This window comes from Lepidochelys olivacea, assembly GCF_965140295.1.
Source record: "Lepidochelys olivacea isolate rLepOli2 genome assembly, chromosome: 2".
In the NCBI taxonomy this organism is placed as follows: Eukaryota; Metazoa; Chordata; order Testudines; family Cheloniidae; genus Lepidochelys; species Lepidochelys olivacea.
This window is the reverse complement of record NC_140412.1, coordinates 258572640-258716818: the sequence shown is the minus strand read 5'-3', so window position 1 is coordinate 258716818 and position 144179 is coordinate 258572640. Positions and strand designations below refer to the sequence as shown.

The 144179-nt window shown below is 43.2% G+C and overlaps 2 protein-coding genes across 4 annotated transcripts in view; both read left to right on the top strand.

The window, feature by feature from the left end:
• The window catches only part of MYD88 (MYD88 innate immune signal transduction adaptor), a 17292-nt gene extending 13947 nt beyond the window's left edge, over window positions 1-3345 (top strand). The window contains exon 5 of the mRNA XM_084619753.1: window positions 1-3345. This exon is cut by the window's left edge and continues 711 nt beyond it. The gene's annotated coding sequence lies outside the window, so the exon portion shown is untranslated.
• Window positions 3346-23256: 19911 nt separating this feature from the next.
• On the top strand, window positions 23257-141975 carry OXSR1 (oxidative stress responsive kinase 1). Of its 3 annotated transcripts, XM_084619536.1 has the most exons (20): window positions 23260-23436; window positions 30398-30512; window positions 32388-32590; window positions 61444-61556; window positions 72376-72484; window positions 81315-81456; window positions 100120-100175; window positions 113557-113666; window positions 117315-117416; window positions 120694-120827; window positions 122305-122353; window positions 123996-124061; window positions 124368-124490; window positions 130052-130087; window positions 132319-132477; window positions 134788-134855; window positions 136280-136332; window positions 137499-137567; window positions 138567-138631; window positions 139323-141975. In XM_084619536.1, exons 4-20 carry the CDS (start codon window positions 61542-61544, stop codon window positions 139395-139397), a joined length of 1431 nt encoding a protein of 476 aa, XP_084475662.1. In that variant the 5' UTR covers window positions 23260-23436; window positions 30398-30512; window positions 32388-32590; window positions 61444-61541; the 3' UTR covers window positions 139398-141975. The 3 variants fall into 3 exon arrangements, with proteins under 3 accessions (XP_084475660.1, XP_084475662.1, XP_084475661.1); XM_084619535.1 differs by lacking the exon at window positions 30398-30512; XM_084619534.1 differs by lacking the exons at window positions 30398-30512; window positions 32388-32590 and having other exon boundaries at window positions 23257-23436.
• The last annotated feature ends 2204 nt before the right edge of the window (window positions 141976-144179 follow it).

Below are 144179 nucleotides of genomic sequence, written 5' to 3'. Positions count from 1 at the left end.
AGACTGGAAGGGCAGGTTCCATTGCCGCTGCCCAGATTGTACCTGCTCTCTGGCTGTACGGAGGACTTCAATCTCCAGGACACTCTTTGTATTTAATGAGCAGCACATTTACTTAAACATCGTTTAACTATCTAAAAGAAATTAACTGATCTCCCATTATTTTTAGCAATATCTGACTCTTGAGAAATGGCTGAAGTGAGTTTATTTTTTGTTTAATATTTTTTTCTCAATTTTGGTCTTTTACAACATTTTAGGTCATATTCCAACCTATTCAGAGAGTTAGTTACTCATGTAACGCCCCTATTGCTGACATCCTCTGAAACAGCCTTCCAACCTTGATCAACGATTGGTTCTTCGTTAAAAGCAAAAGCCATAGAGAAAGTCATGCTAAATAATGAGGGTGCTGCTTGTAGCCTGTCCGTCTGTGCACATGTCCCATTTAACTAAGTGATCGCTCTTACATCAGCACTGGGAAATCATAGATCCTGTAATGTTTACAACAGATCAATCTCACGTCGATGGCTCAGTCTTGGATTTGTATTGTAGGATTGAACCTTAACACACAAGGTGCTGAATACCGTCAGCTTCCATTGACTTGAATGGGAGAATTGAGCTAAGAACTTTCTAGGAGCAGCCCCTAAATCATTTGGCCTCTAAGAATCTCGCAGAACACACTGGCTTTACAATGTCTCAAAACCAAAAGGATAAGTGTCTGACAAAGAATGCCTTGCATTATAGATCAGACCTACGTCAAAACAAATAGTAATGTTTTAATATGAACATGTATATTTGAATTAATATATTATGATACTGTGATTAATTAATCCGTATACTTTAAATCTAAAAGAATCCCCAGTTGCTTGCATGAATGAGGTTAGGCGCACCACTCTTGTTGCTGTAGTTGTATGCATCGTGTGGATCTTGACCTCAGAGGCTCTGTATGATCCAGCCCTTATGGAGACTTGGAGGGTGGGTGGGTTGTTCTGTTTTGTTTGTTTGACAGGTTATTTTAAAACAGGGTTTTGGTAAATGTTTACTTTCCAAAGTAATGTGGTTTTCCTGTGCCTACAAATCTCTATTTGCTTGAGTTGCTGCAGGTTGGTTCATTCCTTCAGCCACTGATTTGCTATGGATTTTATTTCTTAAAAGGAGTCACTCGTGTACGTTTTCAAACAGTAGCCGATCATCAGTTTCTTGACTATTCATTGCAATATTAACTGTTTTGAGTTCTTCTGTTAGAAATGTCTGTGTCTGAGTGTCTTTAAAGGACATTAATGTCTACTCATAAGCTGTTGCTATATGTTTTACCAACTTCTTTTTGCCCACTAGGTCTCTTGTAATAGACAAGCCAACCCTATTGTTGGGAACCTCAATTAACTGAAGCTTGTTAAAGCTCTTAGCATCAGTAATGGGGAACACTTTTGGATGGGCCTGCAAAACACACTTTTTGCCATCTCTGCCATTAATATAGTGGTCTCCACCACTCTGATGAGATCACCCTGCATAGGTCTGTCCTGAGAATGTTGTGGGAATTAGTGAGAGAACTCTGGGGAAACCCCCAAACTTAACTGATCTAAATGGATATAAATGTATCTCCCAGTCCTCTTGTCCTCTGGCCCTTGGTGCAGAAGTGGAGCACAGCTGCTTATCTTGGGATTCCTGCATCGTTTCTAAATGTCAATTATATAAATAACCTGGGGTTCTGAGGACTGCTAGGTCCCCAGCCATTGTAGGGAATTGGATTGATTTTTTTTTTTGCTGAATATTAGCACTTCCCTGGTGTTTTACAAACCTGAATACACCAGCGGTGGGATTGAACCTGATATGTTTGGATCTAAAAGCATGAGCTTCTGTTGAATGACTAGGTCTATTAACTCCGAAGGCTGTAGCAGAAACACGAAACTCTTCATGGTCTAGCCACTGGGGGGGAGTACAGTGAGCCACACTTACACACATGACTGTTAGTGAATTACACCTCCTAATCCTGCTGGCTGGCAGGGGAAACTTGTCCCCAGTTCATAGCGGGGAAACAGGCACAGAAAGTTTAAGTGACTTATCCAACATTGCACCATCTGGAACCCACATTCCCTGACTCCCCGTGTCCTGTTTTAAGTAGGAAATGTTTAGCACAGATATTGAACTCTTTGGCAGAGACTATAATTTTACAACATGTTTGTACAGCGCCATCTGTGGTGGACCCTGATCTCTGGTTTGGACCTATAGCTGCTACAGCAATGCAGATAATAAAATGATACTATACTGTATTCATATTTACTAGGTGATGAAATGATAGATGAATATCTCTGCTCTCTGAATAGAGAAGATGCTGCTTTTGCAAGGAAAGAAACAGCAGCATCTTCATCATTTCTAGTTCATCCAAACATACCCAGATGAATTTACCATTCCTAATAACCATCAGAGACCTCATATTGTCACCTAACTTCTCTGTGTCTCCGAAGAAAGCTGCTGTTCTTTATAAGTGCAAAGTATTGTTAATGAATGGGATGTGCATGTACTCAACTTTTTAAAATCAAGACAAAAGTTCTTAAGTAGGCTACAATAACGCTCTTGGGGTTAGAAGAGGGGTTAGAATCCCAGAAATAGAAGGTCTGGAGGTTTAAAGAGGTACTTCCGTAATATACTGTATGTCAGGTGTCCCCAGACTTTTTATGTCATGTTGTCCCTTATGTAATTGTCCATGCCCCTCCTGAGGGCTGGGAGCCAAGGCTGGGGTTGGAGCTGCAGCTGGGGTCATGGCTGGGAGCGGGGGCCATGCGATTGGGAGGGGAGCCAGGCCGTGGTGGGGGGGTCGAAGCTGGGGCTGGAATGGAGCTGGGGGCAGAGCGTGGCTGCATGGTGCTCCGTCCCAACCCCTTGTGGGGGCTGGCCCTGGCCCCGCTGCACTGCCTGAATGTTTCTCCATGCTCCCCTAAATGGGCACGCCTCACAGTTTGGGGACTTGTGCTGTATGCTAAAGTAACTTCAAGATCCTATGCACTTCTGAATTTGTCATAAATCTGTTCTGAGTGTGACATCTCCTTAAGTCATAAAATGTTATTTATCCCAAATGCAATTAAATTGCAATGGAGTGTTTCTCCGCCCTTCCGCCTCGTCCTGTGCAGAGGAAGAGCCAAATCCTCAATGTGTTTTTAAAAAATTACCCACAAATGATGTTGGTTACATTGTATTTTTTTATCTCACTTTAAAACAATCAGAGCTGTGCTTGTTAATATCAAAACATTTATTTGTATATTTGCATTATTTTCTGTCCATTCTGATGTCCAGCTTTTGAAGGACATATATGTTTTATATCAACTGTTCCACTGGTTGGTTCTTTTTAAAAAGTTTTCCTACTTTTGAAATTGTGCCAAAAATAAAGACTGAAGAAAAGCAGGATTTGTGAACATGCTGTTTTTGTATCAGAGAACACCTGCCTTTATAGGGAAGTATGGTATTGGGTATTCAGCAGTGTGTAGCTCACCACTGTGTCCCAGCAGGAACGCTACCAAGAAATTATGCTTCAGAAAGGTACAATTCCTCTCCAGGTCTCATTCTTCACTTGACAAGATGTAGCCTCTTCCCTCTCCCATTGCCTGCATCCAGCCAGCTCTCTTAGCTGGCCTGTGGGGTGGTACCAGGGCTCTGCGTACTCCCTGCACACTGGCTCATGGGCAAGGGGAGTATTGGGCATTCAGCCACTGTGCATCCATTCCCTCTATGCCCAGAGGTCCAAGTAGGTCTCACACAGCTGTACAGGATTGGGGGGGCTTGCCAACTTTAACCCCTGGGCAGCTACCTAGGACCAGGGCACAATCTACCCTTAAGGTAATTTACACATGCAAACACAACGCCTCTCAGGATCATCTCTGCCTTCCAAAGGTAAAGTAGAAGAATGCAGTTTTGCTCCATATCAGGCTAGGTTAAACAGTGTACTTGCATGATGCTATTATGTAGTCTAGTTTCCACTTGTATGCTATGAAGTGCCCAGCAATGGATGATACAAAACACACACAGTTCTGTGGGGAGCATATCTGAAAAGACTTAGGCGCTAACACTGAAATGAAGACCTTTACAAAACCCAACAGCGGGTAACATTTTCAAAAGTGCCCAAGTCCCATTGACTTTCAGTGAGACTTGGCTCCTAAATCCATTTTGAAAATTGGACTTAGGTGCCTAAGTCACTCAGGTTACAACTTCTGACCTTGGTTGACGGTTGATGAGTATAACTTGGGGTAGAATTAGGTCTTCGGGTCTTGGTTTTTTTGTAGGTCTGTTCAGTCTCTTGACTGATAAAAGATCGTCTTGTGCTTGAGGCGCAAAACTGGGAGCTAGGAGAGCTATTCCCGGTCCTGTCTCTGATTTGCTTTGTGACTTTGAGTAAGTCACTTAACCTCTGTGCACCTCAGTTTCCTCATCTATTAAATGGGAACAATATTTACCTGACAAATATTTATGCAGCATAATTCAGTAGGTTGTATACAATGCTCTGAGCTCCTCAGCTGGAAGGTGATACACAAAGTAGTGTTCTCTCTGAATCAAATTCTGCTTTCAGTTATACCTATATGGCCCCATTGAGATGAATGGAGTTGCCTCAGCATAAGAGCAATTTAGTCCAGAGCCTACATTCACAGGAAGAAAAATGGCAAAGGTGGCATTATTATGCACAAAAAGGAGCAGGAAAAATGTTGCTTGATTATCTTTAGGAAAATAAAAGGAAGCAAACAAGTACAAGGGCTACATCACTAGAAAACACGCTATTAGACTTTAGTAAAGAGAACGAGCTAGCCGAACTCCAGAGGTTTTAGTTGATATCCGTCAGTCGGTCCTGGATGTAGTTCAAACAATGCACCATTGGTAAGAGTTCTCCCAGGGCTAAATTATAAATACTTGTGTTTTCGCCAAATCCCATCAGCACATTTGTGTAATAGGAAAGCCTGGTGGAACTGCTTGAGGAGGACTCTGGAAGCATGCCCACCAAATTGTTCTTTTTGTAGCAAAACCACAGGCACCAGAGTGCAGATTGTTGTGTGTCTGCTCTGAAGCTGCCTCTAGCTTGCCTTGTCTCAGTTTAAAAAGAAAAAAAAAAGTTGATTTACAGTGAATTAATTTTTAACACATTCCAAGCTCCGAAACAATGCATGCTGAATTGTGATCAGCTAAGGACCCAATCTGGCAATAAACCTGCACTTCAAACACCGGTTGAAGTCAACAGATCTGCCCATGTAAGTATTGTGGGAGTAGAACTCTCTGGTGCTGGTTCTCAGCTTGCCTACGCTGGTGCAAAGGTGGAGACATTTTGCCTGCACCCAGTTTGTGCAATGATTTAACTCAATTGGTTTAAAAACCGATTGTATTAATGAACATCGCTATGTAATGTACCGGCAAGTGTGTATGTGCACCACTGCCCTCTGCTGCATGGAATAAAAGCTAATGGGCACCAGCTCTAGCAATCTGGCCCGAGCTCCTCTTTAGAGGCCAGTTCTTCCCACCTCTCTCCACTCCCAGGACGCACTGCAGACAGGGCAACGGGCCCCACCCCATTACTTATTGTCCACAATATCTAACCCTTTAAAGTGAGTTTTCTCAATGGGGTCAGGGCCTCATAGTTTATTTACAATCCTAGAAAGTAAGATAATGCAAATGGTTGGTTGGGGTTTTTTATTCTAGATTTTACATGTACATTCATGCCAAAAAGGTTGCAGGGACTGAGTGGGGTTCACACACAGTCACTCATCCTGGCAGTCGCTGGGGGCTGACTCTGAGGCCAGAGCAACTGTCTTTCCTGAACTGCCACAATGCTCCCCTGCTGCTGGTTCTCAATCTCAGCACTGCTGGTTCTCCGCCACTGCTGGCAGAGCCCTGGTGGGTGTGCGAACAGGAGGCAGATGGCTGCTGCAAGGCCCTGCCAGTAGGAGGGGAGAAGGACTGGGGTCCTAAGAGGAGCAAGCTGGGGACACCTCGCGAGTGCCTGCCCCATATCTGTCTTCCCAGTCTGTTACCCATTGGAGCTTTGGTCCCATTTCAGGGCCCTGTCCCCCTAATGAACCTGTCCCCTCAGCCCACTCCCTCTGGGGGCCCTCTTTCCGCCCTGGCAGGACTCAGCTCATTTTCCAGTTCACTTTAGGTCAACTTTTCCCTAGCTGGATGAACTGTGCACAGGAAGGAGCTGATCCATCACTGAGCCATGTCAAGGTGAAGCTGTAATGTAGTTTCGTAAGCTTTAGTGCTCTGGTGTGTGTGACACTTTTTGGGGTGAGGTACCCAGGATGAATCACCTGCTTACAGTGTGGGACAGCCCTGTCTGTGCCCATCTGGGGAAACTCGCCCTAGCCATGGGTTCCAGTACCATCGGTGCTCTGCTCTGTGCTCCGCAAACCTTGCTCTCTCTCTACGTAGGCTAGCAATTTACACACCCCAGTTTGCTACACTGGAATGCCCAGTCCTTTACGTTGTGGACACCTGTAACATACCTATCTGCTGCTTCTGTGGAACCAGTGCACCCCCATTCGCTGGTTTCCCCTCAGTTCTACCTTCTTAACACAAATCACTTAATACAGATTTATAGTAAAACCAAATTGAAGTTTATTTAACAGAGGTAGTCAAATACAAGCAAGTATCAGGATTTGGAAACATAAGGTTACAGGTAAACAACAAACATAAGATGCAAACTATAGCCTATACTTATTAATGAGTTTCTTTCCTGACTAACAAGATGAGCTTAGGGTCAGTTCTTGCAGCGCTTGTCCTGTTTGGGATCCCCTCTTCAGAGAACCCTCCAGGAGTTCATTTGTCTTTGTCAATGCTCAAGTCTCTACCTGGACCAGCCAGTAAACACAGCACTGCCTCTACGGATGTCCATTGTTCTCAACGTTAATTGAGTTAGTCCCGAGGCCCTACCTTGCTTCTGGTGACAAGTCTCACTATTACAGTTTTGCAACCTAATATTCTATATTCTCATAAACTATTTCCCATACAAACATCTCACAATAACCATGACACTAAGTTAGTTCTTAGCTTTGAGCAGAGGCCACACATGACCCCCTCTGGTGTAATATGGAGAAAATGGTTAGACACTGATGTAAAATACCTGCCAGGCTATGCCTGGGCATGACTGTCACAGTGTATCACTGGTAGCTGATATACATCAGTACTCTCTCGGTTTGCAACCTGGCCAGGTTTTCCCAGGATTGTCCCTTTTTTGAGGTAGCTGTCCTGGGAAATCTTTTGTTTTTTATCGTTAAGTCCCCAAACCTGCATTCCTTATGCAGGCTGGAAATGAAGTGAATTAAACGGCACTGCAGTGGCTATTGCTAACCAAGGAGTGCAGGAGTGGGACCTGCATTTTTATCTCAACAAATATTTGATGTGAAGGTCTGACAGACTATTGGTTGTACATGAAATAGTCGCTGCAGTTGTAGCATTGAACGTTGGTGGTGTGCGATTGGTCAACATAACATTGTTTCTGCTGCCTGACTGGATGACTGAAACATCTGTAAACCAGAGGTGGGATATCAAAGTGATTTAAATATGGCCACTAAATGCTTATGCCATGAACCTTCATGCAATACATACTTGCATAACCATTTGAAATACTTTTATTCAGGAGCATTTCTGAAAACAACTCTCTTCTCCTCTCTTTTGCTAGAAACAGCCCACGTCCTTAGCAAGTGTTGATCCTGCTGGGAAAGGTTAACTGGGGTCTGCTGACTCACTAAGACAGGTGAAGGTTATTCAACCTGCGTCTAAGGGAGTCGTGATGGGCTTTATAGGGAGCTAGCATTTAGGATGCGGAAATCCTAGGAGCAGCTATTAAGCCTGGTAAGATGGTTTCTGCATTTCGTTTGATAATAAAGTCAAACCCAAGATGGGGTGAGTTTGTACTTTACACAATGCATGGATTATAATTGCAGAACAGGTTGGGAAAGGGAGCTGCTTGCATCTGGCAAATACTCTCCCAGCAAATCTGTGAAATTGATTTGAGTGAGTATTCACAAACCTTTTTTGTAGTTATTTGTGCCACTTTAGGCAGGTTCTTCCTCATCTTAGCTGGCTGAACTAAATTGTGACCTGCAGCCTTGCCTCATAACTTAGATCTTTAAAAACTGTTTTTGTGTCACTTGATTGTATGCTTCGCTGCGTCAGGAGCAAGTTTACCATAACAAGCTTCCTCACTGGGGTAGAGATCAAAGCGTAGGCCAGGGAGGCGGAAGACCTAGTTTCATTCCTAGTTTTCCAATAGAATTTGTATGCCTCATTCAGAAAGCCACTTAGGCCAAACTTTTCATAAGTGTCCACTTGAGATGTAGGATTTGACCCCAAGTCAGTGTAAGACTTAGTGCTTGATTGTCAGAGATGCTAAGCAACTGATGTCACCAATAGATGTGGGGGCTCAGAATGACTGGAAATGAGACCTTAAGAGTCTTGAGTTGCCAGAATTAATGGATGCTTTTGAAAATGTTGGTTTTAGCATGTCTGTGCCTTGATTTCCCTGTCTCTATACTGGGAATAAACCAAACTCATGTGGGTATTTTAAGGCCTAATTTATCAGGATTTGTAAAATGCTTTGATTTCCTTAAATGAAAGGAACTACAGAAGTGCAGTTATAATTTTTTGGGTACTGCAATTAAGTTAGTTACCCTAACAGTGAGTACATCCTATTCCTAATACCATCATTATTTAGCCTCTTATCTGTGACGTAACCTCCCTTGGCAATGCATCTGTCATCTTGGCTCTTTTTTTACTGCACATTGGGAATGAAAGCTTTTGAGATCTTGGCTCTCAGCCATCCCTGCTGACCAGCATGCTGCTGTTGGCAGGCTGTGGTTTTCCTTTTGTGCTAAGGCATGCATATCAATCAATCATTCTCCTTTGCTACCGTCATCCTGTCTCATTGATTTTCATTCTCCTGTATTGAAGAGGAAGCATTCAGTCCACGGAGAATCTACTGACTCTGAAATCTTGCTTTTAGTACCTTTCAGCCAAGCGGTGAATGTAACTAAGCAATGAAGAGCTGTGACTAGCTATTTTGGCTAGCAAGCCCTACAATTTATGCAGGATTCAGTTTGGTTTTGTCTATTACATTTCTGATTCATTGTGGCGACTTTGCCCATCACATGACTTCACATTTTAGCCATTAGCCTCTGATGTGCAATGCTGTCTGCATAGTGTTTTGGTTTTTTTTGTTTGTTTGGGTTTTTTTGGGACCCACAGATACGATGCTCACGTCTTCCTAGCTCCCTTTTCCTGCTATATGCTCCAAGAATCCAAGCAACTTCAGGACACTGCCAAGGGGAGGAAAACTGAGGCTTCTTGTGGAAGTTTCCTCTGAATCTTTCTGTTAAACTGCAAGAATCAGGGGGTTCAGGCCTAAGGCCCCAAGATTCCTTGAGATTCTTATGAATCTTGAGAATCTGCTGGACAACAATGGCCATCTGAATAGAAGCCTTGTATTTCTGTGCTGCCTACGTGCTCTCCTCTGGCTTCTTGTCAGCTGGCAGGGCTTCTGGGGACAGTAGTCCCTGCAATTTATTTCAAGATCCAGGATGGGAGAGTCTCACAGGAGCAAATGCTGACTCATGTTGTATTTGGTAAAATACAAAGTGCTGATCCTCTCTCCCAAAGGCAGCCTCAACATGTAAAAACTTGGTTCTGGTATAATTTATTCTTCTCTCTGTATAATCCCACTGAAACTCTTTATAGTTTGCCCCTATCTGTTTGAAACATTTCTAAACTCCCTTGGAGGACTGCAGTTACAAGTAGTTCCTGGTTTCAGAGTAACAGCCATGTTAGTCTGTATTCTTCTCTATACAAAATACTTGGTTTCCTTCTCCTACTATCTCTCTGATTCTAGTCCTTTCTAGACTTTATATACACAGAAACTGCCCTAGCTTTTGTAACCAGCAATCAATGAAATAGAAGTTCATGAGTGGGGAGGAAAGGGTGTTAACTTTCCAAACTGCATTTTTTTTGAAAGGAGCTCTCTTTGCACTATGTCTAAAGTAATACGGAATGAAAGACAGTTGCACAGCACCATTATGCTATTCCTGTAAAATCACATAATCAGAATCTGTTATCTTAAGGCATTAGCCAGTTTGGCCTCAATTTAGTAACATTCTAAGTTTGGTCACTTCTATGGATAACAAGAATATCTCTTCCCACTACTTATTTTCGGATGGTGAGATTAAATTTTCCTTTTTTTCTGCTTCATCCTGCTATTCCAAGCTATTTTTATTGCCCCCGCCCCCCAAATAATTTTATCTTCCTTCTGAGTTTCCTAATGAAAAATTATTTTCTTTTGTTTCAAAGGGGTTGTAAAAGGAGGCATATTGCACTTTCCAGGACCATCAGACCTAATTTAATTTACATAACATATAGTTCTAACAGCAATAGTTCATACTTCCCACGCTTTATACCACTAATGCAGGAGTTCTCAAACTTCATTGCACCGCAACCCCCTTCTGACAACAAAAATTACTACAGGACCCCAGGAGAGGGAACCGAGGCTTGAGCCCACCCATCCCTTGCTACACTGGGGCAGGGGCAAAGCCAAAGACCCATCTCCCCAGGCCGGGGGGCCAAGGCTCAGTTTGAGAACTGCAGCACTAATATTTCACACTGGGGGAATCCCAGGGGCGTGAGATGATAGTTCAGTCCCCCGAGTCCAGGACATTTAATCTTGGGCCTCTAGACTACAAAAGACATGACAATTGTGGTGTACACACTTCCCCATTACATGCTGGAATGAGGCCATCCAACTCCTTGCGCATAGGCCATCAAAGAGCAACATATGTGCCAGTGTTGGATTCATACAAGTGACCAAGAGGTGAAAGGCTTCATAGCCCATTATCAACCCCTCTGAGCCATTCACCTGTCCAGAACGCCTTTCTTAACAAAGAATACCACTTTGTTGAAAATAGCTTGGGAGAAGCCTGTCTCTCACATAATGGGAAGTTGTTCCAAAGATTTTATACCCCAATGGTTAAAACCATGCTGGAATAAATGTGGATAGTCTTTTACAGACTTATTCAAAGACAAACTAATATAAAAGTGTGACTGGGGTCCCAGTGGGGAGCCTTCAAGGTTACTCAATTAGAGTGAACCCCAAAGAATGGGGCAGACAAACCCCAAAGCTGATGGATAGTTCAATACTTAGATTTACCAAGCCAGCACTAAACAGCTTGTTATACCTTACTGGTTACTCAGAAGTCCAGACAACACCATTCCCTTGACATAACCCAGCCTCAGGCCTCCATCCAGGTACCCAAGTCAAATATGATGAAGATTTCTGAAAATCTTATTTCATCATATAAAAGAAAAGGTTCTACCAATCCCAAAGGATTGGACACATCACCTCCCAGGCTAACAAATATTCCAGATCTTACCCAAATAAATGTTACAGCCAATTCTTATGAACTCAACTAAAGTTTATTAGAAAAGAAAAGGGAGTATGGTTAAAAAATCAATATACATACAGACATGAGTTCAATTCTTGAGCTTCAGATACACAGCAGAGATGGTGAGCTTTGTAGTTGCAAAGAGTTCCTTTAGAATTTAGTCCACAGGTTATAGTCCAATGTCCAATATCATATCCAGGGTGTGCCAGCTTAACTGGGATCTCATTGTGTGACTCAAACTTCCTCTGATGAAGCTTAAGCAGATCTGAGATAAAAAGGATCAGGACCCAAGGATCTTTTATACAATTTCAGGACTTCTTTGACAAGTTGGAGTCCCTTGGGGAATAACAGACCCTTATTTCCTTAGCATTGTTGTTAATTATTCATACAGATTAACATAAGGCAGTCTATCCATCAGGCGATCATCACTGGTACTTAGCTATACGAATTAACATAAGACAATTGTCTGTTCCTCCACCATTCACTGGGGATTTGCTATACATTTCAAAGAGAGATAAATACAGAGAGATCCCGTGTTTATACTTCATTTAAATGCTAGGATGTTCATTTGATCATCAGAATACAGCACTGACAAGGACTGATTACATTGTTGACCCTATTTATATATATGTAAATACACAAAAACACAAACTTTGTCTCCCCACATGTCTTTAAGGGTTGAATTTGAGTCATTTATTTTGCAGGATGTTTAACCCTTTCTGGCCATGGGTCACTAAGATATACTCTTATTCCAATGCAAAATCAAAACTCTATATTTAAGAGCAGTTTGGATGAATGATAGGAAGATTTTGACTTTTTACTTATTTGACATCTAATATCAGATTTGAAGGGAATAGTAAGGCTCCCTCTTTCATAGCGGATTAATCTACTCCACCTGGTACACTCAGCAAGGAAAAATGAACACCAGCTGCAAAATAGAACATACAGGAAGAAGCGACCCATGGCGGGAGGGCCCGAAGGGTCACAATACCCTCCCCAAAATGTTGGTGAGGGGGCAAGGCCAGCAGCTGGGGCGATGAAGGGGCAGGGACAGAGCCTCTCCTCTTCTGGTCATGCTGGCTGGTGCAGCATGCAGCGGCTTCACTCTTCCAGGCAGCCTCTGGCCACGCTGTTTGGGGTCCTAACCTATCGTTTGAGAAGCGCTGCATTAATGTTTCACATTGGGGGAATCCCAGGGGAGTGAGTGTCCCAGGCAGACAGCGTGGCGGGAGGCTGTCCGGGAGAGAGCAGCTGCTGTGTGCTGCGCCCCGGGCAGCGTCCCCGGCAGGCAGCGTGGCAGGAGGCTCCCTGGGAAAGAGCAGCCACTATGTGCCATGCCATGGGTAGCGTCCCTGGCAGGCAGCGTGGCCAGAGGCTTCCTGGGAGAGAGCATTAGTGGCTCCATGCATGCCAGGGGGACTGGAGTAGAGCCTCCACCGCCAGGTACGTGAGATGGGGAGAACGTGGGGCTCCTGGGCTGGGGGTGGGGTGGGGATCATGTGGGGAGCGGGGCAGGGAGTCACATGAGGGGTCACGTGGAGGGAAGAGTCACGTGGGGGGTCACATGGGGAGGTCATGTGCCCCACTTTAGCTGGTGCCTCCTTTGTGTCCCTCCCTCGCCTGTCACTTAAAACTATGGATGCATTTTCAGTGAAGCAAGTAGGCAGAGAGAATGTAATGTTTGTTAACTGGGAGGAGGTGGGGATGTGATAAGGGGAAACTGCAGAACAGAGTAAGAGCAAAATCTGGATCCCATAAACTTACTCTGAGAACCAGAATGCACCTGTTCAAACCTGGCATTTGGCTACTTCAAAGTGACCTCAAAGGTGAATTTAAAAGTACTTAGTACACTAGCATGGAATGCAATGAATGACTGGGGGTACTCAATATTACACAGAATAGTCGGTGCAAACCTATTTAGTAGTTTAGGCTTGCATTTGGCTTATGTTTTGAAAACATTCTGCCGAGCTGATTGTAAGAACAGTGCATTGGTTGGAGGATTTTAAAGCAAGGCTCTTTGCTGCACTGTCCAATCCGAGTCTTACCATTTTCTCAAGAACAAACAAAGCACACATGATCCGAGAGAGCCCAGGAGATAAAGTGCATTCCTGGCTTTGTTGGCTACAGAGCAAACTGCAATGTAATTTGTTTAAATAATCATCCACAATTTGAGGGAGTAAGTTCCCTTCAGTAAGCCTGAAAGGATTTCCATCAGTGAAGAACAGCATGCAAATTTCGTACTGAAACAAGGTCAGGCATTCTGCTTGCCAATGCACACTTGCACTATTATGAATGCAATAAGACAGGCATTGTTAGTTTCCCTCTTGCTTTAGTAAACCATGACCGTACTGAGCAGTTCAGTAAGCACATTAACTACTATTGTTTGTGAGAATCATGGTAGCTAATGCACAGTCACTTATAAACACTGGATTATAGTCCCTTAAAAAGCTTTTAACTAGAAAAGTGGTAGCAAGTTCCATGGCCCTAAACCACAACTGAACTGTAAACACTAGATACCTCTGTATGGCTGTCTTGAAAGAGCAACTCTTTAACTCTAGCTAAAGGATAAAGTATACATGAATAGTAGGATGATGTAGGAAATACCTGAATTAGCAAGATGGAGTTACATCAAATTAGCTTTGTACATGCTAGAAGTTGCATCCCTATAGTGCCCCTGGTGATAATAAAACCTTGTACTTGTTCTCTCTACCCAGAGTTCCTACATATATTAATTCTTACAACATCCTTGTGTTAAATACTAAGATCATTATAATATCACAACTATATTATCTCTGCGATGGAGTCTAACATCATTATAACAGATGGGGAAACTGAGGCACAAGGAGGGGGAAGGGTTGAATTGTGCCATTAAACCACAGGCTTGCAATGAGGCAGTGTGGAACTGTCCCTCCTTTTGGGGAATGGCAGGAGGCATTCAGGAGAACACAGGTGGTAGGGGAGCTCCTTGTTCTCTATTGTACACCTATGTAAGGGTCACCCACCATGTGACACTAAGTGTCTTGCCCAAGGTCATGCCCTAAGTCAGTGTCAAAACCAGGGAAAGGACTCACAAGTCCTGACTCCTGGTCTTCTGCTCTAATCACTGAACAATAGGACCCCCCCCATATGGTAAACATGGTAACCCCAGATATAAGACCTCCTTTTGCAAGGAGGATGAACTGTACCACTCTTGAGTATCCCTTAAAGCCTGGCACAGAATGGAGGTTCAGGGGCAGAAGGTTACTACTCCATTTCAGATTTCTATTAAGATTTAGGGGTATTATTATGACAAAACATTTACACAGCAACATAACTTCACCAGCTGCTTTACAAACAGAGATAAAATACACTTCCCCTGCCCTCAAGAGCTGACAATCAAAACGAGACCAGACAAAACACAGCACAGAATACTAGCTCAGGAGAAGTTGAGCAAGGGGAATATTAATGATGAGATGTCGGGACATTGCTTGAAGTTTTGAAATTGCATAAGGGTTATGATTTTCCCCCTCCTTTTTTTAGACTGTACCAATTCTGGTTAAAAACAGATATTTGAACTAATGCCACTGCAATTTCTGACTTTTGAGGAGTTAAAGAAAGAGAGCTTGGAGTCATTGTAGATTGTTCTTTGAAAACATCCACCCAATTTTTTTAAAAGGCTCCAGAGGCGATCCCAACAATTGCAGTCCAGTAAGCCTAACTTCAGTACCAGTCAACTGGATTGAAACTATAGTAAAGAACAGAATTATCAGATACATAGCTGAACATGGTTTGTTGGGGGAAGAGTCAATGTGGTTTTTGTAAAGGGAAATCATGTCTTGCCAATCTACTAGAATTCTTTGAGAGGGCCAACAAGCATGACGACAAGGGTGATCCAGTGGATATAGCGTACTTAGATTTTCAAAAAGCTTTTGAGAAGGTCCCTCCCCAAAGACTCTTAAGCAAAGTAACTTGTCATGGGAGAAGAGGGAATGTCCTCTCCTGGATCAGTAACTGGTTAAAAGATAGGAAACAAAGAGTAGGAATAAATGATCATTTTTCAGAATGGAGAGCGGTAAATAGTGGTATTCCCCCAGAGGTCTGTATGGGGACCAGTACTGTTTAACATATTAATAAATGATTTGGAAAAAGGGATAAACAGTGAGGTGGCAAAATTTGCAGATGATACAAAACTACTCAAGATAGTTAAGTCTAAAGCAGACTGCGAAGAGTTACAAAGGGATCTCACAAAACTGAGTGACTGGGAACAAAATGGCAGATGAAATTCATCGTTGATAAATGCAAAGTAATGCACATTGGAAAACATAATCCTAACTCTCTCTCTCTCTCTCTCTCTAAAATGATGGGGTCTAAATTAGCTGTTACCACTCACAAAAGCGATCGTGGAGTCTCTGTGGATAGTTCTCTGAAAACATCCACTCAATGGGCAGCAACAGTCAAAAAAGATAATAGAATGTTGGGAATCATTAGGAAAGGGATGGATAATAAGACAGAAAATATCAAATTGCCTCTATATAAATCCATGGTATGCCCACATCTTGAATACTGCGTGCAGATCTGATTGCCCCCTCGTAAAAAAGTTATATTGGAATCGGAAAAGGTACAGAGCAGGGCAACAAAAATGATGAGGGGTATGGAACAACTTCTGTATGGGAGAGATTAAAAAGATTGGGCCTGTTCAGCTTGGAGAAAAGATGACTAAGAGGGGATATGATAGAGATCTATAAAATCATGACTGGTATGAAGAAAGCAAAGAAGGAAGTGTTATTTACTCCTTCTCATAACACAAGAACTAGGGGTCATCCAATGAAATTAAGACAGCAGTTTTAAAACAAGCAAGGAAAAGTATTTTTTCACACAACGCACAGTCAACCTGTGAAACTCCTTGCCAGAGGATGTTGTGAAGGCCAAGACTATACAAGAGCTCAAAAAGAGCTGGATAGGTCCATCAATGGCTATTAGCTAGGATGGCCAGGGATGCAAAACCATGATCTGAAGTGTCCCAGAAGCTGGGAATTGGCGACAGGGGATGGATCACTTGATAATTACCTGTTCTGTTCATTCACTCTGTAGCACCTGGCATTGGCCGCTGTCGGAAGACAGGACTGTGGTCTAGATCAATGGTTCTCAACCAGGGGTCCGGGGCCCCCTAGGGGGCCTCGAGCAGGTTTCAGGGGGGCCTCCAAGCAGGGCCAGCATTAGACAGCCAAAGCCCTACCGCATGGGGCTGAAGCCCAGGTCCCTGAGCCCGGCCACCTGGGTCTGAAGCTGAAGCCTGAGCAATGTAGCAGGCAACTGCCCTGCTTGCTACCCGCTAATGCCGGCCCTGGCTTTTATATGCAGAAAACCAGTTATCGTGACACAGGTGGGCTGTGGCATTTTTATAGCGTGTGTGGGGGTGGAGGGGCTCAGAAAGAAAAAGGTTGAGAACCCCTGATCTAGATGGTCCATTGGTTTGACCCAGTGTTCTTATGTAATGTGCCATGGAAATCAAAGACGCTCAGAGAATGTTGGACATCATTAGGAAAGGGTTAGCTAATAAAACAGAAAATATCATAATGCCACTGTATAAATCCATGGTATTCCCACACCTTAAATACTGCATACAGTTCTGGTCACCCCATCTCAAAAACAATATATTACAATTGGAGGAAGTACAGAGAAGGGCAACAAAAGTGGTTAGGAATATGGAACAGCTTCCATGTGAGGAGAGATTAAAAAGAGTGGGACTGTTCAGTTTAGAAAAGAGATGACTAAGGGGGGATACGACAGAGGTCTATAAAATCATGAGTGGTGTGAAGAAAGTAAGTGTTATTTACCCCTTCACTTAACACAAGAACTAGAGGTCACTTGATGAGTTTAATAGGCAGCAGGTTTAAAACAAACCAAAGGAAGTACTACTTCACACAATGCACAATTAATCTGTGGAACTTGTTACTATGGGATGTTGTGAAACCCAAAAGTATATCTGGGTTCAAAAAAAGAATTAGATAAATTCATGGAGGATCGGTTCAACGGCTATTAGCCAAGATAGTCAGGGACACAACCCCATGCTCTGGGTGTCCCTAAGCCTCTGACTGCCAGAAGCTAGGGCAGGATGACAGAGGGGAAAAGGGTGCGTATGGATTACAGGAGTCCCCTGATTCTGGTATCTATATAATAGTTCACCAAAGGTACTGAAAGCCTGTGTCACACTGGTTATTATAATAATTGCAAAATGTATGTATGGATAAGATGTAAGGTGTTATGTATGTATACTGGAAATTATATGCTCTTAAGGGGGGCTGATCACCAAAGGTGATAAAGAAATTTGTTTTGGGCAGGAGATGCTTATCTATCTGTCTGACTATGTGTAAATCCTGTATTGTCTGCCTCACTGAGTCTGAGCAAAATGCTAATCAAATGTGGAAATATGCTAATCAAGAGATTGCAGAAATCTATAGGAAAGGACCTCTGCAGGGAAGCAGCAGTGAGGTGTCCCATTTACAAGCAAAGTCAATGGATTGTTTGGGTTAACTTGGGGTACAGAGCTTCTTTTGCCAAGGTGGCAAGCTGCCAACGACTTGTCTCATGATCAGAAGATCACAGCTAAGTCTGGCTGTTAAGCACTCTAAGAAAGATTTTGGGTGAGCTAAACTTCAATAGACAAAAGGTAACTTGTTAATAAAGTTTAGGCTTTAGAAGATGAGTTATGGTTTTATTTTATATGATACTTTTTGTTTCCAATTCTCCTACTTGCCATCACTAGACTCTCTAAGCTTTGTTAAATAAACATCTTCTTGCTTTCACTAAAAACATATCTAAGGGCTGTGTTTTAAGAGGAGCAGTGATTTGAGGTGACTGGCAAGCTGGGGTGTACTGTTCTTCTGGGAACAGTGAGTCTGTGGATTCTGCATGTGTCCAGTGGATCCGGACTAGACACTCCAGGGAGACACTCAGGGTATCTGTACACAGCAAATAAATACCTGCAGTGCTGGCCCGTGCCAGCCAACTTGGGCTTGCAGCGCTAGTGCTGCAGGGCTGTTTCACTGCTGTGTAGACTTCCTGGCTTAGGCTGGAGCTTGAGCTCTGGGAGCCTCCCACCTTGCAGGGTCCTAAAGCCTGGGCTCCAGCCTGAGCCCAGAAATCTACACAGCAATGAAACAGCCCTGCAGCCCAAATCCCATGATCCCAAGTTGGCTGGCACAGGCCAGCCATGGGTTTTTCTTTGCTGTGTAAACACCCCCTTAGAGGACTCAAGGCTTGGAGTCTGCCTATTGCTAACCTGTAAAGAAGGAATGGAGCCTGTTTAGGCCTGAAGGGCAGTGCTTGTGTTGCCAGAGAAATTGGGGAGCTGACCCACAGCAGGTGTACGCAAGGCTTCCTCCTGGGTGCCTCACAACCCTTCGTACTTCCAGGAAACATCACAAGCTCCACCAATGTATACCCTGGTACAGACAATTCCTTCCATAATATATTTAGCTGATCACAAGAGATAGTGTGGAGCAATAACTGTATTATACTTACACAGCACAATTATTTTTGTTATCGCTCTACCAACCGAAGGAAAGAAGTAAAATGAACATCCGTTTTCAGATGGTAAGTTCTGTGGAACAGGGATAATCTTTTTGTTCTGTGGTTGTACAGCACCTAGGCATAACGAATTCCTGGTCTATACATATAACCAGAGGAGGGGGTTGCTGTTGAATACATTAGGCAGTATTATGATGTCAGCTAAAAATGGTGGACTCACATCATGAATTTTTCAGGATTTTGTGGATCTTCTATGAATCTTGGTTTGTCAGCTGCACCTCAGGGAACTTGTTCTAATAAGGTAAAAAAAATGTATGACTGGTGTTCCTTGTGGGACAAGCTCAGTGAGGTAATATCTTTTATTTGACCAATTTATGTTGGTGAGAGAGACAAGCTTTTGAGCTTACACAGAGCTCTTCTTCGGGTCTGGGAAATGTACTCAGAATGTCACAGCTAACTACAAGGTAGAACAGATTGTTTAACATAAATAAACGTATTTCAAGGGACCATTCAAAGTGAAGTGGCCCATCGACACCTCTCAAGTCATGAGAGAGGGGGAGGGTTAGGGGATTATAGATAGTTGTAATAAACCATAAATCTACTGTCTCTGTTCTGTCCATGATTTTCAGTGTCTAGCAAAGTTATTAATTTAAGCTCCCAGGCTCATCTTTTGAAGGTATTGTGTAGGTTTCCATTCAGGGTGAGAACTGAGAGGTCAGGTATGAAGTGATCATTTTGTGTTTTTGTCTTGTGGTGTTTTTGTCTTTTATCATTTTTCTGTGTGAGTTCATCTGAGAGCATAGTGATTGTCTGGTTTCACCCACATAGTTGTTATTGGGACATTTAGTGCATTGGATGAGGTACGCCACATGGATCTGGAAAGGTATGTTATGGGGGGTGTTGGTCATCAGAGCAGTGGAGATATGTCTACAGGTTTTCCAGCTGTTATTCTGGAAGGGTCTGGTGTTGCTTTGAGTTGGTACGTCCTGGTGTATGGAGAACTTGCTTCTGATGATGAGTTTGGAGAGGCTGGGGGGTTGTTTGAAGGCCAGAATAGGGATTGAGGAAAAATTTCTTACAAGATGTGGTCCCCATAAAGTATGGGTTGTTGTTGTTCATGATACTCCTACAGCTTCCAATGATAGGTGACAACTAGAGGTGTATGGTTGGACAGGGTTTCATTTCTGTATTGAAGCAAGTTCTCTTGGGGTATTTGGATGGCCCACTCCATGATGCAATCTATTTCTCTGGGGAAACATCCTTGTTTGATGACGGCTGCTTTTAGTGTGTAAAGATGTATATCCCAGACTTTCTATTTGGAGCATATGCTGTGATATCTGAGTGCCTGCCTGGCGTCTTGGTGTGTTTGGGGTCGTTACTGGATCTGTGAAGGCAGGTATGGTGATCAGTGGGTTTCTTGTATATAGTTGTCTGTTGGGTTCCATTGTTGAAGCTGATCATGGTGTTCAGGAAGTTGATGCTAGTAGAGGAGTGTTCTAGAGCGAATTTAATGGATGGGTGGCAGTTGCTGAAGTTGTGTTGGAAATCTATGAGGGAGTTTAGGTCACCTATCCAGAGGATGAAAATACCACTGATAAATCTTAGGTATATTATTGGTTTTGTGGTGCACTTATCCAGAAATTCTTCTTCAAGGTGGCCCACGAAGAGGCTGGCATATTGGGAAGCTATCCTAGTATCCATGGCTGTCCCATGGTTTGGACAAAGTGAAGAAGAACTTTTTGCTAGACATTAAGAATCATGGACTGAATAGAGACACTGGATTTATGGCTTACTACAACACTCTATAACCCACTAACACCTCTCTCGACTTCCCAAGCATTCCCTCCACTCCCCATGACTGGAGCATTGTTGACAGGCCACTTCACCTTGAATGGTCGCTTGAAATATGTGTTAAATACTCATGCTAAACAATCTGGTCCACCTTATATTTAGCTGTGACACTCTGAGTACCTTTCCCAGACCCGAAGAAAAGCTCTGTGTAAACTTGAAAGCTTGTCTTTTTCAATAAGTAGAAGTTGGTACCACCTAAGATATTACCTCATCCACCTTGTCTCTCTAAGATCCTGGGACCAAAAGGGCTACAACAACACTGCATACAACAATGGAAGATGTTCCTTGTGACTTATTGTAATATCTGATATTAAGCTGGATAGTGGCCACTCCAGGTAGAGTAGAAAGCAAAAATAAAACCTAACACACAAATTCCACAGATTTTGCCAAATGTCCCAGCTGATTTGGGTTGTCCTTGACACTAAAACTATTTTATCTATTTTGTGTGTGTTTAAAAACTGCCTTGAAAGCGTCTAGCTGTGTGCATAATGAGTGTATGATCTGAAGAGCTCTGTGTAGCTTGAAAGCTTGTCTCTCTCACCAGCAGAAGTTGGTCAAACAAAAGATATTAACCACCTTGTCTCTCTAGTGTATGTAAATTCATGTTATTATTGTTATCCTCTTCCTTGCTCCATTCCTTCTGAGTCATCTTTTTTCCCTTAGGCATTACTTCTGCCACACACATGGATCAATAGGGCTCCATGCTGGCTCAGCTGTGCACCTCTGTGCAGTTAATTAGCACCTAGCACAATGATTCCCCTATCCTGTCTTTGGGCACTATTACAATGTCATAATTATAGGGGCTATGTCTTGCTGAGATACCCAGAAGATACTGCCAGGATTTTATCATGGTTAGTAATCAGTCAGAATACTTGATTGACCTGGTATTTGAATCAGAAAGTCTGGCTATATTACTCAGTATTGAAATTAGGGAGGGGAGTATGCAGAAGAGTTTGGCAACTAGGAGATCTTGAAGAGAGGAGAAAGAGTGACCTTTCTTCTACACCAGATGACATCCACCATAACCTCTCCCTGTAGTTAAATACAGAATATGGAGCCCAAAAGCATCTGTGGTGGACTACTGCACCTGCCCATTAAATTAAGACAAGCCTTGGAAATATACATACATTGAAGAAGAGGGAGCCCTATTGCCTGGAGATACTGGTTTAGTTAATTTAACACAATAATCTAAACCTCAGGGTTGAAATCCCTATGCTCTCTGGATGAAATATTTTGCAGCCCTTCATCTTTTCAAGATGGGTAAGTTTGTGCTCACATAACTTAATATTGAGAGGCAGGGGTGTCTCATATGTGTGGGCATTAGAAATATTACAGCACTTTTCCTAACGGGTTTAGGTTGTGCCTTACCCAAAATTTTCCTCCCTTTTTCAGAGGCTCTGTGCCAACTGCTTACCCTCCCCGAAGGCTGCTTCTCTGAGATTCTCCAGTCTGGCAGAAACTTCTAGTTTGTGATGTTTTGATACACTGCATCAAAATGTCATGGCATTGCAGTGTGAAAGTGACCCTGGGGAATTATTAATATCCCAAAGGATTGCCTGCAGCAGCGGGGATCATCACAGCAAAATCAAACGCTCCTGGCCAGACCAGGAGGGTGACGTGGCTACATGACAGTGACAAGGTGGCAATGTACTAAGTGGACGTTCTGCGTGAACCCATGCTCCTCCGGCATTCCCTACAGCCATTCCCCCCCAAGATGGACTCTGCACGCTAGGTCAGGCTCCAGGAGTCTGGCTCACTTTGCACAGGGCCCCACACAGATGCAGGCCCTTCAAGGACCCCTTCTCCTTCCCTCCCTTTTCTCCCCTCCCTATGCAAGAGCATGATGCACACACGGGTCGAGCCGGGACTTCAAGCTATGGACAGGCTTAGAAGCCAATCACTGCTGGAGAGCTTATAGCGGAGGACCAATCAACACCGGCCTCAGAGACTGGGGGGCGAATCCCTTTCCGCTCCTCCCTGACAGCACGGGTGAGAAGCAAACGGCAGCCATCTTGTGTGTGGCATGTTCTCGTTCCGCCTCCCTCCGGGATGGATTATACTACAGCCAAATCTTTACCCTTCACGGGATGTATGGCTAAAGGCAGCCGTTCATACGATGGTGGGGATGTGAGAAAGGTGAAGTTCTGGCGGTGTCTGGCAAGCGCCTCACTCAAGATGGCGGATGAACTGCGTCTCTCTCTCTCAAGATGGCGTCGGCAGGCGTGCGCGAGTGACGTCATCCCGCGTCGGTGTGGGCTGGTGGAGGGACGGCCCATGTTCGGGGGGGGGGGGGGAGAGGTTGCCATGGTAGCGCTTACCTTATTCGAGTTTGGTGGGTTTTTCTACTGAACTCTATAGGCCGCCTCTTCTATGGGCTCTTTGCTGAGGGGGGTGGTGACTAGGCCTCGCCGAGCATGACTGGGCCGCCCCGCCCCCCGCCGCTCCCTAACCGCGCCCCCGGGGCTGAGACCCCAGCCAATGGGGAGGCGAGAGAGGGGCGGCGCGGGGAGGGCTCGGGCAGGGTGGCTGTCGGGCCGCGGGGCTGCGCGCCTCTCTTCGTCTTTCGCCGCTGCCCGGCGCTGAGCTCGCTGTGCCCGGGGACGCGCCGCCGCCATGGCCGAGGACCCCAGCTCCCTGCCCTGGTCCATCAACAGGGATGACTATGAGCTGCAGGAGGTGATCGGTGAGTGGGGCGCGCGGGGAGCCCCCCGGCCGGGCACGGGCCTGGGCTGCCCGCTCTCTGCGGCCGGGCGGGGGGTGGCTGCGCCGGAGGCCGGACCCGGCTCCATCGGGGTGGGGTGCGTTGGTGTCTGGGCTGGGCCGGCCCGGGGGGCGGGAGGGGGGGGGTCTGCGCGAGCTCTGGAGCCTGACTCCTGGGGGGCAGGAGCCGTCGCGGGCGGGTCGGCCCTCGCCCTGGGGACGGGCTGGGCAGGGGACGTGTGTGTCTGGCCCTCGCCCTGGAGAGAGGGGCTGGCTCTGTTCCTGCTCCGGGGGTGTAGCGGCCGCGGGGCGTGTGTCTCGCTGAGCGCTGGAGTCGGGCTGGGCGGGGGTGGATGCCGGGGCTGGGGCTGGGGGGGGATCTTGGGGCCTCGGGCGGTGCTTGCGTCTGAGGGTCTTTGTTACAGCTCAGGAAATGGGAGGGCAAAGGGGGGACTCTGGTCTGTCTTCGGTGGAGGTGTCCCGGGGCCCGGGGGGTGTGTGTGTGTGTCTGCCGATGCGCTGAGAGCTGCATTTCTGCTCCTGGGGCCTGGGCGAGTTTGAGCTGGGGGGGGCGGGTCTGGCAGCGCCTTCGGCTGTCTGTGTTTCTACACCGGGGGTGCAGGGATTTCAGCAGTGGGGGTGTGTCTCGGCTTTAACTGAAAAGGGAAGGGTTGTACTTACTCCAGGGTCTGTTCATGGATTTCCAAATTAATTGGTACGTGCGTTTCTGGGAGTGTCTTCTAGGGGACTCTCTCTTTCTTTCTTTTTTTCCGGAGAGGTGCATATTATATCTTAGGGTCAAATGTTTTTTTCCCCCCTTCTGTTGGGGGTCTGTGTGTTTCTCTAGCTTAACCTTTGGGGAAGGAGTTGTCTATATTTTTCTGATTTTTTGGAGGCTGTCTCTGTTTTGGGATTGGAAGTAACTGCTATGGGCAGTTGCCTGCCCACTTTGGGATTTGGAAGAGGGGTACTCATGTCATGCCGAATGGTGAGTGGTCTGTCTTGGCTGCTGGAAAGGATGAGGATGTAAGGTGTTTGTTGTGGCGTTTTGGGTGTAGGTAAATAATGAAGGGCAGTTCCTCTTCAGAGTCTGGAATATACGGTTTCTTTTATAGAACAGCTGCTCCAAGCTGTATTCAGTCAGAAAGGAGAGTCCATCCATATGGTGACAATTAATTTCAAGGCACTGTATATTGGTCTGTTTAAGGGAGGAGGAATTTGCTGGGCGTGTCTTTATATTTGAAATCTCTCTCATTCATTCTCACTTCAGCTTGAGGCAGCAGCCCTTGCTCTTTATGAATGACTGAATCTCTCTTGACTTAAACCTTGTTGTTGTGGTAGATCTCTTTGCACCAGTTCACTCAGTCTTTCTTCTTTTTTTAGTCACTTTATCACTATGGTGGTGTGAAGGCTATATTTGAGTATCTAGCACATTACTTATTGAGTGCCACAGGTGACTGTAAGGTCAGTGCCTCATGTTCCATTTCACCAGAGAGGCAGAGAGTGGAGGTGTAGGAGGGGTTGTTGGTCAAGGTCTTAGAACAGTTAAATTAAAAATTAATGTTTGAGGAACTTTTATCTTTTAAAGATTATAAATGAAGATGTTTCTGTCCTGCGTAGGCTTTACATCTCTGTAACAGAGCTGCTTTATTTTGCTAGGGTGGGAGAACTTGGGGAAATCATGGTTACAGAGATTAAATTCTTGGCATTGTTTGTTTTAAAAGTAGGAATGATCTAAAGCTATGGCTGATATGGAATCCTTCTTGAAGTACTGAAAATCCCCATTGCTTCATCAGATCAGGTTCTGTTCCCTCCCTTAGCCTATTGGGAGCAGCTGTACTATAGAAGGGGGAGAGTCTGGTGCCTGCAGCAGGGGCTGGGGAAACTAAATTGTGAGAATTAACACTTTTTAAACCCTTTCCAGGAAAACACATCCTGGGGAGGCTGGTGTCCAAAAATTGGGCTTGTCCTGTGAAGAAGCAAAAGCTAGAAAAAGCTGCCACTAGGCTCCAGTCTCTCTAAAGCTGGAGAGCAATTGCAGCTGTCTCTAGGAAGTGCTATGTTTGTGGGAGTCTACTAAGAGGTGCCCGCCCCACCCTGCAACAAGACCAAATCCTTGTGTGTGGATTTTTCGCCCTATAAAGTTCTTCTCTTATTTACTTTTATTAGATGTTAGTCTGTGCTGGGGGGAAAATGAAATTTACACAGGGCTGAGGGAGACATTTGAACTCCCAACAGCTGCTTTCAAGGGAGCTGCTGAGGGACACTCCTCACATAGTCTAACAATCACTAGGGGGACGTAGATACGTTGTAGTCCGCTTGTATCATATTGAGCTTGGGGAATAAACTTTTTCATTCCTTTTTCTTCTCCTCTCCCCCCTCCCCACACCCCCCAAAAAATCTGTATGCTGAATTTCTGGTTGCCAACTACTACCTGAAAGACTGCATCAGGATTCTGGACTATATTGCCTACTTTTGTGGAATATATGCTGAAATGTGTTTAAACATTTTTATTGCCCCCCTTTATCTTATTCCTTCTTAATGTTAGAATGTCCTCCAATGTCTAGGATGTAGATGTGATTTAAGTCTCATAGCACATACCTAATTTGAGGGACAAAATGTTCCACGGTTGGCTAAGCACCTGGACTTTTTCCCCTCCTGCTTCCACATACCCTCTAACTCTCATCAGGGGCTTGCTGGGTTCTCATTACTCCAGATTTATAGGCTTACAATTTGTGGTCATGGTCAAAGAGGGAATCTAGTATGGAAAGTGCTAACCCTTGCAGCTATACTTTCAAGGTACTTAACTAGATCTGTGATGGATGACTAAGGTTAAGATTTTATCGTGATTATTTTTAGTAGACGTCACAGACAGGTTATCGGCAAGAAACAAAAATTCATGGAAGCCTGTGACTTTTACTAAAAATAATTGGGGGGGAGGACGACTGAAGCCCAAGCAGGGGGGAAGACAGCACCTGCTGCTGCGGTGGCTGACGGCTGCAGGGTCCACGCCACAGCGCGGAGCTCTGTGGTCTCCCGCTGGCTGACAGCTCTGGGCCTGCCACACTGGGGCTGAAGCAAAAATGTTAGAGATCTCTGAAAGTCACAGAATCTGTGACCTCCGTGACATAACTTTATCCACAGGGATGACAAAAGTTCTCTAGGTTTTCAGCCTAGCACTCTGTATGTTACATACTCAGCTATTTTTGATACCCGGGTAAAGGAAATCAGTTTTTCAGTCTCTTCTCTGATCCCTTATTTCCTCACACTAATTCTCTGCCTGTAAATATCCATGCAGAAATCCAGTGGGCAATGTGGCCTCTTAGTGCAGCAGTTAAGAGAGAACACATTCTTCCAGATTCAGGAAAGAAGTTCCCTTATAAATCACCTTACAGTTTCTATCTAGGTTTAAAAACCTGTTAGTCAGCAGTGGATCTGATTCATTCAATTTTAAAGGTATAGATTATTGCCTATATTTGTTATACTGTGTTAGCTTTAGTGACTAACAGCTGAGTATTCTCAAATACAGATTCCTTTTTTCAGTGTAATGTTGCAAATTGTCTTGTTCAGGATCAAAACTTGACTTAATTTTAAACAAACGAAAATTTACTGCAAACTGAAATTATAATAGTTATAGGGTCTGCCTGTTGTGAGTAGGCATCTTTCCTGTGTGACCATCAACTACTGTGGAATCTGGCTTCATTTTAAAAAAAAGTAGTCTCTCTCTCTTATGGTTGTAGTGATAACCCTCCAGATGTCGACTGCATGGGAATCAATGCAAAGCTGTTTTCTAAAGTCTGAAGGAAGATAGCCCCATTGCTGCTGCTTCTCAGAGCTTCCCCAATCTGCCATAGAGTGAAGACCAAATAGAATTCTGTGGGTTCTCAAAGTTGCTATTGGGGGAAACCTCTGGGCAACAATGAAACTAAGTAGACTCAGCTCACTCATATTGGTTCTGCTGCATCTTCAGAAAGCTGTGAGCAGTATGGGGAGTAGACACTATCGTCCCGGGGGAATTCTGTGCCACTGTGTGCATGCATAATAAATGAGCTACACATGTTTAATTTTTTGTTCAGAAAAAGCGTTTGCTTGAAAGCTGCTGCAGTACTGCCTTTTGCCCACTAGAGGGTGCTGTGGTGATAGAACAGAGCAGCAGCTCCTGGCCAGCTAGGGAAGAGAGAGTGCCTGCTTTCTTCACAGCACCTGTTGGGCCAGGTCAGGAGACAGACAGCGTGGGGCTGTTAAGGGTCAGACAGGGCTCATAAGGGCTAGTGGGGGACGACAGACTGGGGCAGGGGCTGAATGGGAGTGGAGATGTGGGGCCGCAGGGAGAGGGAGATGCGGGACCACATGGTGATGGGGGAGGGGAGGCAGGGCCATTTAGGGACAAGGGAGGCGCAGGGCCACATGGGAATGGGAAAGGGGGTGCAGAGCTACAGGGCCGAAGGGGGATGGTTGAGTGGGGGCACAGAGACACATGGGGGAGGGGGTGCAGGGCCACATAGGGATGGGGGGGGTTGCTGAGTGGGGGTGGAGGGGCACGTGGCTGGGGTACAAGGGGACACGGGTGCAGGGAGACATGGGGACAGGGACTGATGTGACTGACTGAATGGGAGAAGCTAAGGGTCAGCCAGGGTCTGCATGGGGGAATCTCCCGAACAATCCCTTCCCGCACCCATACCCAACAACCCTCCAAGTTCACACCCAGGCTTCTTCCCAGCAATTACTTCCCACTCTCTTAGCTCCTCCGTTACCCCTGACTCCCCAAAGCCTTTGCACTGGTTCTGAGGCGTGCAGTAAGTATGGTTCTGTATTGTAGTTTAAATGAACTATTACTCAAAATTCTGCATTAATATGCCTAGTAAGGAATCTATTTGTCAAAAAGCATTTCCTGAATCTTTTTTGTTGTCTGTATTGTGACAGACATACTTACTGACAGGTATTTTGAAATAAATGACCAAAAATAATTGAAACTGGTGTGATTATATTGTTGTTTTGACAAATTTGCAAAATTTTGCAGAACTTTAAAAGAGTGTACAGACTTTTAAATTTTTTAGCACAGAATTCCCCCAAGAGTAACGTTGGAGCAAGCTGTTAACTGAGGAGGAGGAGAATGTAAAACCGGAGGCAGGGTTGGGGGTAAATTAACAGAGAACTCCCTCTTCTCTCCCTTCCACCCCTGAAGACTCCTGCCTTCACAGCAGCCAGGAGGCTCTGGGTTGAGAAGGGGAGGAACAAAGGGTGAATATGCATGTTCCTTCCAGAAATGGTCTAAAATAAAGTTAATACATATTAAGGTTTTTCTCTTTCCCAGCAGCTGGGTATGTAGGTAGCTGTTTTACATGGGCATTGCCCCTGAACAGTAGAGCTTGTAGCTTAATCTTGTGGCATTTAGGTATGTCGTAAATTTTCAAGTCCTGTGGATCGGGGGGAATGTGGTTAGGTGGGAGAGATTGATTACTATTCTGTTGCACCCCCAAGAGCATCTCAAACAGTCTAGTTCTCTGAATGTTATCAAAATATCTATAGGGACCGATCCAACAAATTAAAAATGCATAGTACAGAAAGAGTACTCATAAGTATCTACACGCTGTAATAGCAGTTAAAACACTTTTATGTAACGGGAGAAGGAGATGGAATGGGAAAAATTTATCCAGCAATACGCTGTATAGAATCTGTTGGGGACTAGAATTGATGGTTCACCTATGAGTCTAGTATGGTAACTGTAGGCAAGTTGTAACTACAGTCAGTTGCATAAGCCTAAATAATTTAAACAACCAGTTTTTTTTGTTACTTTCATTTTCAATGTACAGCATTAGTAATAAAATCCAGTTCAGTTTTCACTCTTACTTGTGCTATTTGTTTCTGGCATTTCTCCATTTGTTTTAATTGGCTAACCTAAGTCAATTTCCATTGCAAGTTCTCAGTGTTCAGATTCAAAACACTGCAGGGAAATGTCTCTCCAACAAACAACTCGGTAGAAAGTTTGATCTGTTCTTTTAAAATGGAAACCTTTCTATTGGTCTTAGGTTGTATTGAAGCTTTTACAAAACCAACTTAAGAGGAACATAAAGAGTATTCAAAGTGCTGAGCCTATCTAAGCATCTATGCACATAGGCCTCATCACCATAACTAATGCCCCCCACTATGAAATCCAAACGCAAGTGCTTAGACTGTAAACCCACTTAAGCAGTCCAGTGTCCCTGCCGTATCCAAATCATCCACTCATCTGAACAGTGGGGATTTCTAGATACTTAGAACCTTGTTACCATCGCTTAGTAACAGCCAACCATTTGTCCTTGAATCTTTCCTCCTACCTGATCATCTTGGAATGAAGGAAAAGGGGTGTTCTACAAATGCAATCCAGCTTCTATTGACAGCCCCTGCTACCTCCAGTTGGCACAGGAGGCAGATAAAAGGGAGGAAGGAGGCTGAGGGTATTTAAAAATAATAAAATCAAGCAGCAGTAGTACCTCTCTTCTGAAGAGGAGGGCTGAAAGAGAACCTCATAGAATCAGATTGGCTGCCTTTCCAGCTGACTTGAGGAGAGGGCAAAGGACTCTGCTTCTGCTTCCTTCACCTATTTTGGGGTGAGAGACACACAGGGAAGCCGTAAATAGAAGTAGACCACTGTGGTTTGTTCCTGGATGGCAGTTAGTTCCAGTGGAGCTAGTTTCTTGGAAAGATTAATATTTCACACTTTAGTTTGTCAATAAGCCATTTTATAAGTATAGTAACACACTCTGGGTTAGGCATTTCTTGGCTAGTAGTCAAATATCTTGGGTGTCCTTGGCTTCTCTGCATACCCGAGGGGTGCATTTATTGGCTGACAAATGCACACTCTGGAATGTTATTGCTTATGTGACTGACTGCATCTCAGAGAGAGAATCGATTCTCCCCAGAATGTTCAGCTTTTAAAGTTCATCGTGACTATTTTATTCCAGAGGCTGGAGCTGTTGATGAGAACAGGAGCTGGTCCATTAAGGCTCTAGATGTTGACTTGAGTTCTTCTGAAATTTAAATATCTGAGCCTTTAAAGCTGCAAACAACTACAGCTAGGTATTTTAATTACAAATGAGTATTGAAACTGTAATCTGTTAAAACTTGATCTTTTGTGAAGTGTTTTCCCTGGTCAAACTATTTCACTTGCAGTTTGGCCACTAGGGTGACTAACGCTAAATGTAGTTTTAGACTTTTTACCTGCAAGCTTAGAAGACACAAAGTTGTGAGCAAGTGAGTATAGAAAATAACCATGGAATAATTGCCAGTAGAAAAGACTGCCATATTAGGCAAATGGGAATTGCTGTACTAGGTCATCCTAGTGATCTGCCCAGTCCGTTTTCCTGACTCCTGTCATAGCTGAGCAACTGAGGCTCAAAGACGAAGATTCCAACTTTCAAAGTTGCTGTAGCTCCCTTTGACTTTAGTTGGAGCCGTCCATGCTCAGCACTTCAGAAAATCAAGCCTTATGTGACTTGCCCAGGGTCACACAGGAAATGTGTGACAGAGTCAGGCCTAAAACCCAGATTCCTGACTACTGATCCAGTGCCTTAACCACAGGACAACCATTCGGTTGAATTGTACTTGAAGAAGACTGTCGGTGCCTGAAAGGACTACTTAGAAGGTGACATTTAGTCATAACTATGTTAGTGAAGAGAACATGTCTTTAAAAATGTAATCTGAGTGAATGAAGTTGGATATTACGTCAGTAAGTGGTATGAGTATACTTGAATGGAAAATGTCAGCTTGGAAGGATGAAATTTGTATCCATAAATGTCAGTAAACATTGATTTCACCATACACCTACAAATGGCTGGAAAAAATATTTCCATTGAGAATTGAAATTTACAGATGGGCAAAGAAAGAAAAATGCTGGTTGGGAACTTATTAGAGTCAAAATCCATCGTTCGACTTTTGAATTAAGCTTGTTAGAAAAGGACGAGTAAATGAATAGTAAAAATCAGTAAGACTTGTTGATTTAAGCATATTTACTTTGTATATTTTGACATGTAAGGGGGACAGTTTGTTTTAACAGTTTATAAAACGTTAACATTTTGGATCTGTGTCCTGTCATTAAACAATTGTCTGACTCCCAGTAATTTCTTGCTACTGTAAACATTTAAACAAAAATCTTAAAAAAAAAAAAAGCTTTAAAATATACATCAATGTTATGAGTTGAAATTATATAATCCTGCCAATTCTATAGATATGTACATCTAAAGTGGCAGATATAAGCCTTATTATTTTGAGAAATGCTGTGTTCCATAGTACTTAAACACCAGGGGGCAGAGCTAAGGCTTCATATGCCACCATAAAGGGATACTGCCTAAGATCTAGACAGTTGAAACAGTTTTTGTCCTATACCTGCCCTGAAATGCTCTGTCAACTTCTGTGGTTTTAAAATGACAGTTTTTGCTATCTTTTACACATCTTTCTCTCCCCCGTTGCTATATGCCAGACCCACATGATCTGTATATGTCCACCTGCGGCTGGCCTATGCCAGCTGGCTTGGGTTAACAGGCTGTTTAACTGCAGTGTAGCTGTACAGGGACAGGTTCCAGCTCTGCGAACCTCCCACATCACAGGGTCCTAGAGTCCAGGCTCCAGCCTAAGTCTGAACATCTACACCACAGTTAAACAGCCCCTTAGCCCGAGTCAGCTGGCATGGGCGAGCTGTGGGGGTCTAATGGCAGTGTAGACGTACCCTCTGAGTAAGCAGATTAGACTCACAGGGTTGTCAAGTGCACAAAGTGAACAAATTAGAAAATGGAAATCTTTCATTTCTCGGTCACAGTAGTCTTATCAGGTGTTACATCTAACATAGAATACTTCTAAAAGTAACTTTAAGACAGTTATGACTTTTTTTGAAGTCCTTTAACTTTGTCACTTCCTGACTTTTGAGTGTTTAACGTGGCTTTTATTGTAATCTCCTAGGGAGATTAAAAGAAATTCTGTGATATGGAACTGTTTGGCTACACAACATGACAACATCAAATGCTGCATCCCACACACCTTACAAGGTTTTCTTAGAGGGAGCTCTTCTACTCTGCACTCTGGGAAGTCTGCAGGAGACAGCTCTCTCCAGCAAGCCTTAAAAGCTGCACAGATCATTTCTTTCAAGATGCACAGTGAATGAGGTAAGAGCTCTGGATTCACTCTGTGCATTTACTTTTTTGCTACACTGTTAAGTTAGTCCCAGTCTCCTGCTCAGTGTAGCTGACTTTCACTACAAACACTGCTTAAAGGAAGTCATACCAATTGTATTGTGTATGCATGAAGTGCAACTTTCAAAGGCTCATAACTCGGTCAAATTAAAATGAGTTTTCATTGGAATACATAAAGGCTCTTCTCATCAAGGGCCTAATTTCTGGCCAAACTTCAGCTTTCTACCCCAGCCATCTTCACTCTCTTCCTACTCAAAGGACTAAACTGGTTTTACTGAAACCTCCCAAAAGAAACTCCTGTTTGATCAGAGAGCAAGCCTGTGTCAGCCCAATAAGTGAAAACTTCAGAAAGTTATGAGCAAATGAAAGAGGTGAGATTGATGACAAACTGAAATACAAACTAGCAGTATCTCCTGCTGTGATAAACCCAAGCTGCTTATTGCTTATAGTTCTGCTGTCCTCAGTCATAAATAACTTTAGTCAAACAAGTTTTTTTATTCCTTCTAGTGCCTCATTATCAATATATCTATGTAGGAGGGAAATCACTTCACTTTTTCATCCATCCACAGAATTGTTAACTAGATTCAGATTGCAGGATCAAATTCTGTTCTGTTATCCCCAACTGAGCATTTGGGGTTGCACAACATAACTGAGTCCAGAACTTGGCATGTGTGTGGTATCTCCTTCTAGAGGTGATGTGTGAGAGGAAAGAATTTTAATTGCCTCTCAGAGCAAAGGGTGAGTTCCTAAGTTTGGCCAGTGGGGGGGAAGACGGTGTCGTCTTAACCGCATATGTGTCACTGGGAAATGGCTGGAACACAAATGGAAAGACATTTCTGGTGAGCTTGACACAGGTCATTAGATCCTGGGGGTATTCTGCAGCAGTTTTAGATAATTGAAAACCGTGCATATTTTTTTAGTTTAAACACAACAATGAAAAATGCAAGTAGTATAGTAGTGTTGTGTTCTTCATATTCAAGCCACTTTGTGCTCTTGCCATGCTGTCAGTTTTCAATATGCCGTACATTCTTGTACTGAAGATGCTGGACAGTTGAGTAGAAGCTCTTATGAAGAAATCTGGAAGTTTTGACAGTAGGGAATTCTGGTTTCTGGGAGCTGAGAACCAATTTAGGATTGTGGAGTGGTAAGCACATCAGATGGGTGTTTCTACTAAAATCATCAGCAGTGAAATAGCTATGTTGATATTGTCATCTCTAGGTTTCATCGTTAACCTCATTGAGATGATTGGTGCAATTCAGATATCAGAGTTATTATTTCAGGATGTTTGCAGACTCATGCAGACAGGACAGCATTGGTTAAATCCAAGATTAAGGTTTTCTTCACAACAATGAGGGCTAGAAACAATTCTTTAGCTTAAAAAAGAGCCTAGATTCGTGAAAGCAATTCTGTAACAGCCAATTCAACCTCTATGGAATCATGGACTCCATGGGGCACTGAGCTTTCTGATGCTGTTCATAGTTGCTTTTCAGAACTGAAGTAAAGGGAAACATCCTTTACAATAGAACCACAGCTTTACGAACACCTGGGGAATGGAATTGTTCATAACTCTGAACAAAACATCAAGGTTGTTCTTTCAAAAGTTTAGAGCTCAATGTTGACTTAATACAGCTTTGAAACTTTACTATGCAGAACAAAAATGCTGCTTTCCCTTCATTTTTTTTTTTGGGGTAGTAGTTTACATTTAACAGAGTACTGTACTGTATCTGGGTTTTTTTGGTCTGATTGTGTACTTCCGGTTCCAAATGAGGTGTGGTTGACTGGTCAGTTCATAACTCTGGTGTTTGTAACTCTGAGGTTCTGCTGTGTTTGGAAAGGCCTAAGTTAAATTAAGAGGGCTGATTAGTGAATACATGGTACATCTTTTCTAAAGTGCATGTGAGAGTTACATGCGTACATTGTGTTAGTCCAGTGGTCACCAACCTGTCGATCGTGATCGACTGGTCGATCCTGGGGATTCTCCCAGTCGATTGTGATCTCTGGCTGCGGTGGCACAACGGGGCTGCTGCCGTGGCCCCACGCCACTCTTGGAAGTGGCCAGAATGCCCCTGGGGAAGGGGTCTCCATGTGGTGCTCTTGCCTGCAAGCACTGCCCCTGCAGCTCCCATTGACTGGGAACGGGGAACTGTGGCCAATGGGAGTTTTGGGGGCGGTGCCTGCAGAGAGGGGCAGTGCACAGAGTCATGTGCCCCCACCCCTCCAGGGGCACGTTGGCCCCTTTGGGAAGCGGTGTGGGGCCACGGCAGGCGGGGAACCTGCTTTACCTCGATTGGAGGCACAGCAAGGCGAAGTGCCACCTGGTGGGAGGCCACACCCCAACCCTGAGCCCCCTCCCGGAGCCTGTACACCAAACCCCTTCCTGCACCCTGAGCCCCTGTCCCATTCCTGAGCCCCCTCATAGAGCCAGCACCCTGTACCCCCTCCTGCATCCCAACACCCTCCCAGAGCTTGCACTCCTAACCCCCTCCTATACCCCAAACTCCTGACCCAGGCTCAGCCCAGAGCCCGTACCCCCTCCCAAACCCCTGCCCCAGCCCAGTGAAAGTGAGTAAGGGTGGTGCTAATGGGGGGGAATGGAGTGGGTGGGGCCTTGGGGAAGGGGTAGAATAGATCCTGTGTTGCTCTTAAATTCAAAAAGTGATCTTGGGTTTGTAAAGGTTGCAGACCACTGTGTTAGTTAGATTTCTCTGTGTGTTGTATGTCCCCGATGGATGAACTCCTATTCACCCTCTTATTGCTTGTTCAGATACTTCTGATAGACGTGTAAAGGTAAACTGCTGTAGGAGGGAGTAAATATGCCCTTTACTGCCTCTTTATGATGTATAGAGATGCTGTTGTTTCTTCAACTTTTCTTCTGCTGCTTGTTCTACATTAGTGATGCTGGTCCTGGCAACCTCTTTGCTGGAGGGTTGGTTGATATTTGGAGCATCTGAATGGTGATATTGCAGCTCTTTTTCTTTAAACCCAACTGAATATACTCTCCTCTTGTTTGGGGGATGGGAGAGCTGCAGACTGACATTTCAGCACTGACCTTTTTATCTTTCAGATTCTCCAAACATTTCCAAATAGCTCTATTAAAAAGATGGCAATTGGAACTTGATTTAAAATTGAGTAGTAGAGGATGCAAACTCTTGTCTAGTAAATACCTTGACATTAACCTCCCACAAACAGCATTTCAACAGAAGAATTCTCGTTAGATTGGTTTCGGAGTAACAGCCGTGTTCGTCTGTATTCGCAAAAAGAAAAGGAGGACTTGTGGCACCTTAGAGATTAACCAATTTATTTGAGCATAAGCTTTCGTGAGCTACAGCTCACTTCATCAGATGCATGTAGCTGTAGCTCACGAAAGCTTATGCTCAAATAAATTGGTTAATCTCTAAGGTGCCACAAGTCCTCCTTTTCTCATTAGATTGACATTTCTCCATGTCAGGGACCCAAACCTTGATTTTAACAGCTGTGAGGGCATGATGGACAAGTATCTTGAACATAAAATTATTCATTCTGCATATAGGATCCAGGATTCAGAGTAACTCTTCTTACTCATGCTTTGGTAATACTGTTTCTAGCAATTCAACTAATCTTGTGCACTGAACCCGCTAATAGAGACAGAAAAGATCCTATTACATCCAGCCTATGCCTTGCAATGACAAGATAGCAGCCTCCAATAGGGCAGGGGTTCTCAAGCTTTTTCTCTCTAAGGTCCCTTTCAACATGCTATAAAAACTCCAGGGCCCGGGGGGGGGGCAGACTCTGGGCAGGGGCCTTGGGCAGAGGTGTAGTTTGACTTCTGTTTGCGGGTGGGGGTGGGGGGGTGCAGCGGGGCTCAAGCCAGCTCTGCATGGCAGGGTCTGTGGAGGGAGCGCCACCTCCACCCCCTGACTCCTCAGCAGGCCACCCAGCCTGTCTGGGTTGGGGTGGGGGTTTGGGAGGGCGTGCAGCCAAAAATTGTAACTCAAAGGTGGGGGGCTTAGCTTAAAAATTTGAAAAGAGCTTAGGGTGCAGGGGGTGGGGTAGCTAGGGGCTGTGTGCTGGTAGGACTCCCCTGCGGTCAATGTTCCTGGAGGGATCTGCCAGCCAAGGAGCTGGGTCTCCCCACCCGGGTGGCTATTACCTGCTGCCTCTGCAGGAGCAAAGGGGGCTTGGAGCTGAGGAGCAGCTTCAACCTGGGGCACCAGCAGGAGAGGCGGGAACGCTGCGGCTGCCTGCTCCATGGCACAAACCAGAGCATCAGCTTCCCTGCACAGCCTGGTAACGGCAAAAACAGCAGCCGGCACGTTTTCCCACAAATAGCAGTTACCTGTACTGAGCCTGCTCAGTTTGGGTGAGCATGCTCAGTACAACCTAGATAGGAAATTCTTCTGCCAGCAAGCTGTTTGTGCCACTACACGGGCTCTGGCCTCCTGCCTCCGACCTGTCCTAGGGGCAGGGGAGAGGTGCGGAGCTGTGCTGCTCCTGGGATTGCCATGCTCTTGCACTGCAGTTTGGGTGTGGCAGTGCCCTCCATGTTCCCAACTTTGCCTGTGGGCTCAGGGCTTCTACCCCATAGGGAGCACCAGGGCTGGGGGATTCAGTCCGGCGCCTCCTGGCTTCAGCCCCATGGGGGGCGCTGGCAGGGATCGGGTCTTCAGCCCTGTGGGGAGCGCCGTAGCCTCCTTGAAAGGGCTTGCAAACTCCTGGGGGCTGCGGACCCCTGGTTGAGAACCTCTGCAATAGTGGACATATCAGATGGTTAAGCAGCTATATGTAAAAACTAAAATAACCACTGCTTTTACTGTCAAACATCTGCATTGTATACTGACAGCTTGTTTTGTTCGGTGGAACTCCAGCCAAATAAAATCCCTTACAGTTGATATATACTGTTCCAGACAAAATTCAGAGATAGAGGTTGAGAGGGGAGGAGTGAGAATACTTGCTTGGCTAATGTATCAGGGCTGTGTTTTTAAGCCGTGGTAATAGGAACACAATAAGCATGACATTTATGTTCATAGAAGATTAGGGTTGGAAGAGACCTCAGGAGGTCATCCAGTCTAACCCTCTGCATAATACGTTACAGCAGATACCATCAAGACAGCTGAAGTGAATGTATTGCTGGCTTCGGAAATAAGATGTCTCGGCCTGCCTTTACCTTCCATCCTGCAGACTTAATGCTGCATAACTTTTGTGTCCTTTAAATTAGCCAAGGAGGCTGGCAAGTAATGAAATACATATAGTTGGTTCAAACCGCAAATCTAATGTGGATATGTTACTATCATCTTAAGTAAATGTGGCAGATTGCAAAGGAGTTGTGTACCTGGCCCTCAGTGCTTACCATGGTTGCCAGTGTGGGGAATACCTTTCCCAGAGACAATTCTCCAGATAACCCTGGCATCTTGGGGGTACTGGACAGTCTTGTGCACCCTGTGATGAATCCTGAGTTATTCTAAGCACCTCTGAAGGCTTGCTTATCCAAACCCGTGGAGGCCCTGAGTTCACCATCCCCTACAAAATCCTGTACCTGCTTGATATAGAGTGTTTCAATCAGTCTCTCTTGGAATGGAGAAGGGTCTGAGGCTTCTTCCTTATTTTATTATTTGTATTACCACAGTTCCTAGGAGCCCCAGTGTGCTAGGCTGGACAAACAGAGACTGTCTCTGCCCTAAAGAACTTGCAATTTAAGGGTATGTCTACCTGCCAAAAACGGTATTCTTATTTGGGTTAGCTAACTCAGGTTAAAATAGCAACCTTAAGATGCCCTCCGAGTTTTTACCCAAACTGCAGCCGTAAGTTCAGTTGCAGTGTCTTCACTGCTTTTAACCTGAGTTAAGAACACACTTTTTTGGCAGCATAGACGTTCCCTTTCTATAAGACAAGAGACAACAGATGGATGCAGACAGATGGGGGATTACAAGGAAACAACTCCAGCATTGGTCAGCATCATATTCCTTCCACAAACATCTTTAGATGGAGCACCTCTTCAATTTTCTCCTCATTGTAGTACTGGGGGAGATAGTCGGTGGCTGAAACTTCCACGGCTAACCAGCAGAATGCGGATGGATGGGGAGATGTCCGCTCTACTCTGCACAACACTCTCTAAGTGGCAGGAAACCAACTTAAAAAAATCAGACTGCTCAGCTTACTGTGATATTAGCTGGGACGTTATATCTATCTATATCTATATATTTAAATAATACGGGTGCGGTGGTCAGGTATGGTTAACTGTTGAGAGAGTGGCTTCATGGAAAACTAGTTGGAAAGCCAAGTCCCTCAATGGCAATGTATCTGCTAACTCGTCTAAATTGATTTATGAGAGTGGCTACCACCTATTCCACTTTAATTATCTTCTAGTATAGGTTTCAGAGTAACAGCCGCGTTAGTCTGTATTCGCAAAAAGAAAAGGAGTACTTGTGGCACCTTAGAGACTAACCAATTTATTTGAGCATAAGCTTTCGTGAGCTACAGCTCACTTCATCGGATGCATACTGTGGAAACTGCAGAAGACATTATATACACAGAGACCATGAAACAATACCTCTTCCCACCCCACTCTCTTGCTGGTAATAGCTTATCTAAAGTGATCACTCTCCTTACAATGTGTATGAAAATCAAGGTGGGCCATTTCCAGCACAAATCCAGGGTTTCTCACCCTCCCACCCCCATACACGCACAAACTCACTCTCCTGCTGGTAATAGCTTATCCAAAGTGATCACTCTCCCTACAATGTGCAGTTTCCACAGTATGCATCCGAAGAAGTGAGCTGTAGCTCACGAAAGCTTATGCTCAAATAAATTGGTTAGTCTCTAAGGTGCCACAAGTACTCCTTTTCTTCTAGTATAGGGCAGCTCCTGCAGCTCCATAGTGTTGGTGGCAGATTACCCACAGCCCCCTTTGCCCCCAAACCATCTGATTCCACTAGGAAAAGGTTGAGAACCACTGCTGTAGACCCAGCCCACTCGGATGTTGAGGATGGATGGAAGAGAAGGAATGGGGTAACAGATGACATTTTCCTGGAGCAATGCTCAAGTGATATTAAGAGGTGTGGGCAAAGATATTAAGAGGTGTGTATGTAGGGGTGGTCAGCAATGGGGAATAAGATTCCTCTTGCTCCCTGTAAAGCCCTGACCTGTCTGGTGAAGTGAATTGACCACTTCAGCTTCCCAATAATTCATCAATAAACAGTCCCTTCTAATTATAGCACACAGTACAACGGGAGGGGAGAAGTGTACCAAAACTGAGCTATAGCAGCCTATTGGTGGCTGATGCCTTTGAGGACAAGATGACCTCTTGCCAAATGACTGTTAAAATGTTGTCTGCTCGCTTACATAAATTGCAGAGCTGGGCAGTAATTCTAATTGTCTGTAAAATACTGCTTGAGCCCGTATTGATGTGGGGGTGTTGGAGAGAAAGTATGGTTAAATGAGTAAAAAGAAAAGGAGGACTTGTGGCACCTTAGAGACTAACCAATTTATTAGAGCATAAGCTTTCGTGAGCTAAGTGAGCTGTAGCTCACGAAAGCTTATGCTCTAATAAATTGGTTAGTCTCTAAGGTGCCACAAGTCCTCCTTTTCTTTTTGCGAATACAGACTAACACGGCTGCTACTCTGAAACCGGTTAAATGAGTGTTAACAACATCCAACTATTTTTAGCTGTCCTCTTGGTACTTTCCTCTGTGTGTGCTGAACATCAGGAATCTTGAATTAAAACATTGTCTTGGACAGAAACACCCATGCTCTGAACTCGGTGCTTGTTTTTTGAATGGCACTGTAAACAGCAAAAGCTCTCATCAAAATTGTGGATTATTCACTGCCAGCAACTTTATATGCAGTTCAAATATTTCACACATAGCCCATCTGTTATAGTTGTTTGTTAATTCTGCATAGCTTGGTTCTGTGTATTTCTTTTCTGAACACACTGGATCAGTACTGAGACAGTAGTTGTCTGCTGGTGTGACCAAATGCACGCCTTCATTCACACTATACAGACTATTATGTTTTGTACAAAGACCTTACAAGACGTAATGATATCATTTGAAAACTAATAACTCACTGGTCAATAATATGGTGAAATGTATAGCAACATTATACGTGAAGTTAGTTATTAACATATGATTAAATTGTGACTGAAATGTGTTTACCAGACAAGTCTCAGAAGGGGGTAAATCTATTTCTCAAAGATAAAGGACAGGCTGACGCTTCCAGCAGAGGCCATCAGAGTTGATCGTGGCCATTTTTTGGCAACAAAGGGGGCAGGAACAGATCGATCTGTATTGTAAGAAACAGCAACCTGGAACCTCTTTAACCAGAAGACTCCATGTCTCCATCTTCACAGTAGGAAGGAAGTTTTTCGGGGGGGGGGGGTAACCCTCAGGAACATGCATTTCAAAGGGTGATTGGACTATTAAAAGTGAGATTTCAGAGTAACAGCCGTGTTAGTCTGTACTCGCAAAAAGAAAAGGAGTACTTGTGGCACCTTAGAGACTAACCAATTTATTTGAACATAAGCTTTCGTGAGCTACAGCTCACTTCATTGGATGCATACTGTGGAAACTGCAGAAGACATTTCCACAGTATGCATCCGATGAAGTGAGCTGTAGCTCACGAAAGCTTATGCTCAGATAAATTGGTTAGTCTCTAAGGTGCCACAAGTACTCCTTTTCTTTTTTTTTAAAAGTGAGGGACACACACACACACCAGCCATAAGACGTTGGGAGGCGTTCTGAACTGAGAATTTGGTCAGTCCTTTTGCTGAGAACATGTATTAAGGATTTTACTTTGAGCCAAGTCTAGCTTGTTAAGTTTTAGCTACTATGTTTTTCTTTTTCTGTTGTAATAATTTCTGACTTTAATACTTGTATGCACTTAAAATCTGTCTTAGTAGTTAAATAAATTAGTTTTATTTTTTAATGAAAATGAATCCATTGTTGTGTTTAAACTTAGCTGTTCAGTAACTCCATTTAAAGTGGCAAACTGTTGCATATTGACCCCTTACAGGGGCAACAGACCACTAATAATTGTCTAGTAGAGGGCTGGACAGTGCAGAATACATGTTTTTGGGGAAAATATGGGACTGGGGGTGTCTTAGGGTCACTCTGTAGGTAATAATTCCAAGGCTGTTGGAAGCCAGAGTGTGCTTGGTGTGTCTCTGACGGGCTGCTGGAGTCAGTTGCTGGACCAGGGCTGTAGCTGTACACACACTCAAGGTGTGACCTGCAGGCTGAGAGTTACAACAGCAGAGCATTGCAAGACACCCACAGTTGCAGGGCAGGTGGTGACACAGCCCCTCACTGATCTGGATTGCACCCTGGAATGTGATAGTTGGCCACTACAATGGGTGAGGGATAAAACAAATGAGAAATTATTCAAGCTTTGGGAATATGAGATTAGAAATTTGTAATTGAATCCTGACACTTTAAGTATTTTCTCTTAGGAACAGTGACTGAAACAAATAAAATGGCCCTACAATTTACAGAGAATTATAAACAGTCCTGGTATACTCAGGGATTGAATTTACCAGACACTACACTACAAAGTTACATGGACATAAATTGCCTTATGTTGAGCTATATGTGCATGCATCTACAGTCTCTTGTCTCCGGCAGATGAAAGTTCCTTGTTACAGCAATGCGGTAAAACCACATACCTAAATAGTGTAAAGCCGTGGTTGACCTACTGAGATGACAGTGAGAGTGTAGACCTTGGATGACCTGTGGTGACCCTAACAGTCCTCCAACAGCTGTCCCACAATGCCCCATTTCCTGCAACATTGACTGCGCTGGTCACAATTTTAAACTCCAGTGCCCGGTGATGGAGACCAGAAGCTGCCAGCCCAATTAAAGTTCCCCATATGTTTTTTTTGGAATGCCTTTTCCTGGTTGTCTACCTTGGCAAGCACACCTAGCAGCTCACCTTTGCTGTGTGCAACTGCCCAACCGACCATGCTGGCTCCGCGTACGCAGACGGGTACTAGACAAGCTCCTGCCTGGAGCACATAGGAAGTATTGGATCTCTTGGGCCAGTGAGGAGGAGAGACTGCAAGCACAGCTACAGACCAGCTGTAGATCTCCATTTTTCTACAAGCAGATTGCACAGGGGATGCAGAGATCAGCAGCAGTGCTGAGTGAAAGTGACACAACTTCATCAGGGATACCACAAGGCCAGGAAACACAACAATAGATTTGGTGCTGTGCTACCACTGTTACTTCTACAAGAGCTGCATACCATACTTGGCGGACACCCTATCAGCACTCCACAGACCTCTGCGGATACCTCAGAGGAGACAAACTCCTGCTGTGAACAGCCTGGGAGGGGAGAAATGTAGGGGTGTGCACATTGGGGGACTCAAGTCAAGCTGCAAGCCAGGGCTTGTTTGAGACTCTGCCACAGTCTATCCAGTCCTGCCAGCTGAACATGGATGAGCCTGATGAAGGGGAAGAGAATGTGAGTAAGTGTGTGCCTATTTTTCCTTACGATCTTAACGTTTAAAGAGGGCTTCTAGGCCATCCCTAAGTTAATAAGACACATTTCATCGTTTTACTCATATGAGAAATGGTAGAGATGCAATAAATGGAGTTGGTATTTGCTTCTCATTCCCCTTGTAGAGTTAGGCATGCAGGGCATGCGGAGTGGTTTATGCACATATGGATATTCCATTTGTGCTCTTGAGATCTCCATGGTCCTCTCCTGAAGGTTTCTAGGGTGGATGCTTTATTTTTCTCTGCTGTAGGATACTTTCACACGCCACTCTGATGGCTTTGGCAGGCTCATTGCAGTCAGCAGTATACAGGCCCGGGTGGCTTTGACACCAGTAGCAGCTGTTCTGTGCCTTTGTGATCTTCATGTATGAGATGTCAGCTAAAATCACCACTAGCTGTGGAAAATAGTGTCATTGCCATATGCTCAGACCCATGGGAAGAGTGGCTGAAAATTTTATAGCTTCATGGAACAAAAAGTCCACCCTCCCCCATACTTGTGGTGGGCTATATTCACCACAGCTGGGCATGAAGAGCGGCATTGTGCCAGGTGCTTCAAAGTCAAAATGTCAATAAGCATCTCTTATTAAAAGTGGGAATGAGGGAAGAATTTTGAAACTTATCTTTCCTTTGCCATTGCGACTGTCAATCCAATAAAAAAAAAAGTGTACTTGTGGCACCTTAGAGACTAACCAATTTATTTGAGCATAAGCTTTCGTGGGCTACAGCTCACTTCATCGGATGCCTACTGTGGAAAGTACAGAAGATCTTTTTATACACACAAAGCATGAAAAAATGGGTGTTTACCACTACAAAAGGTTTTATCTCCCCCCACCCCACTCTCCTGCTGGTAATAGCTTATCTAAAGTGATCACTCTCCTTACAATGTGTATGATAATCAAGTTGGGCCATTTCCAGCACAATGCTGGAATGCTGAGCCAATGCTGGGCCAATGCTGGAATGTTGGGCCATTTCCAGCATAATGCTGGAAATGGCCCAACTTGATTATCATACACATTGTAAGGAGAGTGATCACTTTAGATAAGCTATTACCAGCAGGAGAGTGGGATGGGGGGAGAGAACACCCATTTTTTCATGCTTTGTGTGTATAAAAAGATCTTCTGTACTTTCCACAGTATGCATCCGATGAAGTGAGCTGTAGCCCACGAAAGCTTATGCTCAAATAAATTGGTTAGTCTCTAAGGTGCCACAAGTACTCCTTTTCTTTTTGCAAACACAGACTAACACGGCTGTTACTCTGAAACCTGTCAATCCAATGGTACATCTGTTTTTATCAGAAGCTCCTCATGTGGTGGCCTGAAGGGGTACCCCTTGCACACATGCAGGAAGCATGACTTTGGAGAGGAAGAGATAGAAGAGGATGAGGGAGGACATGTTCTGTGAGACCCTCCAGGCCTATGCTGCCCTGGATTGTCGTCAAAAGGCTTGCAGTGTGAATATGGCTAACAGCATGGAGAAAAACAGAGGACAGGAAAAAGGCCCAGGAGTCCAAGCAGGACAAGGAGTGGGAAATGCACCAGGACATAATGGGTCTTCTCAAGTAGCAAACTCAAATGCTGCAGGACCTAAAAGTCTAGAAATCCCAGCCTTTCCATCTTTTGTTTTCCTTGGAGAACTCCATAGTCATTGCTCCCTACATCCCTCTCCCCAACATACTACGTGTTCTCACAGGGTGTATCACTAGAAACGGAGGACAGGCTGGAGGGAATGCAGGCAGGATGGACTTTGCCTTCCATATGGACTTGGACCAAACCTAGACACTTACAACAGGGGTGAGATCAGGCTGGAGGGGATTGTGTTCAGGGGTGCTTTTTCCATAGATCTATAACTCTCTTGCGCTCTTGTAGAATAAAGTGTATCTGTTTAGGAAATTCCTTGCTAATGCTGTTTTTCCTTTTTCTACTGCCATGCTGTCCCTGATTGGGTTAACTAGAAACTAGAGCTCTCCCAATGAGGTCGTCGGGGCCGGGGGCAGAGGAGAAATGTGTCTAAGCACCTGGGGGGTGTGGGAGCACACTGGTTCCAGGGTCTAGATGGCTGGATTGTGGGTCTCGCTGCTAAAAATGGGTGTCAGATGTTGGGGTATGCTTTTGGGGAGTGTGCCTGAGTGACCCAGAGCTAGGAACAGAGATCAGTCACTACCCAGATCCAGGAAGCTTAGCAGCTCATGGAATTTAATGGTAGGATCTCATCATAATAAGATTGATTCCCATTGAGAGAGCTGGAGTGGACCTATGGAAAGGGATTGGACTATTAGCCAGTGTGAGATTTGTGATGGGCAGCCACGGAAATTCCCTTGCCCCAAATAATTTTGTTTCCTGGTTCTAAATGTTCAATAACTTCCCAGCCAGGCAATGTCGCCTCTCCTCAGCCTTCCTTCCTCCATATCTGTAGTTTGCAGTTTCATTTGCTGAATATATTGATACGTAAATCTTGATCCACTGCTTTAAGATTCTTGTCTTTCCCCTCTCCCATCTCTCCCCCATCCCCAAGGAATTTCACAAATAAATCAAATAGCTGCAACTCCTTAAGCACCCTACCACTCCATGCAAGAAAACCACAGCTCCATATATACTAATCTGTGAGAATCCTGGTTCATGTAGGTATAGCATCAATGGACTACATTTGTTTACTCAAACGGACATAATTTTTTTTTATAATTTTATATTTCCACCCCCATTTAGTTATGTTAAAAATGTGTATAACTCTCCCTATGGGGTTTTTCACATGTTGAGTGAGAAAAAGAGCACAGAAAAATCAAAGTTCTATGTTAGGCAAATCAAATTCTTTATTAGTTCAGAACAAATATTGCAGAATGCATAGTGGTTGCCAAAGCAAATGATATTGTAAATTCATAGCTTCAGGAAAACAACCAGTCATATTCATTAATGTGTACGGCAAGCACTACACAGTTCTTAACAACCAAAGCTCGAGGCCCAGAGAAACTCTGGCTGACCATTCAAGTGCTCTTAAAGCCTCCCTCCACCACATAGCTCTGTGCTGGGGTCTTGCAATAGCACTTGTCTGGCTGTTCAAAGTCATGGTTGCAGCTTTTCCCCATTTGTCTCACAGATATTACCATTGGGATATTTTTCTCACTGAGATCCAGTTTAGTGAGTGAACACCACTAGCGTCTCTTCAGTCTATCAAAGGCACATTTGACAGTCATTTTGCACCTGCTGAGTGTGTAGTTGAATCTTTCCTTGGTGCTGTTGTGTCCAGTGTATGGCATTTTGAGCCAGGGGAGCTAAAGGTAGGCTGCCCCTCCGCAAATTGCTATTTGCATTTCAGTATTACCAATGGTAATAGGCTGGTCGAGGAAAGAACATCCCTGCTGCTGAAAATGGGCGTCAGTCATGGGGTCTGCTCCTGGGGAGTGTGCCTGAGTGACCCAGAGCTAGCAACAGTGATCAGGCCAGGGGTCGGCAACCTTTCAGAAGTGGTGTGCTGCGTCTTCATTTATTCACTCTATTTTAAGGTTTCGCATGCCAGTGATACATTTTAACGTTTTTAGAAGGTCTCTTTCTAGAAGTCTTTAATATATAACTAAACTATTGTTGTATGTAAAGTAAATAAGGTTTTTAAAATGTTTAAGAAGCTTCATTTAAAATTTAAATTAAAACGCAGAGCCCCCTGGACTGGTGGCCAGGACCCGGGCAGTGTGAGTGCCACTGAAAATCAGCTTGCATGCGTGCCATAGGTTGCCTACCCCTGCACTATGCAAAACTAGGCAGCTTAGTAGCACATGGGATTCAGCGGTAATATCTCTTCACAATAGACTGATGCCCATTGAGAGGGCTGGAGTGGACCAGTTGAGACCATACATAAAGGGATTGGAGTATTAGCCAGTCTGAGATTTGTAACAGATAGCCATGGAAATTCCCTCCCCCCATAAACTTTGTTTCCTGGTTCTAAATGTTCAGTAACTTCCCAGCCAGGCAAGGTCACCTCTCCTGAGCCTCCCTTCCTCCATATCTGTAGCTTTCAGTATCATTTGCTAAATATATTGCATTGCATTAACCTTGATCCACAGCTTTAAGACTCTTGTCTTCCCCTCTCTCGTCCTTCCCCCACCCCCAAGGAATTTGACATAGCTGCAATTCCTGAAGTGGCTTTGTTGCTATGTTTTCACTCCTCTCTAGAGGAGCCTGGAAACCTGTCTTTGTTCAGCCTCTAAAGTAAGGCATGCTGCTGCCATTACCAAAGAGCTGCTCCACTTGTGGCACATCCTGTTGCAGCTTGGCTTAAGCTGTGCTTGATATGCTGTTGATATTTCATTGTTTCGCTATGATGAACTGCTATAGTGGGAGCTGGAAAGAGGAGAAGCAAGGAATATTGGGGTGGGGGTAGCAGAAGAGCAGGTGATGACTGAGCAGTGAGAGCAGCAGGGAATTATACTCAGAGTCCTCAACTTGGAGGATTCCCTTCCTGCCTGGCCTCAAAGTGATTTGGATTTTCACTGTCTAATTCCAATAAGACCCCTATAGAGATCAGGTCCCTATTGGACTAGGCACTGAACAGACAAACACACTGAGAGATGGTCCCTACCCTGAAGAGCTTACTATCCAGTCAGACATTGGCTGGGACAATAGTTGCATACATGGTTTAGCCTTTGGCTAGTCTGCGTCCAGGGTTTTTTGGTAAAATGGCTTAAAGAGGAAATGCAAATCACAATAGCTTTTTTTTTTTTTTGCCTCTTTATTACATTGGACCTGTAATAATGGACCTGTAATAATGACCTGTGGTGCCAGGGGCAGCCCTCACTGGAAATGCCAGGGTCAGGGTAGGCTGAAAAGGGAGAGCAGATACTCCCAAGACTGGTGAGTAACACTGAAGTTAAACTCCCCAACCAGTCACAAACTGTGCTTCTGATTCCCCACGCTGGTTATCAAGTAGTAAAAAAGAAATCACAGCCCCTTTTATTGCATTCCAGTCTTTGGCTCCCAGTCAGCACCTAGGTCCAGTACAGTGAGAAGTTTATTTTAAAAACTCTGCTCACATATACAAAATGTTCTTCTGACCCTAAAGGGTCAGCCACATAGTGGCTGGATCATTACACAAATTTAATCTATTTCCCCTTGTTAAGTATCCGCACACCTTCTTGTCAACTGTCTGAAATGGGCCATCTTGATCACTACAAATGTTTATTTTTCTCTTGATAATAGCTCATCGTAATTAATTAGCCTCTTAGAGTTGGTATGGCAACTTTCACCTTTTCATGTTCTCTTATGTGTATATATATCTTCTTACTGTATGTTCCATTCTATACATCTGATGAAGTGAGCTGTAGCCCACAAAAGCTTATGCTCAAATAAATTTGTTAGTCTCTAAGGTGCCACAAGTACTCCTGTTCTGTTCTTTTTGCTGATACAGACTAACACGGCTGCTACTCTGAAACCTATTACCAGGTCAGTATAGGTTTGGATCTTACCCAAAATATGAAAATACCACGCTGCGAGCCAATCCTTGACTGTCTAAAACTAAAGGTTTATTATAAAGAAAAAAGAACAAGGAGAGATGTTTTGTTCAACATCTTTATCAATGATCTGGATGATGGGATTAATTGCACCCTCAGCAAATTTGCAGATGACACTAAACTCGGGGAGAGGTAGATACGCTGGAGGGTAGGGATAGGGTCCAGAGTGACCTAGACACTGGAGGATTGGGCCAAAAGAAACCTAATGTGGGTTCAACAAGGACAAGTGCAGGGTCCTGTACTTAGGAAGGAAGAATCCCATGCCTCGCTACAGGATGGGGACCGACTGGCTGAGCAGCAGTTCTGCAGAAAAGGACCTGGGGATTACAATGGACAAGAAGCTGGATATGAGTCAGCAGTGTGCCCTTGTTGCCAAGAAGGCCAACGGCATATTGGACTATATTAGTAGGCGCATTGCCAGCAGATCGAGGGAAGTGATTATTCCCCTCTATTCAGCACCGGTGAGGCCACACCTGGAGTCAAGCGTCCAGTTTTGGTCCCCCCCACTACAGAAGGCATGTGGACAAATTGGAGAGAGTCCAGCACAGGGCAATGAAAATGATTAGGGGGCTGGGACACATGACTTATGAGGAGAGGCTGAGCGAACTGCGGTTATTTAGTCTGCAGAAGAGAAGAGTGAGGGGGGATTTGATAGCAGCCTTCAACTACCTGAAGAGGGGTTCCAAAGAGGATGGAGCTCAGCTGTTCTCAGTGGTGGCAGATGACAGAACAAGAAGCAATGGTCTCAAGTTGCAGTGGGGGAGGTCTAGGTTGGATATTAAGAAACGCTATTTTACAAGGAGGGTGGTGAAGCACTGGAATGGGTTACCTATGGAGGTGGTGGAATCTCCATCCTTAGAGGTTTTTCAGGCCTGGCTTGACAAAAGTCTTGGCTGGGATGATTTAGTTGGTGTTGGTCCTGCTTTGAGAAGGGGATTGGATTAGATGAACTCCTGAGGTCTCTTACCATTTAACATAGAATATTAGGATTGGAAAAGAGTCACATATGTACAAAGACTTCAAAGTCCATATATCCGGTTTCTAGCAGTATTGGTGAGTTTGCTGAGTTGAAAGTCCCTCTGGAACACATCCACAGCTTGGATGGGTCATTCAGTCCTTTGTTCAGAGCTTCTGTTTGTAGGAAAGTTCCTGTAGAGTTAAGAAGCAGGATTGAAGACAAAATGGAGAAGATGCAGCTGGCTTTTTATAGTCTTTTGCCATGCGGCCTGTGCTTCCTTTGTTTTAAACAGAAGTTGCCCAGCACATGGCTTGAAAGCCTTAAAGTTCTGTCCATAGGCATGTCCCTGCATGCTTTGCTGAGTCATAAGATGTATCTGCCTTCTCTCAATGGGTCAGTTGTATAGGCAATGGTCATTAATGAGCCATCAAGCAGGCTAGGCAGTGCTGATGCCAAACTGTCTGGGGGTGTCACCCAGAAGCATAGCACAAGTTTGAAATACAGACAGACATATCTGTAAGTCCTAATACAAAAGTGATTTAAACACATAAATTAGATGATCATATCTAGCAAATTATAACATTTTTGCAGGTACCTTACATGGCCTATCTGGTATAACGCATTGCAATTTTACAATATTAATATTCATAATATCCTCAAGTGTCCCCCAGATTCCGTACAGCATCACATGGGCGTTGACTCTTTTGCTGGAGAATTTGGCTTATAGTTGTGATATGGTCTGAAACATCTGCAATTCTGCCAGCCCCAGTGAAGAGTGTAGTGGGAGCTGTGCAGTAGCCATGGTGGGATGTACAGCACAATGTTGGGGTTTACTCAGGTAGAGTCTGAGGCCTTGTCTACACTGGTAAGTTTCTACGCAGTAAAGCAGCTTTCCGTGTTTTAACTCCCGAGGTGTACACACTGCTAAGCCACTTAATGCGTAGAAACTGTGCAGTTGCAGCACTGTAAAAAAAACCACCTTGATGAGAGGCAAACAGCTTTCTGCGCCATGGCTACAGCACCGCAGTGCCAGTGTAGACACCGTAGTTGATTACAGCGCTGCAGTTGGCCTCTAGGAGGTGTCCCACAATGCCTGTTCTCACCTCTCTAGTCATTGGTTTGAACGCCGCTGCCCTGTCCTCAGGTGACCAACTGTGAGCCCCACCCCTTAAATTCCTTGGGAATTTTGAAAGTTCCCTTCCTGTTTGCTCGGTGATGCATGCAGTGGTCTCAGCGCATCTTTCCAGGTGACCATGACTGTTCCACGCACCAGGCGATTCCCCCACTTGGAGCAATGCCGAGCTGCTGGACCTCATCAGCATTTGGGGAGAGGAGGCTGTCCAGTCCAAGCTTCGCTCCTGCCATAGGAATTATGATACCTACAGACAGATTTCATGATGCATGACGGAAAGGGGCCATGACGGGGAAACACTGCGGTGCCATGTCAAAATGAAGTAGCTGTGGAATGTCTACCACAAGGCGCAGGAGGCAAACCGCTGCTCCGGTGCTGCGCCCACGAGGTGCTGGTTCTACAAAGAGCTGGATGTGATATTCGGTGGCCACCCCACCTCCACTGCGAAGGCCACTGTGGATACTTTGGCGGCTTGCATGCCAGTCGGGAGTGGACTGAGCCGGGAGGAGGAAATTTTAGATGAGAATGTGGAGGGGGACCCAAAGGCAGAGGACAACTTGGAGGCCGGAGGTCAGAGATGCATGCAGCCAGGTGCTCCTCTCTACTCTGGAGGAGGCTAGTCAATCACAGCTGTCAGAGCTTGGTGAAGCGCAAACAGGAGAGGAGGCCCCGAGTAAGTGGCTTTGATTTTGGGAATTGCTGAAGTGAGTTTTTGGGGGCAGGAGGGTTGCAGAAAGCAGGCTTGTGTGTGTATGATGCGGGTACCACCACATGCCTAGTCTGAGCGGTGGAACAGGGTGTTGATTGACTCCCTCACTTCATGGGAATCTGCCTCAGATCTCCACGAAACTCTCATGGAGATACTAGGCAATCCGCTGCCGCAGGTTCTTTTGCAGAGCTGCTTTGTTTCTTGCCCCATTAAGGGGTAACTTTCCCGTGCCATTCTGCCATCACAGTGGGCGACACCGTTGCTGCACACTGGCAAGTTGCATAAGGGCCAGGGTGGAAGCCGCAGTCTTGGAGAAGACCCTCCCTTGATTCCCTGCTCACCCTCAGCAGCAAGGTATCTTCCATAATGAACACAGCCTTCGGAAAATGTGGGGACAGTAATGATTATAAGCCCACCCCCCACCCTCCTCACAGTGCTGGCTCTCCCCAAGAGCCATGTGCCCAGTGTACAGTATGGTCCTGGAACACTGATTTTTCCCTGCCCCTGTGGTTACTCACCATTTTGGGGGTCTTGTGGTTCATGTGTGCTTGCCTGGGATCAACCAGTTAGTGATTGGTATATGAATAGTGACTGTTTTAAATCACTGAATCAGTCGTCTGTATGTTGCAAACAATAGTGGTTCTGTAAAATGTTGCATTTTGGCATCACAGATATGACCTTGGGAGCACTGTTCCCTCTTAGCTGTGCGCTTGTGCATGTGCGCACAGATCCTAAAGCCTGCGTGCACGGCAAAACACTGCGCGCACAAAAATTTGCACAGAAGAAATTTTTTGCGCACACGGCCTGTCAAAAATTAGAGGGAAAGTTGCTTGGGAGCCCAGCCTCCCTCTTTATCGCTGGCTGAATGGCTACACAGAATTAGAAAGCAGCCACGAAGAATTAAAGAGGAATTTCTGTGTGATGTCATGATGCACTGCGGGACGGCAAGAAGAGGGACCAAAAGGAGAATGCGGCGTGCCAGAAGGAAGCCGCAAAGCAGCTCTTAAATGTTATGGAGCGCCAAGCAAACACGCTCCAGGTGCTACTAGCACTGCAAACGAAGCAGCTCCGTGCCCGCTGTCCCCTGCAGCGCCTGTCACAAAACTCTTTCCCATGAGCCCCCCAGCCAACACACTCTTATCAACCTCCTGGCTCCAGTCTGTACCCGCTGCATTCCACTCCTGTCAGAGTCCAGCCCTGCAGACTCCCAATCACCACTGCACTCAACACTCTTCCCTCTGCAGTTTAGCCCTGCTGAAGTACAGTACTCGCTGCACTATACTCCAAAGGAGAAGGCTGGATACGATCCCTGGATATACACAAATTTTTAACCTTCCTGGGACCCCACCTCCTCCTGGGACCCTCCCTTCCCCTATTCCCGCACTGCTGATGTGTTTTTTTTGTTTGTCTCTCTCTCTCCTCTGGTTGGTCTTTTTTTAATAAAAGAATTGTTTTGGTTTGAAAGCGATCTTTATTCCATTAATTGAATGCAAATAGAGCCCTGCAAAGCAACAGACAGTTTTCTAAAACCTTGACAGTGCATTGTCTGCACCAGTCACAATCACCCCCTAGCATTTCAAGCACTACACTCCTGAGCATAGCAACAAATATTAGTGGCTTTCAGCTTAAAATTGTTTCCTCAAGGTATCCCTGATCCTCGTGGCCCCGCGCCGCGTCCCTCTAATAGCAGTGGTCTCTGGCTCTTCAAATTCAGCCTTCAGGCGCTGAGCCTCAGTGGTCCAGCCCTGAGTGAAGCTTTCACCCTTCCCTTCACAAATATTATGGAGTGTACAGCACATGGCTATAAGCATAGGAATATGGTCATTGGTTAGGTCCAGCCTTCCATGCAGGCAGCACCAGCGGGCCTTTAAATGGCCAAAAGTACACTCCTCAGTCATTCTGCACTTGCTCAGCCTGTTGTTGAACTGCTCCTTGCTGCTGTCAAGGTGCCCTGTGTATGGCTTCATAAGCCATGGCGTTAAGGGAAGGGGTAGGCAGGGTCTCCCAGGATCACAGTGGGCATTTAGACTTCCCCTATGGTGATCTTCTAATCCGGGAAGAAAGTCCCTGCTTGCAGCTTCCTGAACAGGCCAGTGTTCCGAAAGATGTGTGCGTCATGCACCTTTCTGGACTAGCCTGCTTTAATGTCTGTGAAATGCCCAGGGTTATCCACAAGTGCCTGGAGAACCATTGAGAAATGCCCCTTGCGATTAATGTACTCGGTGGCTAGGTGGTCTGGTGCCAGAATTGGAATGTGTGCCATCTATTGCCCCTCCGCAGTTAGGGAAGCCCATTTGTGCAAAGCCATCCACAATGTCACGCATGTTGCCCAGAGTCACGGTCTTTTGGAGCAGGATGCGATTAATGGCCATGCACGCTTCTGTCAGCATGAGTCCAATGGTCGAATTTCCCACTCTGAACTGGTTAGTGATCGATCGATAGTCTGGAGTAGCCAGCTTCCACAGTGCAGTCGCCATGCGCTTCTCAAATGGCAGGGCAGCTCTTGTTCTCATGTTCTTGTGCCACAGGGCTGGGGCAAGCTCATCACAGAGTCCCATCAATGTGGTTTTTCTCATCCGAAAGTACTGCAGCCACTGCTCGTCATCCCAGACGTGCATGACAATGTGATCCTATCACTCAGTGCTTGTTTCCTGAGCGCAAATGCGGCGTTCCACTGTGGTCAGCACCTCCATGAATTCCACAAGCAATCTTGTGTCCTTGATCTTGCCATGCATAGTAGCTATGTCAAACTGCTCTTGCCGTTGTAGTTTAAGGAATAACTCCACTGCTACTCATGACGTGCAGGCAGCGTATTGATCAACAGTGCGGGACCCATTCTTGTAGACCGAAGAGGCAGAGCAGAACATGCAGTACACAAACCGTTGAAGGAGGGTTCCAAATGTGGGCAGAAGCACATGGATTGCTGGGATGCGAAGGAATGCATCATGGGGCATAGGGACATGACCCAGGCTGCCCTGCACTGCCCTCTGCCTTCCCACAATTGTTAGCGGCAGAAGAGGAAGAGATACTCTGTTGGATGGCTGCCCAGAGTGCCGCAAAGACCACCGCAAGTGCCGCAAGCATGAACACACTATTGTGTAGGCGGCTGACTCTGTGAACGCACAACAGCAATTTCCCTTCAGTGCTCTCTGAGAGGCGCTGTGACTCTGCCAGTGTAGACATACCCTAATTGTTTTCAACCTTCAGCTGTGATTTTTGTTCTTTAGTGGAGGACTTGAAGTCAAGACACTTGTATTTCTAAAATGTAAGAAGCCAGCAAGAAAAGCTTGTTCAGAACTTCAGACTTGCTAAAGGAACAGCGAAGGCACAAAAGTGCTTTGTTGTTTGCTGCTGAAAAGATGCTTAACGAGGGAGACTGGGCCCTGGTCTACACTAGGACTTTAGGTCGAATTTAGCAGCGTTAAATCAATGTAAACCTGCACCTGTCCACACGATGAAGCCCTTTATTTCAACTTAAAGGGCTCTTAAAATTGATTTCCTTACTCCACCCCTGACAAGTGGATTAGCTCTTAAATCGGCCTTGCTGGGTCAAATTTGGGATACTGTGGACACAATTCGATGGTATTGGCCTCCGGGAGCTATCCCAGAGTGCTCCATTGTGGCCGCTCTGGACAGCACTCTCAACTCAGATGCACTGGCCAGGTAGACAGGAAAAGAACTGCGAACTTTTGAATCTCATTTCCTGTTTGGCCAGCGTGGCAAGCTGCAGGTGACCATGCAGAGCTCATCAACAGAGGTGACCATGATGGAATCCCAGAATCACAAAAGAGCTCCAGCATGGACCGAAAGCGAGGTATGGGATCTGATTGCTGTATGGGGAGAGGAATCCATGCTATCAGAACTCCATTCCAGTTTTCGAAATGCCAAAACCTTTGTCAATCTCCCAGGGCATGAAGGACAGAGGCCATAACAGGGACCCGAAGCAGTACCGCGTGAAACTGAAGGAGCTGAGGCAAGCCTACCAGAAAACCAGAGAGGCGAACGGCCGCTCCAGGTCAGAGCCCCAAACATGCAGCTTCTGTGATGAGCTGCATGCCATTTTAGGGGGTTCAGCCACCACTACCTCAGCCGTGGTGTTTGACTCCTTCAATGGAGATGGAGGCAACACGGAAGCAGGTTTTGGGGATGATGATGATGAGGTTGTAGATAGCTCACAGCAAGCAAGCGGAGAAACTGGTTTTCCCGACAGCCAGGAACTGTTTCTCACCCTGGACCTGGAGCCAGTACCCCCCGAACCCACCCAAGGCCTCCTCCTGGACCTGGCAGGTGGAGAAGGGACCTCCGGTGACTGTACCTTTTTAAAATACTATACATGGTTTAAAAGCAAGCATGTGAAAGGATTAATTTGCCCTAGCGTTCGCGGCTCTCCTGGATGTACTCCCAAAGCCTTTGCAAAAGATTTCTGGGGAGGGCAGCCTTATTGCGTCCTCCATGGTAGGACACTTTACCACTCCAGGCCAGTAACACGTACTCGGGAATCATTGTACAACAAAGCATTGCAGTGTATGTTTGCTGGCGTTCAAACAACATCCGTTCTTTATCTCTCTGTGTTATCCTCAGGAGAGTGAGATATCATTCATGGTCACCTGGTTGAAATAGGGTGCTTTTCTTCAGGGGACACTCAGAGGTGCCCATTCCTGCTGGGCTGTTTGCCTGTGGCTAAACAGAAATGTTCCCCGCTGTTAGCCATGGGGAGGGTTGAGGGGGTAGCCATGCAGTGGGGGGAGGCAAAATGCGACCTTGTAACGAAAGCACATGTGCTATGTATGTAATGTTAACAGCAAGGTTTACCCTGAAAGAGTGTAGCCAGTGTTTTATAAAATGTGTCTTTTTAAATACCGCTGTCCCTTTTTTTTTTCTCCACCAGCTGCATATGTTTCAATGATCACAGGATCTTCTCCTTCCCAGAGGCTAGTGAAGATTAGAAAGGAAAAAAAACGCACTCGCGATGAAATGTTCTCCGAGCTCATGCTGTCCTCCCACACTGACAGAGCACAGACGAATGCGTGGAGGCAAATAATGTCAGAGTGCAGGAAAGCACAAAATGACCGGGAGGAGAGGTGGCGGGCTGAAGAGAGTAAGTGGCGGGCTGAAGACAGGGCTGAAGCTCAAATGTGGTGGCAGCGTGATGAGAGGAGGCAGGATTCAATGCTGAGGCTGTTGGAGGATCAAACCAGTATGCTCCAGTGTATGGTTGAGCTGCAGCAAAGGCAGCTGGAGCACAGACTGCCACTACAGCCCCTGTGTAACCAACTGCCCTCCTCCCCAAGTTCCATAGCCTCCACACCCAGACGCCCAAGAACGCGGTGGGGGGGCCTCCGGCCAACCAGCCACTCCACCACAGAGGATTGCCCAAAAAACAGAAGGCTGTCATTCAATAAATTTTAAAGTTGTAAACTTTTAAAGTGCTGTGTGGCATTTTCCTTCCCTCCTCCACCACCCCTCCTGGGCTACCTTGGTAGTCATCCCCCTATTTGTGTGATGAATGAATAAAGAATGCATGAATGTGAAGCAACAATGACTTTATTGCCTCTGCAGGCGGTGATTGAAGGGAGGAGGAGAGGGTGGTTAACTTACAGGAAAGTAGAGTGAACCAAGGGGCGGGGGGTTTCATCAAGGAGAAACAAACAGAACTTGAAAGTGCCCTTACGCATGCGAAAGTTTCGCAGCCACTGGGAATCGTCTCAGACCCGCAACGCTGTGTGGTCCCACCAGTCTGTGCTTGTTTCCCGAGCCCAGAATCGGCGTTCCACAGCATGAACCTGACCCATTAGCACCATGATGCATGCATTCAGAGAAATCTGTGTCCATGTCCTGATCACTCACGTGACGGCGCTGACGTCGCCTCCTCGCCCGGTATCGCTGTGCCAGGTTCTGGTGCTGCATATACTGCTGGATAATGCGTGTGGTGTTTAATGTGCTCCTAATTGCCAAAGTGAGCTGAGCGGCCTCCATGCTTGCCTTGGTATGGCATCCGCACAGAAAAAAGGCACGGAACGATTGTCTGCCGTTGCTCTGACGGAGGGAGGGGCGACTGACGACATGGCTTACAGAGTTGGCTTACAGGGAATTAAAATCAACAAAGGGGGTGGCTTTACATCAAGGAGTATTTCAGGCAGGACTTCACAGAGGGTTCCAATAAGAAATGGTGCACCTAAGTAATTGTTCTTATTGGAACAAGCAGGTTGGTCTGGCCTCTGATTGATACATGGCTAGATTTACCTCGCTGCACCTTCTCTGTGAGTGACTGCAGTGTGACCTAGAGGAATGAGTCCCCTAGACAGGGGAGGGGGGAAGCAAATGAGTACAAAACAAATCTGGTCTATTTCTTGTTTTGATCCACTCCATCTATCTTTTACATCTTTGGCTGGCAGCAGATGGTGCAGAAGGACTGCAAGCCATCCACACCTCATGGCTGCTCGGCAGAAGACGGTGCAGTAGGACTGCTAGCCATCCTCATCTCTTGCCTGCCTGGCAGAAGATGGTACAGTAAGACTGCTAGCAATCCGTATCGCCTGCCTGCTCACCATAAGACGGTTCAATAGGACTGACTGCAGGACTAAAGAGAATGACCTGGTCAAGTCACTCCAAATTTAGTCCCTGCGCCCATGTCTGCCTAGGCGCTCCCAGCTGACGTGGCCAGGAGCACCTCGGACATGACGATGATGGCTACCAGTCGTACTGTACCGTCTGCTGCCACAAGGCAGTGGGTTGATGCTGCTGTGTAGCAATGCAGTACCAAGTCTGCCAGCACCCAGGAGACATACGGTGACAGTGAGCTGAGCGGGCTCCATGCTTGCCGTGGTATGGCGTCTGCACAGGTAACTCAGGAAAAAAGGTGCAAAACGATTCTCTGCTGCTGCTTTCACGGAGGGAGGGAGGGAACGGGGGCCTGACGATATGTACCCAGAACCATCCGCGACAATGTTTTAGCCCCATCAGGCATTGGGATCTCAACCCAAAATTCCAATGGGCAGCGGAGACTGCGGGAACTGTGGGATAGCTACCCACAGTGCAATGCTCCGGAAGTCTACTCTAGCCTTGGTACTGTGGAAGCACTCTGCCGAGTTAATGCACTTAATGCACTTAGAGCATTTTCTGTGGGGAGACACACACTCGAATATATAAAACTGATTTCTAAAAAAACGACTTCTATAAATTCGACCTAATTTCGTAGTGTAGACATACCCTGGGAGTATGAGGAAATGCCAACACTGCACTTTCCTTGCCTTTGTTGTCACGTCTGCGTATTCTGCTCCTTTCATCTTGAGTCCCCTTGAGTTTTTGTTGTTTTTTCAGTTTGCTTCTCAAGAACAGCAGAGTCCTAAAATCTGAAGAAGTAGACTTAAAAAAACAACTCCCCCTCCCCCTCCCAGTAAACCTGACCAAGACTCCTCAGGGGTAAGGAGTCCCATAAGAATTCAGCATGAATATAACCTGAGCACGGTACCATGCAGGCATAGTAATCATGTCCAGTTTTAACACAGTGGTTATGTCTTGCAAGCCTGTCACACAGCTAATTTTCTCCTCTTAATTCTTGCATCCAACTCCTAAGCGCTCCCCACCCTCACATCCCTTCTCCCTTTAGTCCAGCCAAAGCCACAGCTATCATGGTCTTCCTCTCCTGAATCTCTAAGCATGTTTCCTCTTTCCTGACTGTCTGCGCAGATTCTCCATGCCCCCTCCGCCAAGTTCATCCCCTGATTCTGTTCCACAGCTTCATTTTTGAAGCACTGGATGATAGGCAGTCCTGTTAATACAGCAGTTCTTCTTAACCTTCCCCCTCTACCCGTGCTCCACCCAAGCCTTTCCTGGCAGCTTTCGTGTTGCCCTCTGTGCTAGGAACAGTCTGTGAATTAATGAATGCCTGGAAATATATGACCCTCTTCCTCAAAACTTCTCAGAAGCCAGCTGCTGCATGATACAGTCCAGCTGTAATGACCATAGACTCTTGTGTTCTGCATTCCACCTCTTTTAGATTGTGTGCCTTTAGACTGTAACCAGTGGTTGTCAATAGGCAGACTGTGGGTCAAATCCAGACTGCCAGACCTTTTGAACGGACCCCAAAATCTTTTTATTTACTCATCATTTTTGGGTGGGATTTTTAAAATTATTTTCTCTGGAGTCTGGGCCTTTACTAGACCTTGACCAAGAAATTTGGACCTTAAGGGAAAAAAAAAAGACTGCCTTGCTGTCTTAAGTTAAGGGACTCTGCTAGCAAAGTGTACCCACTGTACAGAGTACATGTACCTCACCACATAAAGAAAACGGGGATCTCGCATTTCCGGTCTGCTAGATACTGGAAGAGGATCTGAAGAGTGACATCATTGGGTTGGGTCTTTGAGCTTTTATTTGTCAAACTTTGATCACAGCTGTCCCTCTAAATCCTCAGGGTTGTGTTCTGACCTCTTCGTTCTCCACCAATGCTTTTATTTAAAGATTTGTTTCTCGTTTATAAGACTTGCTGTAAGGAAAATATTGATGTTAGCCATTTGTGTACAGCTTCAACAGCCTTTGTTTAAAAATTGGACTGTCAAGCTCTCCCCCGTTCTCTTTCTAACCTTATTAATTAAAATAAGTAAAAATGGAGGGTGACCAAGCCAACTGTGCTTGAACGGTGTCACAGAATGATGGGGTGGATTTTGTGATATTAAAAATAGAAACTTCTAGCTCTTCTGTCTGCAATGAAGGAGCCAAGCAAACAGGAAAAATTAACACCAGTGCCTCTTCCTCCCTATCTGCCAGCCTGATAAAATTTCGTAAAGGTTTGGGAGCTATGTGCATTATCTTTGTGAATGACAATGTTGCTAGATAGTGTTTAGAACAGAGTCATTAGCTTGAGTTTGTATCTTCTCCTCCAATGCTGCATTGTTGCCTTTTCTTAGACATGGTAGGAATAGCAATGATTCAGAAATGGGCAACAAAAAGTGATCGGGGGCGTGTGCATCTGAGGGCCTCGGAATGCAGCTTTGTGGGAAGAGAGCTTGCAAACACTAGGATGACTTAGCTTGGGAAAGGAGGTGTGTATAAATAATAAATGGCATAGCTGAGACCTTTTGGAAGCTTCTTTTAAACTGCAGATGCCAAGTGTCCTTTTTTACCAATGGATTTCTCCCAGGGGCAGAGTTGAGATGACTGAAGGCCGTTCGTAACTTCTTGGCCTTCCTCTGCTGGTAGACAGTTTTCTCCCACCGCTGGGCAGTCCGCAGCTGCTGACTTTCTCTGCTTTCTTCCTGACTTCCTGCTGTTTCGCTGCACAGAGCAACAGTTATGGGAGAAAGATACAGAGAGCTATCCCTGCCTTCGCAACCCAGGATCCCCATCTCTTTTGGGACCTGGGTGGAGAGGGAAAATGGCTGAAAGCTGGAAAAGGGGAAAGCTGATCCTAGTTTTAAGGATAGAAGGAAAATGAGTTGGACGCTGCGGTATTGTGCTAGTATGAGAGACCTGGAGTTGAACACCTGAAGAATGGATCCAAATGAAGCCAATTAATGCATCTTCATCTCCAAACTGAGGGAAATGTAAAAAGCTATTTAGACTCTTTCCAATGTTTTTTAGTTATAACCTGTGTTGGTAGCAAAACAGATGGTACAGTTTGTTTTTGAAAAATTAGAATAGATGCATCAGGTTAATAACTTATTTTAGTCATGTTACTCCTCCCCTTCCCCCCAGTCAATCCACAAGGGTCAAATCCTGCTCTTCTCATTCACCCAAATAGTCCTGTTGACTTCAGTGGGGCTGTCTGATTGAGTAAGAGCAAGATTTAGCTTGCCCAGTTCTGATGATCTCTCATAAAGATCTGCATTGTTTCTGTTCTGCTAACCTTGTGCTTCAATAGATGCATTCTATTTGGCTTGCTGAGCTATGCAGAACTTAGTATGGTAGAACTTTCCCTTTTTAAGGGGATTGGATTCCTCAAGCCTTCACCTGGTTTTGCAATTAGCAGTCACCAGGATTTGTAATATTGGTTTCTCCAAATTCTCTACCTTCCTGCAACAGTCCTACAAGAGCTGGTGTTAATTATTTCTCTTTCTCTTTCCTTCCAGGGAGTGGAGCAACAGCTGTGGTGCAAGCAGCCTATTGTATCCCGAAAAAAGAGAAGGTGGCAATTAAACGGATCAATCTCGAGAAATGTCAGACCAGCATGGATGAACTCCTGGTACACAATTATATAAATTTTTGTTTGGGAAAACTACTCTAGTTAGCATAATCTTCTGCTCAGTTCTGAGATGCCTTTAAACAACCCTTCTTGGAAAGTTATGATCTTGAGGATGATGAGCCTTCCCTCCCCCTTTGTGGTTGCATGGTTTAAAGACGCCCCCCCCCCCCCCAATAAGATCCCAAGTGTAGGACACAATGTGTGACCAAAGACCCAGCGGGTCAAATTATGGAGGCGTTATTCACACGGAGCATTTACTCATGTAGTCCCATTCATTTGGATGGGACTAAATGCACATGAGTAAGGACTCAGCCAGTGTTTTTTGAGGGCTCTACAATCTGAACCAAAATGAGAGGGACATAATTACTCTTGTAGGAAATACTGTGGGATTCATTACTTGTATGTGAATACATTCCTCCACTTCCCCCCAGGCCTTCTCATTCTCGACTAGTAGCAGCTTTTGTGGCAGCTAGTAGCCCTGTAAATAACACCAACTCTGTTCAGGACAGATGTAGCAGTAGCATTGCATTACATTACTCCCATTACATGCTGGCTTACCAAAATCCCTTTAATATTTTAACTGCTGATTCTGTCAGGCTGCTGTTATAATTCATGGTTATTCCCTCTTTGCTGTAGTGTGCATGGTGGTGGGCTTGCTTTCTAGCCAGGCACATTCCCTTCTGTAACAGCTATTCTCCTTTTTGGGGGGGTTAATTATAACTTAAATACTGGCCAGAATTTCCCTCCCTTTGGGTCCTGACAGCCAGTAATGGTAGCCTTATTAATCATCAGACAACAGAGAAGCATCATCATGAAGAGAACTAACAGGCAATGTGGTTTGGTGGCTGGTGGTTAGAACACAGGATTGGGAGCCAAGAACTCGTGGGTTCTGTTTCTAGCTCTTACTGTACAAATTTGGGCAAAACACTTCAAATTCTGAGCTCCGGTTGTCATCTATTAAGTGGTTACAATACTTGTCAGACTGTCAAGTGTTGTAAATCTGTACTTGTAGAGAGGAGAAAATGTGCTATACAAGTGCAGTTGTTTTTAACGTATCTGTAGGAGCTTTAAGCCCTGTCTCTGACCAAGTGAGTCTAAACACCATTATGGCTCTAGCTAGTCTAGGGGGATCCGGATCTCTCTTCCCTCCCACAATCATGATCTTTCCTCTTGGCAACATATCCTGTCACAATTTTAATGCCTTCTGTGTAGTTTGTGGTCCCCGGTCCTCACTATATTCCTAACTGCTTTACCACAAACTAAAACTGAGATCAGTATTTGAGTAATTGCCAATTTCAGCTAAAAGGCTTATATTCAGAAAGCTCTGCAGTAGAGACTTGGCATGTAATTTTAGATAAAAATGTCCACTAATTACATATCTTAATCTCCAGCTGACCCATTCTTCAAAATACCTCCATTTTATCTCATAATGAATAGGACTGCAATGAATCGCTGCTTTCTTCTCTCATGAAGTCCCAATTATGTGACATGATTTAGTGCTGGCCCCTTCTGCAGGCTTGATTACAGGCTGCTGTGAAGAAGAAATGTCAAGTCATGCTTTAGGATGACTCTAAACCATGATCATTTTAAAAATAAAACATACAGGAATAATCTCTTGGGCAGATACTTGGGTTAAAGACAGGAATCAAAGGGTGTCTTTCTGTACCTGTAAACTGAAAAGTAGACTCTTACAGGTTACATCAGAATATAAGAACAGCCATACTGGGTCGGACCTATGGTCCATCTTGCCCAGTATCCTGTCTGTCAACAGTGGCCCGTGCCACATGCTTCAGAGGGAATGAACAGAACAGGGAAATTTTGAGTGATACATCCCCTGTCATCCAGTCCTTGCTTCTGGCAATTGAAGGCTTATGGACACTCAGAGCATGGGGTTGCATCCCTGACCATTTTGGCTAATAGCCATTGATGGACCTGTCCTCCATGAACTTATGTAATTCTCTGTTGGACCCTGTTATACTTTTGGCCTTCACAACATCCCCTGGCAATGAGTTCCACAGGTTGACTGTGCATTGTGTGAAGATGTACTTTCTTTAGTGCTAAAGCCAAGTGAATTGATCATTATAATCAATAAAATATGTATTAAAGGGGGTCCGATGGACATTAATTTTGATACTGCCAATGAAAACAGCCATGCACTTGAAGTGTCTGCTGCTCAAATGTGGTTGTGTCAGTAATTTGGCCAAGAACAAAAGGGGCATGAGATAACAAAAGAAATATTGATTTCCCAACTGAGAACAATAAATCTCTTATGTTAATATCAGAATAAAATATGGTCGAGTTCTCTGTTGCTCAGTCATGGCAATGAAATAGCATGTGTGAGGATGGTCCGTTTCTGTTTAACGCAGCGAGGCCTGAATGGTCAGAACTGATTAGTGTTTTTTGCCACCCCACTGGAGACACATGATTTGTTCAGAAGGTGGTGCTCAGTATCCTCTGAAAACCAGGACCCTTTAAAGTGTCTCTAGTTGGGTGAAAATATAAGCCTGACTTTATTTTAGCCATGCTCGCTTATTTGTTGTGTTATACCTGTCTTCACCCTTCATCTGTTCTATTGTTAAACTCTAAGCTCTTTGGGACTTGGACTATTTTTTCAAGTTTGTACAGCAACTCAGCATGATGGGTCCCCTGTCTTGGTTTGGGCCATTGAGCATGACTGTGATATAAATCAACAATTATTTCTGTTGCATTAGCACTGGAGGCCTCAATCAAGTTCAGGGGCTCCCTTATTCCATGCGCTGCACAAAGGATGGCATTGCCCCTGCCCAGTGGATGAACCAAACATTTTTGTATTTTGTGTAGTTTTATCAAGTTCCCTTATTCCTCAGTTTTCAAAGGTAGAGAATCCTAGTCTTTTTTAAATTTCTCTGTGTGCATTTTGCCATCATTCTAATAGCTTTTATGAAACCTGTCTAGTTCTGCAATATTCATCTTTATATTTATGGTTTTTTTTAAAACCTTGTTTTGATGAAGGCCAAAATGGAATCCAAGAATAAATATTTTAAAAAAGAAATGCCAGAAATTGTCGCTGGTGTATGGTACACCCCTATATCATGCCATTAGAAACATAAACTAGTGTGCTTTACTAGATCCATTATCCCTCTGTTGTGCTGATCAGGGACTCCAAGCATAATAGTCAGCTTACAACAAACATTCCATTCTGTCCCCTGGCAGCAAAATCCTTGCTTTTGTGTAATAAAACGCTGTCCACTCATCAAGAGCTGGGACAGAAAATGACATACGGGGCTCAGTCAACTCTAATTCCCTACAGCACTTCAGACCAGTGGACGTTTTGGGGGGATTATTGTTTTGGGGTGAGGTAGGAAATATTTATCCCCACTTTGTTTGGTCAAGGGGCTAAAATTGCATAGATCTGAGGGGCTATACCGGGGTAGGCAAACTTTTTGTCCCGAGGGCCACATCGGTGTTGCAAAACTGTATGGAGGGCTGGATAGGGAAGGCTGTGCCTCCCCAAACAGCCTGACTCCTGACCCCTCCCACCCCCTGACTGCCCCCCTCAGAATCCCTGACCCAACCGCTCCCTGTCCCCTGACTTCCCCCCTGACAGCCCTCCCCGGGACTCTCTCACACCTATCCAATGCACCCTGCTCCTTGACTGCCATCCCCCCAGAACCTCCGCCCCATCCAACCACTCCCTGTGCTCTGACTGCCCCCAGTACCCCCTGCGCCTTATCCAACCCCTCTCCCCCTCTCGGGCCCCATATCATGCTGCTCAGAACAGCAGGAGCTCACAGCCCTGCCGGTGCCAGCCACGCCGCCACCCTGCCCAGCAGGAGTGGCGGGCCAAAGCGCTGAGGCTGCAGGGGAAGGGGGGACAGTGGGGGAGGGGCTGGGGGCTAGCCTCCCCAGCTAGGAGCTATGGGGCTGGGCAGGACAGTCCCGTGGGCTGGATGTGGCCCGCAGGCCGTAGTTTGCCCACTTCTGGGCTATACCCTCATTTTGGGTGGTGAAATGTTTCCCCTGTTAATAATGAGATTTGTTTCAAACTCTTGCTAGTAGGGGGCGGGGACTTCTGTAGAACTAACATGCGGAGTCCTGGGATTGTGGGGGAGAGGGGTAGGGAGAAATCTTATGTTGCGCTCTCTAGCACTGTCAGCTGAATCAAGCTGAAGACCATGAACTCTGGAAGGAGCTTTATTTAGGCCAGGGATTCTCAAACTGTGGGTCGTGACCTTTCATGGGGTTGCGAGGTTATTACATGGGGGATTGCGAGCTGTCAGCCTCCACTTCGCCTCCAGCATTTATAATAGTGCTAAATATTTTTAAAAGTGTTTTTCGTTTATAAGGGGGGGGTCACACTCAGAGGGGTTTAAAAGGGGTCAGCAATACAAAAGTTTGAGAACCACTGATTTAGGCTGTAGCAGCTGTTGGGTGTGATACAGGGTTTTGAAAATGGGTTAAGTGGAAGGGAGGCTGGGAGAGATCCTTACTCTTGGCGGATCCTTTCAGGAGAAAGGTGGCTAAGCAAGACAAGTGGTATTACTTGGCTAGTTGAAGGTACTTGACCTTGATTCTCATGTCTCAAAATACATTTGAGACATGTTGGTGTCCTGGTGTAACCCTCACCATGTGGTGTTTTGGAAGCTGTTTGTAACAGTCATGTGTTTTATAATTAACAGATGTGTGCTTCTAGATGAAGGCAATAGATTGTAAATCATACATTGTAGCTGTGTTAATTTTAGAATACCAATTGTACCATGCTAGGGATTAGTATGGAAATATGCACCAAGTTACAGAAGGACACCATGGCTATTTAGCAGAAGGTGATAACTGCCACAAAGAAAATACACGGGAGCAAAGCCATTACTAGAAGTCTGTGGCGAAATCCGGGAATGAAACCAGGGCACCTGGGGCCTGTTTCCTGTTCTTCTGCTGTTCTGCATGGTTGTGGAGAAATCACGGCCACCTCTGTGTCTCACTTTCCCCAGCAGGGTTGGAGGCTTTGCACTTAGAGCATATATTGCCAGAGGATTTCAGAGTAATTCTTCATGGTTTTTCAAATCACCTTTTGCCACAGTACTTGTGGAAGAAATGTGTGTAGGGGAAAGGTCAAGCAGTGTCTTGTCCACCATTGTATTTGCAAAGAAAAATTGGGTTACAGTTTTCAAAAACACCTAAGTCTGAGCCTATGTCTTATTTTCAAAAGTGACCTAGGAGTCTAGGCATAACTGAAGGTGAATGGGGCTTTGGCTGTTAAGTGACTTAGGTGCTTTTGACAGTTTTATTAAAGGTTACTGTTTCCTGCTGCAGAGAATTTCAAGCTGGACATTGTTCACTGTGAATGTCTTTCCTCCACCTCCTGTGCTGCACCTTGTATCCTCCAGCTTCATTGTCCCTGTTGATCATAGCATTCATGGTGTGGTGCAGAGCGATTAACAGTAACAAGACCTTTGCCCTCCAGGAATGGGTGCAGTGTTGCCATTTTGAGGTGGAATAGGCATTTCTGGCCAATGATACAACCTGGTTTCCAAGTGCAGAGCTGAGTTGCGTGGCTCCTGGAGCAGGCATCTCCTTGTCTATCACAGTGATGGCTATCCTGAGGGAATGGTCATGGATTCTAACTGTTTCTACTAGTGTCCTCCATATCTCAGACCTTGTACAAACAGTAAAAAGGCACATTCTTGTTCGGAAGAGCTAACAGTCAAGAAGGCCTTAATTATTCCTCTATACTCACCAGCATCTCCATCTTCCTTAGGTTAAATGTAAGCCAGTTAACTTTCATCCAGTTGTTTGGTCGTGTTCCTCACCCCCCCCTCCCAACCGATATTGGGATAGCTGGGTGAAATGGATTGTCTGCTTAATGCCCTCTAATAGTTAGTCTAAATGTTGAACAACTGAGGGGAAATCATTAAGCTTGTGGAATTCCAAATAGGGTTCCTACCGGGTGGAAGCAGCAGCTGCCTGTCATGACTTTCAGAGAGTGATTCTGTGGATTTCTAGGTTGCAGATCAGAAAAATAGAATAGGTTTAGAAATAGGTGACAAATGATTAGAGACATGGAATGACTTCCATGTGAAGAGACTGAAATGGCTGGGTCTGTCTCGTTCAGCAAAGTGTTGGAGTAGACTGGACATGACAGACTAGAAATAATCAATAGCAAAGAAAAATGTAAACTGGGTTGCCCGTTTACCTCTTCTTGTAATACTAAAGCAATCAGTCAATTGCAGTGATTTTGAAGAAGTTTAAACCTGATAAAATATATCTTTACACTGCACAAAATTAACCTGTGGCATTTTCTGCCACAAAATACTGAGATCAAGAGCTGTGAAAGATTTTTTTAAAAAAATCAGACACATGGATAAGAATATCCAAGGTTAAGGCATGAGAAATTATAATCCCTTAAGGCATAACCAATTGCTCTAACTGCCTGGGCTTAGTCAGAAAATTTCCCCTATGGGCAGACTGTCCTATAATTGCCCATTATTGGGTTTCTTATGCCGTCTTTTGAAGGCTCTGACATTGGCTACTGTCAGGCAGGATACTGGACTAGATAAACATCTGGTCTGGTAGGCCAATTCCTATGTCCCACAGGTGGGTTAACAATACCAGATGGTGGCTAGAATCAAAGCAGCAGACTGATCCAGTAGGGTCAGCACAGATGTGTCATCATTGTCCATTTCCTTACTGGGACTCTTATTTTCTGATAGTTTCTAGAAACTGGAAATATCCCTTAAATTGGGTGATTGGAGGGAAGTTACAAAACCCTCAAAGCATTTCAGATTCTGAAATGTAAATCTATAACTTGACATACCAAATAACCACAGTTGGTATGTGACTGATTTAAATATCTCATGTGGTGGGACCTTAACTAGCAGAAAATGGAAGCCTTAAGGCTACTGCAGTCCTCGCCATATCATTCCTCAGTACATGAGCATCAGAACTGAAGCTGAGCAGTCTTAATTTCTCTACTGATTGATGTCAGAACATGTTATAGTTTAGTTTGGACATCAATTCCTGAGGGACTGTGGAAGCCTGGCTTCTAAAAGAAAACTGCAATCCACTTGCCCCTGTTCTGTTGATCCAGTCAAAATGGCATCTTAAAGAAAATTCCCATAATAATTATTTACAAGGCATTAACTTGTGTAATTTAAGTTGATTCAGAGTGTACATGTAAATCTATATAAATTTCTGTCAGTGTGGTGAACAATACTGGTAGTCAAAAGGAAGGATGTGACAATGTAGTTGACATAGGAGGTGGCAGCAGGCGCATTGAGGTTGAGATTGACCAGCTGGAAGACCCTCTTAGTATTCTTGCGTTTACTCCTTTATATCTTCAGTGGACTTTACAAACATCAATCCTGACAACACAAGTGTGGTCCTGAGTTTGTAGCTGAGGAGAGTGGAAGCAGATGTTGAGTGATTTTTCTCAAGACCATGCTGTGAGTTTATAGCAGAGTAACATATAGGAACATGTGAATTGCCACACCGGATCAGCCCAGTGGTCCACCTAGTCTAGTATCCAGTCTTCGAGAGTGGCCAGTACTAGCATCTTCAGAGGAAGGTGCAAAACATGCCAAAGTGGGCATATGTGCAATGACTTGCCCATAGGAGCAGTTTCTTCCCATCCCTTTAGATTGACTTAACCCCTGAAGCACGAAGACTTATATTCTTTCCAAATTGTTTGTTTAATCCTTACTAATGTAGGTGTGGATTTTCTTGTTTTCTATATAAATATCTAATGCTTTTTAAATCCTTCCAAGCTTTTTGCTCTAATATCTTGTAATGAGTTTCACGGGCTAATTTTTGATAACTCTGATTAAAACAGTTCCTGGCTTCTATATCTGTCCTTCCTTTTTTCATATCCTGCTTTTATCCAGTTTGATTAGGATACAGGGAAGAAGGATTTAAGATTTCTTTTAAAAAATGTGCATTCATGTTATCAATTCATAGCCTCAACTTAAACGTTAGAATTAATAAATAGAAAAGTTGAAGGGCTATGGCTTTTTGTGACTTCTGAGGCAGTTATGTATAAATGCTTTATGGAGCAAAACCAAGGAGGTTTTCTAAAAGTTAACACATGACTTTATTTCAACCAAAGGAGGAGAACTCTTCCCCTCAATACTCAGGGCAGTGGCGTAGGCTGCATCTGAACCTACTTTTGCTTATCGCAGATCTTCTGGTGGCTTGACTGAGCCACCCAAATAAGGTTTGCAACATTGGAATATATTTGTTTCGCATTGGTTTTGACTTTTCAGTAAGTAAACAGCATCCTGGTTTTCTCTGAAAGCAGAGGTATTTGTGTGTAAGCACAGTGCTTTCCCCCATACTGTGTCCATTGAGTTAATGTGTAGGAAGGAAAACTAAATTTACCAGGATCCTGTGCTCAGTGTTTTAAGGAGCAAAATTCTTCCAGACAAAATTCTTCCAGAGGAAAGTGCGTTTAACATATTTACATATGCCTGCAGTCAAATTCAGTTGGTGGGTCAGGTGTTTGGTCTGCCAGCCTCCCACATCTCCACTCCAGTTAACTCAAATCTGAATCAGACATCAGTGGGTGAGTCGACCACTTTCAAAATAAACAAAATGCTATTCCAGGTCTTCCATTGATGCGTTTGACTTTTTTTACATAAGGTGTCTATTCAGTATCTATTATGATTCTAAATTATAGTTTGTAGTAGTTTTATTGGAGTTTCAGAAGCTTCCAAATGCTCAATTTACTGTAGAGAGATGTGGTTAAGGTATTCATCATGGCACTTAATGAGAAGGCATCAGAGCAGTTAGAGCTGATCTCTGGATACAAGCTTTTGGAGTCTGGCAATGTGGATATTTTAATACCCAATTCATGGGAAATGTGCCTTTTTCAAGACTCTTGCATGTCTTCAAACATGTTTTTGTCAGTGTTTCATCCTCAATACCTAAACAGGCAACACTTTTAAATACTGTTTCCCAAATTATAAATCAGAAATAAGTCTCTGTTCAAGATAGCTTCAACTAGTTCAGGGTGTTCAGATAAATGTACCTGGTCCTATCTTTACCTGAAGTTTGAGAAACCTTTGGCAAGATGCAGCTTAAGGTTCTACCTGAAGTTAAAATAGCCACAAAGACTGAATATAGGGCAATGGGAACCTGCTTCTAGGAGAAGGACTGTGCGAAACTAATTTCTGCAGCTCTCCTAGTTTCTGCCTCTTGATACTTGATATCAGGTGGCTGCATAGGTTTCCCCAAGGTGAAGGAAGGAGTGAAAAGGAACATGACAAATGGCAAGTGTAATTCACTCATGACTAAGGCCTTACTTGAATTGCAGGATGATTGTCAAAAGATTGGCTGAGTTGCAGACAAGCCATGGAAAATTGTGGATAAGTCATAATGGACTTTATTATTTGTGGTAATAAAGTCCATTGTTACTTTTCCGTGATTTTCCACTCTCAGCCGCCTGGGGCTGAGAGTGGGGGCTCCCACTGTCAAAATTGCGGTGGAAGCCTAACATTGTGGAGTATGCAATATCACAGGTTAAATAGGGCCTTTCTCCTTATTACTCTGCTCTGTGACTCGGGTCACAAGGCATGGGCATTGGTGGTAGCAGCTTTCACTTCTGCTGTCCTTGTCTAGCAATGTACTCCGAAGTCGCTTCACTTAAAATCACTCTTTAAACCTTATTTATTTCTGGAGGATATTGGAAAATTATTGTAAACCGAGGATGCAATAAATACACATGGATTTTGGATAGTCTTTCACATTTCTCCCTCTCCCCATCCAGTGTGCTTATAAAACAAGGTTCCTGGCTGTTAAATACAGCTCTTCAGCAATTGTGCTGCATTTCTATTGCTCTAACAGAGCTATTGTACACATTGTATTGGTTTCAGTTATGAGAGGAAGCATTTTTAACCACAATGCCCATTGTGATTTACAATGATCAGTTAAAACAGTTGTGTGCGCCAAGCCTCCAAGGATATTGATATCCTCTGTGGACACGAGAAGCCCTTACATAGCCAATGAGAGATTAGAATAGAAGATGAGGGTTGTTGAGGTTGGGGGAAGAAGCTCTGCTTTTGTTAGTAGTTTTTTCTCACCTCTAATATTGCACAGGTCAATTGCATTGAAAGGAAAGGGCTGTTGCATGCATTAATTATTCATGGCCTCACCACCTGGTGTGAGGAACGGAACATTTGTTAGTCCCCCTATGTTACAAATCAAATAGCTGATAGTTTTTTTGATTGCATATGTTGTGCATGTGACTTTTTTCTTCCTCAACATTCACACAAGCATGTGACAAATGTTTGTTTTTTTTGTTTTTTTTACTGTGCAGCCCAGCCCTGACTTCTGGAAGTAATATCCTCTGAAGAATTCCTCCTTCTCATAATTTTTTTTAAGTGCTCTACCATATTCTCTACTGATTCAAAATGCAATAGTAGCATTGAAAGTTTTATAGTGTGTATAAGGAAGAAACGCCTATTAACCAGAGGTTGATAGATGGAGCCGCTATGCAAATTCTAGGGGGAACAACCTGGTAGAAGTCCCAGAAGCCACCTCCCCTTTCATCTTAGCTAAGTTCGGTAGTAGGGGCTTGGGTTCTTGCCAGGGTGTTGCCCTTGACCCTTGTAACTGGAGGTCCTCCACCTTGTTCTTTACTAGCCAGGACTAGATAGCTTAATCCTGTATTCAGAAAAAATTTCAAAGTTTGATCTGAGCAGATCAAACATAACTGTTACATTTCTGGATCTTCACTGTTGTCTCCCAAGAGTTATTTTCGCCTCATGAACACCCTGTCTTGATATAAACTAGTAGTAGATGGTGATTATTTAACAGGCATTTAAAAATAACTTTTTTTTCCTCTCTGCAGAAAGAAATTCAAGCCATGAGTCAATGCCATCATCCTAACATTGTATCTTACTACACATCATTTGTGGTGAAAGACGAGCTCTGGCTAGTGATGAAGTTACTTAGTGGAGGTGAGTGGTACTATTTTCATCTACCCTAAACCATATGGAAAAAGTATGGGAAGTGGTTGGCATTAAATGTGCCCTTTCCCCGTTGTACCATCTCTTCTCTCTCCCCCGCCCCGCATCCCCCCCAAATCTGCAGCTAAAGATGCTGAAATCACTGCAAATATTCCCTTTTTATTTTCCCAAAGTTAAAGGAATACAATCACATTTAAAATGGTGCCTCTGTATGAACACTTGTTTGCTACTGTTACAAGTAGCAACTCACAGTACTGTAACTGAAAGATTGGAGGAGAAAATTATTTGTTTCATTTTGTGCATTTGAGAGCACTTTATATAGTCACTGTTCCCCTAGTGTAGTCATTTTTCTGTCCTTCCCATCCCTCTTTGCTATGTGAAGATTCACGTAAACACACCAAAAATAGGAAAATATAACAAACTATAAAAATCGTAGTAATTGAAGCTATCTTATGCTTGTTTTTGAAAATTGATTAATGTAAAGCTTCCTGGGTGAGAGGTCTTCTGAAGTATTATTTCTGTACTCATATTAACAAGCAAGGCTCAGTTCCCAGAGTTGCTTTCCCAGAGGAGTTTCTTCCCTTTTTCCCACAGCCCCTAGCATGGGCTTTTTAGTTGGAACAGTAGATGACTGACTCTACATAACACACACTCTTGTTGCTTCCTTTTTCAACAGCATCAATCTCCACTGACCTGTTTTTCAGGTTGAAATTGACTTAACTTTAGCCTGCTTCAGGCTCCTCATTACTTTGTCCCACAAATAAGACAAAGTATGAATGCAAGGACTGGGACTTCTTTTCTGATTTACATCCGTACAGATTAATCTCTTAATCTTGGGGCACCAGTACTGCTGAAATCTTAAAGGAGCGGTAATGCAACTGCTGTAGAAATAATCCTAAAGGGGAACAGTCTAAAACCTATTTACGTTTTAGCATTCTTTTGATAATACACAGGCAACTGACTACACTGGTAGGGTTTAATCTCTTCCGGGCAATTAGGCCAACACTTTTGGCACCCAGTTTTGAAATGTAGTCACTTAAACAAGTGGCCTTCCTCTCAGAGTTGCTGAGTATCTGCTGCTGGTATTGAGTTCAGTGGAAGCTGCAGGTGCTCTGTACCTGTAATAAGCCACTTTTTCTTAGGTACCTACTTTAATCATTCAGACTTGAAATTCTGGCCTTTATGCAGCAACATTGCTCCAAAGCAATCAGCAGTGTCCAATATTTCTAAAATGGGGCAGATTTGCATTTAGCCCGTCTAACACATCCATGTCATGACTTTTAACTATGCCTTTTCTAAGTTAACTGCTGGCGGTTCTGCTCTGTAAATTGTGTGGCTTGCTCGTTCGTTAAGACGAGGAGCCGTAATCCTTGTTCTTAGATCTTCTCTGATTTGCAAATCTGCTAGCTCCTTTAATGTGCTCACAGTTAAGAACCGTCATTTGAACCTGTGACAGAAGACACTTGCTCATCAAACAGCTGTCTGTGACAGCTCTACTGTAGAGAGCAATTCTTACCATTCCAGCCTACAGCATGAGAAGCTTCCCAATGTATTTTTAAATTGTGCAAGTCTTTGAGGTATTGAAACTCTGTGAGCTGGTCATGCACTCTGAGCTTCTGTCACGTTTCAGGAATTTAATCTATTTGGAAAAATCACTGATCTAACAACTTGCAAGGCTTCCAAATGACCAGCAATTAAGATCAATGGACAAACAAACCTTAAGAAATCTTTGTTTAATTTGAATTATTCTGTAATCATGAATAGTGTCCCGGAGAGTACTTCACAGAAAACAGTCTCCATCACCAAGGATTTATAATCAAATGTGGTGGAGTGATGCAACAAATGGGTCCAGTTAAGTAACTAATGAGTTACAACAGTTGACATTTGGGCATGGGGTGGGGAAAGGAAGAGGGTATCTGATAAGATCCATATGTTTGCTCTGTGTGAGGCATGTTTGCATTTTGATAGGTCCAGTTCAAATATGTTAAATATAAAAGATCAAGTTAAAAAGACGAGGGAAATTACAAAAAGCCCTAATAGAATACACTGTACCATCTGTCATCTTTTTCATCACCTATTCCCTTTTTCCTTCTGCTAGTCTTAATCTTGCTTTTTGTGTACCTACACCTCTATGCAGATGGTCCACAGTCTGGAGAAAAAGGGCCAATTTCAAGGAAGAGATTTCCATTTGCAGTGACATCTTGTCTCTGGTGACAAGACTAAATTGTCAGATCCACGAACTTGGAACTTATTCAAATGTTTTCTTCTGTTCTCTGTGTCGCTTGTTCCTTTTCTCTTCTCTGGACACTGTTTGGTGTATCTCTAGTGTGTTGATCTCCCTATTTTATCTGATTCTGTCTCAACTCTGTAATGCCAAGCATCTATCTATGTTTCTGAGGTTTATTTCTCCGAGGTAGTCAGAGGCTGATAAGTTCAAGTAGATGTAATTCTTAGAGCTGATAATGATGCTCTTTAAATTGTTCGCTACTGCTAAGTGTGACTAGATAAGAATTAATGTAAATGGGGGGGTTAGGTTCTACAGAAACTTTTTTTTTTGCCAGATAAAAGGCATTATATACATTTTAAACAAGCAATTTAATACTGGTATAAGTTTTAAACAATTTTAAAGAAACAATTTAATATAGTAACTCCCCACTTAACCTCTATCCCTTCCCAAGCCCCCACCCATAACCCACCTCTTCTTCCCCCCCATCTCCTCCCCCTTTACTATACACCTCATGTCCTTGCTCCTCCCCTCTCCCGCCAGCCTCCTGTCTGTGGCCATCAGCTGGTTTGTGGCGTTCAGGAGGCTTGGGGGAGGAGTGAGGACGCGGCGCGCAGCTCCTGCCCACTGCAGTCAGCTAGTTTGTGGCAGTCAGGAGGCTGCATGCCATGTCCTCGCTTCTCCCTGTGTCTCTGCTCCTCCCCCCATCCTCCTGAATGCTGCAAGACAGCTGGTTGCCACAGGCAGGAGGTGGGGGGAGCAGGGGGATGGCGGTGGTCCGCTGGCAGGCAGGAGGCCATGGGGGTGGTGGGGGGCGGCGTAGGGGAACTGATGGAGGGCTGCCAGCCGTGGGCAAAGCAGGCGGCCAAACGACGTTACAGGGGAGCATTGCACAACTTTAAACGAGCATGTTCTGTAATGGAGCAGGGACGTAACATCAAAACAATGTTAAGCGAGAGGACGTTGAGTGGGGAGTTACTGTACTTTTGGCCTTCACAACGTCTCCTGACAAGGAGACCCAGAAGTTGACTGTGCGTTCTGTGAAGAACGGCTTCCTTTTGTTTGTTTTTAAATCTGCTGCCTATCAACTTCTTCAGGAGATCCCGGTCCTTGTTATGGGAAGGAGTAAATAATACTTCCGTATTCACGTTCTCCACACCATTCATGATTTTATAGACTTCTGTCATATCCCCTCCACCCCTTAGTTGTCTCTCTTCTAAGTTGAACAGTTCCAGAGCTAACCTGGGATGTTGGGATCCCAATAAATCATTTGCTTTGCTTGTGCTGGACTTGACCTGTAATGGCTGGAGGCCGTATTATCTGCTGTGGGGAAAAAAAATCTATGTACTACAAAGCAGACCTCTCCAAGACCACCTATTGTTAGAAAGTATTGCAAACTCTGGTGCATTTGTATCTTTCAAAGCTAATTATGGAGCATGGAAGTTTGAACAGAAAACCACTTAACTTTTAATTACAGTATAATTCGCACCATGGGAGTGTACTTAATAGAGATAATATAGTTGTTGATGGGTTGTGTTTGGTGCTAAATGATAGCGAAGGTTTTGAATTCAAGGGGAATAAACAGTAATTCTGAACATCTTATCGCAGTGCATAGTATGTTGCACCAGCTTTTTGTATACTATTTTGCAGGCATTTGATGCACTGAAACACTCATTTGTTGCATTTTTTCATATTACAGTTTCCAGTAAAATGCTGTTTTAACAGTATATCTCCTCTCTTTGTATTGGAATGCTATAGTCTTTGACTCTGATCCATTGATGGTTCTTCGTCAGCGCTTCCTCTCTACCCATGCTTAACATTTCAGTGAATTAAATTTAGACTCCAGTTGCTGGGTGCCCACTCCTGACTTTGTGCTGCTTTACATGTTGCCCTGAACACTTGGAATAGCCTTCCTTTCAACATTTGCCAAACTTCTTCTGTCTCTTTCAAAGAGCATCTTACAGCTCACCAGTTTTATGAACCTTTAGAGCTATGATCACAAGGGGCTTGGTGTAATGTGCTGTTCCCATTTGTGCTCCTAGAACAGGGGTTTTCAAACTTCATTGCACCGTGACCCCCTTCTGACAACAAAAATTACTACATGACCCCAGGAGGAGGGACTGAAGCCTGAGTCCGGCCAAGCCGCACCGCCCTGAGTGGGACCCAAGTTGAAGCCCAAGGGCTTCAGCCCCAGGCTGGGGCCTGTAACCTGAGCCCCGCAACCCAGGGCTGAAGCCCTCTGACTCTGGCTTTGGCCCCGGGCAGTAGGGCTCAGGCTTTGACCCTGGGCCCCAGCAAATCTAAGCCAACCCTGGTGACCCCCATTAAAATGGGGTCATGACCCACTTTGGTGTCCCGACCCACAGTTTGAGAACCGCTGCTCTAGATTGTCAGCCCCTTGGGATTGGGAGCATGCTGTTGTGCCAAGAAGCTGTGTCAAACTATAGTGCTATATAAAAAAAATATTGTGACCAACCTATAGAGCATGTTCTCCATCTTCCATAGGACTGACTTTGATGAAATAATTGAATGTGCCCATTTTATTTCACACTTAGAAATATGTAGCCCATATAGGAAGATAGTACTCCATAGGTGACGGAGGATCTTTCACGTAAAGGTAAAAAGGCCTCTGAACGTACAAGAATCTTATAAGTATTCATCTGTGACAGAAGTCTGTCTAAATCCTAAAGCAATAGTGGTCTTGGACTAATAAATATACTGTAGTTGGCTCAAGTTGCTCAGGAATGGCTTTGCTCTGGATTTGTCAGTTTCTTTCGTATGATCCTTTTATTTCTTAGTCACTCCATATCAAACTGGCTTAGCTAACGTGTCAGGAGTAAGATTTCTAACTTCAGGCTGAATCTATTATGGTAATGCAGCTCAGCTCAGTTTAGTTCTTTGTATCACCCAGTGTTGTCATATGTAGTTGCAATCAAGGGTCTGGAATCAGAGCTTGACTAGCAATTTTGTTGGTGCATGAGGTAGAATAAATATAGCTCTTACACTGCTATGGTGACAGTAGTAAAAGCATGTTTTTCTTTGAGTAAACTAAGTGGGGATGAGAGAGACAAGGTGGGGATGACTCGGATGACACTTAGTTCAGTAGGAAGGTGACATTTTCAGGGCTTAAATTCTTATATTTCCCAGGGTCCCAAACTCTCCATCCCCAAACATGCTATAAAAACTACAAAGGGGTTGAAATCAGCTGAATTTAAGCCCTGGGCATTTTAGTCACTTATCTGCAGTCTGCGACATTAAATATTGGCTGAGAGAGCTCTTTGTATTTCTCCTTTGTTTGTTGTTTCTGTAGAACACTTCCAAATTCCTCCATTGTTCTAAACATCCCCACCTGAAAGTGGAGTCTAAAAATACATTAGCAGACTTAAAATGACAAGCTAGCCTTGTACCAGTTATACACTACATGGATCTGTGTTGGCTGTAGCTATTCTATAAACAAAATTGCTGTTTTTCTGTGTTAAACATAAACTTGAACTTACCTAAACCTTTTTAATGATCAAAATCTGTGTGTATATACTCTGTATGGTCTGCCCCTGTGTTTTCCAGAACTTCTTGCAGGAGAAGGAAACCTTTTTTGCAAAATCTTCTGGCAGAGTGGGCGGTGGAAGGAGGATGAAATGAGAACATGAACACCATATTTTTATTGGACTTCTTATTGCATTCGGTCCTGCAGATAGAAGTGTATTTAAGGGGGAAGGACCAAGCAGTCTATGTGGAAGTTTTGTGCCTGATATGCTCACAAAGCTATCTTCTAAAATAGAGATCATCAAGGTATACGCACACATCAGGTATTTCCTAAATACAAACATTTTGTCCAATCAAACTTAAGAATCTAGTACGTACATCACAGTAGCACTGAGAGAACCCAAACAAGGCCACGTTATGCTAAGTGTCATACAAAAATGTACAAAAGAGACGTCCCTTGTCCTGAAGACCTCAGAATCTAAAAGACAAAACTTCAGTCTAGCCATTCTGGGGTAAAATGAAGAGGCACATACTCTGATTTTTTGGTATGTGTTTTGTGAATTTTCTTTAGTAGGAATAAGTCACATTCAATCATTCACTGTCACACAATAAATGTTGCTCTCCTTGTAGCAAATGTAGATGTGTTATAACTCAGGTTGTTACTGTAAGAGCGGACCTTTGGCTAAGAACAGACGTACCTTTAGACACTTCTGATACTGATTATAAAATGCATTTTGCAGTCCTAGGAATGTGGGGGGAAACTGAATATAGTTGAGTTCTGATCTCTAGAACATTTAAGCAGTAGGTGCAGACGCAGATCCTGACAACTCTTGTTTTCAGTCTTGTTCTATTCCTTTGAGTCAAAAATTCCAATGCCACAAAGGACCATTGTAATCAATCTGACCATCTGTGTAACATGCCATAGAATTTCCCCAAAATAACTCTGTAAGACATGTTTTCTAATCCTTTAACCATTCTTGTGGCTCTTCTCTGAACCCTCTCCGATTTATCAACATGCTTCTTGAATTGTGGGTGCCAGAACTGGACACAGTATTCCAGGTCACAGAGGTAAAATGATCTCTCTGCTCCTACCCAAGATTCTCTTTACGCATCCAAGGATTGATTTAACCCTTTGGCCTCAGTGTCACACTGGGAGCTCACATTCGGCTGATTATACACTCAAATTTGGCTTGTATGCACCTCCATCATGATGGAGGGGTGGCTGTGCCAACCCTGAACAGCACAGTGCCCCTGTGCACCAGGCTGCAATGTCTGGAGTGGAGAGCCGAGCGCAGCTCCGTGGGACAGCAGTCACCACTGCAGGGTGAATGCAGGGAGTATTTGCTCTGCAACTCTTCCCTCTGCCCCCAAGGTCTCCCACGCCTGAGGGCAGGACCCAACCTCCCCTCCCCATGTGGATAAAATGGATAACAAAATAATGCAAAATTTCTGAAAAAAAAAACCCCTCCCTCTAAATTATAGTTTAAAAAAAACCCTCAGAATTTCCTTCGCGTCTATAACAGCAGAAGTGTAAGTGTGTGTGTGTGTGCACACTTTTTTTAAAAAAATTCTTACCTGTGTTTCCCATCAGGTTCTGCTTTCTATCTGCTTAGAAACGTTAACCTGCACGTTCTTGAAATTCATTGGTAATCAAAATTCATATGACTAAGTCTTAATGTTTTTAATACATGCCAATTTTAAACCCTTCTGGGCTTTTCACTGTTCTTTAACAAGTCGAAACATGTTCTGTTTTCTTTTGTAATTTTAATTACAAGGTAGCCAGAATGAACTCTAACTCTTACAACTCACTAAACTGGTACTGAAATGTTCTTTGACTAAGTATATACTCAGGGACTTAAAATAGAAAACCTGTGGTCCGAAGCTAATTCTTTCCAAAACCCATCACCATTGCTGACGTTGTCTTGTTTTATACCTGTATCACTAAAGCTTCCTACAGTTGCATATACAAGGGTTAAACAATACAAAACTGGGTTGGAGATACTCAACCCCCAAACTGAGCTGCTAAACACAGTTTAGCTCATGAGAATAGAGAGAGGCTATACACCGTGCCTTGAAGGTCAGGCTGTCTGGCCAATGGGAGCAGTAAATACCAAATATATGGCCTTCCAGTCCCCAGATGAAAATACAGAGAATGTTGGCACAAACACATCAGCAGGTCACAATGTTGTATGAGAAGAGGCAGTCTCTGAACTGATTCCCGATTTATTCCTGGGTGCAATTCAAAGAGCTGATTTGGTTTGTAAAGCATGGTTTGTCATCTAGGATGATGTAATTCACACCCCTTCAGGAAGAGGAGCTGTATTGATCCATCTCCGGAAGGATTTAAACTGTACTCCAATTCTGCATATAGTGAGGAAGTAATTTGTTACCAACGTTTTAAATTCATATCTTCTCCATCTGTTAGAGATGTTCACCATTAAGTGTTAGGAATAGTACCAATGTTAGCAACTGTGTACCAAGTGTATCTTTAGAAACTGGAAAATAAAATTCTACCAAATTTTAGTTTGTGAAGAGTGGCAACTCCCTCCCTCCCCAATTCTCCATTTCCTCTCCCCACTCTTAAGTTGAATCAATGCCAAAACAGCTCCTCCTCAACATCTGTGCTCCAGTATCTGTTTCAACTGACAAATTAGTCTTTTGTGATTTTAATGTCAGAATGAACTTTAACTCTTACAAATAGCTGACAAACTAGGTGCCCTTTGATCTGTAAGGCATTTACCTGGTATTGGACTTCTTGACAAACATTTCAGTCAAGCTAGAGGTGTATGTTTGTACTACTGAGGATCTGTAAGACCTTCCCCACCACTGACCAGATAAAAATGGGGGGCTTAAACACTTTCAGTAAAACCATGAAGAAAGTGCAAGTAAAAGTCCTTTCAGTGCATCCCCTTTGGAATGGAGAAGGTACCCTTTTGTTTGGATATAAAATGGGTGCTACTGATTTTATGATGCTACTAACCCTAACCCCTCCACTTATTTTCCCGGTTTCCTTGATTTACCCACAAGATGGCTGTGTAGATGGCATTTAATCACATGGAATAATTCCTTCCAGTTGAAGCTAAAGAACAAGTTTAACTTTTGTCTTCTCTCTAGGATCTGTTTTGGATGTCATTAAACACATAGTGGCAAAAGGGGAACACAAGAATGGAGTCCTGGATGAACCTAGTATAGCCACAACCCTAAAGGAGGTGCTGGAGGGGCTGGACTACCTACATAAAAATGGACAAATCCACAGGTACTTTTTTTGCTTTCCTGTAGTGCAAAGCTTTGTCAATACTGTAGAAGTGCTTCTTGGCTTGCTCACACACGTATATGTGGAAAATGTTTCTTATGAGCGAGGCTTAAATCAGTTGTAATGCTATATGTAGGGCCTGGCAGAAATGAGGGAATTGGAACAGTACGGTATGCCATGGTAAAAAAAACAGTATTGAAAGGGGCTGCCATATACTTTGGCCTGAGGGGCAAGGCAAAAGGGTATAGTATATTTGAATTACATGCACAAAGGTATGTTAAAAGAACATTATTAAGGTTGCAAAGTTGAGCACTCAAAAGTTAGGAAATCCCCTTGTGCATATACATTATATGATATAATATAGTTTTTAATTACACGATCACATATTGACTTTTCCACAGGACTCTGCCTTATTCACTGCACCCGATGGACCTGCTGTGGGGATGAATCAGGGTTGTGTAGTAAAGGAGACTGTTTGTTGAACCCCCTCCTCACTTGTTACAGAAGTTTGAAGGTGTATGGTGAACAAGGCAGGGGATTGAAGAAGGATGCTTAACTCAGTCAAATGCTGCCCTGGAAGATTGGATTCTGTCCTTGGCTCTACCAGACTTCCTGTTTGATGCTGGGCAAATCCAATGAAATCAAACTTTTTGCAGGTGGTCACAAATTGTGTGTTCCTCATTTGCTGGTTATCCAGCTTGAGACCATGGGGTCTGGTTTGCAGAAGTGCTGAGCACTCTCAGCTGCAGCTGAAGTGAGTGGGAGTTGTGCTTGAATACAAAAAGTGCTATATAATGCTAAGTACTCTGAAAAATCATGTGGTGTAGACATCTCAAATTGGGCACTTAAAATTAATGAATACTGTTGTCCGTAATCCTTCTGTGCCTGAGCTCCCCATTGGTAAAGTGAGAATAATAATACCCACTCATCTCACATGGGTTTTGTGGATCTGATTAATGAATATTTGTGAATCACTTGGATACTATAGAGATGAGCACTATAGAAAAGACCATGAGGAATTTAATACTTCTGTCTTCAGAGCAGGGTTTGAATAATGTGCAGTGAACAAGACATGGGACTACACACTGAACAATGAGATGAAAACAAAATATTGAGTGGCTGCTCATTGAATGAGCACTGCCCATCCTCTGCACTGATTGGGGTAGGGGTCCTGTGGAAAAAATAGGGTGTGATCATGTAAATAAATAATTTTGGCGTTTCCTAATTTTTTAAGTGCTTAATTTTGCATCCTTAATGTGGCTGTTAGTTCCTAGATTATTGAAAAAACAAACTGAGAAAACAAATGGTCATATAGCATCATATTGACACCCGTGTGGGTCGTCAGCCGCATATGAACTTTTAGATCCATTTCATGGACCTTTGCCGCATGAACTAACTGAATTAGTGATAGCAATAGTAGGTTATCTTCCTCTATGTGGACCAGTGCAAGAGGAGGAGGAGATGCAACACTTTTCCAGTGGTTGTCGGCAAATATCTGTGAAAGTGAGGAGTGGTGAGATTCAGGAATCTCGGGTTTCATTTTAAGCTCTGGAAGGGAGTGTTCTCTAGTGGTCACAGACTCTTCTGTCCATTTCCAGCCCCTCTGCCCCATTCCCTGCTATCTGTCCCTGTCCTGTCACTTCCCCACCTCTGGCTTTTTGTCCCAGTCGCCACTCCTTACGTATCTCATCCCAGTTCCAGTCTCCTTGCCCAGCCAGTCCTAGTTCCCCCTCCAGGTTCACTGTCCAACTCAGTCTTTTCCCTCTCCTCCCCCTTATACCCAGTCCCTGTCTCCTTGTCCAGCCCATCCCAGTTCTCCCCTCCTGGCTCCTTGTCCAGTCTCTCCCCACCTCCCCGCAGCTGGCTGTCATACACTGTCTCCCTCCTGGGACTGCTTTTTCCAATCTTTTTGCCCAGGCAGTCTGTTTTCCCCCCCGCCCCCCACTTCAATACCCTTGTCATATGTTTCCTCCCCCCACCCTGTTTCCCACACTGCCTCCTAGTCATAATTCACCCCTCCCCTGTATTCTCCCTCCACTTCCAGTCCCAGCCTCCCCCTCCTCCCTCCCAGTCAGTTTCTCTGCTCTCCAGTCCCAGTCTAACCAGACTCCTTGTCCCAGTATATTTCTTTCCCTCTCTCCTGGCCCGGCCTTTGTCCCCTCTGCATTTAAGTCAGACTGCTTCCTCCTCCATGCTGCTTGGATGCCAGCATGGTGTCATTGAGAGTACAAAGAGAGACAGGCTCCCTGCTCTCAGTTCTGGTGTCTGGCCCAACTCTGGCCTGGAGCAGCAATTACAGGAAAAGTCATCCTAAACCCCTCATCTTGGGCTGGAGCATGCTCAGTCATTCTGTGGGACTGGTACATGCGCTGCTTGTAACAGGTAGGAGCTGCAAGAAGATGGAGCATGCTCAGTGCAGATGGAATCTTCATGGTCTTTAGCTGGTAGCAAGCTTTAGCACAATGGTTTTCAACCTGTGCTCTGTGGATCCCTGGAGGTCCACAGACTGTCTAAGATTTCCAAAGGGGTCCCCACCTCCACTTGAAATTTTTTTAGGGGGTCTGCAAATGCAAAAAGGTTAAAAATCACTGCTTTAGCAAGTCTCTTCTGAGCATGTACAAACCGACTTTCAGAAGTTTATAACTTGGTCAAATTAGGGCAGTTCATTACTCCCAGTAATCATGGGAGTAGCAAAGGCATGTACCTAATGCTAAGGCCACTCCCTGCTGAATTTCACATCCCTGCTCCAAAGCATAGAGATGCTAGAGAATTTCAAAGAAAAAGTCTCTAGAATTTAATAAGGGCAAAAGGGCATATCAAACATGCTCTGCTGGGCATTCCAATAGATCTGTTTAGCTGGTGTTTTGAAGCTGATGATTTTTTCAGTATAATCTTATTGACATGCATGATTGATGTTGTCACTGCCTTTGTTTAAAGTTAGGTTTTTCTATGGGAATTACTTTTCGTAGATTCACGGATTCTAAGGCCAGAAGGTACTATTACGATCATCTACTTCTAGTCTGACCTACAGTTTAACACAGGCAATGGAACTTCCCAGAATAATTCCCAGAACAGATCTTTAGGAAAAGCATCCAATCTGGATTTAAAAATGATCAATGATAGAGAATCCACCCTGACCTTTGGTAAAATGTTCCAGTAGTTAATTACTCTCACCGTTTAAAAATTTATGCCTTGTTTCTGAATTTGCCTAGCTTCAACTTATGCTCAAATAAATTGGTTAGTCTCTAAGGTGCCACAAGTACTCCTTTTCTTCTATCCATTGGATCATCTTGTACCTTTCTCTGCTAGATAAGAGCCCATTATTAAATATTTGTTCCCCATGTAGGAATTTATAGACTGCAATCCAGTCACCCCTTAATCTTCTCTTTAGCTTAACATATAGATTGAGCTCCTTGAGGCTGTCACTATAAGGCAGGTTTTCTAATCCTTTAATCGTTCTTTTGGCTCTTCTCTGAACCTTCTCCAGTTTATCAACATTCTTGAATTATGGGTGCCAGAACTGGACACAGTATTCCAGCAGCGATCATACCAGTCCCAAACAGAAGTACTCTGCATTAAAGAGAGAGGATGGTCTCTTCATTTGACTTGTAATGAAATAGTATGAAAGTAACTGTGGTAAAGATTATTTGGGGCATTGTGTGGATATTTTTAGTGCAATTGAAAGAAATCTGATTTTCACAAAACTTTTAGCACGTGGAGCCAAACGTGCTGTATCCATTTTGGATCCAGTCACACCACAAATATCATTGTACTTTTCTAATTAGGTCAGTGTCCTGAATTAAATACAGCCAGCTTTGTTGCGCTGTGTCATTGCTGCATCTTTAAGTCCACAACCATGAGTTACAATCTGGTTTGTGTCTGTGCATTCTGGGAACATCTGGACAGCTATCTCAATGCTCAGCAAGAGAATACACAGACTGAAAGTAGAGTGATGCCAGCAGCATGTGGGGAAAAGCAGTCTGGGAAGTTCTTCTGTACAGAGAGGTGGGTGGAAGGATGACTGACCAATCCTATTACAAAGGCAAGGTTTTAGAGAGTGTCCACTCCGCATTGTAAGGAAAAGATTTCATACTGGTTGCAGGAAGAAAGCAATGTGCCTATGAGAAACAAAAGAACTAGGTGACCCTCCCCCCACGAAATTAATAGGCAGCAGGTTTAAAACAAACATAAGGAAGTATTTCTCCACACAACAGAGTCAACCTGTGGAACTCCTTGCCAGAGGATGTTGTGAAGGCCAAGATTATACCAGCTTTCAAAAAGAAACTAGACAAGTTCATGGAGGATAGGTCCATCAGTGACTATTAGCCAGGATGGGCAGGGAAGGTATCATAGTATCCTTAGCCTCTGTTTTGCTAGAATCTAGGAATGGGTAATATGGAATAGATCACTTGATGATTACCTGTTCTGTTCATTCCCTCTGAAGTCCCTGGCTTTGGTCACTGTTGGAAGACAGGATACTGGGCTAGATGGACCTTTGTCTGACCCATTATGGCTGTTATGCTCTTATGAGGGAAGAAAGGTTTGCGGCTGCAGTTCTGATAGGAAGTGTTTAATGTAACTAACTTTGACTCACTTTTTAAGCTGACCGAAGATCTATTGGTTCTGGAGGAAATCCATCTGGTGATCACTGACCACCTGAAGGATGCTTGTAATGTGGGGTTTCTGAATGCAGGTATAAAGCAGGGTGAAATGAGGTCAGAGCTGTGGAGTACAAGCCTTCTGTTAGATATTTAAAAAATAAGAGCGCAAATAGCTAGCACAATGAAATGTTTGTTCAGTCAATTACACAAATGTAGCTGGAACACTTGAGTCATATATCACACCTAGCAGAAAACTGGCTGAATACAGTTAATCACAGTACGGTAGAATAAATGTAAGTAGCACATCTGGCCAAGCTTGACACCAGGCCATTGGCAGAGCCTAAAGGATGACTATGGGAACTCTTGTCCTGAACAGAGTACTAACAGCTATTGCTGTAAAATCAGCAGTGAGACTGAAAATAAATAAATATATAAGTGTGTGTGTGTGTGTATGTGTGTATATATATATATAGGCAATAGAACTTTTGTGCAGCTGATGATGATGTACTTTTTAAATAATGTACCTTCAATGGGAAATTAAGTTACCACATGGCAAACTGGCTTAATGAAATCCTGCTGCTGCTTCTCACTCCACACAAGCTTGTCATAGTTGCAGTGTCACTTCCAAGTAAGGTTTGGGCAGCCGTCTTTTCATTATCACTAGAGTGAGTCTGTTGCTGTTTTGGGTAGGTAGAAGTAATTGGATAGTACTCTTTGGGGGAATTTGCAAGTCAAACATCTAGGGAGGGCTTAAATGTTTCCTGAAATTCTTGTTTAACCTCCTTAGCAGCCAAAGTGAAGCACAAGCATCTCTGTTGAAAAGTTTCATATTTATCTCTGATTCCTGATTGGGAGAAGAATGCCCCAGGGTTAGGGTGCTAGCATGGAGCTGGGGAGACCCATCTTAAGTTGTCTGCTGTGCCATAGGCTTCATGTTGCTTTGTCTTGTTTTTCCTTAGTTCCCCGTGTATACCATGGGAATAATAGCACTGCCCCTACCTCACAGGGCTGTTGAGAAGATAAATACATTTAAAATTGTGAGCTCAGATATATAGTAATGTAAGTACCATGTAAGTACCTAAAATGGAGCCAGGAACTACTGCTTTGAAATCCTCCACCTCTTCCTTAGTGGAAGTGTGTGTGTGTGTGTGTGTGTGTGTGTATCCAGTAGTACTCACAATGTCCTGTTGGCATCCAGGAGGTGAGTGGGCTTCTGCTCGCTCACTACTAAAGGACCTCCCCCCAGCCTAAGGGGAGGATCGACAAGTCCGGGATTCCAAATAAGTGCGGGGGACAACTAATGAGATAACAGGAACAGGAGTGAGGTTACAGGGCTAAACGAAGGGAACCTGATGGGGACACTGAGCAGAGAACCCTGGACAGTGCCCACTGCTCCTTGAAGGCGTCCAGGAATGAGGAATGGAAATAGGCCCCAGAGTCGCAGAAAACCCTGTCTGCCAACCTCCTCTTCCTGGTTTGTAGATGCCCATTTTGGCCAGGGCTAGGAGGAGGTTGTCAAGGAGGTCCTGTGACTTTGTGGGGCCACAGATAGGGAGTGCATAGATGAACAGGTGAGGGGAAAAGTGCAACCAAAACCGTAATAAAATATCTAGGAGGAGCCGGAATAGGGGCTGTAACCTGGTGCACTCCAGGTACACGTGCGCCAGGGTCTCCTTCATGCCGCAAAAGGGACAGGTGTCCGGGAGGGGAGTGAACTGTGCCAAGTACATGCCCGTGCTCACGGCTCTATGAAGGAGCCGCCAGCTGATGTCCCCAGCAGGCCTTGGGACCAGTACTCACAATATGTTAGGTAGAGTCCCTTGCCCACAGAGCTTACCATCTGAAAAGCAAAGGGAAAAGTGGTACATACCAGTAAATGTTGGCTGCACTTTAGTAAGATTTGTTTTAAAAGTACAGCTTATCTCCAGTTGCTTCTCAACCTTAACATTACTAGTTTGTCAATTCCTTGTAGGTTTCAAATAGCAGAAGCCACACTTCCTGTTTGCCTCTTTAAGCACAAGGCACCACCTCCAGTACCCCAGAGCTAGAAGCAGACAGCCTTATGTTATACACTCATCTGCACTTGGCCATGTTTTACTGCATACATCCACTGTTTGGCCTCATGCTACTCATCTGACCTCCATAACCAGAAGCCAATCCTCCCTTCCTAGCACAGTGACTCCAGTGACTATCTGAAATACTAGGAATCTAGTCAGTGTCTAAAGTATTAAACACCTGAGAACTAGCTAGTGTGCTAAAGATTAAGGACCAAATCTTGCAGCCGTTGTGTGAGCAATCTGATGTCCATGGGTTTGCTTTCATGAGCACGGCTTCAGGATTGCACCCGATGACGTTTCCACAGAAGTCAAACAAGTGAGACAAGCCCATTTTATGACTAAGCTGACAGGTCACTCCCAGATAATGCTGTCATGATTGACTATGGCAGGATGATGGTAGATATTTTGCACCTCTCATGATTTGGACTCTGATTCTTCTGTGTATTTGATCAGGAATTATCAGATGTCCAGGAGTTTGATGGATGACTCCATGCAATATGTAACTAAAGCAAAAGTAACCAAAAAGCTTTTGAAATTACTGAACTTACAATGAATTAGTCAAAGTTAAGGTTAGCACTTTTTCAGGTGATGATTTTTATGGCAACCTGACAAATGAATCATGCTGATTAATTGCTTCAAGGTCTGTCTTTCTCCCTATTTTAATTGAGCTTATTTTTCTGTTCATGATTAGCTGTTGTGTAACTGAAATTTCAACCCAGGTGAAATGATAAATCACAAATACTCATGTGTAAAGTAAGACTCTTCAGGATCACAGAATTCTTTAGTCAGATAGTGTTTTCCAAATATGAAAAGGTTCAGTAAGTGACTAAAAATTATATATATTGAAAATACTGGCCTTGCATCGAAAACAGGCAGCAGTACATTTAGGCATTCACTTGCTGGCCCATCTTTACCAGAAGAGGCAGCACCTGTGGTGTTCTTAGTTGAAGCTGCTTGTACAATGATACAGAGCAATCATTTATCTAGAAAATATTCCACCTCTTCCAAATTGTCAGTCTTTTAGGGGAGAGTGCCGTGATGCCCAACTGAATGTTGTGAAGAAACAACACAGTTCCTGATACTCACACCAAATAAGGTGGCTTGGTCTCCTGACTTGGGGAGGGTGGCAAGAGGGAAGAGGAAAAACACAGTGAAGGAAATCGAAGAGACTTAATAGGTGCTTGCCAGATGAATGGGAGAAAGCAGAGTGGAAGTTGTGGGCATGCACACGTGTGAGGGAGCTAAAGAGACACTGTGAGGTTAACAATCCACTTTTTAATTTCCCTGCCTACATTACAGCTAACTTAAACTAAGTCCCAGCTGAAAAAATTGGTTTGTGGCTGAGAATAGTAGTCAAAGGTTGCACCTTTCTATGTCAATACAGCTGCAATAAATTGGACAAATACCTACTCTATTGGTGATGGCAGTAAACTTGCTCTGGTAGGGGGTAATGTGAGGTGGCTCTGGAAGTGTATTGGCAGAACTCTGTATACCAACTTGATTTCCTTGTAGCTGAGTAATGTGTTGACAGGTCTGCTGGCAGGTGGTGCAGCAAAACTGGATTCCAGTATTCTTATAATTGCCATGGAGACTGCTAAGTACTTCAGTTCATTATTTTAATATCAATAGTGTAACATTTTTTTTCAGCACTACAAATTTGTTTTAGTGAGTGTATTTGAAAAAAGACAAACCCAAAGGGAACTGAATAGCTCAAGGGATTGATAACACGATATGGAGCCTTTCATCTCTAATTGTCAGTTTGAAACCAGGCCAAGTTGGTGGTAGCTGAAAGCTGTTGCTATTTTGTGGCCATTCTGTAGCTTATGGGAAATGAGCTGGTATCATGCCAAAATCCAGTAGGAAAGTGTGCCTATATAGAAATCTACTGCGACTGCTGCACAGTCGGGCTCAAGAGACAGGTGTCTGAAGGGGAATGGAAACTCAAGTACCTTGCCACCTGCGAAGGCTGTTGTTCTAGCAACATTTGTTCTGTGGACAAACAGGTTGCTGGTAGCCAGTACTGTCAATATGGTGCCCTTCAAGGACTCTAAATTCACAGAAAACTGGATTGTCACACTTCTAATGAGATTTAGTCATCTTCTTTCTCAGTAAGAATGAGGGACAGCTCATTTATAAGTCACTCATTTCTGTTTTATTTGAAAACTTTATCCAAAATGATGAGAATTTTTGTCTACAGCCTTAAGCAATCGTTGTAGGGAAGAACAGATCCCAAGCATTTTTTATCTGTGGAAGCAATAAACTTGCTTCACAGAGTGTCTAGCACAGTATCTGGCATAAGAGGGCACATGGCACTGTTGCATCAGTGTCTATGAGCAGGAACCAATTTAGATCAAATTGTGGTGACTTAGCAAACCAGTGCTCTGTCATGGTGGCAGCAATTTATACTTTATCACCTTGGAATTCATTTGCAAAAAGTGCCTAACCTGCATGGTCGCAAAGACAACCTTCAAATATGAACCATAGGTAAACCTGAAACAGTTTGCCTGAGGCTGCAAACAGCCAGAAACAATAGTTCCTGTGAAGAGTGCCCTTATCCACTTCAAGGGAAGTGATGATCGCTCTGAAGGCTAATGATGATGACATTAATTGTCACTGCTGATAAAAGCATGTAAGGAAGAGGGATGATCCGATACCACTGTGTGTATGCAATTTGTAAAACCTAGAGAATCTATTCAATATAAATCTCACTTTGGTACTTCAGGCTCTGACCACTTTCAGCGCTGTTTACCTTTCCATTGTGATCCCTGACCTAAGTGTCACGTGCTTCACCGTTATTGTAAGTGCTGGATTTATCAAAGCATTTTATTTGTGTTTAGGAAATGAACTCTACACTGTTTTTTTTTTTTTTTGTTTTTTTTTTTGTTCTTCACTTCAGACCTTTGTCATGAGCCTGAGAGTGATGCTTTCAAGGAGATATGAAAGATCTTAATCTTACTGATTCTCCTTTCCTTTGTTCTTTTTAGTCATTTCTGTTGCTGGGAAATTTAAAAGCAAGAAAGCTTGTTTGAATTTCCTCCTCAGTACTTGGTAAATCAAGCTGCTTAGTAATGAATGGAGAAAAATATAGCATGAAATAATAACCAAGACAACTTTCACACTTGCTATGTGGGTTCAGCTCTGATTGTGGCTTGGAATTCAGGGATCTGTAGAAAGATTACTCTAACATATGAAGCTAGTGTTGTTTTTAGCAATTCTTGAGTTGTTAGAATTATCTGGGGTTGGGAGAGACCCTGAGTGGATCATCTCCATCCTCTACTTGCATCACAGCAACTGTTAGTTATTGCAGGTGAAATACACAATCATTTTTAGAAACGGAGGGATTGTTTACTTCAGGAATGTCATCACTGCCTTATTTAAGGCACGTTCTGATTTGTCAGCACTGCTACCCAATACAGAGGAGTCTTCCCACATCATTCTAGTCAATAAAGCGGTGGATTCAATAAGCAATCTTCTCATTTCCATTTACAGTGCAGCAAGTCTACAGTGAATCAACCACTTCAAAGACCATTTTAAGATGGATAATACCTATGTTTCGTCACAATGAAACAGATTTTCTCTCCTTAATGTAAGTTAGTTACTTAATTGGAGATCCCTTAAACCCAAAATCAATTAAAGTTCCTGAATTATTCCAGGCTAATATTCTTTCCAGGCTCTATATTTACTGGACTATAGGGTTTCCAGGATGGGGAAAATGGTGTTTGTATTTTTATTCCATCCATTACAGAATTCAGTTAAAGCATTAGAAATAGGCCACTTACGATATTTGTTTAGTAATATATACTTTAAATTTTGCAAGCCTGCAACAGAAATGGTTTTGGATAGAAGGAGTAAATGTATACTAGGCCACATTGTAGCCCCTCTTCTATTAAAAACAGAAATATTGTAATGCTTTATACGTACCAGAGAGAACATTTAGCAGTCAGTGAGTCTGATTGTTGTACCAGAGTGAGAAATGTAATATGCAATGGAACCCTCGTAAGCCACACTGCTTTAAGATCAGTGGCTCAAAGGATGACTGTTTCCATTTTAAAGGTCCCTTTACATGTGTAAACACCCAATTTAATTATAAATCAAGGGAACTTCCTTCCCCTCTCACTACTTTGGCCTAGCCTGAGAGCTACTTCCAGCTTTTGGGGAAGGAGGTTGAGAACTGGGAAGTGCCACCTCCGGCTTCTGTCCCTCAATTTTCACAGATAAACAGACATATGAGTTAGGAATGTGTTTTAAATGAGCGTATATAAGAACTGGAGCCCTGTAGTGTATATATCAGCATTGCCACATCGGCAAGGATATCCAGCCATTTACATAACCTAAATCTGACATTAGGTTTTGAAATGCAAACCAAGCTCAAACCTGGAATCTCTCATCTATTACTAGTGCCTGAGACTGGGCATTGCAAAATTATTTGGCTCCCTAGAGAGAAGAAGCAGACCTTGTGACTCCACAGTATGCCCTCTCATTGATTTATGTAACAGCTTGTAGCAGCTGTTAAAGGAGTTTTGTGCTCGCCCTCTATTGCAATTGCTATAGAGGAAATGAGATGAGGAAATCCAAGAATTCAGTGGATGAACACAGGAGAATTTCCCAGTCTATTTCTAGCTTCTGGACTGTGACATGGAAACTCAGCTTTCAGGAACACCTGGGCAGGGTGGCAGGGAGAGTATCAGTCAAGTTTTCATTTTAAGTAGCCTGATTATTCCAGTAGGGTGTGATGGTGGAAGCATGTTTCCCTCTCCCCTTCTCCTCTGTTTCTCGCCAAATGTCTATTATAGGTAAGGCTATGTTTTAGTCTCGGGTATTTTAAGTAAAAATCATGGATAGGTCATGGCCTGTAAACAAAAATTCATGGCCCGTGACCTGTACTCTATACCCCTGACTAAAACTTGGGTGCCCTGGGGCAGGGGGCGGCCCAGGGGCAAGGGGGTTGGCAGGCTCCCTACCCAGGTCCCGGAAGTGGCCGGCATGTGCCTGCAGCTCTTAGGTGGAGGTACAGCCAGGGGGTGTCTGCATGCTGCCCCCGCCCTGAGCACCCGCTCCGCAGCTCCCATTGGCCTGGAACCATGGCCGGTGGGAGCTTGTGGGGCAGTGCCTGCAGGTGAAGGCTGCACGCAGAGCCGCCCGGCCGTGTCTCTGCCTAGGAACGAAGGGAGGGACATGTTGCTGCTTCCGGGGAACCCTCCCCCATCCCCGAGGTAAGCGCTGCCCAGAACTCTCACCTCTTCCTGCACCCCAACTCCCTGCCTCAGCCCTGAGCCCCCTCCCACACACAATCTCCTGCTGCTGCTGGGGAGGGGTGTGGTGGCCCGACGCTTCCCCAGCAGCAGTCTGTGTGGCTGGCCCAGGCGCTGTCTGAGCTGCTCAGGCGGCCCCGAGCCAGCCGCACTAGCCACTGCAGAAGTCACAGAGGTCCTGGAAAGTCATGGAATCTGTGACTTCCATGACAGGCTTGCAGCCTTAATTATAGGTCTTCTGTCCTTGCATCACACACCACTTTTCACACTAATCTGTTATGCTTCACAATATCCCTGTGAGGTAACTTACCCTGTTTTATAGCTGGAGTACTAAGGATTTGTGACTTGCCCAAGGTCATACAGCTACCTGGTCTCAGAGCTGGGAATAGAAACCATGCTTCTGGGCTCCCAGTCCCTTGCATTAGCCACTAGCTAGTGGTGGCATGGAAGAAAAATTAAACTTTTAAAAGCGAGTAATAAGATTCTGTAGAAAACAGCAGGAATTGTAGCAAGATCCTGAACTGTAGAATTGCAACCTGTCTCTCCTCCCCCCATTGCCCCAGCTTTTTATATATCCTTTGAGACCAGGCAGTCATTCTAGTCTAGAATTCCTGATGTAGACACTACTAGACCATTCGGTGCATCACCTTCTATGCTTGACAGACACAGCAGCATTCACAGAGCGAATTATTATAATACAGTTTCTGCAACTTTTTTTTTCATTACATGAGCAATTCAGTATGTCTTATAGTGACTCAAATAATCCTGAGATGGTGTAGCCTGGCTTTTCGGGCATATTTTAGTTGGGCTAGAACTGATTCGTTTGGTACTTTTTCCCTTTTGTAGGTAGAAGTTTGAGACTAGAGATCCTTTTTAGGCGTAAGACGTGCTGGGGCAGCTGTTGGTACCTGATTTTGTACAAAGTACGAACAGCTGCTTTCCATTTTATTTTTTCAAATTTCCATAACCTCTGCCTATTCTATGTACTAAGGATAGATGGAAAAGTCTGTTGTGCTGGAAGTGTGTACTTAAAACATTTAATAAAAAGTCAACTGTGGCACTAACCTCACTCTCAGTGTAGTATGAGAAAAGACAATTGCACAACACAGCATGGATCCACTGAAAAGTGATACATTTCATCTAAAATAAGACTTAGTTTCATATTAATATCTTGTATGTCCTCTATTGGGATTAGAACCTGCTTTTGCAGGGAGGATGGGCTTGATTATTTCTTGTGATAGGTCTGATTCATCTCTACCTATTGTGGTCTGTGGGGGTGGGGAAGGGGCCAAGAAGCCAAGCATTTGATTGGCTTGTATAACTTGTTGTGCTGCAAGTGAAGAATCCTTTTTCCCCGTAGCTTTTCTGTTACATCACTATGTGTGTTTATAACACACTTTCTATGTATAAGCTCTTTAAGTGCTTGCACATGTCTATTCCACTGTAGGTGTGTGCACCCCGAGCTCAGTTGCCGGAAATTTTCCCCTCAGTGATACCCATTGGGATGTCTCCGGCACCCCCTGGTGCTGTGCCCTCATAGCGCTGGTATAAGGCGCCTAGCCGACCCTGCGCCCCCTCATTCCTTCTTACCGCCTATGACAGTTGCTGGGACAGCTTTCCTTGCTGCGGCAAGCTGTTCCCAGTGGTCTTTGTTTTCTTCGTTTCTTCATATTGTGTGTAGTGAGAGTGTAAATAGTTGTTAGTTTAGTTAATGCTTCTCTGTCAGCAGAGTTCCGTCTGTTTCCAGTGCTGAGGCATGCCTTGGTCACTGGGCTTCAAGCCCTGTGCCTCCGGCAACAAAGCTATGCCTTTGAGTGACCTGCATTTTTTTTTGTTTGATGTGCTTGGGTGAGGCTCACGTTGGGCATCGCTGTATAGCTGTGCTGCAAGTTTAAACCCCATATGAAGGAGGCCTGGGAGGCCAAGTTAAAGTTCCTCTTGATGAACGCAGCTCTCAGACCTTCCAGTCAGACTTGGCACATGGTATCTCAGCATCCGTGTGGAGTGCTCGTCCTGTCATACGGGGGCCCCTGCACCATTTGCCATCCCTGGTGCTGAGAAAGAAGCATCTGGCCAAGAGGAAGCGTTCCCCTACTCCGAAGGTTGCACCCTGCTCTGCATTCCATGCCTGGCTGAAGTCACGCTGCTTCTCTGCCTCAGCGTTGCAGGTGGCATCATTGCCTCTGGCCCGTTCGCAGATACCGTTGAGGCTGGTCCTAGATGAGCAGTAGACGCTGAAGGGACAGCGTGATGCCAGTGCTCTCGCAGAGCTGTCCACTGTGGAGGCGTTCGCTGCGGCCGGAGATCTGCGGGCGCTCTCGGTACTGTCGTCACCAGCAGTACCAGAGTCTGGCGTCGGTGCCATTGGACAGGATGAAGCAGGTAGCCTCTAACTGCTCTCCAGGTCCAGGCCCCATGGTACCATCCCTGGCCCACGTGCAAGTGTCTCTGCCCCAGCTCCGGTGGGAACCATACCTCCATGGTCCCTGGAGGAAGGCTCGTCGTCTGAGTCGAAGGTTGGGTCGTACTTCAGTCATCCGAGGAGTCACCCTTGCTATCCATCCAGTCAGCCCTACCCAGCTGTGGACCCAGGCAAAGGAGTATCATTGAGTGCTTGCCCCAGCAGTGGCTGGCCTATTCCTGTTCTTTCCCCTGTTTCACAACCACATGTTGCTCACTTAAGGTTTTGTAACTTCATTTACCGGTTTTTTCTTTCCAGGATAATGACCATACCTTGGGCTGAGTAACTCAGATAAATATTGAGGAATGTATTAACCCAGGGTATAGTTATTACCGTCTTATTAGGAAGTACCTTCAAATTCTTATACTTGGTAATAACCATCTTCTGGGCAAATAAACCACTCACTGTTCAGCTTGTGAGTTTATTCAACCTATGAGATGCTTATAAATGGGAAGCACTTTTAAGTTGTTTTTCATTTGTTTTCTTGTCACTAACGTTAAGGAAGCCTTAAAGTGTCACAGCTAAATACAAGGTGGAACAGATCGTTTAGCATAAACAAATTCATAACTTTGCTAGACACTAAAATAATGGACTGAGTAGACACACTGGATTTATGGCTTATTACAACAAATTAATCTCAGAAATTCCAGTGCTGCATGAAGGCCATGATATAATAGCTCTGAAGATGTTTCAGTGAGCTTCCTCTTTATGTACAGTGGTGAAGATGATGGAAAGGTTTGAACCTGCCTCTCTGGTACAGTAAAACCAAAATGGAAGCATGTCGAAATAATTGCTTGCCTCTGAACCATTTTGCTGCTATTGGGGTGGAGTGTATACCACACTATGAGTAATAGCCTTCTTAGAACATTTGTTATGGAGACGAAATGCCACATCAAACTGTGATATAGTTCTCAAATTTGACTTGCATTTTTGGCACTGACTATAGGTTGTTTACAGTTAAAACCCCCAGTAAAACCGGTCTTTTTTTCTTTTTTTGAGCTAGCAGAGAGCACTATTTTAATAGACATCTTAACAAGAACTTAGGGGATTCAAGGAATAGAAGGACTTTTCTGCTGATGTTTTTACTAGATGTATTCTAAATGCCTGCCTTAACTCTCTTGATGCCCCAGTATTATTCAACAACATACCCTGGCAAGGGTGGGGCAGTCTGGCATTCTCTGAGTCTGCATGGAGCTTGTTACCCAATTGTTTGTGTAAATGGAAATGTAACTGGTTTCTATATAACACAGTGCATGACAGTTAACATTTCTCCGTTCTCTGACTCTGCTTTGTAAATGTCAGCCAAGTTTTAACTCTAGTACTTGATTGAATATACAGCAAATTCCACTTAGTGGGTTAGCCAGCTGTGATATACCGTAGCCATAGGGTGAATTATGAAAGGCTTTGTACCATTGCACAGGCCCATGATGGACCAGTCTTACCTTGAAAACTACTCTCATATACAGTGCTGGATTCTTAGTAAATTGAAAGAGCCATTCAGTACCAGTTCTTCCTGTATTAGGTGGGTCCAGCCACATAGAGAGGCAAGGACCCCAACAGCCACCCTCCATGCATGCTGTTCTGTTCTTCTCTAACACAACCCTCCCCTTCTCCCTCCTACCCGTCCCCCACACCATTTTGAGCTGCAACTTGTAAATCAGTATGTCTTGGGGGAGACAAAGGGGCAGCCAGAAGAAAATGGCTTGGAGAACTTGCTGTAGGAAGTGACTTGTTCTGCCAGTTATCCAGAGGGCTTCACTGAGCAACCTCTGCATGGATAAGTGCCAGGATGGATTTCTAGAGCTGGTTTTGCATACATCTAGCACATATTTCTTGCTGAACAAAGACTATATCCGTAGCTAACGAACTGGTGGCATTTGCAGTCCAGCCTTTAGCACCTTCTAAACTTTCCCAGCTACAGGTGCTGTTAGGGACAGAATCCTGGTGGAATCTATTCTCATATGAACCAAGAGGGCTTGCCTGTGACAGAATGCAGGAAAGGCTTCATTCCTTACTGCTTTAAAAACAGAAAAGAGTAAACAACTCTCTCAACTGCTAATTGTACTGGGATTTTAAATATTGTCCTCTTACTGCAATATTACAAGAAGGGATTGGGGGAGGAAATGACAGCTATATTTTTAATGTGGTTGTTAACCCATTGTTGTCCCCTCCCCCCCCTTGCCCAAAAGTGCTGTGATACTTTTTGGAATTAATGGAAGTGTATAAACGTTGGTTTGTAAAATGAGGCCTTAAAATCTATAGCATATAGAAGCTGATCTGTTTGCAAGATACTGCTTTCTTGACTATGTTGTGTGGAGACTTAATTATAGGAAAAAGTACCTAAGTAATGCCCATCTTCACTATGAAAACTGGTTTCCTTTTTGATAATAGCTTTGGATGTGTGTGTATGCACACACAAACAAACTTAGATCTTTGACCTGGGTGAAATGAGTCGATGGTCTGTCTAGCTTGCAGTGGACAGTTGTCCTATTTATAAATGACACCCCCCTTATTGTTTGTTGTGTTGTAGTTGTGTTGGTCCTAGGATATTAGAGGGACAAGGTGGGTGAAGTAATCTTTTATTGGACCAACCTCTGTTGGTGAAAGAGATGAGTTTTCAAGGTGAAGTGTTAAGTATTTATGCTAAATAAGCTTTTGTTTAGCAGCGACACTCAGTACCTTTTCCAGACCTGAAGAAGAGCTCTGTGTAGTTTGAAAGCTTGTGTCTAAGCAACAGAAGTTGGTTCAATAAAAGATATGACCTCACCCAGCTTGTCTCGCTAGTCCCTTATTAGAGAGACAGGGTAGGTGAGAGGTAAGAGTCAATACGTTGTAAGAGACCATTCAAGGTGAAGTGGCTGGTTAGCACCTCTCCAGTCATAGTGGGAAGGGAAGTGTGTGTGTGTGGTGGGAGGAGACAGCTGGGGGTGGGTTGTTAGAGGGTTATAGATTGTTGTAATAAGCCATAAAGCCAGTGTGTCTACTCAGTCCATGATTTTAGTGTCTAGCAAAGTTATGGTTTTGTTTATGCTAAACAATCTGTTCCACCTTGTACTTAGCTGTGACTGAGTACCTTTCCCAGACCTAAAGAAGAGCTCTCCGTAGCTTGAAAGCTTCTCTCACCAGCAGAAGGTGGTCCAATAAAAGATATTACTTCACCCACCTTGTCTCTCTAATATCCTGAGGCCAGCACAGCTACACCACAATGCATGTAGCCCCCTTATGGGCAGTCTCAGCAGACACTGAAAATTGGATGGGTTCTCTCCATGGATTATTCAAGTCTGAGTTTAGTCACATAGTGGCAGATCTTTGTACTGTAGCAGCCTTGTGTTGTCCCTCCTCTGTAACTAGAACACTTGATTATCCAAGCCTGTGCATTCAGCAGCCTTTACAAGTAAGTAATTCATGTCCCAAAGACCTTTTTCAACAAGTCACACTTACATGCTATAATATTACAACTTTTCTAGTATTCAGTTTACATCAGTGATAGGCAACTAAGTGTTTATCGCAAACATATTTCAGGCTTGTAATATATGGGAAGCTATTGTATTAGTGTATTGAGGATGTTCAGTAAACACTGGAGGTATACTACTTTCATAGAAGTTAAGTTTTATTTTTTGTCACTGATACTGCACAATGCCTCTAAATAAATGTGAATCCCATTCAGCTATAAAATTGGCTTAACATGCATCGTAGTAATTAATGTCAATATATTAGTGATCCCTGAATATGCCTTAAAGTTCTTAGATTAAGGCAGATTGAAATCTAGTCACTCTACTTAGCTCTGGCACTACTGATGTAAATACATGTCTCAAAATGGCCACTGCTCGAAACAGATTCACAATTGGCAGGATGTTAAATAGTTGTTCAGATATTCTTCAAAATGATGCTGTCAATTCCAGTTTACTGTTACTAAAAGTGTATTTAGAATCCTTATCCATGGGCAGTCTTTGTCTAATTTTGTTCTGGTACATGCTTTTTTGTGGGGGGTCAAGCAAATATCCCATGCTGGTGTTTGGAAGAGCTTTGCAAACATTAACTTGGGAGTGAGCACGTGGAGTTCAGCGCTGGAACTGATCTACACCTGAGCTGCTGCCACTTTCAGGACTTCTCCAGAAGGACGAGAGGCGCTGCTCCTGAAGAAGTCATGAAGGATAAAGAGACTTTCAGGGCCCTGACACATCCCCTCTCCCAGCCAAACCCACATTCCAATCCTGTGTCATCTGGGGGAGGGGGAATAATTTGTAGTAGCTTTGCTTAATAAGTAACACTTATTGTTGCTTTATTTTTTGCAGGGATGTGAAAGCAGGGAACATTCTTCTTGGAGAAGATGGCTCAGTACAGATTGCAGGTAACTTTCTTATCAACTTGGAGTAAAGAGAATATGGACAATACTGTATTGCTTCATGTTTGGCCAAAGTGGCTTGCAGTGGCACGTAGAAACCCAGTTAAAAAATGCCACGCTGTCAGATGGTCCCGTATTTCAAACAAGATTTCTAGGAGCAGTTTTTCTTTTGGCTTATTTTTCTCACTCTTTTGATATTTTAAGATTATTGTGCTGGAAATGGTTTCTATCAATGTGAATAAATCATTTCAGCATAAACCAAAAGCCACTCCTTTAAATCAGTTGGTTGGACAATGATTTTTTTAAACTAAGTAGCAGAGCTAGTCAAAACCATAAAACAGTAGCTTCACAGGATTGAAGAGTACATTGGATAAAGTACATACAGTACTGATGTGTAACATTCTGCTGGAAAGGGGGTAGAATTGTTTGAAGTAAATTGCTGATGCCCATATTCTTAATGGGGAAAGTGTAGGTCTTCCACTAGCTAATAAAAGATGACATCAAAAAGGCTGAGGTGTTTAATGCCGGTTTTGCTTCTTTCTTCACTGAAAAGGTAAGTTGTGACCAGGTACTTAACACAATTAAAGTTCTCATCAAGGGGGAAGGAATGCAAGTCCAAATAAGGAAAGAATGGTTAAAAAAATATTTAGATAAATTAGATTTATTCAAGTGAGCAGGGCCTGATCAAATTCACCCTGGGGTACTTAAGGAACTAGTTGAACAATCTCAGAACTGTCAGTGATGATCTTTAAGAACTCATGGAGGATGGGTGAGATCCCAGAGAACTGGAGAAGGGCAAATGTACCTATCTTGAAAAGGGGGCACGGGAGGGGACTTGCGGAATTATAGACCAGTCAATGTAACTTTGATATCTGGAAAGATGCTAGAACAAATTATTCATCAATCAGTTTGTAAACATCTAGAGGATAATAGGGTTATAAGGAATAGCTAATATGGTTTTGTCAAGAGCAAGTTATGCCAGATCAACCTAATTTCCTCCTTTTGGCAGGGTTACAGGCATAGTGGATAGAGGATGGGGAGCAGTAGGAGTGATATATCTTGATTTTTGTTAAGGGTTTTGACACAGTCCCATGTTGACATTAGTAAACGAGGGAGACGTGTTCTAGATGAAATTACTATAAGGTGAGTGCACAGCTGTTTGAAAGACTACTCAGAGTAGTTATCAATGGTTCACTTTCTGGCATTTGCCTTACCTCCTTGTGTCAGATGCCTGAATAATCTTTAAAGAGGGATACATATTTGGTTCTTATCCTATATATTTTTTCAATCTGGAAAGAGGTTGCCCCTGGTTTTTTTTTTTTTTTTTTTAATGTTAAAACTTCTTTTGAGTGTAACATCCCTCTGACAAACTTCCTGCTGTTTGCATCCTCCCATGAAATACATGAGTTCTCACCAGAATAGTGGTGTTAAAATCTTCCTTGTCGCAGTGTGGCATGATAGGTACAGCATATGCTGCTTGCTTTGTGCAGAAAAATACAACACTTATACATCCGGCTTCTGTATAAACCCCAAAATAGATTTACTTTCCCTTAAATGGTGCCAGAGCCCTTAATGCCTGCTAGTGTGCTACTTAATGAAGTGTAAGGAATTCATCGCATGTGTCAGCTGATAGGTAACATGTGATTTCTCAATTGGGCAAGCTATTTATTAATAAAAGCCTACAATATCCTTCAGTAGCAGTGTAGGATGTAGTATTTTGGCTCGTCGTAGAACACATGATCTTTTTAAGGGAGAGACTATTAGTAGAGCTGTTACAGTAGGGAAATGAGCTATGATTCCTGGGTTGTTTTGTCTGTTTTTTGTTTTAATTCCTGCACCTAGGTTAGTTTTCTGTTACACAACAGCAAGTCACTTAACTTCTATGTTCTTAACTCATAAGGATATTGAGGTTCAACATTTATAAACTGCTGAGATGATAGGTGCTTTATGTTCCTATTTGTTATCTCTGGAGGGTTCTCAACTGAGCAATAGGAAGCTTGTAATTTGATCAAATGTCCTAGTTGTGCATTAAATCTCTTGCTTATGTTGACACCAGGTTATTAAAGGTCTTGCATCTCAAGGGACATCTGGGTGTAACCACACTGGTAGGATATCTGTGGGATTACTCTATACACTAATCAGGGGGTAGCCGTGTTAGTCTGTATCCACAAAAACAACGCCCAGCGTTAAAAAAATGGAATCTAGCTAGTCATATACACCATGAACTCAACGCTTCATAATACGTGGTTTTGCTCTAAAGTTCTAGGTAAGGACCAGTTTCAGAATCTTTCATAGGGTAAGCTGGTGGCAATGTCTAAACTATGAAGGTCATAAAGTTCAAAAGGAAGTGTGTTCCCTTTTGTGTAAGCAGCTGCTAATTTGAACATCTTTTTAAAAATCACAAACTGCAGGGGGGAACACTTTGAATGAAGCAAAGCTGATTAAGACTTAGAATCTCCATTCTACAGGAAATTCCAACACTTCAAAATTTCCTTTCATTACAAATTGGAATAAAATGTCAATTTCCTCTGAAACAGTCTGAAAAATTTCTTTTTGGAAATATGGAAACAGCTCATTGAAGCACTTCATTTTGACTTATATATTTGTTGATTGAAACAAAGCACTTAAACCTTGTTGAAATTTTCAGTTAAATTCCTGGGAAACATTGCCATAAAACATTTCAGTTTTGTTGAACCAACCTTTTCCAACAGAAAACTATTCCATTGGAAAATTATTTTTGATCAGCTCTAGAATGAAACATGCAGGGCCAGATCCTCAGCTGGTGAGTATTGGTTTAGCTCCTAGCTCCATTGAAGTAGGTGGCGCTCAGAGTACCTAAAATAAGTCTCTTTTGGGGATATTGACCTTAATTATTTTTAAATTAATCCCCATTCCCACTCAGGCACCCCCCAAAAAACCTCTGAACCATCAGGAACATCTTTGTTATCCTCATCTTCATACTTCCCTCCTTTTGCATCTTGTCACAATTTGATCTGTCAACTCTTTGGGTCAGGAATTATCACTAAGACTGCTTATGCGGAAAGCACACCTGAGCCCTGATTCTGATTTGAATCTCCTAGTCTCTACCATGATGCAACTACCAATCATCTTAATCTTGTAAACAGTCCACAGGAGCACATTCTAGCAGTTCCCATCAGGAGCCAAAAGTAGAAGCACAGTTTAGTTTATATAACTGATCAAAATCCTTAAGGTAAACCAGATGTCTCTTAACTATTAGATTCTATTTGTAATTTTAAATTGCCAAATTGTGTTGTCTGAAAACTACTTCAAGAGTGACAGGAATTGAGGTCATGGAATGAGGCCATGAGGTAGACTGGAGATAATCTGTGAATTAAAGAAGCATTTGCCAGTACAAATTCTAAAAATTCCCTTGGCAGCCATCACAAAGGTGGAGCTTAACAGACCTGCTGAAGTGCTAGAACTCAGTATTTTTACTCATGGAGAGTGTATTTTAGCAACTTCATAGCTCTTTTTCCCTCTAAATGTATACCCACCTGGCTAAGTAATAAAATTGCCACTGACAGATGCAAAGATGCTCAGTTAAATCCAAACCGAAGTTGATTTCTTTAAAGGAACATTGGCCTGGCCTATTTTGTGCAGAGCTAATACTCATCCTGCTCTTATTCATTGTGACACTACCATATTTAAAGCTGTTTTACATTTCTTCATGTTGAATTGTAGTGGAGAAGCAGGAGGCTATTGAAGGGCTAAATGTTTATTGAAATTACCATACTTGCCATTTGGAGGATCATTGTGTATGCTACTGAGGTGACAGAAATCTTGTGCTGTCCTTGTTGAGGGTTTGTAAACAAAGACTTTTGGTCAATATGTATTTTGAACAGTCTTTCAAATGCTGTTTTCTTTTGAGCTTAGGGTTCATGCTGTTTACTAGGGAGGCAGCATTGTGTAGTGGTTAAAATAGTTTTAGAAGTCAGAAGACCTGGGGAGAGTCCGTGACTCGCTGACTAATCCTGAGCAAATTGCCTAATGTCCCTTACTTTATTCATAAAATGGGAATAGTTAGGGCCAGACAAAATGTATGTAACTTTCCACTAATTCATGCCAGTTTCTCACCAGTTCATTCTTTTCCTGATTTCTCTTAATTCATTGTGGCAAAATGAATGCAAGGGCTAAATGGACGGAGGGACGTAGGAGTCCTGCTGCCCAGTAGAATCCGCAGCCCCGAGTTAGGTGTCCAGGCTCCCTGTACAATGCATGGGGAGAGTTAGGAGCCAAAGGGGAGTTCTACATTTTAGTCTGAGGTGCGATGGCAGCTCAGGTAGGTGTACCTCATAGACTTCAAGGTCAAAAGGGACCATCATATCATCCTGTCTGACTTCCTGCACATGGCAGGCCACAGAACCTGACCCACCCACTCCTGTAATAGACCCCTAACCTCTGGCTTGAGTTACTGAAGTCCTCAAATCATGGTTTAAAGACTGCAAATTACAGGGATTCCATCATTTATACTACTTTAAACCAGCAAGTGACCCGTGCCCCATGCTGCAGAGGGAGGCAAAACCCCACCAAGTTCTCTGCCAGTCTGACCTGGTGGAAAATTCCTTCCTGACCTGCATGAGCATAGCTAAAAATAGTGTAGATGCAGCGGCATGGGCTGTACAAGCACGGGCTGTACAAGCACACCAGGGACCCTGGGTATGTGCTTGTGTTGCTGAAGCCCAGATTGTCACATCTACACTGCTGTTTTTAGCCATGCTAGCATGTGTATATACACCTGAACAGTGTTTAGACCTACCCTAAGAATGGGATTCTCAGAAGTCAAAAAGCTGGCTAAACTACCCAGCAGGAATTGCCAAGGAGATGGTGGGGATTAGGCCACGCCCCTCAAAGATGGTTAAGTGCCTTGCTCTGCTTGGAATTCACAGCTGTGAACCCTCTCCTGGAGTTAGGCGCCTAAGCCCAGGTCATCTTTGTCTCAAAAACCCTCCCATCTTATTGTAGTCAATAGCGGGGTGGTCAGGGCACTCAGCTGGGATGTGGGAGATCTGGGTTCAAGTCTGTGTGTCAAATTAAGCAGTGTAAAGATTTTTAAAACAGATCTCCAACATCCCAGCTGGATACCTTGACCACTGGGCTATAGAGTATTCTGGTGCACACTCTCACCCCAGACTAGAAATTTCCAGTCTGGTCACCATTGGCACTTTTGTGCAGATTAGTCTTGTGTTGCGAGCTCACTTACTGTCTGGCGTCACAGGCCAGATAGACGAGGCCTGTCTCATTTGAGAATCCTGCCAAGGCTTAGCATGAGCTAGGGCATCAAGCAGCTTTGTGGTGTTGGGACTTAGGGGGTTTTGTGCCTGTTGACCGATGGAAACTTAGTGCCATGGGGATATCAGCATTTATCGGGTTAGGTGGAAGCTGAGTCAAGCTTTTGAGAATTGATAGAAATAGCTACTTGCAAACTCCCAACTTCCCCAGCTGTGAGATCGGGGAACTCAGTTCATATTTACAAATCAAATCCTACTATACACTCTTATTCTTTTTTTGGTAAAGGAAACAACATTACTTAAAAACAAGGGTCAGGAAAAAGGGTTTTATATAAAATTATTTGCATTTTCCTTAGCATTTTGCCATCTTCCACTTGATTTTCCTTCAGACAGTTTCCTTTTAGTGCTGCTTTTCTCTTCTGCTCATCAGGTTTAATAATCTCCAGTGAATTAACCTCTGTGGTTTGCAACAGGAAAACTTTTAGTACAGGTTGTGATAGAACTGAAGGGAGAGCAAGGCAACACAGAACAAAACATTCAGATGGCCTCTTTCAAAACACTTCAGCTGCACGATAGCACTTCTAGATTTGCACTCCTGCATTTTTTTTGCTTGGGGAAATCCTAACACGTTGGTTTCTCAGAGTTAAAAGTAGCTCTGGATTGTTTGCAGGCAGCATATGTTGGTTCATTATTCCACCCCATGGAAGTAGGAATTGTTATGCGGCCTGATGCAAAGCTCATTAAATTCAACAGGAGTCTTTTTATGTTGATGGGGTTTGGTTCTGGTCCATAATTAAGACTGTTGTTTTTTCTCCCAGGTAGTTAGCTAGTATAGCATTTACTTAAATTTCTAGTTAAATGCAATTGTGAGTCTTTTAAAATTAATAGATGCACTAATTTTAAAAAAGATATTACTAGAATATTGGTATAGAGTATACCTTGTTCATCAAGGACAGGCAGTGAGAAAAGGGAGGTGGTGTTGCATAATGCATCAAGAATATATGCACTTGTTCTGAGGTCCAGAAGGAAATGCGAGGCAGATCAGTTGGATGTCTCTGGGTGAAGATAAAAGGGGGAAAAGCAGGGAAGACATAATGGTAGAAGTCATTATAGACCACCAATTCAGGAGGAGAAGGTGGAGGAGGCATTTCTAGAACAAAAAACACATACCCAAACACAAGACCTGGTAATAATGGAAGACTTCAGCTACCTAGACCTCAGTTGGAAAAGTCAATAACTTACTGGAGATTTTGTGTTTTGCCATATTACATGTGTTCAGGACAACACTTTGTTTCAGAAGGTGGAGGAATTAACCAGAGGGACAGGCTTTTTAGACTTGATTCTGACTAACAGAAGGCAATTTGAGTGAAAGTGATCATGAAATGATGGATTTAATTTTTCTAAGGAAGGGAAGGATTGAGAGCAGCGGAATAAGGATAATGGACTTCCACAAAGCAGCCTTAACAGTCTCCAAGAACTTATAGGTGAGGTCCCAAGGGAATCTAAAGGAAAAAGGAGTAGAAGAGAGTTGGTAGTTTCTCAGAGACCGTATTAAAGGCTCAACAGCAAAGAATCCTGATGCAAAGGAAAGATAGGAAGAATAGTAAGAGGCCAATATGGTTTCATTAGGAACTCTTTAATGACCTGAAAATAAAAAGAGGAATCCCGCCAAAAGTGAAACAAGTGCGAAGGATGAATACAAAATAGGGCAAGCATATGGAGACAAAATGAGAAAAGCTAAGGCACAAAGTAAGTTGCACCACGCAAGGGACATAAAAGGCATGGAGGGGTGGTTTATAAATACAATAGGAGAAAGAGAAATACAAAGGAAAGTGTAGGTCTACTACTTAGTGGGGCAGGAAAGCTAACAGATGACATCAAGAAGGCTGAGGTGTTTAATGCCTGTTTTGATTTATTCTTCATTAAAAAGGTTAATTGTATCTAGATACTTAAACAATTAATATTAACAGCAAGGGGGAAAGAACGCAAGCCCAAATGGGGAAAGAACAGGTTAAAGAATGTTTAGATAAATTAGATATTTTCAAGTTGGCAGAGCCTGATGAAGTTCATCCTAGGGAACTTAAGGAATGAGCTGAAGCAATCATGGAAGCATTAGTGATTATCTTTGAGAATTTATGGAGGAAGAGTGAGGTCCCAGAGGACTGGAGAAGGGGAAAAGTAGTACTTACCTTTAAAAAACGGGGGAAAGAGGAGTTGGTGAATTATAGACTAGTCAGCCTAACTTCAATAGTTAGAAAGATATTGGAACAAATTATTAAACAGTCTGTAAGAAGCTACAGGATAATAGCATTATAAGAAATAGTCAGCATGGATTTGCCAAGAACAAATTATGCCAAATCCACATTATTTCTCCCCCCCAGGGGTTCTTGCCTAGTGGATAGAGGATGGGGAGCAGTAGGCGTGATATATCTATATTTTAGTAAGGCTTTTGACACAATCCTACATGATATTTTCATAAGCAAGTTAGGGAGATGTGGTCTAGATGTAACTGTTGTAAGGCAGTGGTCTGCAAACTTTTTACCTCGTGCCCCCCGCCTTACCCCTGCCCTGCTCTCCCTGCAGGGCTGGGAACAGGGCTGTGGCTCCGGAGGGTGGTGGTGGTGCGGGAAGGGGTCTCAGGCCACAGCTGGGAGAGGGGCTGGCAGATAGGGCCAGGCGTGGGAATGGATCTGGGTAATGATTGATTTAGTTGGAGATTGGTCCTGCTTTGAGCAGGGGGTTGGACTAGATGACCTCCTGAGGTCCCTTCCAACCCTGATATTCTATGATTCTAATGCTCCCTCCCTGCCCCCATCACAGTATGTGGTGTACCACATCCAGTGCACTAAATGCCCCAATAACCAGACAATCACTATGCTCTTGAATGAACTCACACAGGACAAAGATAAGACAAAAACATATATCACCTGTGGGTGAACACTTTACACAAAGTGGTCACTCTGTATCTGACTGCTCAGTCCTCCTCCTCAAAGGAAATCTCCACAACATTTCCAATAGATGAGCCCGGGAACTTAAATTCGTAAATTTGCTAGACACTAAAAATCATGGATTGAATGGAGACACTGGATTTATGGTTTATTGCAACAGTCTGTAACCCACTAACAACCCCTTCCAGCTACTCTACTCTCCCCCTTCCTCTTTCTGACTAGTCACTTTGCCTTGAATGGTCCCTTGAAATGTGTTAACTATTTTTGCTAAACAATCTATTCCACCTTGTATTTAGCAGTGAGCTCCATATAAGCTTGTATTTCTGACCCACAGAAGTTGGTCCAATAATAGATATTACTTCACCCACTTCTGCATAACACGTTCAACATATCTTGCTGCAATATTATTGATTAGATCTGTCTGACTGGGCTAATTCCAATACTGCTTCCACAGAAGCACCTGAACAGATGGAGAGAAATGGTCTTCACAGTTAGTTTTATCCACAGATCCCAGAAGTACTTGAGATTTGGATTATGACTTGCAAGAGGGGTCATTGCCAGAATTTTGGAATCTTTGGAGCACTCTCGGACCACTAAATCACATCTGGATTCCTCAAGAGCAGTGGTAGCCCGTACCACTGATTAGACAGCAATTAGTGGACAGATTTTGACTTCTTCTTAATATAGACCCGTCTACAGCAACCCAGGTCTCTTACAGCCATTAGGCCACCTGAGTGAAATCTACTAAAGACCTTTCAGACTGTGTAGGTTCAGCTTATGCAGGATCTGGTAGAGTGAGGTAATGCCAGCAATAAATAATATATTCACTTACCATTCATTGCCAGAACAGTTCACGTTGGCTTAACTTCCAATACTCTACATGGTTTGGGAACAAGCTTCCTTAGGGACACCTTCTTCCAGGACTGAATATTACAGTCTTTTGCTGACATTTACTGTATGGGAGTTCTTGTGCCTCCCCATCCAGTTTTTGTTTTTCAGTGAATGGCAGTGAACTGTTGCATTTGCTACAGCTCCGTAGTCATGAAAATGCTTGTCCAAAAGATGGATCTTCAGCTATGAAGGTCAGAAAAGTTGAGCTTTTGGGGGTTGCCAGAGAGCTTTCTGAAGCTCAACTTTTCTGACCTTCATAGTGGAAGATCCATGTCTTTGGTTAAGCATTTTCTTGACTATGGAGTCTTAGTAGGTTATTTATGGATGGCACAGGTGGCACGGGGGGCCTGTGCATGGAGAAGACCTTATTTATCCAGGTGTGTAAATAAATAAACTGGGAATGCAACTTTCAGCTGTACAGATTGACTTCTTCATCACAAAAGCAGCACTACTTAAAATCAAAGGAGAAATGAGCAGCCTAGACTTGCCCTTCTTCTAAAAAAGCACAAACTCACAGAACTATGCATCTTGTCCCTTACATCTGTCCTTTGTATCTGTCTATCAGGGCACCTCTGATTCTGTGACATTTTATGCACGTTCCCAGAGTTTAGAAAATTTTATCTGATGAAAACATTTCTTAAGTTCCATTTCATCCCTTCTCAACATGTTTGATACCGGCAGACAAATCCAGTCATAAGCCTGTGTTAGGGGAACCAACCCTGGTGTAATGATACTGCTGCTTCCCTGCTTCTACCTCAGCAATAAGAATAAAGTTTAAACTTGTGGGCAGCATTTTATTTAGCTTTTTACAAATATTGACATAACAGGCCTCTTTTTTTAAAGCATTAGTGCACACTGTTACAGTGGGCTATTTCAGAAAATTGGAAATCGGTAAATGGATTGGAAAACCATTGACTAAATCAGCCATGTAATGGACTACAATTTAATTCCACCAAGGCTTTCTGGTGACCTCAAGACAAATGCAGAGCTCAAGGGATTTATTGTCAGAATTCCAAGATAGAATTTATAAAATTCTTACTTTTTCTGAAATGTGGTGTGTGTGCTATTAAACGACTTTTTTATTTTTGATGCTGGAACATTTTTACCTGAAATGACTAGGATGATTTCTATCTAAACAAATTCTGAGGCTTCAGCTAAATACACCTAATTTTAGAAAACCTTGTTTTGGAACCTCATTAGATCTTACAAGTTAATCAGGAATGAAACTAGTCAATACTTGGATGGGAGGCCTCAAAGGAAAACTTTGACACTACACCTTTGGTGATTCTGTAGAAACACAGGGACTGTTTTACAGGATCAGGGTAATGGTCCATCTAGACCTTTATTCAGTACCAGATTCTTCAGAGGACGGTGCAAAAAATGACAAACAAGTATGAAATAGCCATAAATAGAGGCAGAATCCTCAACTGGTAGTAGTGGCTTTAGGGCCTGAAGTGTGAGTTTGTCCTTTTTTAGAAAAACTTATCCTAATGAATAGACACATGGATGTTGTTGCTCATATAAATGGCCAGTCCTTTTCTGAATCCTGCAAAGCTCTTGTTCTCTCACTTCTAATTGTAGTGAGTTAGGTTAATTTTGTATTGTGTTAAGTGTTTACTTTTCAGTCTAATGTTCGTGCCTTTAATTTAACTGGGTGTCGTCTTATTCTACGATTGACTAGAATAAGGCTCCTGGAGAAGGTGGTGCTCTTTCCTTAGAGTCTTTGCTGAATCTGTACACTAGAGGGCACTGCTGCTGGAGGGGCAGTCTTCAGAATGAGACTTGAACTCCATATCCTGACAACTTGTGAATATGAAACAGATGTCACTTTTTATAGGAGTATGGTTGTTAACCTTGGTGTTATGTGGTAACTGTTTTGCCTGGAAAAAAATCTTCCTGTAGTTACAATTGGGTATGGTCTCTTTCAATTCCTCTATTATACTGTCAGCGATTGCTTCCATGTGCTGTTTGTTCAGGTCTGAAATGATTGGTTGCCCTTCGCTGGTGGGTGAAATAATTCTGTGTTTAGGTTCTCATCCTCCAAGCCTACATGCACTCGCACTGAAGTTACTTGGAATCTCGCATAGTCGGAGCTTGCAAGTCAGGCCCATCATTTGTACACCAGTTTGTCAAATAATTTGGGATTCTTTGGGCTAAAGGGAGCTTAATGCAGGTGTGGTACCAGATATCCAAAGTGTATGTAGGGCTTGGAGGAAGTCTGTCTCTGTATGTGTAAATGTGCCTATATACAAAATAGTGCAGATTGTATCTGGGACGACCAACTATCAGCTAGAGAGGTTACATCTGGAGCCATCAGCCAGCAAGACCTGTCCCCTTCAGCAATCCAGCACTGCAGTCTGAGTAGAATATTGGCATTTTGGGGCATTATGGAATAAATGGAAGTGAGTAGGGGTGAGGACTTGGAGAAGACTTTTAAAAAAAAAATGCAACCTTATAGAATTATCAGTTGAATTTTTTGGTAATTTTGATTTGATCTTTCCATTGATATGAGGCACAAATCAGGACAGTCTTGCCAGGATTTCTTTCCCATCTTCTGTGGTTATTTTCTCTTCCTTTACTCTGCCCATACACTCAAAGCCTCCCATGAAAAAATTCTCCCTGGCTCCCTCTTGGACCAGTGACTGTTGTGTTACCATGTGTGTTTATAAAGTGCTCCTCTCACTCTGAGCAGAGAGCTTGTATCACACTTCGTTCCTGCATGGCAGCGTCACTTTTCATGAACTCACTGTACCGCACCAGTATCTGTTGCACAAAATGTCACCTTTGTGATTGCAAGCTCGGCTTAAACTTCCTTTAAAAGCATGATTTAATTAATAACTAGAACAGTAGTATTGTGAGGTACTTCTTGAATAAGGTATTCCTCATGTTTCAGCTTGACAAAGGAATTCTAGTTCAGGCTGGACCACAGTGGCGGGGGAGGACTTATTTAAAACACTAATACAATGGAGATATCAACATCCAGTCCCAAATTGCCTCTGCATAGCCTCCTACTTCAGTGGGAAACAGTTACAATTCTTGATTCCAGTAACTTTAGCACTTTTTTGTCATTGATTAGTAATAGCTTGTGAACTTCAGGTACCCAATTAAAGTGTTGTGTGACCTAGTCATGGGTCATTGACCGAATATACTTCACTTGGTAGCACAGTATTGAAAACTAAGGTGTTTCCCATCCCACCTGCATGAAACAGTTGTGGTCCACGTGACACTTCTCACATTTTACCAGTTCTAATCCTTTATTTAAACACCTAACTCTCCCGCCCTAATTCTGGTGTAGAGTCTTCCTAATGAGTAGAGCGCTAATCAGTGCAATGTTGTCTTCCTGAGGCTGCAAACAGAATGAAATAATGGCTGAGTGGTATCTCTCAACTTGGCTGACCTAAATGAGGGATGCAAATTATTTCAGGAAGCCTAAAATCCTGTGGGATTCATCCCTTGAGTATAAACAACTTTCCATAATTTCAGCTTCAACTGTTTATTGTTGGAAAACTATCTATATCCAAAATAAAAGTGATGGGACACATTCTTCATGTTAGAATGCAGGTGACTTTGGGACTAAAGTGAGTTACATCTGTCAGTGAGACGGTAGATAGATGTGAGCTCCCTGCCTGCCCTCTGCTCTTCTGATTGGGATATTTACATTGTTGTTAGGCTTGTTGTTAAGCTTTGGGATTAACATGAACATTTATTGCTAATCATTTTAGCTGATGGGATAGGGAAGGAGGTGAGTAAAACCTGTGTGGGTGGGGAGTTACTGCAGAGAGAAGAAAAGACTGATGCAGATACTGAAAGAAAAGAGAAACTAAAAAAGAGTTGGGGCGGAGGAAGAGGAAAGACCAGCCTTTGATCATAAAAGTCCAGGATGTTGCTAAAGGAGACAGTAACTCACTTAACTGAACTCTTATTGTTTCTTACTACATAATGACCATTTTCTCCTTGGTCTCTGTGCGAACTTCCCACTGATGTCAGTGGGAGATCTGCTGTGCGTTGAGTGTGTATGTAGTCCTTCCTTCGTACCCTGCCCCAAAAACCATTGTTAAAATTAGGATTCTGTCCTTCCTGTGGACTGCACTTCACACCTCTTTGATATAATTGAATAGTATCCATGGTTATGGACATTGTCAAAGGACTAATTTGCCTTAGTCGATCATTCTTAGTCCTTCAGAAACTTCCCCATGTGAAACATGACCATCAGCTGCATAGCTGAGATTTCTTGTGGTTTTGGTTTTTTTTTCATGTTCAGGATGTTTTCTTCACTGTAGGCTTTTTTTGCTATTTCAGACTTCGGTGTTAGTGCATTTTTAGCCACTGGTGGTGATATTACCAGAAATAAAGTGAGGAAAACCTTTGTGGGCACCCCTTGCTGGATGGCACCAGAAGTCATGGAACAGGTAACTGTTTAATTGGTAGTGTCTTATTAGAAAATTGTACATGGCAAGCGAGCTAAGTCATTGAAGTTTGTTTATGAAAACTTTGGTCACTGTGGTGGCTCAGCCCTCATACCACCCACTGTGGCTTTCTGAGGGTCCCAGAGGACAGCTTAATAGTCATACTGCTCAGTATAGTACAGGCTCCTTTCTCTAAAATTTCAGAGCGCTTTGAGCACTCACAATTTCAGGCCCTTCTATGTGTTAGGTTTTTCTCTAGCACCCTTTGTCATCCCAACTAGCCTCTGAAAAAAGGCTACTCGAGATCCAAGATTGTTCTTAAGCAGCAACCGTTGTCAGAGTTTGTTTCAGTGGAGCTACTTGCTCCATTAAAATGGAGGATATTGGGGATGATGGGAGGGATAAGAGAATGTTTTCTCCTTAAACATGCAGTGCAGACTACTCCCAACAAGGCAAAACAAATGTAAATGTCAGTAACTAGTGTGGAGGAGAACTGGGGGTTGGGAGATGGGATCGGGGGAACGATTCATTATCCTGCCGAATTTTTCACCCCTACTGAAGTCTTAGTTAGCATTTGTATCCCTTGGAAAGGAATGGCTGCCTCTAGGGTGTTGGGTTCTCTTTCCTTCCTTGACCTGCTAATCAGCTGGGAATGGAAGTGGTGTCTGCTCTTGTTGCCTTATGTAAATGGAGGCACAAGGGATAGAGCAGCAGGGTAGACAAACACCTGTCAGAGATGGTCTAGATCGGGGCGGGCAAACTTTTTGGCCTGAGGGCTGCATTGGATTTCGGAAATTGTATGGAGGGCTGGTTAGGGGAGGCTGTGCCTCCCCCAACAGCCAGGCATGGTCTGGCCCTATCCAACCCCCCCCACCACCTGCTTCTCACCCCATGATGCCCCCCCCCGCCCCGGGACTCCTGCCCCGTCCACCCCCCCTGTTCTTGGTCCTGTGACTGCCCCGGAACCCCCCGCCCCTAACTGCCCCATCCAACCCCCCCCTCCTTCCTGACTGCCCTCCCGGACCCCTGCCTCATCCACCCCCCCACCACACCCAGTCCCCTGACTACCCCTGGAACCCCTGCCCCGACTGCCCCCTCCACCCCATCCAACCCCTCCTCTCCATCCTGACCCGCCCCCCACCCCACCCCACCCCCCGGGACAGGCAGCCGCGCAGCACAGAGTACCAGATCAGGCCGGGCTCTGCAGCCACGCTGCCCAGAGCATTGCGCCAACGGCGCAGTGAGGTAAGGCTGCGGGGGAGGGTCCGGGGGCTAGTCTCCTGGGCAAGGAGCTCTGGGGCTGGGCAGGGCGGTCCTTTGGGCCGGATGTGGCCCACGGGCCGTAGTTTGCCCACCTCTGGTCTAGATAATTCTTAATCCTTCCATGAGTGCAGGGGACTGGACTAGGTGACCTCTCAAAGTCCCTTCCTGTCCTATGATTCTATGATGTTGCAGTACTGAGCTGGGCTGTATTGGACTTCTCCAGGCTGATTGTGTCCAGAATGTCTGTGACTAAAGAGGAGAGGGGATTAGATCAATGAAAAACCAACTGATCAAAGAAAGGGGAAAGCTGAACGGATAAAGTTGTTATAAAGATCTTTAACCAGGAGGGAAATGTAACTAAAATGAAAAGACTTAATTATAAATATATCTAGTATTTTCTATTGAGACAGATGTTCTGGGGATACAAGAGTTCGTAAGGACTGTGAGTGTGGAATTATTACAAGAAATTATTTTGAAAGGCTGTTTATACCATCCCATTCTCTTCCAGCAGGTGTTGCTGTGAGCCAATTATATGTTGAGTTATAAATAAATAGAAAAGGTAGATATCAAAGAATTTTTGACCCAAGTCCATGTCTTAATTTTGGGATAAACTTCCCTATCCCACCATTATCTCTCTAAATGCTATGCACATTTTGACTGGAAAACAACTTTTGGCACAAATTGAAGAGGTAAATGTCATTGATCTAAATCCATAAAGTATAAACAAATTAAGGTTATTGGTATATTCTGGATCAAAATTCAGGTGAAGAGCTGTTTTCTCTTTGGGTAGCCATTAGCTATATTAAACTAATTTATAGGAATTTGAAAACTTTCCTGATGACTTCAATTTACAAGCAGGATTTTGTACTGTAATTGGAAGCTATAGATTAGGCGGTAGAAAATTATTGATGTATTTATGCACCTACTACAAGACTAACACTGTGCTTCAATGTTGTTTTTTGTCTTTGATTATAGTTTAAATTTATTCTCCAGCATTGTTGAGCTACGTACAGTGTGATGCAACTTAATTTTATTAAACTTTACAGATTTTTTTTCTCTACTAATATAATCATGTAAATACAAGAAAGCCAAGTTTACATAGTAAAAGGAGATCACTTCTAGCGGTTTCTCTCACTTAAATCCCATCAAACTGGAGTATCCCAGGTAGGCTAGATATGGAGTGTCTAGAGATGGACAAAAAGAAAATTGCCTTCAGAACTTAAGGAACTAGTACAAGGTAAACGAAGGATAGTAAACTTATCAAATTTAATTTAACCATATGAATATAGAACAAGATGAACCATAAATTGAAATCTGGAAGTGTTCTTCAAAATGCAACAATAGTCTTGTTCCTCACAGGTAGTTTGTGCAAAACTTTTAGCTTCAGCAGAATTAGTGTCTTCTCCTAAACTAACTGTTAACTTACCTAGTGCAATAGTGGTATTAAATTTGCACTGACTCAGCTCTAGCAGTCTTCTCCCATTTGTCTTGAGAGCAGGAAACGCGAAAAATTTCATTTTGGCAAAACACTTGTGGTTTGTAGTTCTCATTAAAGTTAGTACACAGTGTCTCTTCCCTTCAGTGGATAAAGTAAATTTTCCATTTCAGATGCCAAAACACTAGGTAATATTAATGAGGAAAAAGGCTTATTGGCATATGAATTTTTTTTTCTTTGCATAGTGGAGGTTTAAGTGCTATATGGCTTTAGTGAACAAATCTGCCCATCTAATGTGGAAACTAATACCCATTAAACCAAAAGACAATCTAATGGAAAGCAAAATATTAAATGTCAGCAATGGGCCTCTATAAGCAGGAATGAGGAGTTTGTCAGTGGCCTGGCTCAACTCCAGGCTGGCACGGACTTCCAAGTGCGAAGAGCAGAGTGCTAACCTGTTTCAGGACTGGACGTGATTGCAGTTAGTTTAACAAAGTAGCTGGTTAGGCACAGCTCCAAAAACAGTCATATGTCTATTAATCCCCTTACTATGACTATTTCAATCATACCAAAGCAGTCCGACTTTCCATATTGGTATGGAAGCCAAAACCTGGTTGAATCCAATACCTGGTAGCCATCTTGATGTAACCTTTGTATTGGTAATGTGGCATATGAAAACTCTTGTACAAGCTACAAATATGGTCTTCCTCAGGTATGACTGCTCTACCTAAGGTTTCTGATTTGCAGCCAGGAAGGAACTGAAAGGTAAAGAAAGGCATGTTCCTTCCTGGGTGTAATTGCCATGCCAGCGAAGGTTAATGGAAGATGTTTTTCAGAGTCCTTGAGGGTAAAGAAATGATGCAAACATTTAACAAGCTCCATTCAAAGCCTGCTGGCAGAGGTGTAGTTGGGATAATGAAAAATATGTAGAGTAATATCTTGTTACTTTTCAGGTCAGAGGTTATGACTTCAAGGCAGACATCTGGAGTTTTGGAATCACTGCTATAGAACTGGCTACTGGGGCAGCTCCTTATCACAAATACCCACCGATGAAGGTGAGTGGTAATCTTCAAATACTTGTGGTGACAAAAAACAGTATTAAACAGTGTTTCCTGAGGTTATTTGAAAGAATGTGGTCAGTCCAATTTTCCTCTTGTCGAAGAGCTGCCTGTCCTTTGTGATTATATTTGTAAAATACCATCAGACTCACAGAATTGCATTTTATAATCTCTATGGGGAAGTCCTTTTAAACGTTACATTCCTTTTTTGTGTTTGTGCTTAAAATAGAGAATAGTACTGTTCAAATCTATACCCTTCCCTGCGCAGATACTCATGAGTAGTACTCGATATCTCACCTGGATCCTTTAAAAGCTGCATAGCAGTCTTTTCTCTTAGAGCTGTAGAAAAACGAGCAGTTCAAAGGTTATAGGGCATCCAGTGACCCCTGGATAAGGAGATAATCAGTCCTCTCCTACCTTCTATTCACCTACTCATAAAATCTGGAACCAGTTGTTCCAGGTGAGTTTTTAACTGGGGGCTTGGATACCTCATTGGATTAGTAATAGAGGTAAGAGGCTCTACATTCTTCTCCTGGTTTGAATGTTAGCTCAGCTGGAGACTGGAAGTTGCTATCTGGTGGCTGGTCAGTAGCCTGTGTAAAATGAATTGAGGGCATCAGCCTTGGGTATTCCTGAAATGTAATTGGGTTCATTCTGTCAGAGAGGTAGTAGGTTTCACCGTATGTTTTTGTCAGCTCTAACTGCCTGATATCTATTTGAGGGAGTTTTAACTATGGGGACTGAGCTGGGATTTGTGTGTAATATCGTATTTTTGTTGGTTTAGTTCAGAGGTTTCCATTTTAAAGGCACATCACTGAAGCCTGGGGAGGGTTGTTGCTCTAAACTAGAGCCCTGGGCAGGATATTTTTTGAATCCCATTTTTATCCTGCTGCCACCTGCAAAAACCTTAGATTCTGCAAGAGAGACAGATTTCCCCATGCTGCTACTTTTAAAAAAAAAAAAAAAATCTGTCTATTTTTTATTTATTTATAATATATATATAAATAAAAATATGGCTAAAATTTTGGCATGTGTATTTTTATTAAAAGTCACAGATGGGACACAGGCAATAAACAATAAAATTGCAGAAATGTACAAAGGGCCAGTGTTAGGGGGTAGCAAGCAGGGCAATTGGCTGGGGCCCTACTCGACAGGAGGCCCCGCAAAGATAAGTTACGGGCAGTGGGGCTTGGCTACGGGGCTCGGGCTCACTCTGAAGTCTGAGCCCCGCTGCCTGGGGCTGAATTAGTGGAATTTTGAGGAAGTTAGAGGTTTCTTAAAATCACAGAATCTGTGAGCTCCATGACTGACTCGTAGCCTTATCTATCTATCCATCCATCCATCCGGAATTCAGACACAGTTTTTACCATTAAAAGAATAAAACAAACCTTGCTTAAACCACATAAAATACTTTAACTCCTGTTATAATAGACATCAAATCTTTCTACCCCTCGCTTAAATTTAAGTATTAAAACCTTTATTTTAAAAAAAGGAAAACCAGCTCCTGTCGTAGTGGTTCAGTTGATAGGATGCAATGGATTTTAAGACTTCAACATTCAGAAAATAAGGACCTATTTCTACATGTTGAGATGCCCTTATATTCAGACATACCTGTTTCTAGTAAATGAGGTAATGAGCACATGGACTCGGGAGGGGGTGGAAATTCCCTTCATTGCGGGTCTGCTGTGTTGTGACTGTACTAGCTGTCTCCTTGCTACACAGCGTTATGGGTTAAGGGACCTGGAGACTTCACTGCTATGCAGACATACTCCAGACTAATATGGTAATTGTTTTGTCAGATATTTGCTGTGCAGAAGACCTATCCTTTCTCTTCAAATACTTGTTTCATGTACTCCAGATTTTTAAATAGGGTGTTTTAGATTTGTGTTGCTGTTGCATATTATTCAAATTCTTGCAAAAAATTGCAACCACTTACTCTGATTATCGCTAAGGAATTAAAGGTAGGTTTTCACCAGCTAGCATCAATGGAACAAACATGTTTTCTAGAAAACAATTATATTTTATTCAAAACTGAAAAATTTAATGGGTTTGACAAATAGTCTGAAAAGAGACCTGCCTTATGCCTTGTCTGTGCACAGAAGTTGCACCAGTTTCATTTAAATCAGTTTTTAAACTTGTTCAGTTAAACATGTGCAAAGCCTTTTGTGGCCTATAATTTCAGTTTGAGTATCAAATTTTGGTTTAATTTAAGCACATTTCTTATTGACTGACGCTAACCTGAATTAAGCTTGTCTTAAATTGAAATAAGAGTCTAGCCAGAGGTTTGCACGAGTTTAACTGAAATAAGTTAAACTGGTGCAACTTTCCTTTGCAGACAAGGCCTTGAACAACCGAGTTGTTTTAAATGCAGTCAGTGATCATGTTAACAATGCCCCTGGTCTGCAAAGCAAGAGACAAATATTCACTGATTTAGTAGATGATGTTGTCAATAATACTTTCTTATGTGATAATGAAATTTTAAAAGCATTTTACAGTAGGTTTTGTGGTCTGCACTCAGTTCTACGATTACTATATTCAAACTCCAAGTTCAGATCCTGGACTATAAAGGTCACTTAAGTTGTAATTATGTTTTCATATTTGTGACTTGGGAATATTAACCTCCATTTACATTGGATTGTATAATTCTGTATGAATTGATGGACCACTGCATTTTTAGAACAGTGGACACCTTTAAATTATGCTGCAGGCTGGTTCCTCTTCTAAAATTGGTGCAACCTGTATCGAAGCGACAGAGTAAGATGGTGGCAAGAATAATCTTTTTTTTTTCCCCTTCAGAATGTTTTGTTGAGTGGAATAGAAAAAATCCTTCACTTAGTGCGAGAGAGAGAGAGAGTGTGTGTGTGTGTGTGTGTGTGTGAGAGAGAGAGAATTACCCTTGGGGTTTTTTACATTCATAATTAGCCATATTTCTTTCTAACTCCCTCTTTCCCACAAGTCTAAGATATCTGCAAAGAAATCTGAACCGAGCATTTGAATCTAAAGTCTCATATGACCAGTGTCTATAGAATGAACATGATTGGCAGAAATGCTGTGCCCCTTTTCTTCCCTTTGGGGCTGCATTATGCTGGCGTGACTGACCTGAAAACTTGATCTGACCTTACTTGCAATTTGAAGCCTGTATCTCAACTCCTAACATGTTAAAGATGTGTGTCCCCAGAATGCATCAGGCTGCTCTATGTGTGGGGTTCCCTAGACCTGACTTCTAAGAATTTTTGATCTTCCTAGATGTTTCCAATGGATTTAATTCTTTCAGGTTTTAATGCTGACACTACAGAATGATCCACCTTCTTTAGAGACTGGCGTCCAAGATAAAGAAATGCTGAAGAAGTATGGGAAATCATTTAGAAAGATGATTTCCTCATGCCTACAGAAAGACCCTGAAAAAAGGTAAAACTACCACCAAAATTTAAAAATAAAAGTTGTCCTAGTTAGCTCTGCAATCTTTGAGCCAAGATGATTGCAGAGGACCTGGTGTCTGACAATAAGTTCTCCTGCCCATCGTCATTTTTTATAAATAGGGATAAATGTTCAATACTGTGTACGACTGGCAAGACACACAACTTTCATTCTGATTAACCGGTTCTGACTAGCTCAGTATTGTACTCCCAGAGACTTAATTGCAATTTTTGTCTCGCTTCTGGTTCAAGCTGCACTGTGTTTTTTGCCCATCAGAAATTATAGGTTGTGAACTGTGTATTTACCTGTGGAGCTTTTAAAATATACATTGTTTTTAAATTTGCAAATATAAGAAGGCTCTTAGTGCAATCTTGACTCATTTGGTTATAAGGACTATTTATTAAGGACAGCTATATAAAACATTGGTAAACGTCCCATAACATGTTCTCTCATCCATGCAAATCCTTTTAAAATATCCCGATACAGCAGTTTTAAATCATCCTCTCACTACAAGTAGGTGATCATCTGTTCAGTGTTAAGGGTGTGATTGGCAGGGGGCGGGGGGAGGAAGAAAGCAAATGGCGTTGCAGTTCCCAATTTATTATTATTTCTGTCTTTATTCTACGGTACGGGCGTGAAGCCCCAGTCAGGGTCCCATTGTGCTAGAAAATGTGCAGATGAGTAAAACAAAGGTAGTAACAATCTACAAGAGCTCGCAAACCAGTTTCAGCTAAATGGAGCCAGCAGATAACCAAAGGTATATCAGTGCACCTCCTAAATGTGTAATGTCTATATATGTCACTTTCTGAAGATAACTAACCTAATGCACAATTAGTATTTAGTAACCATCTGCCTGAAAGCAGAGGTGTGAACTGCAGTGCATCACATCTGGAAAAGAGCCATTGCTTTTGCTGTCCTTATTGGATATGTCTACATAGCAACTAGACACCCATGGCTGGCCCGTGCCAGCTGACTCGGGGTCTCGGGTTGTGGGTAAACAGGTGGCAAAGTTTCATGTTGTAGGCAGGTTGCGGTGAATGAGACAAGCAGCTTGGAAGGATAAGTTATATTTCAAAAAGAAAAGGAGGACTTGTGGCACCTTAGAGACTAACAAATTTATTAAAGCATAAGCTTTCGTGAGCTACAGCTCACTTCACCGGATGCATACAGTGGAAAATATAGTGGGGAGATTTTATATACACAGAGAACATGAAACAATGGGTGTTACCATACAGATTGTTTCATGTTCTCTGTGTATATAAAATCTCCCCACTATATTTTCCACTGTATGCATCCGGTGAAGTGAGCTGTAGCTCAATAAGGTTATGCTCTAATAAATTGGTTCGTCTCTAAGGTGCCACAAGTCCTCCTTTTCTTTTTGCGGATACAGACTAACATGGCTGCTACTCTGAAACCTGACATTTCAAAGTAACAATTATAACTATTTTTCTCCCTCTTCTGTTAATAGACCAACAGCAGCAGAGCTATTAAGACACAAATTTTTCACAAAAGCAAAGGTATGATAAAACTTGTATGGAAGGGAAATATTATGTATCATGAAATATGTGGGGCGGTATAAGGCTTTACTGGTGTGAGCTGGAATGGCTGTTTTGTTTACCATCAGTGCTACTCTGAGTTAAGCTGCTTGTTGCAAATTAATGAAATAAAACCTTTGTATGCTATCAAATCATGTATTCTGTTACAGAAATGTGTTTCATAGAGACTATTTAAAAATCTTGGAGCGTTTTTAACATCTTCCATTGGGTTTATTTTTTTTCCCCCTCCACCTCTAAAGCCAACTGAAAGTATGTCTACACTTGCAGTGATGTGGAGAGTTAGCTACTCCATGCCCAGCTAGCACGGATATAAAGTAGCTGTGTAGACAGTGAGGCACTGCTTAGGCAAGTAAAGTAGAAGAGCTCTGGCAGAGGGAGGCAGTGGTGAAAGGCTCCAGCAGCTCAGCTGGAGACTTTTCCCACTGCCTCCCCTCTGCCAGAGCCTTTCACTGCCAAGCGTAGCTATACTCCACAGTAAGTGTAGATGCAGCCTGCCTTTCACTATCTCACGTAGCTCCATGTACCCTACACGCTGGCAAAAGTGTAGATGAGGTCTCAGAGGGAGTAAATCTAACTAAGATCTTAGAAACCTCTGAAAACAATCTGGGAGACTTTCTGTGTACAGTAGAACCCTCAGAGTTATGAACACCAGAGTTATGAACTGACTGGTCAACCACACATCTCATTTGGAACTGGAAGTACACAATCAGGTAGCAGCAGAGACCCAAAAAAAAACAAGTACAGTACTGTGTTAAACATAAACTACTAAAAACATAAAGGGAAAGTTTAAAACAAAATTGACATAAGGAAACTTTTTGTGCTTATTTCATTTAAATTAAGATGGTTAAAAGCAGCATTTTTCTTCTTCGTAGTAAAGTTTCAAAGCTGTATTAAGTCAATGTTCAGTTGTAAACTTTTGAAAGAACAACCATAACGTTTTGTTCAGAGTTACGAACAACCTCCATACCTGAGGTGTTTGTAAATCTGAGGTTCTACTGTATTATGCCATAAATAAGGTCAAGTGTTTCAGGGCTCTCCAAAACTAGTAGCAAGTGCTGTATGCTTTTGAAAGCTGGGCGTCTCCCATACCAAATGGTATAAACTCCCATTTCTAGACCCAAAGGGTGGGTTGCAAGATACCAGACCTTAAATCTGTCACTGGATCAGGGCAGAGTATTTCTTTCTATCTTGTTCTAGGCTTTAAGTCAAGGTACCCTTTTAGGTGGGGGGGGGGCAGTGATTTTGCAGTGATTCAGTTGAATTTTAAGGAAAATCAAAGTTTCTTGTATACCACTTCTTGCTTGCTAATCCTATATCATTTTGCAGTGGGAAATCTATCACAGATGAAAAGTTATATAGGATTAGCATGCATATTAGAGAAATTCTGACTGCAGTCCCAGGGAATGAATGGTGGATTGCTTCTTGTTACATCTCGCAGATGTTCTTAGAAAGAACGATGTTGGCTCCCAAACAGCATGTGTCTTCCTGGTTTTATTAAAATTAGATTGAAAGTGGTTTTTATGGCCAAAAAATGCTTTAGCCATAAAATGACTTTCAACAGTAGAAGAGTGAATTAGATACTTAAAATCTTTTTCTTTTCCAGAATAAAGAATTTCTACAAGAAAAGATGTTGCAGAGAGCACCAACAATCACTGAAAGAGCTAAAAAGGTACCAAGATGCAAATGGACAGTGACCACCTTTGTGCAAATGGACAGTGACCGCCTTTGTTTAACAATGGATGTCACAGTTCTGCTAGTTTTTTATGCTTAAAACTGTGCTCAAAATTTTTTGGACTAATTCTTAGTTAGCATTGTGATATTCTAATGCCCTCTAGATATAAACTAACTGATCTCTTATCAGTTCCTGTTAGACTCCAGGATGACAGCTTAGATGATGTTTGGACACATTTTTCCTAAAAAAGACCATTAGAATCATCTGCTTCATACAGCATTGGTTTGTCTCTCTGCTGAACAGGTCCGGAGGGTCCCAGGTTCCAGTGGGCGTCTTCATAAGACTGAAGACGGTGGCTGGGAGTGGAGTGATGATGAACTAGATGAAGAAAGTGAGGAAGGCAGAGCAGCAATTTCACAGCTCAGGGTGAGCCTCTGGGTTCTGCAACAGTTGTATTATTTGTATTGCAGTAGTGCCTAGATGCTGCAGCAGTCTTCAGAACCACATTGTGTGAAATGTTACACATACACAGTAAGACAGTCCTGTTAGGGGCTTATTCCTTCACCTGCTTACTTCCCTGGTCCTTCTCGCATGAACAGAGAGCAACAATACCCGAAGTCCAAAGGTGCAAACAATTCAATGTTTATTGGGGTGAACTTCCAGCAAGCATGATTCCAGTTTCCTTCCTTAGTGTCCCCCTTCCCAGCTCTGGCACCACAGAGCCTTACCTGTGTCCCTGTTCCAATTCCCCCCCCTTAGCAAAACATGATTCCAATTTCCCCACCCCCATTTCCTGTTCCCATTGCCTCCCCTCCCGCCATACTTCCTGATTGACTGCAGACTGTATAGTACAACTTGAGTTCTGTTTAGCGATACCTTAAGCAATCATTTTCCTGAAATTTAACTAACCAATCCTAACATATTGTAACGTGATTATGTAACCAATTATATCCCACCACCTTAATTAGTTTACACCCAGCAAAATTAATTATACGGCAGACAGGAACAATCACAGAACCAGACCGAGATTATACAGACAAACAATAGGGAGATGAGGGGGCTACAATGATAGAAGAACACAGAAATGAGGATTTCACATCCCAGCTGTTGATCACTGAGTTCTTGCCAGGCAGGATGCTATCAAACTAAGTTTCCTTTTACATTTTCTAGGCACTTCCCTTTCTCTGGAGGTGATAGGCACTATCAGGACAGGATTGTATTCCTAAGAGCCCAATAGCACCTTATTTCAGTGAGACTAGTTTGGAATGTAAAGATGTGACCAAAATTCGCTTCGCAGCTTATGGCTGCCTCTGCTGCGTAGCCAAAGATCTTTGCCTAAGAACAGGGCTTCAGACTGTCATAGTAAGAAAAGGCCTTATACAGTCAGTGATTTTGATTCTTTCTTTTATACCTCTAGAACTAGCTAAGTGATAAGAATACACCTAAATTCTTAGAGTTTGGCCTTTACAGACAGGCCTGAATATCTATATCCTAATAAGTCCTTGTCCCGGAGAGTTTACAGTCTAACCAGACATGAGAGAGACAGGATGGGAGAAGTAGTAGTATCCCTATTTTACGATGCAGTCCTGAGGCACAGGGCTTGTGTGCAACTTTGGAAAAGTCACAAGTCTGTAGTAGAGCTGGGGATATGAATCCAGATCCTTTGGGTTCCAGTCCAGTGGATTAACAGAGAATCAGGATATTCTTGTGGCTAATTTAAAACTCCAGTAGTATAAACTACCTGAGATTGTTTTTGTAACATTGTCTTAAGTACTGTATTGAACTGATTGATATTGATATCACTGCCTCCTACATGATAGAATCAGCACTGCTCAACAGCATCATCGGTCTTGCACAGCCAACCTTCTCCCTTAGCTCAAGTAATTGGGACTTGTGATTGGACAGGTGGAACAGTTCTATCCCAGCAGTTGCCATGGACTTGCATGGCCCCAGTGGGCAATCAAGTGGCATCCGTGAAGTCCTGAGTAGCTACGGATTTTACAATATTATATTTTATGTTTAAAAAAACAGGTGTAAAACTTGAAGTGTTAAATCCTTTGTAGATCTTAAATCTTCAATGATATGTATGCTCATCATTCCAAACACTACCACTTCAAAGATGTTTTCTGAATGTAATTCTTCCCTTTCATAGCAACACGTGGATTTTAACGGTTGTCAGATTTAACAAAGGAGAGCCAAAGAATGAGCTTCTGGAGACTTCTTCAAATACTCTTGTCCTAAAGTTATTTTCTCTCGGGGTGTTATTTGAACATTTGCCCCTTTAAACCTTTCATCTTTCTCATTTCCATCTTCTGGTTCATTACATCCCTTCTATTTATGATCTGTGTAGAAATTTCCTTAAGTCTCTGCAAAATTGTTTTTCGCAAGCTTGGAATTTTTTAAAAACGGTGCCTGTTAATATTACCTTTACACACTTTTCTAATGTGCTTGGTGGTTACAGTAACTCTGTTTTTATGTTAGCTTTCCAGTTACAAATTTGACTATCTTCCTCTTTATGGTCAGACTGTTACTACTCATCCACGGATGATCTTACCATATAAGATAGATAATTCTGAAAATCTTAATCTAGGACACTCTCAGCTATAAAATACTTTCTCCCTATATTTTAAATTATAAGGTTAATTTTAAAGGAGGCTGATATTTCAAACCTTGTTTCAGAGAAAATTAAAATTTTGTTCCGATATATCTTGTCTCTGAAATCACGATACCCTGATTTAACACTGGCCCCTATTGTGTTTTAAACATGGCTTATTTGTTTTGATTTTGAGTGAGAGAAAATTGAGCCCTTCATTTATAATCTCCATTCCAAATGTTTGGACTAGCTAAAGATTCTTTGAAAACGGAACACATTATTCCTTGTACTGTGGTCCATTCAGATCTCACAAGTGAATCAGGGTCAGGCTGGGTCAATATTTGGGTGGGAGATTTCAGAGGGGCACCTAATAATAAAATTAACAGTACAACATAAGAGCAAAAGGCTCATCTTGCCACTAGCCTAACTAATGCCAGAAGGTAGCAACAGTGTCTGGAGATACCATTTTCAAATATCCGAGACTGACTTTGGCCAATTTGTAACGTACTACCAGAGCCTCTCCACCAAAGAAAGTACAAAGGTCTTATTTGCAGACCAGTCGGTTGCAGAGAATACTGTGTAGGAGGAACTCCTCCACTGTGATCAAATGCTGACTGCGCCAGGAGAAGAGACTAATCCAGGTGGAAAGGTAAAATCTGAAATCCATCCCACCATTAAGCCTCACTTGACATGTTCCCGAGCAAGATGTAGAAAAATTGTTTGGCATTATTCCCACAGACCCTTTTCCTCTGTAGCACGCAGCTTTACTGTAGCCCTTCATTTGTTCTAAAATGCACATTTCCAAGAGTCTGAATACCCCAAGAAATGAGTCGGTGTAGCTTAGAAGCACTGTTTGTCTGAGAGCTCAAAAGTACGCTAGACACTGCATGGAGACCTGGTCCCTTCTCCAAAGCTTACAATCTAAACACAGGGCAGGTGAGGGCAATAAGAATACAAACAAGACAAAGAAGGGAAGAGGCAGGACAAGGATTAAAAAAATAGGATTATACGTTAAGGATATCATCATGTTATACACAACTCTGGGTTTGTTTTTAAAGTGTATTAGCTCACTTAAAGAATGCAAAAGTAATTACTGAAGTGTTGTGATTAACTAGTGAGCGTGAACATGCAGGGTGCCATTATACACTGATACATTCATTTTATAGTGGAAGGTAAATCATTTTAAGAGCATGTGCATTGTGATTTATCTTTAATTTGAATTTTCAAACTCCAGAGGAATCAAGCCGCTCAATTAGCATCTCTGTCAGAAAGTAAAAGTTGAGCCAGTTTGCTCAATGGGATAGTAGTTGGAATTTTCATTAGTTTTCGTTTCTAATAATGAATAGAAATGCCATTAGTTTGTCTGCTGTTGAAGTGTGAGCATAAGTAATGCTGGTGAATAAGAAAGCAGATTTGTAGAAAACATCTATAAATATTAAATGAGCTTAGTTTTCTTTAAAGATGGAAGTAGAAAAATATCCAAGATTAATTTCATTTATGTAGAAGCTTTCATCCAACAGGGTCCCAAACTGCATATCTGTTGCTTTACTTTGCAAGCTGTCACTTTATTTAAAAAATGTTAACATTAAAAGGCAGTCATATCCAGAATGAAATGTGACAGCTATTTAAAAGAAGCAATTCTGTTGAACAACTTAGTTCAGGGAGTAAAGATACCTTATCGAGTTAAAATTGCATGAGGAATATAAGGAAGCCGAATTTAAATCACCCGAAGTGGCAATTTGGCCAAAATAAGGGGGTTAACATCTACTCTTCCAAAAACATGGTGGCATCTCTGACAACCAGAAAGGGATTAGGATCTCAGTTTTGGGTCTCATCCAAATGGCAGTGTGATAGTTCACGGAGGGCCCAGGACTGAGAGTCACCTTGTTACCCTCTGCTTCCAGTAATACCACATGTAGTATTACGTTATTATCCCAACCTCAGCCCCATTTTTTAGACTCTTGTTTCTCAATGCGGGGGTCATGACCTCCAGGGGGATTGTGGGACAAGTTTGGGGGGGGTTACGGGCTCCATCTGTTAGCCTCTGGTGGCGGGGCTGAGGATTCGTCTGTCAGCTCCCGGGGGCTTCAGCCCCTCAGTGTTAGAGCCCCACGTGGATATAAAGCAGATATTTGCGGAGTTTCGGAGCTTTAGTGACGACCAAGACTCCTATCTGGGAGCGTGCAAGCTGATTGCACACAAGCATGACCAGGGACAGCTGCTGGTGAGCCTGGTGCCCCTCTAGTGTGTAGGGCTGGGGGTGGAACAGCCACGCTGGAGGAGCTGCCCAGGCTGGGCACTGGCTCCTGCAAGCGACTGCCCAACATACTGCTGCTTTCACCGCTGTAGTCCATGGCCCTGCTGGTCTCTCTCGTTGTCGCTAGAGCCCTGCAACTCCGTGGATATCTGCTTTATAACCGTAGATACCTCTATCCACGGATATAAATTTTGTATCCGCGCAGGGCTCTACCTACCTTTTCAAATCTGGGTAAGTCCAAAGTGGGTCGCCAGCACAAAAAGGTTGAGAAACACTGTTTTAGGCTATAAATTCTTCGGGGCAGGGACTGTCCCATGTTTGTATAGCACCTAACACAGAGTGTCCCAAATCTAGTTAATTTGAATAATAATTCCCTTTTACTCTGTCTCTTCCACTTCTTTTCTGACACCTTTGAGGGTCCTAGGCATAACCATAACAGAAATTTATAACTAATAGGAAAAGGTAGTATTGTTTCCCAAATATAAAATAAAAGACTATTTGTTCATTGTTTCAACTGTAGATAGGAAAAAATACCTTATCGTTCTTGGGAATTGTTTTTCACTGTCGTGTATATTGCTTATGACTTCAACTTTCTAATGTATCGAATGCTTATGACACCTTTAATATTCTAATTGTTTTGCAGACTGTTATGTTAGTTGGGGATTGGTCCTGCTTTGAGCAGGGGGTTGGACTAGATGACCTCCTGAGGTCCCTTCCAACCCTGATATTCTGTGATTCTGTGTTGGAGTGGCTTTAAAACGGATTTTATTGTCTCGGCTTGTTAATGAAATCCAAATCAGATCAATGTAGTCCTCATTAATATTCTATTTCTTTGCCAGTAAACAACTCCAGCATTTCTTATTATATGCTACTGTGCATAAATCGAAACTGTAAGTAATAAGCCAAGCCAAGCCATGACAATGCATTTTCGGGGGATAGAGCATGGCTAGGCTGCTGAGAAATTATCTGGTTTGATTGCTATTGTGCATTTTAATATGTAGATAACAGTCAAACCAGACCAGACGTGTATGTGCATTTAGTGAATATTAACATGATTGAGGTAGTCCGTGGCTAGTCAGAAGGTTCAGTTTTGTTAAACAGCTTATAGTAACAACTGATCTTTTTTTTGTTTTTTAGTCTCCCAGAGTGAAAGAATCTTTACAGAATTCTGAGGTAAGTTGGGCCTTTTGGAAGTTGTTGCTCTTTGAATTTGACAACTCCCAATCATTGCCAATATTGCAAGGAATGTGTTCTTATTGGCCTCTAAAAATAATATCCCAGGACTTGGAAGCTAGTTCCTTCTCTAGAAGGTGAATCATTGACTACCTAGAGAGAGCCTCTTAGCACTAACCTTAACAAACCTTTATAGCAGGGGTTCTCAAACTTCGTTGCACTGCAACCCCCTTCTGACAACAAAAATTACTACATGACCCCAGGAGCGGGGACCAAAGACTGAGCCTGCCTGAACCTCATGACCACGGGCAGGGCCAAAGCTCAAACCCTACGGCCCTGAGTGTGAGGGGCCCAGGCCCAAGGGCTTCAACCCCAGTCAGGGGGCCTGTAACCTGAGTCACACCACCCAGGGCTGAAGCCCTCAGGCTTCGATCCCGGACAGTTGGGCTTGGGCTCTGGCGACCCCATTAAAATGGTTTGTGACCCACTTTGGGGTCCTGACCCACAGTTTGAGAACCGCTGCTTTATAGGGAATGTTGTTTTCAATTTAGCTTATCATGACAGAGGCTCATCTGTGTAGTGAATTAGTTGCTAAAATTAGTTGCTCTAAAAATAATATACCAGGAATATCCCTTGTGGGGATCTTCTCTGATGATTTCCTTGTCAGATAAAATCCTGAAGATTGTTACTGCTCTTCAGCTTTGAGGTTGAATCCACTATTTCAGAGTCTGTCAAGTTCTTCACATCCCTTCCCCCCAAACAAGTCAGTCAAAGGGTTTGTCTACTCTAAAAGAAAAGGAGTACTTGTGGCACCTTAGAGACTAACAAATTTATTTGAGCATAAGCTTTCGTGAGCTACAGCTTTGTCTACTCTAATTCAAAACCCGCAGCTGGCCCGTGCCAAATGATGTGGGCTCGGACTAAGAGGCTGTTTAACTGCCGTGTAGACATTTGGGCTCGGCCTGGAGCCTGGGCTCTAGGACCCTACAAGGGGGGCCCGAAAGTCTACGCTGCAGTTAAACAGCCCCTTAGCCCGAGCCCTGTGAGCCTAAGCCATCTGGCACAGGCCAGCCACATGCTTTTAATTGCAGTGTAGACATACCCAAAGTGCCCATTTTACAGGACCTGGTCTGACTTATTCTCAGCCTACAGCTAAGCCTCTGACCTAGGCCTTCAGCAGTCCTTCATAGTTGGTAGTGGAGCAAGAATTTAATGACAGTTAAAATCTTGCTTCAGAACTCTTTGCAATCTGCAAATCTTACACAAGAATGTTATTAGTGCATCTTAGATATAAGCATATGGTTGCTTTCTGATTTGGTGTGTAGATATTACTTATTTCCTTCCTGACACACATGGGATGTTAAACCGACATGTCCTGTAGAATTCTGACCAGGCTTAGCCTATCCTGTTCTAACGTCAGCTTGCAACTGAGAAATTGATCAACTATAGAGAGATTCCCTGGAGCCATCTCAGAATTGTGGTCAGAAAATTTATAATTGCAATAACTCACATTTCACCCATCCTTCTCCCCTAGAGAACTGATTAGGTTCTTTCTTTTCCATATTTTTGGTCAGCCAGAGACTAGAGCATTAAATCTATACATCCAGTCTCAATCATGCTGCTCTTACATGCTTTGAAGAGCTTGCACTCTGTTTGCGTTACCTCAAAATTGAATGCGGGACTGCGGGTCATTAAGAATGACATCTTAATACCTGGAATCATATTTCTTTTGAAGCAGATAATTATCTACAAAGATTTAATTCTTCCCTGTGTTGTGTCCCTTTCCCCTCTGAAAGGAATCACAAGCCAGTTTTAATAAAGCAATGTGAGAGGTTGACCCGATGACTTGGCAAATGAGACGTCAATAATGCTCATGTTCCAAGAAAACGGAGACTACAGCATGTGATTGTATCTTCCAGGGAGGAGCTCGGTTTGTATTACTTTGTAGCATTCAGTCCTTCTGCCATACAAGTTTCTCGTCCATAGTAATAGGGAGGATGAGCATTTCAGGAGATAATGAGGGAGAGGAGGAATCATCTTCCAGAACAAGGAGAAATTGAAGCCTCTTGACACCCACATTGATCTGACTTTGTGGTTTGAGGGGATGGAAATGTAGCTGGCAGTAAACTTATCAGTTGTGCTTTGGCAAGCGGGGTCACCATGCACTTCATGCCCAGCCACCTGCTTTCAATGACATTCCTTTTCTCATTAAAACATCTTGTTTTTTGTAGCTGTTCCCACCAGCTGAACCCACAGGTCATTTACTCCATGTTCCAGCACAGACTCCGGCTCAACTACCTCAGCCAGCAGGACAGGCATCTGCGCAACCTTCTCAAATTGCTGTCCCTCCACCCACTCCGGCTCCTGCAGCAGCTCCAGCAGCAGGGCAGGTAAGGCTAGAAACCCTTTATACACATCTCCAGTTTTGTAGGAGATCCTCCTTAAAGTATCAGTCACACTAGAATTTACTTAAGCCAGGAAAGCTGCTTATGATTTGTATTAGTGTGGTGAATTGTCCAATTGAGTAAGAGGAGTAGGCAGGCCCTAATGGCTTTGGGGTGCTTAGCTTTGCACAGTCCTGCAGGGATCTGCTGCTCCTGGGTTTTCTTTTCTCCGAACTAGTAGTGGCTTTTAGTGCTGTGCGGGGAGCGCATTCTTGAGTCTGGGGAAGGGTGAAGGAAAGAGGGGAATGCCTTGGTTGGATCAGCAGCTTCTTGTTTAAGGTGATTAAGGAGTAACATTGACAGGGCAGTCAAGCAGGTTCTGGCCAGACCTCTCAGCAGCTTCAGAGCCTCAAGGGTATGTCTATAAGGAGAAGTAGGAGGAAACTGGGAGGTGGAAGGAGGAGGTCCCCCAGTCTCTGAAAGGGATGTATGACACGTGCATTGAAAAAGCCTTCGTATTAACAAAGGCTAATAGAGAAATCAGATTTCCCTGTGTGGTTTTGAGTTTGAGGCTGTTTTTTTGACAGGCTCCCATTTGGTGCAGAAGAGAATTGATGTGTGTGAGGAAACCTAAAACCTTGCTAAGTAGTACAGAACTTAATTCTGTTCTGTATTGTTTTTAGTGGAAAGCCCAGCTAGGAGAGCCTACCCAGGAGGGAAAGAAGTGAATGCTGAAGGGCGGGGGTGGGGGCGGAATTTGCCAGAATAAACCATTCCAGAGATATTTGGAATATGTCTTGCAGTCGGCTGGCTTACAGTGCTGCTAAATTTGCCAGACTACTGAATGATGGTACTTCTAAATAAAATAAACTAAAGTTCATATTTGCAGTTGGGGAGAAGCATTTAATATTAACAAGACAATGTTAGCTTTGTTCTTTCTAATAGCCACATAGGGAAGAGTTTTGGCAACGCTGCTAGTAAAAGTAACACTCTGGTCTTCATTTTTTCCTAGAAACTCTTTTTAGTAGAACTATATATAATCTCATTGCACTTAATTCGTATTTCCATTTTAAAGATAACCATTACTGACAACATACTAGTCTTAAAGAGAAATGGTACAGTTTGGAGTAGACATTCACTTAGCTGCATTAAATCATAGCTCAGAATCTTTGATGCTTTTTTAAATAGGGTCAGCATTTAGACCCGGATTTTTCAGAAAAGGTAGTGAAATTGATATCGAATGGAGTGAAATACCTCATTTCTCAGTCAAGCTGTTAATTTTTAAGTTGCTCAAAAGAGATTGATTCAGATGAAAAAAGGTCTTGGGTAGAGTTTCCATGCTTTGTCAGCCTCGTACACGGTCTGTCCTATTGCTTCAAGTTAAAATCTCTTGTGCAGCATGTGAAATACAGACCAAGATTTAGACAATGAAAGAGCAATCTATTCCATCCCCCGCCAGATTTTGATGAAACAATATATCCCTTTCCTAAAATCTATCGTCAGCAGTATAAAGATCTGGAAATGTACTACTGAAGAGCATGAAACAAATACCTAACTACAAGCAGAAATAATCAGCCATAATTCAGAAGTGAAAATGGGTAGATAAACCCCTTTTAGAACTTTTTAAAATCCATTGCGTTAGGGATCTTTGAAACAACCATACATTCAGGAATGTACGTCTAGGTAAAGGTAAATTCCCTACTAATCTATAAATCCCCCGATTTATGGTTTTATGGATTGTGGCTAAAATGTTCTAAATCGCCTAAGTCCCATTGAAAGTCAGTGGGGCTTAAGGCTCCTAAAAAACTTAGATGCTTTTGAAAATTTTTTCCTGTATCTTCAGAAAGCTGTGTAGGATATCTTGAGGCATGGGATAGAAAATCCATCCTGATTTATCAAATATCTTCTCTATCAAATATCTTAGATTCCAAACAAATCAAATTTGCCTGAAAAATTATTTGATAAATGCACTGAAAACCTCTTCTGAAGCCTCTGACCAGTTTCCAGTGTCTCTAAAAGGCAAATACCTATTCCACCATTTATTTTCTCTGGAGACAATTCCAGACAGGATTGTCTTTCTAAATATTACTGTGTAGTATAGTTCAACTGGACATGAATATTCCTCTCATTTGGGTTCTCATTGTGCTCTCAAAATTCCAATGCGTGGTTATATGCCCACACATTACATAGTATTTGATAGTTGTATGGTATTCTGTATTTATACTCAATTGTTTGTAATCTGTGTTTTGTGTTTTTAAGACTGGGGGCAGAGGGGTTAGTGATAGTTGATTTTAAAATAATCCAATCCCATTTTAGGCACCCTCTGCCGCAGCACCAGTTCAGGAGGATATAAAAGTCCCCATCAGTCTTGTGCTAAGGTTAAGGTAAGTGTGCTACTGTGCAGCTGTTGGAAAGGAAGGCAGTGTGAACGAGTGGGTAGGGCCTGGGCTGTTAAACTAGGGAGCTCTGGAATTGTAATCCTGGATTTGTCACTGAAATATTGTTTCCTTGAGTAAATTATATAACCAGTTTTCCCCATCTGTAAGATAAGTAGGTGACGTTATCCCTACCTCAGAGGGTTGCTGTGAGGATGACTGTAGAGTGTTCTAGAAGTGTCGTTATTTTCATAGATCATCATGTCTTCTCCCTTGTTGTATTGAAGGGATGGTGACCGTACATGTACTCCAGTTTAGGTTCCATCCTATGCCCCCTAACTGGGACCCAAACCCAGCAATGTTTGGCCATGGGACTGGAGGGCATGAGGAAATCCAGGGGGCCCAAATTCTTTTATTCATACTCCTCCTTGCAGTTTTGCAAATTCTGTATCCTAAAAGGTATCAATCTTTGTGTGAAGCTTGCCAAACTCTGTGTACTAGGTAAGAATGAATTATCCATTTTTCCCAGGGGTGTTCAGGGATATTAAGTTGTTTAAAACAACAAAAAAGCACTTACGGTACCTGATCTCTTGTGGGCTTGCTCAGCTGTAATGGGATTCTGTGTGGGCATGCTGGGAGTGTCTCATGGAGTAGCAGCCAGCGGTCTGCACAAGTGACCTGACATCGTCGTACTGAGTGGCCTTCTGTTGTGCTTTCTTAAGCATGACTGTGTTTAGCTAACTTCATGGGGGAGGGGGACCCTTCCTAATGTTCATTGTATAAGGAGATCAGCTTATTTAGAACGGTTTACCACTGTGTATAGTGCTCTTCTGTAGTTAGGTACAAGAAAGAGAAACCAATTATAAATACAATCTAAATTGGCAACATCAGCAGTACCATTAAAGAATATTCAATTCTCAAGTGTCTCCACAGGTCTGCCACAGACTTCCTAAGCAAGTTAGTTAATCTCTGTGCCTCAGTTCCCCATTTGCAAAATGGGGATACTTTTCCTACCCCACAAGGATGCTTCAAGGATAAATCCATTCATGTTTGCATGGTGCTCAGATACTGGAGTGTGTGTGTGTGTGTGTGGTAGGGAGGCGCTCATAAGTTCCTGGATAGATGGGCCTCATGTATCCTGAATATCAACAAGCACTGGCTCTGTCAAACCAATGGGGGGAAGCAAATTCCTAAGTAGATGGCCCTGCACTGAGAGCTTTCCTCCCAGATGCAAATCCAGGAACTGTCTGTGCATTCCTGTTGGATAGAGTAGCTGGTATTTAAAAATTAAGATCCAATTATCTTTTTAAAACTGATTTTTGAATGACTCCCCTTCAACCAGAACACTGGAATCCCCAAACAATCTGAAATAAACTCTGTACAACATCTGCTTTTTCATTTTAATTTATTAAAACTATGTATTCTTACCACAGGAATTCAAAGAAAGAGCTAAATGATATTCGGTTTGAATTTACCCCAGGGAGAGGTGAGTAGTTGTGGAAATTAAATGTATTGAATTGGGGGGGGGGGTGTGGCTATCTTTGTGGTGGGTTTCTTGTTTCTTTTTTTCTTGGCAAAAAATTGAAATGAATGTGTGGCGATCCAAGCAAAGGTTCAGATTGAGGCCTGTGCTCGACTGGAGTGTACTTGTTCCACTCGTTAAATGTTTGAGATCCAGAGCAAACTGCCTGCATCAGACCTTCTTGGAAGTTTGGTGCTGAGGCAGTGGGGCATGCTTTTAAAGTATATCGCTCTGAGCACCAGCAATGGAGGGACTAAGATGCAGCCCTCAGGCCATGTCCAGCTCAGCGTTCTACAGTGTGGTCTACAGCCTCCAGAATACAAGTCACAACATGTAATGCTCCAAGTGACAGGCAGCTTGGCTCAAGGTGGAACAACGTATGCTGGGATCTGCATTTTATATGGTTCTTGCCTCCATACTCAATATGATGGCATCAAGGTCTCTTGATGTTCAAGATTGGATGCTTTCTTTTTTAAAGATATGCTCTAGTTCAAAAGGAATTATTTTGGGGAAGTTCTCTGGCCTGTGTTATACAGGAGGTTAGACTAGATGATCGCAATGCTCCCTTTTGGCCTTGGAATTTATGAATCCATGAATGCAGGATTGGCAGGCTGCTGGACCAGCTCCTTCAATCCGAAAGTTCTGGGTGTCCCTACAAGACCTTTGGATAACTGAGGTGGTACAATGTAGCTAATTTTAAATAGTGTCCACCTCTTAGATTTTTGTGGGGGTGGAGGCAGATGAGGATATTTGCAGAAGTTTCTAATGGCCTTAAATTTGTCTGGCCACCTGTCAATACAGGCTCAGGGTAGAAAAGCAGCAAAACTGTAATTGGTAAATATATTATAATTGCATCCTAATGTGACCATTTAGACATTTTTTCTAGCTCAGCCAGCTCAGCAAACTTTTATTGTATCATAAATTATAATCCATGCAATTTGTGCTGGTTTTAGTTGTTTGTTTTTAAGAACTACCCTTGCCAAATTTCTGATTCCCAAATCATTTGGGTTAATGAGAAACTTGATGGTCCAGTGTTGTACCTATGACTTTGTTGTTTGAGTGACCATAGTGTAAATTGTCCCAGACTAGTTGTAATGTAAACTAATAGTACTTATCTTTGTCCCCTACAGATACTGCTGATGGTGTGTCTCAAGAACTCATCTCAGCTGGGCTTGTTGATGGCAGAGATTTAGTAATAGGTAATTACAAGTGATGCTATAGTATTTCTCTGTATGAATATGTATGCTTTACAATAAACACCTTTAGTTGTATAGCATGTGGAGAATTGCCAGATCCTTACGTACTGAGTTATTCTGGGAAAGCTCACTTAGGCCCTGATTCTGTACATCATACTTGGGCAAAACTGTCATTAATTCCACTGGGAGTTTTGCCTGAGTGTGAGGATTTGAGCCCCAGAGTTCACAGAGAACTTGACCTATTTATAAGAATTGTGAAGAAAAGGTTCTGTTGACTGTAATTGTAGTACAAACTAAAATAAACAGCATCTAGGGAGTGCAGTGGATACACTTGCCTTTCACCTCCTTTCACTTCTGGAGACCATTGGCTGGTGTCCCATTTTGAAACAGGAGTAGATCGAAGTGCACTACAGAACACTTAGTAGGTTGTAGCAGGATCCACGCAGACAGCGCGCAGCAGGCTAGTGCAGGGTACATCTGCAGCCCAGCTTGCTGCGAACTAAGTGTTTGTATAGCCAAGCCTTAGATCCCCACCTCCCACAATCATTCTCTAAAAGAATACATCCTCTTAAACGGTCTAAAACTAACAACAATCTACATTGCATTAGCGCTTCTCGTCAGCTATAGTATGTCGAATTGCATTCCATAGAGACTGGTTTTGAAAAGGGGCTCACCCCAGCCTCCCTCTTAGAAGGTAGAAATGGTGCCAGCTAGCAGCTAACCTGATTTACCAATACAGTCAGGCATTTAAGACTACACCTGCATAAACAGAGGTTGCTTTTCAGAATCAAGCTATAATATTTGCACAGTTTAAAGGTGTAGATTAAACATAACTTTTTATTTTGCCTAGTTATGTGCCTGAAGATTTCATACATTAACCTGTATTTGTAAAATGTTCTAAGCTTGTACTCTGAGTAATGTTTAAAAAAGTAAGTGCCTAATGGATTTAGAATTAACTGTATTGAGTGTGTCCTAATGTAACCTGTGTGTGTGTGATTTCAGTTGCAGCTAATTTGCAGAAAATTGTGGAAGAACCCCAGGCAAACAGATCCGTCACTTTCAAACTGGTATTTATTCCTGTTCCCTTGTTAAGCAAGTTGCCATTTTTGTAAATAAAACACTGCATATGTAGTGACAAGCTTCCTGAACCCCTTCCTTACTTTCCTGAACTTTTCAATAAGAGTATTGAAATAGTGTGGTGGTGTTATCCGGATTTGAAAACCCCATGTACCCAACAAGAGTAGAAGTGTTTTGGCCAGGTAAGGGGACTTAGAGGTGCCGTGGGCTCCTTTCTGGAGGAGGAAAGGGAGGCTCCAGATGACAGGAGGTTTTTTTGAGAGGGGAGGGAGCAGAAGACAGACCAAATGAAGACAAGTTGGGAGGCTGAGGGTGTCCTTGAGCCCAAGAAGCATGGTGGCAGTGGCAGAGGAGCCCTGCAAAGAAGTAGCAAAACCCAGAATGTTTTCTTCCAGTAGGGGGTTGAAGGTGTCCCATTATAAATTTAGACCTATCTTGGGACAGGGAGTACTGTATTGTTCACCCTGGCCATAAAATGAATAGTTGTTAATGAAACTTTTTGAGCGCAGCTCTTCATAGCTGAAAAATGCTCATAGGTAAACTTCAGACACTGCCACCTGCTGAGCATAATGCAGAATTGTCCTGTACCTGCCCCTTCCCTGAACTAGACTCCCGCAGGTCAAGCTATAAATAATGTATAACGTAGTGCTATTGAATTTTTCTTTCCCATTATGTTCCCAGGCATCTGGTGTGGAAGGCTCAGATATTCCTGATGATGGCAAACTTATAGGATTTGCACAGCTCAGCATCAGCTAAACTGCAATCCCAGGAGAGGTTTCCTTACTGAAAACCTATATGTGCATATTCCTCATGCTTCTGTTGGCCTGAAAAACAAACAAAACAAAAACCACTACTGCCAAAGAATTGAACTACAGCCCGCTTTCTAGGAGCTTTAAAGTTTTTTCCTAAATAGGATCACAAATCTATTCAACTTCCTGAAATTACTGATTCCGTTTACTGCTTTTGTAAACAACTCTTGTAAGTTTTTATATTTCCTTCATCTCACATGTGCAGATCCAACAATTCATTGCCTGCATGGTCATTTTATTATTGCCTTACTTAAAAAAAAAAAATAAAAAAATACTACTGAGTACGAAACAGGGGTTCCACTACTCTAATCATCCAGCCTAGATGTTTGCTTACATGGGGTTTCATTTCTTTCACTTGCTGTTTTTGCACAAGTTTAAAAGGCCTTTTTTGTTTCTTTTGCTCTTGAATCTGCTTTTTCACCTTGCATCTGAAATAGCAATGGAAATGGTGATTGGTCAGCTGACGTGCTGGGGAATCTGGCTTATCTTTGGCTGTGCTTTTAAAACTCAATGGATTTGAATGATGGCACCTCAGACAGCGAGCCAAGTCTTAACAGTAAGACAGCCCAAAATGTTCTCTTTCATCACATTTCTGAGAGATTCCTTTAAACTGATATCACCTGCCCCTTTAGTAAACTGCTAATAGCCTTCCCCCATTTCCCCCCTTTATTCCACATTAGGGCGAAGTGTGGCACTGGGACAGAACCTCTTAATTTACCCTGATCAGGTTATTGTTTAAAGTAGGTCTTTGATTCTACATCCTCAGATGTAGTCCATTCTTAAAGTAGAACTGGGAGGCTTTCCAGAAACTGACCTTTCAGGTAGATTAGTAATAGTCATTTTTACAAAGGAGAGGAAATCCATGCTGCTTGGCACTTAGAAAGCCTGCATATTGAATTATTCTTTAAAACAAATTCTTCTGGCCTGCTGAAAGAGAGTCATTCCTTATGTGCTTTGCAAACAGGTACATGTGGAACTGTCCCTGTTCTGTTTTACAGCAATAAAAGGATTGCCAGTAGATGTATACTAGGCAAGTAAGCTCTGGACCTTGTGTCCATCCTGCACTAACTGCTTGGGTTTTCAGATGTCTTCTCGACCCAAGTGTCGAAGTTTGATCCAGGAGGTCACTGAAACCATGTAACTCACATTTAGGTTTCGCTAGTATGTGGTGTTTAATTTGAATTTCTACGTAAATAATATAAATTATACTTTTAGTTTAAAAAGACACTTGTAATGCAATATGTGAATAATAAATGGTGTTGATTTTTTTCCTACTGTTTTACAGTTCGCCTTTGTATCTTCTATTGGCTTTGAAGTGTTTTATACAATTAAATTGTAAGCCTGTAATTTAACACAGAAATATGGAAATACATTCTGTTTCCATCAGTTGCATACCATTCAGAAAGGAGTGTTAAAATGGGACAACTGGGTTCAATTAGGACTTTTTTATTTCTAAGTCTTGTAATGAACAATATATATTTATATATTTTTCTCTATGAGCAGCTATGGAAGCTTCCTAAATTTTGCATGGTTTTATACTGCACTTGTTTCTTTAGCCTGTAGTTTAATATCTTCCTACTGGGACTGCCAGTTGTGCACAATCCCATCACTAAATGAGTGCAAAGGGAGGGAATGGGAGAAGAGGATGAGAGAGAGTTCGAGCAGCGTTAAAGTGCTGAGTATGAGAGCGAATAAAGGAATATAAAGCACATGACAATTTTTAATACAACAGGGTGGTTAGTTCTCATTTAAAACATGTATGAAAAGTTTTGGCACCTTTTCGTGTTGTGTGATGCAAAATACGCTCATGGCTTATCCTCTAAAGTTCTTATTGGCTTTGGAAGAGCTGGTTGTGATCTGTACATTCATGAAGGCCAGTGGGTGATACTACTCTAATTTTTAAATTTTAGACAGAATATGGAGACCAAATAGTTTTGGTACAGTATTAATTCTCTTCTGCCTGCATGCCATGAATACCTCACTGTTCATTTGCGCACTGCTGCTGAGAAATGTCAGACTCAAACTGCTCAAATGAAACAATGTAGTATCCTATTTATTAAATAATCCCTGGCCCTCCCTAATTCAGAACTAGCAGAGACAGTGTGTTTGCACTGACATTGAGGCTTCTATGTTTTTTAAATTTAAAAAAAGCAGCTAGAGTGTATTTGAGATTAGATCTCTAGACATTTTTGGTAGTCATTCAAAATTTTGCTTGGGATACTACAGTGCTAGATAATTTTGTTTCTAAGTGCCAATGCTGTTCATAAAAAATATTTTTTTTAATATGTCATTAATGGATTTGGTTTTTGGTAAATTCTGGTCTGAACCTAGGACCAGGTGGTATTTTTTAATTTAGTTGATACTCTAAGGATAATGCTACATTAATGAAACAGGATCCTCTCCACAACTTTGTTGTGTTGTAGATTATAATGACAGATGTAAAATATTCCGCCTTTTTTCTTTTGACTTTGTATTTTATTGCATGTATCTCTAATTTTTAATCAATAAAGAATAAATTGTCCATGGCCATGCATTTAGGTGCCTTTTGTTTTAAGAGTTGGGGTCTGATATTGGAAAGCTGGTATACGGGGCTGTTACAAATACCAGAATTCATGTACATAACTGAACTTTAGAAGCTCCATACCTGAGTCTCAGAGTGAAAAATTATTATGGTATCTCTACACTGGAATAAAAAACCTGCAGCACTGAGTCTCAGAGCCCTCGTCAGCTGACTTGGGTTGCAGGGCTAAAAATTGCAGCATAGAAGTTTGGTCTCGGGCTGCAGCTCGGGTACTGAGACCTTCTCCGTTCTGGGGGCTTAGAGCCCAGGCTCCTGCCTGAGCCTGAATGTCTACACTGCAATTTTAAAGCCTCCTAGACCAAGCCCTGTGAGACTGAGTCAGTGGACTGGGGTCAGCCACAGCTGTGCTGCAGGTAGACATACCATAGTGGGGATGGGTTGTGAAGAATTGGGAGGATGCATTGGGGTTTCACCTCTGCAGAGCTGGGATTTAGCATTTTGTAGTGGGTTACACCAAAATGTCTGAACTCATGCTTAATAAAAAACTGGTCTATTTTATAAAAGTGCTGTGTGACTGGGCAAAATCAGTTTCCTGTCCTGAAATAGCCAAGAGTGTTGCAAATTTAAAGTCCATTATCCAACCACTGTTAGAAGCTTGCATAGCACTTTAAAGAGCCAAATTTTTTTCTTCTTGTGTCTTAAAATATTATCAGGAACCCTCCACCGTAGAGGATCTGATTCAGGAATTTGTGAGAACTTTGCTTCAAATTTTAGGAGAAGTCAGGAGTGCACTGAAATCTTTTTACAGAAACCAGACAGAAGTGAGATGCTACAAGTCTCTTTATCTTGCAGTATCATGTCTCCAGCTAACTCTGATTGTGCAGCTCATCCTCTTAAACCCTAATAGCGTGGGTTCTTCCAAGCCCCTCTTTGTTAGCAGTTGCTTCTGTTTGACTGTTGTAACAGGAATGTGCCCCATGTTAAAGACCTTGTTGGAATGTGAGGATGCAAGGAGGCCACCAGTCGTGGCAAGCTACCAATAGGTTTCCAAAGTAAGTACTTGACACTCTTACTGTAACCTGGTGCTGAACTACAGATGTCCTATGTAACTCGTATCACTGTGCCAAAGATTAACTAGTGACCAGTCAGTGTGTCAAGTGAATGACTGGATAGTTCTATAAGTGATCAGTCTTTAACAGCATCCCACCCCAGTGGTCTGTTGGTAGATAAATTGTATTCAGTCAGCATCTTGCATCATATAGCTACTGGGCTGAAAACACAAAATTGTTGCCCTATTTCATTATTGCTCCCTATTATGAAACAGAGATAGCAGTTGGCTTCCTATGGTATAAACCTAATTTTTCAAACATTCAACCCCATAGTCCCAAAAAGAAACCAGTCCCTCTGAAATTTCATATCTTCCTGGAAAAAAACTGTAAGCAGGAAAGACAAGGGAGTTCGAAAATGAATAGAATTGTTATGTTAAAAAAGTAAAACTTAACGAAGATTCCGGTGATTGCTTTTTTGAAACCTTTCCAAACTGCCTGGCTTTGTTTGGCTCCTCGTGTTGAAGTGACGTGGCCTGTACGCTGCAAATGTGTTGGCCTTGCTGAGATATGCCTTTGTGTTTTTTGAGGGGCCCTTGTAATGTCCCCACTAAGATATTCTATGATAGGGGTGTAAATGTCACAATACGTTGGGAAGAGAAAGGGTTAACTAGAACCTTATACAGCAGTGATATAAAGAGGCTGCGCATATCCATCTTGGCCTCTTTGAGGAACATGTTAATGTTTGTCTCATCAGACCATAACCCTGTGCCATGGAAGCTGGCTAGAACAAACTAGTTCCCATACTGCCTTGTAAGATGGCATCTTACCGGCCGCTTTCTCACTCAATATCGCTGTACATCTGGCTTCTGCAGTGTTGCGTGGTACTTGTATTATTTTGTGTTGAGGCCCCATTGTGCTAGGCATTGTCCAGGTGCGTTAGACAATCCCTGCCTCCGCAAGGCTTGCAGTCTCAATAGGTAAGTCGGACCAGTGGAGGGAGGGGAAATGCCCAGGGTCACCCAGCAGCCCGGTAGCAGAGCTAGGAATAGGACCCTGGCCTCCTGACTCCCAAGTCCAGGCCCACTGAAGCACACTGCTTTTTTGTGATACATACAACATAATCCTTCAGTGTAGGCAATCACTGTCAGGAAAAATCCCC

What these genes read in the sequence shown, in the direction of transcription:
- OXSR1 (XM_084619534.1), top strand. Translation starts at nt 23,367, where the DNA reads ATGGCCGAGGACCCCAGCTCCCTGCCCTGGTCCATCAACAGGGATGAC. An exon ending in AAAAATGGACAAATCCACAG is followed by an intron (nt 81,457 to 100,119) that starts GTACTTTTTTTG and finishes TATTTTTTGCAG; the next exon opens with GGATGTGAAAGCAGGGAACA. An exon ending in AGTCTTGTGCTAAGGTTAAG is followed by an intron (nt 134,856 to 136,279) that starts GTAAGTGTGCTA and finishes TTCTTACCACAG; the next exon opens with GAATTCAAAGAAAGAGCTAA.